The 144,179-nt window shown below is 45.9% G+C and overlaps 2 protein-coding genes across 4 annotated transcripts; one reads left to right on the top strand and one right to left on the bottom strand.

Moving 5' to 3' along the window:
* Window positions 1-27,905: 27,905 nt before the first annotated feature.
* Window positions 27,906-60,322, bottom strand: LOC141270865 (uncharacterized). The gene is made up of 13 exons (XM_073680960.1): window positions 60,241-60,322; window positions 42,917-43,066; window positions 42,608-42,787; window positions 42,401-42,524; window positions 42,220-42,317; window positions 41,931-42,021; window positions 33,568-33,716; window positions 33,010-33,093; window positions 32,701-32,880; window positions 32,494-32,617; window positions 32,316-32,413; window positions 32,027-32,117; window positions 27,906-29,073 (listed from the first exon to the last, which is right to left on the bottom strand). The coding sequence occupies exons 2-13, from the start codon at window positions 42,992-42,994 to the stop codon at window positions 27,971-27,973; spliced, it is 2,400 nt and encodes a 799-aa protein (XP_073537061.1). The 5' UTR covers window positions 42,995-43,066; window positions 60,241-60,322; the 3' UTR covers window positions 27,906-27,970.
* Window positions 60,323-81,695: 21,373 nt separating this feature from the next.
* On the top strand, window positions 81,696-121,219 carry LOC141271756 (uncharacterized). 3 transcript variants are annotated; one of them, XM_073681862.1, is made up of 8 exons: window positions 81,726-81,784; window positions 89,442-89,777; window positions 97,186-97,335; window positions 97,465-97,644; window positions 97,728-97,851; window positions 97,935-98,032; window positions 98,231-98,321; window positions 119,144-121,219. In XM_073681862.1, the coding sequence occupies exons 3-8, from the start codon at window positions 97,264-97,266 to the stop codon at window positions 120,766-120,768; spliced, it is 2,190 nt and encodes a 729-aa protein (XP_073537963.1). In that variant the 5' UTR covers window positions 81,726-81,784; window positions 89,442-89,777; window positions 97,186-97,263; the 3' UTR covers window positions 120,769-121,219. The 3 variants fall into 3 exon arrangements, with proteins under 3 accessions (XP_073537964.1, XP_073537962.1, XP_073537963.1); XM_073681863.1 differs by lacking the exon at window positions 89,442-89,777 and having other exon boundaries at window positions 81,696-81,784; window positions 119,147-121,219; XM_073681861.1 differs by lacking the exon at window positions 89,442-89,777 and having other exon boundaries at window positions 81,696-81,784.
* Window positions 121,220-144,179: the final 22,960 nt, after the last annotated feature.

The raw sequence follows: 144,179 nt of genomic DNA, 5'->3' as shown, positions 1-144,179 counted from the left end.
ACTGTGACCAACTAGTGATGAGCGAGCACTAAAATGCTCGGGTACTCATTGCTCGGGTTGAGCAAATTGGAATACTCGGGTGGTTGACCCGAGCAACGAGCCCAATGTAAGTCTATGGGAAACTCGAGCATTTTTCAGGCGGTTCCCCCCAGCGGTCTGCAGAGGGCCTAAAAATTGCCCAAATCGATGGGAGCAGTGCTCAAATGACATGGGAACAGCATGGGGAACACCCCTGGAAGCAGTTCTGAATCCCAGGTCACTACTGTCAGCAATGTGGTCAGAGTATTACGCCACTTTTATGGACTCACAATAAAACGTACAAAAACGAAACCAAAATAAATAACCAAAAACAAAAATACTCCTCCACAACTTGGGCTATGTTCACACGAAGCGTTTTTGATTCGTTTTTGCACTTTTGCATTGCTTTCAACCAAGACAAATGCATTCACCAGGAAATGTAATTTTAACATTTTACAACCTTATCTGGCCATGTGGTGTGTGACACATCATCAGACACATGCATACAGTGCTGAAAAGACATGGGAACAGCATGGGGAAGACCTCTGGAAGCATCTCTGACTCCCAGGTCACTGCCTAAAAGTGTGCCCATCATAAGTGATCCTTGGCACATGCGAAGATGCCTCCCGCCATGCACCTGTCATTGCAGACTTGCAACAATCACCGTCCACGTCTTTGTCCCAATGCAGCGTTCAGTTGTCCCTACCGCATTCCTTGGAATGCAAGCGCAAGTATGCAGCCACCCACCCACCCACCCACAGGCTGCAATACTATACTGCCAAAATTTTGACAGCTGCTTGCACTTGAAATGTGGCCTTTTAGCCTCATGGAGATGGAAGCTGTCCACAATCTTATGGCGGCTGCGACCGGGTATCCATACTCAGTCCCCAGCCGCCACTATTTTTCCCGGTATCGTCTCTGCCTTCCACAAGCACGGGTCCCACAACATTACCTGTGCTCTCCCCAGTGCACTTACTGGGAAGGACCGCCTACCCACAAACACGTGGACAAGTGAATGTTGCCAGGGACGGTACGGAGCCAGTCCACAGCTTTTTTTGCTGAGATTTGTATTAGCTCGGTGAAAGGACTGGCATAGAGGGAAACCGTATCTACTCTTGGTGTCATTTCTCCCAGGTCCTCTAATGCAGCTTGTTGCAGAAGCAATGGCAGCCCGTCCAACATCAACTCGCACTTGTCGGTGGTGCTTTGACACACACACATCTTTCTTTGTGCATTTAATTTCATTACTACAGAGTTGGCCTGATCTGCAATGCGGTTTGAGAGATAACATGCATAAGCACATCTGATCTGCATTAAAAAAAGCAGCCATAGTGTGTCCGGGAACCTTCTCCCACACTTTTCTTAGCCAGGACTGCTTCTCGGCAGGGTTGGACGGTCCCACCAGAGAATCCTCTGGTGTGCCTTGGCTTCTACTTCAGGAGAGTTCATGATAGCGCTAACTATGGGGCTCTTGAGCGGGGGAGAAAGGTGAGCCCTCAGAATCAAATCCTCTGGTGGGCACAATGTTTTTCAATCTGAAACTGCTTCTCAGTGGAAGTTGTATTTCACCACAGTCATATCCTTTAGCTCGGTGAAAGGACAGGCATAGAGGAAAACTGTATCTACTCCGGCTATCATTTCTCTGTCACCAGGTTCCACCCATTGTCACACACGACCATGCCTGGCTGTATGTTCAGCGGTGAGAGCCACAAATCAGGCTGCTGTGCAACAGCTCTGCAGCGCTGGCCGGTTTGTCACCTAAGCATTAAGCATGTTATCTTCACAACAGCCTGTCAGCTTGTGAATGATGTGGTCATTTCGGAGATGGAGGAGGAGGTGCAGGAGCTGAACAATGTGATTACATTGAGGTTAAATTGGTGATGCTGTTTTTTATACTAAAGAAAGATCCTATTGTTTTGTTTTTTTTTAAGTTATTTTTTTTTAAGACAAATGCATTCACCGGGAAATGTAATTGTAACATTTTACAACCTTATCTGGCAATGTGGTGTGTGACACATCATCAGACACATCCTGTTTTATTTATGATGGAGGGACTCTGAAAGTCATAAAGCCTATTTTTATAGGGCTATCAGACGGCCCTTACAATTCTTAAAAGGCCAGCAGTCGGCCCTCGCTATTGTTGGAGAGCCATCAGCCGGCTATGCTTTGTTGTTCCCATTATTAAGAAGTGGGTCTCCTATACTGTTATTGCGTATCCAGTGACTGCAAGGGCTGCCAAAAATTTGGACGTAACCCAATACCCCTTTGAAGAGACATAGAGGAGGGTCTCCGTAAAAAAAAATGTCCCATTATAAAGGAGCGAGTCTCCTATAGTGGTAATGCCCATGCTGTGACTGCAAGGGCTGCCAAAATTTGGGAAAAACCCCACTAAGAATTTAAAGACACAGAGCAGGGCCACAGTAACGACAAATTCCCGTTAGAAAGGAGATAGTCTGCTATACAGTTATAGGGTATGCAGTGAGTCTAACGGCTGACCAATATTAGGAAAAACACCACTAAGTATTTAAAGACACATAGAGCAGGGCCACAATATCAAGTACAACATGTTCCCATTAGAAAGGAGAGGGTCTGCTATACAGTTATAGGGTATGCAGTGAGTCCAACTGCTGACCAATTTTAGGAAAAACCCCACTATATAGGTACTATACACATGATCAGTTTTTAAATACATCAGTTAGATACTGCTCTGATGTGGGTTATATTGACATTGGTAGAGCGGCTTAGTATACATTTTTTTTACAAAAAACGTGTCAACCAAATACCCTGTTTTTTATCACCAACAGAGTATTTTTATATGTTTGTTTTACTTTGTCCTTGTGTGTTACAGTTATAGGGTATGCAGTGAGTCCAACGGCTGACCAATTTTAGGAAAAACCCCACTAAGAATTTAAAGACACATAGAGCAGGGCCACAGTAACAAGTATGACATGTTCCCATTAGAAAGGAGAGGGTTTGCTATACAGTTATAGGGTATGTAGTGAGTACAACAGCTGACCAATTTTAGGAAAAACCCCACTAAGAATTTAAAGACACATAGAGCAGGGCCACAGTAACAAGTATGACATGTTCCCATTAGAAAGGAGAGGGTTTGCTATACAGTTATAGGGTATGCAGTGAGTCCAACGGCTGGCCAATTTTAGGAAAAACCCCACTAAGAATTTAAAGACACATAGAGCAGGGCCACAGTAACGACAAATTCCCATTAGAAAGGAGAGAGCCTGCTATACAGTTATGGGGTATGCAGTGAGTCCAACGGCTGACCAATTGTAGGAAAAACCCCACTAAGAATTTAAAGACACATAGAGCAGGGCCACAGTAACAAGTACGACATGCTCCCAATAGAAAAGAGAGGGTCTGCTATACAGTTATAGGGTATGCAGTGAGTCCAATGGCTGACCAATTTTAGGAAAAACCCCACTAAGAATTTAAAGACACATAGAGCAGGGCCACAGTAACAAGGTATGACATGTTCCCATTAGAAAGGAGAAGGAGAGGGTCTGCTCTACAGTTATAGGGTATGCAGTGAGTCCAATGTCTGACCAATTTTAGGAAAAACCCCACTAAGAATTTAAAGACACATAGAGCAGGGCCACAGTAACGACAAATTCCCATTAGAATGGTGAGAGTCTGCTATACAGTTATATGGTATGCAGTGAGTCCAACGGCTGACCAATTTTAGGTCACATAGAGCAGGGCCACAGTAACGACAAATTGTCATTAGAAAAGAGAGGGTCTCCCATAGTGTTGGCCTATGAAATGAATGCAAGGGCTGCCAAAAATTGGGAGGCACTCCAATGCCCTTGGAAGAGACTTAGAGGGCCTCATAAAAAAATGTTTCCATTAGAAAGGAGCGGGTCTCCTATACTTGGAATGCCCATGCACTAAATGTATGGGCTGACAAATATTTACCCCTGGGGGGTATACTTGAACATACTGTATAATTATTTTTTTTACGGGCATCATAAACACCCTTTTAAAAAATGATGTGGGTGTTGCATCATGGACCACGGTCACCCTGGTGATATGGTAGTGGAGGATGAGGATGACAAGAGGAAATAGCCAAAATCAGGACGCGTATACCCATGTGTGGGTGTGAAGAGGTGCATAGGAATACACCTCCCAAAAAAAGACACTGGATTTGAGTTTATGTTACGCTGCTAGAATTCGGTGATGTTGAGAAGTCTGGCCCAATCCAGCCCTTGTTCATTATTATAAGAGTCAGCCTGACAGCATTTTCAGTTGACAGGCGGATGCACTTATCAGTTATAATTCCACCAGCGGCACTAAAAACCCGCTCTGATAAAACGCTAGCGGCAGGGCAGCCAGGACCTTCAAGGCGTAGAGAGCCAGTTCATTCCACGTATCCAGCTTGGATACCCAATAATTAAAAGGCACAGAGGAATCACGGAGGACGTTGGTATGGTCGGCAAGGTACTCTCTCAGCATCTTCCCAAAGTTTGCACTCCTTGTGAGAATACCCCGCGCCTCAGGGCCTGTGCGATGGGAGGGTCTGAGAAAACTGTCCCAGAACTTTGACAGTGTTCCCCTGCCTCTGCTGGATTGCATTTGTGTCTCTCTCGCCTGTACTCCTTGGTTGTCCAACGAACTGTGACCTCTGCCGCCAGCGTTTTCAGATGGGAATTTTTTAATAGTTCCGCAACAAGGGCCTTCTGGTACTGCCCCATTTTTGTACACCTGTCCGCCTCAGGAATAAAAGATATAAAGTTCTCCTTGTAGTGTGGGTCTAGAAGTGTCACCAACCAGTAATCACTGTCACCCAAAATGTTGAGAACGCGAGGGTCATGGGAAAGGCAGCGTAACATAAACTCAGCCATGCGTGCCAGACTGCTAACAGGCCGTGTCCTCACCAAGAGGATGACTGACCATGCTCTCCATCTCATCCTCCTCTCTGTCCTCTGGCCATCCACGCTGAACAAACGGTATGACAGTTGTGCAGGTAGTACCGTCTATAGCACATGAAACTAGTTCCTGCTCTTCCTCCTCATCCTCCTCATTGTCACCCAATCCACGTTGGGATGAGATGAGGCTGTGCTGTGTGTAATCACCCTGTATAGTTCCTTGCTCCATCTCATCGTGCTCCACCTGCAATGCATCCTCTTTAATTGTGAGCAGAGAGCGTTTCAGAAGACAGAGAAGCGGGATGGTGACGCTAATTATGGCGTCATCGCCGCTCACCATCTTAGTGGAGTCCTCAAAGTTTTGGAGGATGCTACATATGTCTGACATCCATGTCCACTCCTGAGGTCTTATGTGTGGCGTCTGAACTGAATACCGATGGCCTTGTTGATATTGGTACTCAACAACTGCCCTGTTCTGCTCACAAATCCTTCCCAACATCTGCAGTGTAGAGTTCCAACGCATGGGGACATCACATACCAGTCTGTGAGCCGGAAGCTGCAAACGCTGCTGAAACATGGCAAGGGCGGCGGAAGCTGGAGGTGAGTTTCTAAAATGGGCACACAGGCGGTGTACATTAACAAGCAGATCCGTCAGCTCCGGGTTGGATTTGAGAAACTGCTAAACCATGAGGTTAAGCACATGGGCCAGGCATGGTACGTGTGTGAGCTCAACTCGCCTCAGAGCCGCCACCAGGTTTCGCCCATTGTCACACATGACCATGCCTGGCTGTAGGTTCAGCGGTGTGAGCCACAGATCTGCCAGCTCTTTCAGAGTGGTCCACAACTCAGCATTGTGCGGTTTGTCACCTAAGCATATTATCTTCAGCACAGCCTGTTGCCGCTTGGCCGAGGCAGTGCTGCAGTGCTTCCAGCTTGTGACTGATGTGGTCATTTCAGAGATGGAGGCTGAAGAGGAGGAGGAGGTTGAGGAGGATGAGATGCAGGAGCTGTAGACTGTGGGGGCAACCCTGATTGACCTAGGGCCCGCAATCCTCCGCGTCGAGAGGATGTGTTCCATCCCAAGGTCCGACTGGGTCCCGGCTTCCACTATGTTAACCCAGTGTGCCGTAAACGAGATGTACCATCCCTGCCCACAAGTACTTGTCCACGTGTCCGTGGTTAGGTGGACTTTCCCGGTAACTGTGTTGTTGAGGGCACGGCTAATGTTTTGGGACACATGCTTGTGTAATGCAGGGACGGCACACTGGGAGAAATAGTGGCGGCTGGGGACCGAGTACTGAGGGACAGCCGCCGCCATCAGGTTGCGGAATGCTTCCATCTCCAAGAGCCTTAAAGGCAACATTTTGAGTGCAAGCAGTCGTAAAATGTGGGAATTTAGTACTGTGGCCTGTGGGGCATTGGCTGCGTATTTGCGCTTGCGTTCCAAGGACTGGGGTATGGACAACTGAACGCTGCACTGGGACACAGGGATGTGGACATGCTCAAGCTACTACTTGAGAGTATGCAATGACAGGTGCAGGGAAGGAGGCATCTTCGCATGCACCATGGACAGGGGATTGGCTTGCATGCACAACAGCGGAAGAAGCAATGGTGCCAGCCACAGACACTGTTCCTGGACCCTGGGGTTCGGCCCACAAAGTCGGGTTCTTTGCTGCCATGTGCCTGATCATGCTGGTGGGTGGTGGTCAGGCTCGTTGTTTTGCAACCCCCGCTGATGCTGGCCTGGCAGGTGGTGCCAATGGCCTTTTTGGGGTTATCGGCAGAGTCTTTAAAAAACAACCAGACTCGGGAAGACCTAACAGTTGTACTGGCAACTTCCTTCGTGTTGGTGTTACAGGGAACGGTTGCCTGCCTTCTTTCTGCGGCCACCACTCTGCTTCCTGCCTGTTGGGGTGCTCTGCCTCCTTCCCCCTGTGTGCTGCTGTCCTCGCTCTGCATGTCCTCCTGCCAGGTTGGGTCAGTTACTATATCATCCACCACCTCGTCTTCCACTTCTGCACTCTGGTCCTCCTGCAGACTTTCTGGCAATTGTGTCTCATCATCGTCCACCTCTTGGGACACTTTCCCACAGTCGCCTTGGTGTGACCGTGGCTGCTCAAATATTTGGGCATCGCTACATGCGATCTCCTCTTGCCCCGCTTCAAGTGGACCGGGCGAGAGGCCAGCATCTATAAATGGGAAAGTAAACAGCTCTTTGGAGTGTCCAAGTATGGGATCAGTTGTCTCTGGGCATTCGGCGTAGTGGGAGGAAGGAGGTTCAGGGTGAGAAATATGCAGTCCAGACTCACAGCTACTGAGACTTGACCGTGTGGAAGACAAGGTGGTGGTGGTGGCTAAGTGACTGGAAGCATTATCTGCTATCCAACCAATAACCTTTTGACACTGCTCTGTGTTCAATAGTGTTGTTCTGCGGTCCCCTATTAATTGGGACAGGAAGGTCGAGCGAGAAGATGTGGGTGTTTGTTTTGGCAGAATTTCAGCTTGCCTCGGCATGCACCATCAACACCATCAGGTCCAGTTCCTCGTCCCTAGCCATGTGCCTTGCCCATTTTAAATGGAGGACAATATCTTCCACGCTCAAAACAAATGACTGAATTTGGAGCGAACTTATATGTGATCCGTGTGATGGACAAACCAGTTTTAAATACCTGGCCTGTAGGTAACTATTTTGAACATCAATCTGGTGTCAGTTACTTCACTGACACACTGAAACAAATTTTTAATGAAGATCCTAAATGGCAGTATTTTCTGAAAACGTATATGTGATCCGTGTGACGGAGAAAACACAGTTTTAAATAGCTGGATTTTTAGTGCTGTAGTATGGAAAGGACCTGGCTGTATTCTGCAGTGCCAACAAGCAAATGGTGCAGAAAAACGGTGTTCTCTGTATTGCTTTTTAAGCAAATAATGAGGATTAAGATCCAAAAAAAAATATTCCTGGCCCCTGAGACCTGGGCCTTTGTCTAGAAATATCTAACAGCAGCAGAAGGCAGAACTGGAATGGAGCCTCTTGTGCTATATGCACTGCAGTCTGCTATATACACTGTCTGCCTGATATCTCTGCAGATGGATTAGTCTTCAGAAGGACTGTTTGTTGAGGTGGATATGTGTCTCTAATATAGTCTGTACACCTACACTAACTAGACACAAGCGAATCTCTCCCTAGCTCAGCAGCAGCTCTCCCTACACTGTCTGATTCCGGATTGACTGTGACGAGCATGGCGGCCTGATGGCGCTGTGCGGCCAGCCAATCACTGTAATGCCACAACCAACATGGATACAGCATTACAGTGAGTGGCAGGCAATCCCTGCATGTTCATTGGCTCTCTAAAGAGCGCCAAACATGTAGGGAGGAGACCCGAGCTCCCGCCAAGCAACCCCGAGCATGTCGAGCAGTGAGATGCTCGGGCGAGCACCGAGCAGTAGCAAACATGCTCACTTATCACTAATCCTAACCACTTATTTACCAACAAATCTGTATGATTTAGCGCAAAATTATATTCTGTAGGCAAATTTCTCATTATTCCTAAAGGTGTAATTCCACTTTGTAATGCCTGTGCATTTGTGCAATCATTTTCAGATTGGTGGAATATTCAATCTGAATTTCTAGACATGCTCTGGCCACTTGGGATTCCTGCTCACTTTCTATTACAGCTAAAGTAGCATCTTGTAGATGTGACACTGAAGATCCCAGCATAGCAGCAGTGTTGAAAACAATCTTTTCAAGAAGTTGATTCAAACTTTTCTGAATTTTTACTCCTTTGCCTCCATACCCAATATTTTCCAAATCTGATTTAAGTGTATGAATGTCCATAGTATTAAACTTCCCACTGTTCCTAATCCCCCGAAAATATCTTCTAATATCCTGTCTTACTTCTAACCTGTGTTGAAGTTCTTTTCATTCTTTGTAATGTAACATCAATAATGGTAAAGACTTATGGACAGACCACCTGACAAAGGCGCTTGCCGAAACGCGCGTCGGGGTGGACGCAGCCCGGGATTGAGAGCCTTTAGATTGTAAGTCTTTACCATTATCTATGTTACATGCCAATGATGTGGTCTAGTTCCTAATGATTATCCGTTGAGCCTACCTTGTTCTGGAGTCTGCTTTACCATAATGATTGTTTGACTAAATTTGCTGCTGCATTTGGCCTCTACAAAGCCTTTTCTACACATGCTGTATTTTTTGCATATCTTGGGAAGTACAGTTATATGAAAAAGTTTGGGCACCCCTATTAATCTTAAGCTTAATGTTTTATAAAAAGTGGTGTTTTTGCAACAGCTATTTCAGTTTGATATATGTAATAACTGTTGGACACAGTAATGTTTCTGCCTTGAAATGAGGTTTATTGTACTAACAGAAAATGTGCAATCTGCATTCAGACAAAATTTGACAGGTGCATAAGTATGGGCACCCTCATAATTTTCTTGTTTTAAATATTCCTACCTACTTTTTACTGACTTACTAAAGCACTTTTTTTGGTTTTGTAACCTCATTGAGCTTTGAACTTCATAGCCAGGTGTATGCAATCATGAGAAAAGCTACTTAAAGTGGCCACTTGCAAGTTGTTCTCCTGTTTGAATCTCCTCTGAAGAGTGGCATCATGGGCTCCTCAAAACAACTGTAAAATGATCTGAAAATAAAGATTATTCAACATAGTTGTTCAGGAGAAGAATACAAAAAGCTGTCTCAGAGATTTAACCTGTCAGTTTCCACTGTGAGGAACATAGTAAGGAAATGGAAGAACACAGGGACAGTCCTTGTTAAGGCCAGAAGTGGCAGGCCAAGAAAAACATCAGAAAGGCAGAGAAGAAGAATGGTGAGATCAGTCAAGGACAATCCTCAGACCACCTCCAGAGAGCTGCAGCATCAACTTGCTGCAGATGGTGTCACTGTGCATCGGTCAACTATACAACGCACTTTGCACAAGGAGAAGCTGTATGGGAGAGTGATGCGAAAGAAGCCGTTTCTGCAAGCACGCCACAAACAGAGTCGGCTGAGGTATGCAAAAGCACATTTGGAGAAGCCAATTTCTTTTTGGAAGCAGGTCCTGTGGACTGATGAAACCAAGATTGAGTTGTTTGGTCATACAAAAAGGCGTTATGCATGGCGGCAAAAAACCACAGCATTCCAAGAAAAACACTTGCTACCCACAGTAAAATTTGGTGGAGGTTCCATCATGCTTTGGGGCTGTGTGGCCAATGCCGGCACCGGGAATCTTGTTAAAGTTGAGGGACGCATGGATTCCACTCAGTATCAGCAGATTCTTGACAATAATGTTCAAGAATCAGTGATAAAGTTGAAGTTACGCAGGGGATGGATCTTTCAGCAAGACAATGATCCAAAACACCGCTCCAAATCTACTCAGGCATTCATGCAGAGGAACAATTACAATGTCCTGGAATGGCCATCCCAGTTCCCAGACCTGAATATCATTGAACATCTGTGGGATCATTTGAAGAGGGCTGTCCATGCTCGGCGACCATCAAGCTTAACTGAACTGGAATTGTTTTGTAAAGAGGAATGGTCAAAAATACCTTCATCCAGGATCCAGGAACTCATTAAAAGCTACAGGAAGCGACTAGAGGCTGTTATTTTTGAAAAAGGAGGATCTACTAAATATTAATGTCACTTTTCTGGTGAGGTGCCCATACTTATGCACCTGTCAAATTTTGTTTGAATGCAGATTGCACATTTTCTGTTAGTACAATAAACCTCATTTCAAGGCAGAAACATTACTGTGTCCAACAGTTATTACATATATCAAACTGAAATAGCTTTTGCAAAAACACCAATTTTTATAAAACATTAAGCTTAAGATTAATAGGGGTGCCCAAACTTTTTCATATAACTGTATATATGCACTAGCACTTTACATACTTCTCTATTGCATTTACCCTGCTTGAGACTCTATTGTGTCTGTATTATTAATAGTGATATGCCTATAGATATACATTGATGGACTCATATCTATATAATATGTCATTTAGATTTATATCTATTTATTTGAATATATTCAATTGCAGCAGCATTTATCATTTATTATATATCATCTATTACACAATTTTAGTATTTATTTAGTTTTCTTGCTCCACTTGCATGGTTTTGGCATACAATACATATGTATACTGTATTTTATTATTTATTATTTTTTGCATATGTGACGTTTATATCTTGCTATTTATTGTTTGTGAGATTGGCTGTTCCCATCATGATTTCTATATACTTCCCAGACATGCGCCCCTGTTTTTAGATGTTTTTATTTTATATTTTTTTGCCATTGCTTTGTTATCCATTGTTGTCACCTGTAGTAAATAAACGTATTTTGATTTCCACTGCACATGACGTTTTGGGACTTTATGGTCGGACTGCTCTCCTTTTTCCTTCCTTCATTTTTCCGACTGTTCTCTGGTTTACATTAGTCCGGATTTCTGATTAGAGAATATTATATACCACCAGGGTATGACATTTCTTATAATAACCGTTCTCAGGAATCTAATCTTTCGTTCACCCTTGTTTTGCTGTTTTATTATCTATTAGATTTTGTAGACTTGATCCTCTTGGTTTCCGTGAATGTAAAGTTCCTTTGATATGTTCATCCACTTCACTAGTATTTGTTCCATGATATAAAATGTCTTCTGCGTAGATCACAATTGAAATAGTACAAAGTAGCAGAAATGTGGTTCCCATCAGATAATAGCTTTTCCTGGGAAACGTCTTCTTTTCTTGAAGGATTGGTGTTGCATCCCTTCCATCAAGGACATGGTATTCTGTATTCCAGCTCTTATTGGAATCCATTTCTTCCTAAAAGAAATGCAGTAGCATTATTTTGCAATATACAATTTGCATTGATCGACATGTACCCACAAATTTTGCGGTCTGCTGGTATTTTTAACCACATTGGATGCTTGTTGCACTGGGATCATAACTTGCCTCAAGGTGTTGATTATTCCAAAGGGACCTTCCCAGTTACTTTCCCAAGGTCCACTCTTCCTGAAAGTTTTAATCATGACTAGAGCACCTTTTTTGATGTTGGATTCATATGGTGGCTCTGCATTCTTGATGCAGCATGTGGAAGAATGGTTTTCAAGTTTTCCTGCAACAATTGCAACCATTTGGACCTTGCAACAGCATCTTTTTGAGGTGTGGACAAAAATGGTTCATGTAGGAAAATCAATGGCATTTTCCTTCCTGTCATTAGTTCAAAAGGAGTAAACTGAGTTGTGGAGGAAGTTGTTCCTCTAGCACTCAACAGTACAAAAGGTACTGCATCCACCCAAGTATTACCTTATTACCTTTGTCCAATAACATTTTGGCAATTCTGGATTTTATTGTCCTATTCATCCTTTCCACAATACCAGCAGACTGTGGATGGTAAGGTACATGAAACTTTTGTTGTACCCCTAGAATAGTACAAAGTGCTCGCATGATTTTTCTTGTGAAGTGACTTCCTTGATCAGAGGTAATCATTCTTGGGATCCCCCAAAGTACAAAAGACATGATTAACTAATGCTCTAGCTGTAGACAAAGCATCATCTTTCCTGACAGGTAAAATTTCAACCCATTTGGAAAAAAAATATCTACTACAACCAATACATAACCAAGACCAGTTTTACCTGATGGTAATGAACCAATGTAGTGGATTTGTAATGTAGACCATGGACCGTCTGCAGGTGCGGTTCGCAGTAGTGGTGGTTTCTGTCCTTTTGGTCTTGGATTAATTTGGGCACAAATGAGGCATGATTGAACAATACTTTGTACAGCCTCTTCCATCTGTTCCCAGTAAAATTTCTCTTTGAGAATGCCTAACAATTTCTGTTGGCCCAAATGACCCAAGCTTTCATGATTATACAGTACAGACCAAAAGTTTGGACACACCTTCTCATTTAACGATTTTTCTGTATTTTCATGACCATGAAAATTGTACATTCACACTGAAGGCATCAAAACTATGAATTAACTCATGTGGAATTATATACTTAACAAAAAAGTGTGAAACAACTGAAAATATGTCTTATATTCTAGGTTCTTCAAAGTAGCCACCTTTTGCTTTCATGACTGCTTTGCACACTCTTGGCATTCTCTTGATGAGCTACAAGAGGTAGTCACCGGAAATGGTTTTCACTTCACAGGTGTGCCCTGTCAGGTTTAATAAGTGGGATTTCTTGCCTTATAAATGGGGTTGGGACCATCAGTTGTGTTGTGCAGAAGTCTGGTGGATACACAGCTAATAGTCCTACTAAATAGACTGTTAGAATTTGTATTATGGCAAGAAAAAAGCTAAGTAAAGAAAAACGAATGGCCATCATTACTTTAAGAAATGAAGGTCAGTCAGTCCAAAAAATTGGGAAACTTTGAAAGTGTCCCCAAGTGCAGTTGCAAAAACCATCAAGCGCTACAAAGTAACTAGCTCACATGAGGACCGCCCCAGGAAAGGAAGACCAAGAGTCACCTCTGCTTCTGAGGATAAGTTTATCCGAGTCACCAGCCTCAGAAATCGCAGGTTAACAGCAGCTCAGATTAGAGACCGGGTCAATGCCACACACAGTTCTAGCAGCAGACACATCTCTACAACAACTGTTAAGAGAAGACTTTGTGCAGCAGGCCTTCATGGTAAAATAGCTGCTAGGAAACCACTGCTAAGGACAGGCAACAAGCAGAAGAGACTTGTTTGGGCTAATGAACACAAGGAATGGACATTAGACCAGTGGAAATCTGTGCTTTGGTCTGATGAGTCCAAATTTGAAATCTTTGGTTTCAACCACCATGTCTTTGTGAGACGCAGAAAAGGTGAACGGATGGACTCTACATGCCTGGTTACCACCATGAAGCATGAAGGAGGAGGTGTGATGGTGTGGGGGTGCTTTGCTGGTGACTCTGTTGGGGATTTATTCAAAATTGAAGGCATACTGAACCAGCATGGCTACCACAGCATCTTTCAGCGGCATGCTATTCCATCCGGTTTGCATTTAGTTGGACCATTATTTATTTTTCAACAGGACAATGACCTCAAACACACCTCCAGGCTGTGTAAGGGCTATTTGACCAAGAAGGGGAGTGATGGGGTGCTACGCCAGATGACCTGGCCTCCACAGTCACCAGACCTGAACCCAATCGAGATGGTTTGGGGTGAGCTGGACCGCAGAGTGAAGGCAAAAGGGCCAACAAGTGCTAAGCATCTCTGGGAACTCTTTCAAGATTGTTGGAAGACCCTTTCCGGTGACTACCTCTTGAAGCTCATCAAGAGAATGTCAAGAGTGTGCAAAGCAGTCATCAAAGCAAAAGGTGGCTACTTTGAAGAACCTAGAATATAAGACATATTTTCAGTTGTTTCACACTTTTTTGTTAAGTATACAATTCCACGTGTGTTAATTCATAGTTTTGATGCCTTCAGTGTGAATGTACAATTTTCATAGTCATGAAAATACAGAAAAATCTTTAAATGAGAAGGTGTGTCCAAACTTTTGGTCTGTACTGTATATTGTGAACTCATCCTGTAGATGTTTTGGTACAACAGGACGCAAGTCCCCGTTTAAGTCATGACACAAAACCCCGTTTTCACAAACAAAGGGAGGTTTTGGATCAACCCGGGAAGCAACAAGAGTTGCATCTTTTTCTTGTTCTTCTGCAAAAGAAGGGATATGCGTGTCTGTTCTTAGAACTGCTGAAACCTCGAGAGGATCAGGTTCAAACATTTCTTCTGTTTGGGCTGCCTCTTTGGCTAACATATCTGCGGCTGCATTTCCAATAGATAATTCATCATCAGACTTTTTATGGGCAGGAACTTTGACAATAGCAAAACCATTAGGGGTTTTTGAAGCTATCTCAAAATTGTTTTCAGTGTGTCACTATGTGCAAGAGTCTTGTTAGAAGAATCTACATAGCCTCTTTTTTCCCAAACTGGCAGGTAATCTGTCAGTGATCTCACAACATAGGAGCTATCACTGAAGATTACAATGGGACACTGATTGTCAGCCTCATTCAGCTGTAGCACCATTTTTACTGCTTCTAGCTCTGCTCTCTGGGCTGAAAAATTACTCGGTAACTTGTATTTTACCACCTGTCCTCTTGTGGGATAAAAAATGGCATATCCTGTATAATAGTGTCCATCTGAATAGAATCTGGAACCATTTACAAAAACTGCTTCAGCTGTTACCTCTGCCTTCCGTCTGAAAAGTGATGGACTTGGATCCTGAAAGGACTGGAGACAATCATGAGTTTGCCCTTCATATTGCATCAACTGAAGAAGAACATATTTGGCCTTATAATCTACCTCAATGTGATTGGGAGACAATGACAGAAACCAATGGGCAAATCTCTGATGTGACACACCTGGGATATTTTTCTCAAAGAGAAGTTTTAGTGTAGAATGAGGAGTTTGCAGAATGATATTGTTGAAACCAACAATGTGTTCAGTTGCTTTGACTGCAAAGTAGACGCCTACCAAGTGTCTGGCACAAGTTTCAAAACCTCTTTCAACTGGTGAGAGAAGCTTAGAAAAATAGCCCAAAATTCTCCACTCTTCTCCCTGCAATTGTAACAGAACAGCAGACACCGCTGTCTCTGATGTGTGAACTTGCAAAGCAAATGGAGCTGAAGGATCTACTGTGGACAAAGCAGGTGCGTTCTGTAAATTCATTTTCAATTGTTCAAATGAGGTTTGTTGTTCAACACCCCAAGGACCAAAATAATCATTATTTTCACCTTTCAAAAGATCATACAAAGGCCTGGCCTTATCAGCAAAATTCTCAATGAAATCCCTAGAAGAGTTTACAAGACCCAAAAAATGTTGCAATGCCTCGTGTGTGGTTGGGATTGGGAGAGAAGCGATTGCCTCTATTCTTTCCTGCAATGGCTGTATTTTTCCTGGACTCAACAACACTCCCATAAACCTGACCTCCGTCTGCATCAATTTGACCTTTTTAGTGTTCAATTTCAACCCTGCGTCATACAACAGTTCAAACAATTCTGTCAAAAGAGAAAAGTGTGACTCCTTATCCTCAGTAGACAACACAATATCATCCACATATTGCAGTATGCAATCATGCCTAGAAAATCTGGATAATACCTTTGCCAAAGTCTGATGAAAAACACTAGGTGACAAATGTGCTCCTAGAGGTAACCTGCAAAACAGATATTGCTCATCCAAGAAAGTAAATGCAAACTTGTACTGACAGCTCTTTTCAAGAGGTATACTGAAGAAACCATTGCTAATGTCTAGTACAGAGAAATATTTTGCCTTTGCATTTAGCCTTGCCATCATGTCATGAGTATCGGCAACAATGGGAGCAACATTGGGAGTATGTTTATTAAATATCCGCAAATCCAATATCATTCGATATGTACCATCAGATTTCAATACACACCATAAAGGACTGTTACTTACAGAGTTAGCCTTAGGTATGACACCTTGAGCTAACAATTCCTGTACGATCTTAGACATAGAACCAATTGAATCTGGAGGCAATTTATACTGACGCTGTGGAGGAGGATCACGTCCTTCTACATTCACAATTACATCCTTCATTGTACCCACCTCATTCCTGAACTGAGCCCAAAGAGAAGGAAAACATTGTGCAATTTCAGTCAGTACCTCATCACCACCAGTTTCAGGCCATAAATGATCTGATGACACAACATCATTCAAGCAAATACTTCCAACATGGCTATATTCACTAGGGTCAATGACTATGGGTATACGTCCATTAGAATCTTTCCAGATCACTTGATTCCCTAGATCAATTACCCATCCTAATCTCTGCAGAAAATCTGTGCCAAGTATATTCTCAGAATCACGACAATACCAAATGTCAATTTCTGTTTTGAAAGAACCTGGTATTTCCAACATAACACTGGGAACGAGCTTTGCTTTTGTTTTTCCTTTTCTGCTGAATCCGATAATATTACAACTTGGAGATTCTGGTTTTACCATCAAATCAAGGTTAGTAACACTTAATTGTGCCCCTGTATCAATAAGAAACACAGCACTTTGTTCTGGCAAAATCACATTGAGAAATTATCTTCCACAGTCATCCAATGTAACTCGAGTCTTAAATTCCAATGGATGGGGTATGGGCGCATTCTTTGCTAGTCAGAGAGATGGAGGAGATGGAAGCAGACCAGTGTGTCTTTTAAAAGCACTGTCCCTGCAATTTGACTCCTTCACTGTCATTTCTCTGATCTGTCTGATTAATGGAGCATATGGTGACTGTGTTTGTGTATTGTCAGTGTGAGGGTACATGAGACAATTGAATGGAGGGGCGGAAGGTTTGATGGATGATTTTGGAATAAGTCAGTTTTCCCTCCCAAGCTTACCTGTTCCTGATGTACCTGCCTCTGATTCTGCTCTGAAAAACTTCCTGCCTTGCCACTTTAAGTGTCCAGGTATACCACAAAAATAACAATGGATATTGTTCTTTTGTGTGATATTTTTACCTCTATGTTCAGTGTAATCTCTGTTCCTAGATGTTAATGTGGGTTTAAGGTTTGGTTGAGTTTTTTCTGATGTCAGGTGTCTATCTTTTTCCTCATGAACTACAGCTATTTTTGCCTTGACCTGGTTCCGCTTCATGGATTTCCTAATTTTGTCGATAAAAGTTGTTGCCTCCTGCAATGATGTCTGAACACTAGTCAGTGGCGCTGAAACAGGATCTAGGTACTTGAATTTTGTTACATACATACAATTTGATAATTAGGTTCCTCATAAAGGCCCCGTCACACTAAGCGATGCAGCAGCGATCCCGACAACGATACGACCTGTCAGGGATCGTTGCTGCATCGCTAATACATCGCTGGTGAGCTGTCAAACAGGCAGGAGGGGAGCAGCGATATCGTGGAAAGAATCGTTCCACGATGTCCTGCTCCCATTCCCAGCCTGCTGCTTAAGCAGGAGCAGGCTGGTAACTATGGTAAATATCGGGTTACTAAGTGCCCCTAGTAACCCGCTGTTTACCATGGATACCACTCTGCTACGGTGCGCTAGAGCCTCCGCTCACCGTAGCAGAGTGGTATCTATGGTAAACAGCGGGTTACTAAGTGAGCGCGTGCCCCTAGTAACCCAATATTTACCATGGTTACCAGCCAGATCGTTGGTCCCGCTGGTCACACACAGCGATGTGTGCTGGCCAGCGGGAGGCCAACGACCAAAAAATGGTCCAGGACACTTTGCAACAATCAGCGACCTCACAGCAGGGGCCTGATCGCTGCAAAGTGTCACACATAGCGACATCGCTGGTGAGGTCGCTGGTGAGTCACCAAAACCGTGACACAGCAGCGATCTCGCTAGCGATATCGCTTAGTGTGACGGGGCCTTTAGGCCCAACAGGCATCACCATACTATAGGCCTGTTCAAATTTGACCAAAAAAGCAAACAGGTCATCATGGATACTTGCACTCAATTGATGCAAAATGTCTCCTGTGGTGCATAATAGCAATTGTCTGTCTTCTTTTGTACTATGTGTCAGTTCATTATCCTCACTTAGTCTGGGTGTGGTCTGTAATCTTTTTGCCATATGTGAGGGTAACCAAACTCTGAATGTCTTGTTTTTTTTGTTCATCATTAAGATTGAATTTATTTATTTGTATTAGATTCAAAAATGTCTGCATTATCAAAAGCATCCATCTTCTCATTGTACTTTGGAATGTCTTTTACAATTTTCATTAATTGATCGTGTATTTTAAGATTGATTCGTGCTGCTCTGTCATGTAATTTTTTCCTTTGTAATTCATTTCCCTGTAAACCTTCTACTGAAATATCTGGATCTTGTGTGTCTGGTACAAATGATGTGGAGGTATTATCTTCACTTTTACTATTTAATCTTGTACTTACAGAAACCTTTTTTATGTCTTGGTGTAATTTGGACAATAACTCTGTCCGAGTAGCAATTTGATCCTCCAATTGTTCAATATGTTCTGCCAAAATCAAACAATTTGGACAATCAGAGTAGTCCCCGTCAGCGTCTTGTGTCTCAGTATGACTGGTCTCTTGTGTGTCCACCTGTTTGTCAGTATGACTGCTGTCTTGTGTGATAATCCATGCTTTCTGTGTGTCAGTTTTTTCAAAAACCAAATTATTGTACACTCGGACCATATGCATCACATTTTGCAGCCTTCTCTGTAACTTTTTTACAGAAAAAAAAACTTTTATCAATACTAAGATTCCCTGCTTCACATTGGCTATACAAATAGACCATAATTGTGCATCTGTATGGCTATGAACAAACTTAAATTGTATGTTACTTTTCTTAGAATAGTCATGAATAAAATCCATTTCTCACCTATGGAATGGCTTTTTCTCTCCTGGATTGATCCAACAGTCAATGGATGGTCCTTTGTGGCTTTTCTGTGTTCCGCAGACCTCCACGTGGTTGTATGCTTTGGAGACCAACTCCTCACCGTCCTGTAGATTCCATCTGATCCTTGTGAATATGTGGAATTCCTGAGACTTGTATAACATATATTTTTAGCACAAATTCTCCCCCCTTTTGTGCAAGGAGAAGGATTCCGCACAAAAAAAGTCAGAACTGGCTGTGGCTCGCCATTAATGTTAGAAAAATTAACACTTCCTTACTTTAGGTAAGGGCACGGTGAAGATAGAAGAAAAGTAATATTGAGTTGTGTGGATAACACAAAAGCTTAACTCAATGTTCATTCAAAAGTGATTACAAAAATGGAAAAAAAATAGTTCATAACACACAAAAAGAAGTATCAGGTTAAAAAGAGAAAGGAAACAATTATAAGTTCTTACGTATCCAGTCTTAGAAGCATGAGATGATCCATGGTGGAGATTCTCAAGGTATGAGATATCTTCCTCTCCATACAACTGTCTCTGCTTATATACCATCTTGCCCCATAGACATACATTGAAGATTATTTTTACAGTTTCATAACCCAATATGGCGACTTGCTGATATATTAGTAGCTTCTCCATATTAAGGCAAACCTAGTAATGGAATATGCCTTTTGACTACGTGCACAGTTACTTCATGTTAGCATATTTTAAACATATGGCTAATGACCTTTAAAAGGGTAATTAGTTATCTCCAAATAACCCATTTTGACAAGGGCCCTATAGCTTTGACGTACAGAACAGGTGTCTCTGCCAAGATCTTCAAAATAACCCCTCAGTCTTTCTCTGAAAATATTTAAAACTAAACATGATTCGGACCAAAGCTTCAAAGTTTCTTATTATGTATTTTTTTTTATCATAAGAGATTAATATTTTACAGTTTGTCACTGGAGCCTGTTGCTCATAAGACTTAACTTGCACTGGCTGTGTGGCTTCTTATTAAATGCTACTTTTCTACCGTTTATGAGGACTCGTCAAGTGTGTTTGGTCAGCAAGTAAAACAACCTACGTGTCTGTGCCAGAGGGTCAATACCCCTGTGTGCTTGAGCGAAACTGCAGCACATGGTCTATGGTCGCCCTGAGTAACGGTTCTCCCAGGATTCCAAAGAATTCATGAAACCTGTCTTGCCCTATCTGAACCTAGCGGCGTGTAACACCATGACATTATATATATATATATATATATATATATTATATATATGCAAAAAAATGAAGACAGTCCTCTTTGAAAAAATCGATTTATTAGCCTATAAGGGCTGATGCAACGTTTCGGCTCCAAATGTGAGCCTTTCTCAAGCAGTGACAAAGTGTAGATACCAGGTTTTTATACATATAAGTAATCAAAAATTTATCATATATCATTAAACAGTGGATACAGTGCTGTGCCAAATAATTTAGATCCATGCATTTCACATATACATACAGGTGCTTCTCACAAAATTAGAATATCATCAAAAAGTTAATTTATTTCAGTTCTTCAATACAAAAAGTGAAACTTATATTATATAGAATCATTACAAACAGAGTGATCTATTTCAAGTGTTTATTTCTGTTAAGGTTGATGATTATGGCTTACAGCCAATGAAAACACATTAATTACAGTTTCCCCTTTTATTATGTATAACGCCGTCCCTTACTATATAACATCCTCTCTATGTATGGTGCCGTCCTTTATTATGTAGCGTCCTCTGTTATGTGGGGCGCTGACAATTATTACATATCATCTATCTCACCATCCCTTACATTGAATATTCTCATTAATTTTGTTATTCACAGCGCCCTCTCTATTACATAGTGTCCTCTTTTCTTAGATATAAAATGACTGAGTTGAAATGAGTTCAATTCCCTAGACACACACATGCCTGATTACTGCCACAACTGTTCTAAATCAAGAAATCGCTTAAATAGGACTTGCCTGACAATGTGAAGTGGACTAAAAGATCCTCAAAAGCTATACATCATGCTGCAACCTAAAGAAATTCAGGAACAAATGAGAAACAAAGTAAATTAGATCTATCAGTCTGGAAAAGGTTATAAAGCCATTTCTAAAGCTTTGGGATTCTAGCGAGCCACAGTGAGAGCCATTATCCACAAATGGCAAAAACATGGAACAGTACGAACCTTCCCAAGAGTGGTTGGCCAACCAAAATTACCCCAAGAGCGCAGTGACGACTCATCCAAGAGGTCACAAAAGCCCCACAACAACATCTAAAGATCTGCAGCCCCTACTTGCCTCTGTTAAGGACTTGCTGCGGCCATCTCTTAGTGACCTCAAGCTGAAGCGCACTTTGATTACGCAGCAGGGCAATGATCCAAAAACACACCAGCAAGTCTACCTCTGAATGGTTTAAGAAAAACAAAATTAAGACTTTGGAGTGGTCTAGTCAAATTACTGACCACAATCACATTGAGCGCAGTGGCATGACCTTAAAAAGGCAATTCATGCTCGGAAACCCTCCAATGTGGCTGTAACATATCTGGCGGCGTGCTTGCATAGTGCACCATCTGCCACTATGCAAGATCGCAATCCTAACCTTCAGTCCAGTCTGCAAGTCTTGCTCCTGTTCATACTGTGTGCTTGCCTCTGGTCTGACTGCTTAGGGCGGCGGCCCGGTTACTTCCTGTTTCTTATAGCTGCTGTGGGCACACTCCTAATGCGTCCCCAGCCTATTGCTGTGAGTCACTGGATATTTAAACCCACTCCACCCTGTAGGAGAGGCCTGAGCAACACTAATTTCAGTGTGCTCCTACTCTGAGGTTGCCAGGTCCTGTTCTGCTTCTTGCCTGTCCTGCCATTCTGGGGGCTGTATTCCCAGACCTGTTATCTGTGTCTTCTAGCCTGTTTCTGCCTTTCTGGGGGCCGTATACCCAGACTCGCTCCTGTATCTCGTTGCAGTGTCAGTTCCTGTCTGAACACTCTCCTAGCCTGTTTGTCTCTATGTCCATATCTTCCCTTTTCCTGCAGTGTCTGAACCTGCACCTAACTCCAACTCGTTGTCTCTGTACTTCTGTTTGTGAGTTTAGAGTCCACTTGCTACTTCATTGCAAGTACCTTGTGTGTTTCTGGTTCTGCTTGTGCCTTCCATTCTGTTCCATGTGAACAGAGCTCTTTCCTCTCTGCTCTGCCTTGCTCACCGCTCTGGCGGTTTCTCTCTGCCCTGCCTTGCTCACCGCTCCGGCGGTTTCTCTCTGCTCCGCCTTGCTCACCGCTCCAGTGGTTTCGCCCTGCTCTGCCTTGCTCACCGCTCCGGCGGTTCCTCTCTGCTCTGCCTTGCCCACCGCTCCGTTGGTTTCGCCCTGCTCTGCCTTGTCCACCACACCTGCGGTTTCATCCTGCTCTGCTTGCTCACCGCTTCGGCGGTACCTCTCGGTTCTGCCTTGCTCACCGCTCCGGCGGTACCTCTCTGCTCAGCCTTGCCCACCGCTCCAGCTGTTCCTTTCTGCTCTGCTTGTCTACCGCATCTGCGGTTCTGTTCCTGAATCCCAGTCTGTACTGGACCCTATCCAGCCTGCGCTCCAACCTGCTAGTGCCTCCCTGTCTGCACTCCAGCTGTGCTTGCTAGTACCCCTCTGTCTGTATACCAGTCGTGCTTACCAGTACCCACCTGTCTGCATACCAGTTGTTCCTGCCAATACCCACCTGTCAGTGAGCCAGCCTAACCTGCCTGTTCCTGCATTCCCCGGTGTGGGTCAACAGCCGTGTCCAGGGTCTGACCTAGGAGTAGCACCTGGTACCTCTGCTCGGTTCCTCCTTGGTGCACGGAGTCGACTGAGCCGCCGTGCGACCTTAGTCGGATCGGGTTGATACTTAGTTACACCCCTCCAGGCACTCCCTGGTTCATGGTACAGTGGGATCACTAATCACGCACACGCCAGCCAGTCCGGGCGTGTGCATAACAGTTTGTTCAGGCCCTGGTTCCCGTTGAGCCCCACGGCCCTTCGCACTCAGAGACATTTTGAATCTGTGTCCAGCGAATACGTGCATCAATAAAAAAAAATTTCGCAAGCTGAGGTCCAGGCGATTTACGCACCAGCCCCAATGGAGCTGTCAGCACCCGTTCCTGCGGATCCGCCACGGTACTATGGGGATCCAAAACAAAGCCGTGCGTTTGTGTGGCAATGCATGCTGCAGTTCCAGTTCTATGCTCACTATTTTCCTACCGATCGGGTTAAAGTGGGATTTATGATGTCCTACCTAGCGGGTGATGCCTTGAAATGGATCACCCCCCTATGGGAAGCACAGGATCCTATCGTCTCTGACTTGCAGGCCTTCCTGGTGGCCTTTCGAATGGTCTTCGATGACCCTAATCCTGAAGCCTCTGCTAAAGCTTCCCTTCCCAATATCCCGGAGCAGCCCCGATGGGTAATGTGTGTGGGTAGCTCACCAGTTCTCCTGCCTGAAGAGACTGCTGCCCACCCAGAATCCACACAAGATGACTATGCTCCACAGGATACTTCTCTTCCCAACCTCAAGAGGCAGTCCAGACGTGCAAGGCGTAGAGGCAAGCCATCACGCCAGGTTCTGCCCTCCCAAAGACCTCCTGTTCCCCAGCCTGTAGAGGCTGCTATCCACACTGAATCCATGAAGGATGACTATGTCCATCAGACAAAGCAGAGGCCGGAACTCAGTCACAAAATCGGATTGCGGTCCTGCTGCGGTTGTTTGGGACCCCCTGACGGTCTTTTTCCAGCGAAGGTTGGAGAATCCCAAGACATTAGGCCTGTAGGAGAGGCTGCCCTTGGCGTTAGTGTTTCCTCTCCACAGATGACCATGACTGTCTCCGTGGCAAGTAAAAGCCTCGGATTAACCGGAAGTTTCAGGCTTAAAGCCTTGAAGAGTCAGTGTTTGATTCCCGTCCGAAAACTCCAGAAGTCGGTTTGGGCATTGTCAGCGGAAGGACGAGCCCTACTCAGAAACAGTCAAAATATGTCTGTACAAATTAAGCTCCAGATTGGAGCATTACACATGAAGAAGCTTACATTCCAGGTGGTTTACCCACAAGTCGTTCAGAGCCGAGAGATCTAGTGCCCGCTCAGGTCTGGAGACCCCGCATGGTGTATCCTGGGGGACTGCTAAGGTACAAGGGGTGTCCAGTTCCCATATCTTCAGGACAGTCAGCAGTTTCTTCTTCTTCTTCTTCACCAGATCTGCTAGTCGCTGACTCGCTGTGCGCTGAAGTCTCAGAAGGAAGAGAAGCGGAGGCAATGTCCCCACACAGTCTCGACGATTGTACCAATAATCTGGCTTCTGGTACTGTCCCGCCTCACAGACATGTCATCTCTGAAACCAGACTGAAGATGGTCCCAAAGCAAGGACCTTTCATCTCTAATAAATCTGGCCTTACGTCCATCAAGGCGGTGGATACCTCCAAGTCCCTGCACCCCTCCAACCAGGCGGTGGACCTCCAGTTGCCTCCTGATTCCTCCGGAGTGCTACCTGATAACAAATGTAGAGAGACTTTACTACACCATGTACCTGATACTTCACCCACTTCATCCAGTGAGCTTGACAAAGTGTACTCCGAAGCAGTGGTTACCCCCGAGTCTCTGCACCCCTCCAACCAGGCGGAGGACCTCCAGTTGTCTCCTGAATTCCCCAGGGTGCTACCTGATAACAATTGGAGTGAGACTTTCCTTCACCCTGTACCTGATACTTCGCCCACTTCATCCAGTGAGCTTGACAAAGTATACTTCGAAGCAGTGGTTACTCCCGAGTCTCTGCACTCCTCCAACCAGGCGGAGGACCTCCAGTTGTCTCCTGAATCCTCCGGGGTGCTACCTGATAACAAAGGAAGAGAGACTTTCCTACACCCTGTACTTGGTGCGCCGCCCACTTCATCCAGTAAGCTTGGCAAAGTGTAAGTCAAGGCGATGGTTACCACCGAGTCTCTGCACCCCTCCAACCAGACGGAGGACCTCCAGTTGTCTCCTGAATCCACCAGGGTGCTATCTGATAACAAATGGAGACAGACTTTCCTGTGTGCTGTTCCTGGTACTTCACCCACTTCATCTGTTGCTGAAGATGGCTTGATGGGAGGAAGCATCCTAGTTACCAAGATGATGAGACCAGTTTTGTTTCCTCTAGTAGACAGAAGAGGTAATCCTCTTGAAGAGAAGGATTGGCCTCCAAATTCTCTGCGGAAGACACTTGCAGGCTTGAAGAAGAGGGGGCGTAAAGGGGGGGGTACTGTAACATACCTGGTGGCGTGCTTGCATAGTGCACCATCTCCCACTATGCAAGATCGCAATCTTAACCTTCAGTCCAGTCTGCTAGTCTTGTTCCTGTTCATACTGTGTGCTTGCCTCTGGTCTGACTGCTTAGGGCGGCGGCCCGGTTACTTCCTGTTTCTTATAGCTGCTGTGGGCACACTCCTAATGCGTCCCCAGCCTATTGCTGTGAGTCACTGGATATTTAAACCCACTCCACCCTGTAGGAGAGGCCTGAGCAACACTAATTTCAGTGTGCTCCTACTCTGAAGTTGCCAGGTCCTGTTCTGTTTCTTGCCTGTCCCGCCATTCTGGGGGCTGTATTCCCAGACCTGTTATCTGTGTCTTCTAGCCTGTTTCCGCCTTTCTGGGGGCCGTATACCCAGACTCGCTCCTGTATCTTGTTGCAGTGTCAGTTCCTGTCTGAACACTCTCCTAGCCTGTTTGTCTCTATGTCCATATCTTCCCTTTTCCTGCAGTGTCTGAACCTGCACCTAACTCCAACTCGTTGTCTCTGTACTTCTGTTTGTGAGTTTAGAGTCCACTTGCTACTTCATTGCAAGTACCTTGTGTATTTCTGGTTCTGCTTGTCCCTTCCATTCTGTTCCATGTGAACAGAGCTCTTTCCTCTCTGCCCTGCCTTGCTCACCACTCCGGCGGTTTCTCTCTGCCCTGCCTTACTCCCTGCTCCGGTGGTTTCTCTCTGCCTTGCCTTGCTCACCGCTTCGGCGGTTTCTCTCTGCCTTGCTCACCGCTCCGGCGGTTTATCTCTGCTCTGCCTTGCTCACCGCTCCGGCAATTCCTCTCTGCTCTGCCTTGCTCACCGCTCTGGCTGTTCCTCTCTGCTCTGCCTTGCCCACCGCTCCGGCAGTTTCGACCTGCTCTGCCTTGTCCACCGCACCTGCGGTTTCACCCTGCTCTGCTTGCTCACCGCTCCGGCGGTACCTCTCGGTTCTGCCTTGCTCACCGCTCTGGCGGTACCTCTCTGCTCTGCCTTGCCCACCGCTTCAGCGGTTCCTCTCTGCTCTGCTTGTCTACCGCAACTGCGGTTCTGTTCCTGAATCCCAGTTTGTACTGGACCCTATCCAGCCTGCGCTCCAACCTGCTAGAGCCTCCCTGTCTTCACTCCAGCCGTGCTTGCCAGTACCCCCCTGTCTGCATACCAGTCGTGCCTGCCAATACCCACCTGTCAGTGAGCCAGCTTAACCTGCCTGTTCCTACATTCCCCGGTGTGGATCAACAGCCGTGTCCGGGGTCTGACCTAGGAGTAGCACCTGGTCCCTCTGCTCGGTTCCTCCTTGGTGCATGGAGTCTACTGAGCCGCCGTGCGACCTTGGTCTGATCGGGTTGATACTTAGTTACGCCCCTCCAGGCACTCCCCGGTTCATGGTACAGTGGGATCACTAATCACGCACACGCCAGCCAGTCCGGGCGTGTGCATAACAGTGGCTGAATTACAACAATTTTGCAAATATAAGTGGGCCAAATTCCTCCAGATAGTTGTAAAAGACTCATTGCCCGTTATCACAAACACTTGATTGCAGTTGTTACTGCTAAGGGTGGACCAACCAGTTATTGTGTTTAGGGGACAATCAATAATAAAGATCTTCATTTAAAAACTGCATTTTGTATTTACTTTTTTTTTACTTACAGTATATTTACATTTGCTTTGTGATCTGAAACACTTAAGTGTGACAAACATGCAAAAGAATTAGAAACCATGAAGGGGCAAACACTTTTTACCCCCACTCTATGGCTGAATTCTGTCACTTGTCATATGGATTTTTGTCCTGAGGAGGAAGTATGGTACTTCGTAATGCATAGACAGTAAAAAAATGCATATTATTCTAGTGTGAACTTGGATTTACTGTTATCTACCAGCAGCGCCGATTTTCCACTTTTCTTTCCTTTCCACATACTACTGGTTTGGGAGAACAACTGCATGTCAGCAAGTACCGAAGTCATAACTACAGTCGGTATTGGAGAGCTTTGGGAAGCACTCATAGTACTAGAAAACTGACCCTGCAGCTGGGACTGTGAAGATCCTAGCTTCTGGTATTTCCTGGCCAGTTCCTGAACCATCTGTGTCATATTTAACACCTGATCACAGAGTGCACCAACTGGATCCATTGGTCCGGGAAAAAAGTATAGGTCATGCGTAATGTGGCGCTAGTCACAACTCATGGACATGCTGTGAAGCAGGGTAGTCAAAAGTTCTGGTGTCAGATAGCAAGAGAACACATAGAAAACTAAAGTTAAAAGACAAAGCCGAAGTCAAGTCATGATCTGAGGTCAGAATACCAGGAAGATAGCGGATCAGAGCAAAAGGGCTAGACAAATGGATGGTCAGGACAAGGTCCAAGGTCAGACAGCAAAGGATTAATAGAGCACAAAAATACAAAGCACGCTACTGAGCAGATGATACATTGTGACACTCTGATGTTTATTAAGCCGAAGTTTATTAAGAGTTAATTTCCATGTAAAACATTTCCCACATTAAGAACATGAAAAAGGCTTCTCCCCTGTGTGATTACTCTGGTGACTAAGAAGAGATGATTTCTTCACAAAGCATTTTCCACATTCTGAACAGGAAAAAGGCTTCTCCCCTGTGTGGATTCTCTGGTGTCTAACAAGAGATGATTTCTGGTTAAAACATTTCCCACATTCTGAACAGGAAAAAGGCTTCTCCCCTGTGTGGGTTCTCTGGTGCTTAACAAAATCTGATTTATTGTTAAAACATTTCACACATTCTGAACATGAAAAAGGTTTCTCCCCTGTGTGAGTTCTTTGGTGTATAATAAGATTCAGTTTATGGTTAAAACATTTCCCACACTCTGAACAGGAAAAAGGCTTCTGCCCTGTGTGAATTTTCTGGTGTGTAACAAGATTTGATTTCTGGTTAAAACATTTCCCACATTCTGAACATGAAAAAGGCTTCTCCCCTGTGTGAGTTCTTTGGTGCTTAAGAAAACCTGATTTCTTGTGAAAAAGTTTCCCACATTCTGAACATGAAAAAGGTTTCTCCCCTGTGTGAGCTCTCTGGTGTATAGTAAGATTACATTTATGGTTAAAACATTTCCCACATTCTGAACAGGAAAAAGGTTTCTCCCCTGTGTGACATCTCTGGTGAGTAACAAGAAGTGATTTCCATAAAAAACATTTTCCACATTCTGTACATGAAAATGGCTTCTCCACTGTGTGAGTTCTCTCGTGTCTAACAAGATCTGATTTCTTGTTAAAACTTTTCTCACACTTGAAACAAGAAAATCTATTCTCTGCTATGTGTATTTTTTGATGTTTAAGAGTAGACTTTTCGCGGGAAAAACTATTTCCATATTCTGAAAGTGAAAATGTCTTCTTTGCATTAGGAACAATTTGTTTTTTAATGCCTATTTTGTGACCTTGATTTTCCTTAGTAGTCGGTAATGAATCAGAAGACAGGACCTGTTTCAAAGGATCAGATGACAGATCTTCATTAAGGGATGATGGTATATTTGGAGTAATGTCATTCACTTCAATTGTATCCTGTGGGATCTCAAGATCATCTGATTTAAAAATTGAAGATGTCAGCTGTCCCTCTGATCTCCTGGTACAGTCATCTGTTAAGAATAAAGCCAATTATTATTTTTGAATAAAATATCCTTGAGTTTTATATTTTTGAGCATTTCTACTTAAACTGCAAAAATAAGAAGTTATGTAAAAAAATTGAATTATTCACCAAGACAATGACAGTTCACAGTCTAATAAAAAACCTCATTGGATGATTCAGTAGAGCGTGGTGTCCAACTGTTTGTTCATTCTTCCCCCAAAAATATGGAATAAAAAGCCACCAAACAATGATATGTAGGCAAAAATAATACCAATAAAAACTTCTACTCATCTCACACAAAACAAATCCCCACTCAGATCCATCATCTGTCAGTGGAAAAACAGAGGTTTCCACATTATTAGTTGCTCAAAGACTCTAGAAATGCAACATGGCTTCCATAACCCAATCCAGCAATATCCGCTCTCCCAAAGTCAGATCTCCCCCTCGCTTCTGAGCCTTGCAGTGTGCCCAAACCACATTTATCATCCATGTGTTTGGCATTATTATAGTGAGAAGACCCCACTTAATTTACGGTGTGTGTCTCCTGGAGCACAATCTGGGCACTATGTGTTGGGTAATAAAATGGGAAATGTACAAGATTCATTCTCCAACATCCACTGTGTGTTAATTTCTGGAAAGTGCCTGTGGAGTCAAAATAGTCACTACTCCTATAGATTAAATTCACTGACGGGTTATAATCTCCAAAATGGAGTCGCTTTACGGGGATTTCTACTGCTCTGGTTTTCTGTTATTTTGTCATATTAAGGCTTCTGACAAAGTTGTGTCCGATTTTTTTCTAGGATCTGCTCCTGTTTTGTCTGCTTCTGTCACCAATAGTGGTAGAAAACGCAGTACAACTGGACCAGGGTGCACGAGTAGGGTCTAAAACCGTATATAGTATAAGAGAAACCTCGGCACTCAGGTAATGGATTTTAGCAAATTAAATTTTAATTGCAGTCCACAGCAAAAATAACGTTTCGTTCTATACGACCTTCATCAGTGTACCACTTGCTGGGAATGAAATAGAGAAGGAGGGTGAGGACGCAGTGTCTCAGGCACGTGATCCCTTGGGACCAGAAGATAAGGAGAAATGACAGACAAGACCGCGGCATCCACTGCTGGTGTCTGGCGTGCACTAATGAAGGTCGCATAGACCAAAACGTTATTTTTGCTATGGACTGCAATTAAAATTTCTTTTGCTAAAATCCATTACCTGAGTGCCGAGGTTTCTTTTATGCTTCTGTCCCCAAGCGCCGCCTCATCCAATCTGCAGGCAGCGCTGGTGATGGAGGATACATCAGAATTAGAAGCTCTGGGCGGCGCAGTCTCTGTCCAGCCACTAAGATTAGGGAGCCTGGGACCAGTAGTACCATCCAGTCTAGCAGTATGGGTGTGTGTGCTGTCCAGCTGGAGTAATCTGCTCCCTGCTTCAGCCAATTGGAAAGCACCGCACCCCACTAAAGCTAGAAGCATATTGCTGGAAGCTGCCAGATACAGCCTTGTTCTCCTCTGGTTCAGTCCTCTGTGCTCAGCTCCCGGCTTGTGTATTTGTTTCCTGTTGTGACTTCGGCCCGTTTACTGACTACTCTTGTGTCTTCTAATTTTGTAGAAGTCCAGATTTATGTAGAGGGGTTAAAGGGTGATGGGCAAAACTGTGACTATAGACAATAAAACATCTCCTGAAATGATCAAACCTAACAGTCTCCATCAGTAAGTAGTGAGTAACTAGTGGTGAAACCTCTCTGTGGTAATTGGAGTATGGGGCTCGGTGGCTCTTGGCAATCTAAACTATCGTAAGGGACAATATTTTCTATCAGATGAGTTTCAAGAAGAAATATTAGACGTTCAAAAATAACTTATTATAATAGTGCAGAGCTTAGATTCAATTTAGATGTTGGGCATTTGGCAGTGGCAAGGAAGACCTTTTCTTTTAAGACTTACAGACTCACATAAGTGAGGCCGGCCGATCCCACCACAATCAAACTATCATACAGAATGGAGCTGTAAAAAAAGGAACAATATAAAAGCATGTAACATCCCCAACAACAACGTATGTATGAGGGGAGAAATCCAACACTAAACCGGAGTCGCACTCATTTATGGTGGACCATTGGAGCTACTATGACTCCTGAGCAGAAGAGTAGAGAAAGTATTAGCGCCCCCATTTCAGGAGAGATTGTGCAGTAATCTGAATTCTTTAGGACTGAAAATGTAATGGAATTTATGACGTGGAGTGAATCCATGAAACCAGGGCTGGAGCCAACACATCTCCTGCAGACGGGAATAAATGTATATTACAGCCATCAGCCAAACACAGCTTAGAGATATATCATGGCACAGGTGTAATGTTTTTTGTATAGTTTATCACAATCCTGTTTGAAGTTAGTTGGTTTGAAAAGAAATTGAAAAGTCAGGATAAAGGGAAACTCTGCTGTTATTATACAGAAATTCAAACTTGTCCCTCACTGCACATTTAATGTTGTCGGTCATAAAAGTGAAGTTTGGCCAGAAAGACTGGACCTGGTCTTGTAGGGACCATATGAGCACATTCAGCAGCACAGAAGGGAGAGAAGGTAGATTCATCCAATAAGATATCAGGGTTCTAGGAAGCCAACAGCATCATTACCCTCCGCTTTCTCTTCAACTGATTTTCTCACTTGTCAGCATATTCTACGTACGCTGTCATTTGGCTTTGTAGTTTACAGATCTGGGCAGGTAACGGACAGAGTCTTCTAATCCCAGGGGGTAGGTGGATCCCCCAGATTGTAAGTCCTACAGAAAAGGTCTTTCACAATTACAAAAAGTAATGTGAACATTTTCGGACGGAGGAGAATGCTGTGGTCTAGCGGCAAAATGGTGATCACCCGATTGTGATACGGCCGGACTACACCACCGATAAAGCAGCCACAGCCGGTGTCTGAGAAGAATCTGTGACTTCTCAGCATTTAGTGGTTACTACTCACCTGGGTAGTCATATGAAGGACTCTCCTCTTTACACCACTCATCACCCCTCACATATGTCTCTGTAGTATTAATATGGGTCAGATCTTCACCCTGAAACAAATATTGCAAAAGTCACAGACAGATGGAGAAGTCACATCTATGATCAGCTCTAATCCTGCCATCTCCACAATTCTCATTACACAAGTATAAAACATATAATACTGGTGGATAAAACAAGACTGAAGACAAAACCTTCACAGCCGTCTACACATCATAGGGGAGATCTCATGACACCTTCTCTCCATCTACCTGATGATCCTGAGGAACATTGGGATCTTCTTGTTTACAGTCCTGTGGAAGAAGAGGATGGGGACATCTCTCTGGTGTTGTCCTCTTACTGGATAGATCTGGAAACACATACAGGGGCTGAATTCATTCTTTACATACAGATAATTATAGGCCGTGTGTATTTAGTCCTGTCTATTACCTGGTGATGTGAGGGGCTGGGGAACCTCCATCATGACGTCCTTGTATAGATCTTTGAGTCCTTCTAAATACTCCCACTCCTCCATGGAGAAATAGACAGCGACATCCTGACACCTTATAGGAACCTGACACATACAATGATACCGTCATCCCCCCGATCCCTCCATAGCGTTACTGTATAATGTCTCAGCATTCCCAGCAGTGTCACCTCTCCAGTCAGCAGCTCAATCATCTTGTAGGTGAGTTCTAGGATCTTCTGGTCATTGATGTCCTCATGTATCAGGGGGTGAGGGGGAGGTCCTGTGATTAAGCTCAGGGGTCTTCCCCATCCCTCAGACACAGGGTCCTGACAGCGATCACTAGAGGTCTTCTTCACTACTGTGTAATCCTGGTTATGGAGAGACACATTAATACATCTCACTACAGACATTTCCAGAGTCCTCACCTCTCCAGTTCTGTCCATCTGTTATTCCCATAGATAAGAATGATGTAATGTGACGTCATCAGAATCTCTCACCTCTCCAGTAAGACGGAAGAGGATCTCTAGGGTGAGGTGTAATATCCTCTCCACCATCTTCTTTCTGTCTCTATCCATTCTTCTCTAGGAAAATTATATAGATAAATTATTAGTATCTCATATTGTATCAGACGGTAATGGGCAAGCTGAAAAGATATATAGGAGAGATGCATGTATGTCATCCTATGGTATGTTATTTTATTATTGTATGTACTGGTTTCTTGTTTTGTAAAAAAAAAAAAAACTAAGGAAAAAATCTCAATAAAAGTATATTGGACTAAAAAAAAAAGAATAGGAAAAAGGCTTCTCCCCTGTGTGGGTTCTCTGGTGATCAACAAAAACTGATTTCTGGTTAAAACATTTCCCACATTTGGAACAAAAAAATCTATTGTCCGCTGTGTGTATTTTTTGATGTTTACGAATAGACTTTTCGAGGGTAAAACTATTTCCATTTTCTGAACGTGAAAATGGCTTCTTTGCTTTAGGAGCAGTTCGTTTTTTAAAGCTTATTTTATTTTGATTTTCCTTAGTAGTCGGTAATGAATCAGAAGACAGGACCTGTTTCATAGGATCAGATGATTGATGTTTGCTGTGAAGGGATGATTGTATATCTGGAGTAATGGCATTCACTTCAATTGTATCCTGTGGGATCTCAAGATCATCAGATTTAAAGATCTCCTGTCTCTCTGATCTCCTGGTACAGTCATCTGCCAAGAAAAAAAAAAATTATTAATTTTGAATAAAATATCCTTAAAATTTATATATTTTGAACATTTCTACTTAAAATGTCTAAACAAACACATCCCTGGGCTACATGCTAGTCCAGGGAAATGAAGAGATATATGCTCAAGTTTAAAAATCAATTTTATTAGACACAAATCTAAAAAATATAGGAATATTTAAACTTGAGCATATATCTCTTCATTTTCCTGGACTAGCATGTAGGCCAGGGATGTGTTTGTTTAGATTGATTTAGAAGTGGTATGCAATCTTTATTTATTTTTCTATGGGATTCTTGTGTTCATTGTACTTAAAATGTCTGGAGAAATGGCAAGTTATTGACAGAAGGACAGTTCACAGTCTAATAGAAAACCTCATAGGATGAACCAGTAGCGCATGGTGTCCAACTGTTTGTTCATTCTGCCTCCAAAATATGGAATAAGAAGCCATCAAACAATGTTATGTAGCGTAGGGTTCGGTACTCACTTAGCCACGTTAGAGGTAGGCACGGGACACTGTCTCTTTAAAAATGTCCAAGGCAGGTTTATTATGCTGCATAAACCGCACTCCCAGAAGTAAACAAAAGAAAACCTTGTCCGGCACAGTGTAACAAAACAGAAAGGAAACAGTCCATCCAATATGGCAGGTTCACCCGCTCACAGTCAGTGTCTTTTTACCCTCAAACACTCTGGAGGTCTCCACACCTCCAGACACAGACACTGAATGAGACACTTGGTCTCCATTTTATACACACGCCCTGGGGTTTGGATATGTGAGTAGCCAATCCCCCCATCTCTTATGACTGCTCGAAAAAACCGGCCCTGATACGCCCTATTAAAACTATCAGCACTATGTGTGCTGGAGCATGCTTTCCCGGTTTCACATCACTGAAGCTGCCAACTTCAGCGACACATATCTCCCCTCAAGGACATGTCCGGCGGCCATCTTACAGTAGGCAAAAAGGATACCAATAAAAATTCCACATTATTAGATTCTCAAAGGCTCTTGAGAATCAACATGGCTTCTGTGGCGCTCCTGCAGGTTCAGTTGACTGCATCTCACCCAGAGGTGTGGTACCCCACTCTCATGTAAGGTGGGAGTACTACCCGGTACCCACACACCCGCATCCAATACACTCCACTTCAGTAGGGAAGGGCAAGATTGCTCCTAAGGGAGAGCACAGTCCCTGGTCCCTAGCTGGAGGGTGGAACCATGTAGTGGGTATGGGAAGAGGAAGTAGATCAAGGGAGCACCGACAGAAGGAGTATAAGAAGAAGGGGAACCATCTAGGAGTTCAGTCAGTCCAGTTCAGAGGAGAGAGAGTTGGGAGCAGGAGCTTAGGTCAGAGGAGTGGAGAAAGGAGCAGGGCCCAGTCTGAGAGGCCCAGGAGGAGAGACTGAAGAGAATAGAGGAGAGGTGAGGAGGGCTCCAAGAGGAAGTGAGGGGATCCCAGGGGCACGGCGAGTGCGGATGCCACCCGTGCGCCCGAATCTATACGGACGTGGAGGGATCAGGCTGCAGAGAGGGGACCGGCCCCTAAACTAGTGGAGAACAACCAGGCTCAGCTAGATAACCGGAGGCTGCTGCATTTTCAAGGTGCTGCAGCTAACAACCACAATTACATCGCCAAAAAGGTGGCCGCATAGGGCCCAGGAGACTGCATGTCACCCGACAAGACCCGAGGCTACTGGCTTGGGACACTGACTGTGAGGCGCAGGACAGGATGGTGAGAGCCAGCGCAGTGAGACAACCGGGAAAGGTACATAGAACGGGGTCCCGTGCAAGTTATCCTGAAATACCTGAGAGTTTGCTGGATCACTACCACGGAGGACACAGGACGACGTGGGCGGTTATAATCCGGAAAGTGCAACCTGAGGAACTGAACAACTGTGAGTAAAATCTGAAGACTGCACCCCACTGTGTCCTTGAATAATTGCTGCGCCATCACCAGCCCTGCACTACACTGCACCAACAAACATCTACCTCATAAAATCCCCATCTACTGCCCTGGAGCTAAGCTCTGCCTGTGGAGAGCTGAACCAACTCTGCTGCGTCACCATCAGCTCCAGAGGATCTGCACCGCAGCAGCAGGCCATATAGCCGCATACCACAGGTGGCGTCACGAACATTATCTCTAAAAACTTTATTCCCCTTTTATTTTTCCCCTTTAATTGACCACCCTGGGTCACGGACCGGGTCACCGCCACCGTGACCTCCCCCAGCATCGACCAGGACGGCTACCTAGTACCTCACGGCCCAGGGGGGGCGTCACTTCCATAAACCAATCCAGCAATATCCCCACTCCCAAAGTCAGATCTCCCCCTCGCTTCTGAGCCTTGCAGTGCGCCCAAAGCACATTTAGCCTCCATGTATTTGGCATTACTATAATGAGAAGAACCCACTTAATTTACGGTGTGTGTCTCCTGGAGCACAATCTGGGCACTGTGTGTTGGGTAATAAAATGGCAAATTTGCAATTTTCACTCTCCAACATCCACTGCGTGCTAATTTCTGGAAAGTGCCTGTGGAGTCAGAATAGTCACTACTCCTATAGATTAATTCACTGAGGGTTATAATTTCCAAAATGGTGTCACCTTATGGGGATATCTACTGCTCTGGTATTCTGACATTTTGTCATATTAGGGCTTCTGCTAATGGCGTGTCCCATCTCCTCTGGGATCTGCTCCGGCGACGTCTGCTTCTCTCACCAGGAGCCGCTTTATTCATCCTGCAGGCGGCGCTGGTAATGGAGGAGATGTGAGAACCAGAAGCTCTGGGCGATGCAGGCTCTGTCCAGCCACTAAGATTAGGATGCCTGGGACCAGTAGTACTATCCAGTCTGGCAGTATGCAGGGCCGGCTCCAGGTTTTTCTGGGCCCGGGCGAAAGAGTCTCAGTGGGCCCCTTTAACACATACCACGATTCATGATGCAGAGATACGGCGGAGAAATATATATATATAGTACAATGCAAAGATTTCACTTCATGAGTGATATCTATTGTAAATTCCACAATAGCTCAGAAACCGGTGAATCGCTCCACACAGAATAGTGGCCCCCATATAAGGCTCCATACGGAATACTGGTCCCCATATAACGCCCATACGGAATACTGGCCCCCATATAACGCTTCATACGGAATACTGGCCCCCATATAAGGCCCCATACGGAATACTTGCCCCCATATAAGGCCCCATACGGAATACTTGCCCCATATAAGGCCCCATACGGAATACTTGCCCCCATATAAGGCCCCATACGGAATACTGGCCCCCATATAAGACCCCATACGGAATACTGGCCCCCATATAAGACCCCATACGGAATACTGGCCCCCATATAAGGCCCCATACGGAATACTGGCCCCCATATAAGGCCCCATACGGAATACTGGCCCCCATATAAGACCCCATACGGAATACTGGCCCCCATATAAGACCCCATACGGAATACTGGCCCCCATATAAGACCCCATACGGAATACTGGCCCCCATATAAGGCCCCATACGGAATACTGACCCCCATATAAGGCTCCATGCGGAATAATGACCCCCATATAAGGCTCCATGCGGAATACTGACCCCCATATAAGGCTCCATGCGGAATACTGACCCCCATATAAGGCTCCATGCGGAATACTGACCCCCATATAAGGCTCCATGCGGAATACTGGCCCCCATATAAGGCTCCATACGGAATACTGGCCCCCATATAAGGCTCCATACGGAATACTGGCCCCCATATAAGGCCCCATATGGAATACTGGCCCCTATATAAGGCTCCATATGGAATACTGGACCCCATATAAGGCTCCATAAGGAATACTGGCCCCCATATAAGGCTCCATACGGAATACTGGCCCCCATATAAGGCTCCATACGGAATACTGGCCCCCATATGGAATACTGGCCCCCATATAAGGCTCCATACGGAATACTGGCTTCCATATAAGGCTCCATACGGAATACTGGCCCCCATATAAGGCTCCATACAGAATACTGGCCCCCATATAACGCTCCATACAGGATACTGGCCCCCATATAACGCTCCATACAGGATACCGTTCCCATATAATGCTGCATGCAGGCTGTTACCCCCCACATAATGCCCCATACAGGCTGTCCCCCCCTTATAATGCTCCATGCAGGCTGTTACCCCCCACATAATGCCCCATACAGGCCCCTCCCTTTTAATGCTCCATGCAGGCTGTTACCCCCCACATAATGCCCCATACAGGCTGCCCCCCCCTTATAATGCTCCATGCAGGCTGTTCCCCCCCACATAATGCCCCATACAGGCCCCCCCTTTTAATGCTCCATGCAGGCTGTTACCCCCCACATAATGCCCCATACAGGCTGCCCCCCCCCCTTATAATGCTCCATGCAGGCTGTTCCCCCCCACATAATGCCCCATACAGGCCCCCCCCTTTTAATGCTCCATGCAGGCTGTTACCCCCCACATAATGCCCCATACAGGCTGCCCCCCTCTTTATAATGCCCCATGCAGGCTGTCACCCCTCCTCTTTATACTGCCCCATGCAGGCTGTCACCCCTCCTCTTTATAATGCCCCATGCAGGATGTCCCCCCCTCTCTTTATAATGCCCCGTGCAGGCTGTTCCCCACCTTATAATGCCCCATGCAGGCTGGTCCCCACCTTATAATGCCCCATGCAGGCTGTCACCCCTCCTCATTATAATGCCCCAAGCAGGAATCCCCCCCTCTTTATAATGCCCCATGCAGGCTGTTCCCCACCTTATAATGCCCCATGCAGGCTGTCACCCCTCCTCTTTATACTGCCCCATGCAGGCTGTCACCCCTCCTCTTTATAATGCCCCATGCAGGCTGTCACCCCTCCTCTTTATACTGCCCCATGCAGGCTGTCATCCCTCCTCTTTATAATGCCCCATGCAGGATGTCCCCCCCTCTCTTTATAATGCCCCGTGCAGGCTGTTCCCCACCTTATAATGCCCCATGCAGGCTGGTCCCCACCTTATAATGCCCCATGCAGGCTGTCACCCCTCCTCATTATAATGCCCCAAGCAGGAATCCCCCCCTCTTTATAATGCCCCATGCAGGCTGTTCCCCACCTTATAATGCCCAATGCAGGCTGTCACCCCTCCTCTTTATAATGCCCCATGCAGGATGCCCCCCCTCTCTTTATAATGCCCCGTGCAGGCTGTTCCCCACCTTATAATGCCCCATGCAGGCTGGTCCCCACCTTATAATGCCCCATGCAGGCTGTCACCCCTCCTCATTATAATGCCCCAAGCAGGATGCCCCCCCTCTCTTTATAATGCCCCGTGCAGGCTGTTCCCCACCTTATAATGCCCCATGCAGGCTGGTCCCCACCTTATAATGCCCCATGCAGGCTGTCACCCCTCCTCATTATAATGCCCCAAGCAGGAATCCCCCCCTCTTTATAATGCCCCATGCAGGCTGTTCCCCACCTTATAATGCCCCATGCAGGCTGTCACCCCTCCTCTTTATAATGCCCCATGCAGGATGTCCCCCCCTCTCTTTATAATGCCCCATGCAGGATGTCCCCCCCTCTCTTTATAATGCCCCATGCAGGCTGTCACCCCTCCTCTTTATAATGCCCCATGCAGGATGCCCCCCCCTCTTTATAATGCCCCATGCAGGATGCCCCCCCTCTCTTTATAATGCCCCATGCAGGCTGTCACCCCTCTTCTTTATAATGCCCCATGCAGGATGTCCCCCCCTCTCTTTATACTGCCCCATGCAGGATGCCCCCCCTCCCCTCTTTATACTGCCCCATGCCTCCATACATTAAAAAAAAAAAAAAAATCAAATACTCACCTCCCTTCTCCTCACCTGCTACCTGCTGCCCGCTGCCTGCTGCCCGCCGCTCTCTGCTCGGCTCCGAACTCCAGCGTTGTCGGCGTCTTCCCGCTCAGCGCTCCCTGTGACGGCTCAGGGGAGGGCGCGGTGTAAAGACGTCACCGCGCCCTCTGACCTGAGACGTCACAGGGAGCGCAGAGCAGGAAGACAGCTGATCTGCGGAGGCACGGGGAGAGGTAAGTATCGGGCTGCCGGGGCCCTGAGCAAGCGGCGGAGAAGGGCGGGCGCTGACACCGCTCTCCTCCGCCCATAGCCCAGCGGGGTGCGCGACCGCCAGTGGGCCCCTCTGCCTGCTCAGGGCCCCGGCATTTGCCCGGGTGCGCCGGGTGCTGACGCCGGCCCTGGCAGTATGGGTGTGTGTGCTGTCCAGCTGGAGTAATCTCCCTGCTTCAGCCATTTGGAGAGCACCACACCCTACTAAAGCTGGAAGCATATTGCCGGAAGCTGCCAGATACAGCCTTGTTCTCCTCTGGTTCAGTCCTCTGTGCTCAGCTCCCGGCTTGTGTATTTGTTTCCTGTTGTGACCTCGGCCCGTTTACTGACTACTCTTGTGTCTTCTGATTTCGTATTTTCTCTGCCCTCCTGCTTATGACACGGTTATCTGACTATTCGTCTTGACATTAAAGGGTGATGAGAAAGGCAGTCCCTGGGATCTGGAGTATATAGCGCCAAGCCTGTTTGTGGTAGCCATCTTTTGATCTTCCAGGTGACCATGAACAGTTTCCCCAATACATTGTGTCTGCAAACTATTCCAGCAAGATCTGCATTCAAATAGCTAAATGGCGCACCTTCCTTTCTTAACCTGCCATGTGCCCAGACAGTAGTGTACAACTGTATATAGGGGATTGTCAGATTCAAGAGAATGGATAATAATTTGTAAGGTCCATTTGTTTCCTATTATCATTTGTGAAGAATTCCAAAGTTATCACGACATAAAGTGACACATGTCAGATTAGGAACATAAAACTGGCTGCAGGAAGAGGTTAAATCAGAGCATTTTGAGCACTAACTGCTGTAGTCAAAAGCTGAGTATAGACAATAACACATCTACTGAAATAATCAAAGTCAACAGTCTCCATCAGTAAAAAATGAGTAACTAGTGGTGAAGCCTCTCTGGGGTAATTAGAGTATGGGGCTCGGTGGCTCTTGGTAATCTAAACTATGATAAGGGACAATATTTTCTGTCAGATGAGTTTCAAGAAGAAATATTAGACATTGAAGGAGAACTCTTTAATCTAGTGCAGAGCTGAGGTGTCTTAAATTTAGACCTCGGGCATTGGGAAAACATAATGGAGACCTTCTTTTAAAGACTACCAGGGAGTTACAGAGGCCAATCCCACCACAATAAAGCTATCATACTAAATGAACCTGGAAAAAAATACAGAATAGTTACATCCCTAACAACAACGTATGTATGAGGGGAGAGCTCCAACACTAAACCGAACTTGCACTCATATATGGTGGACCATTGGAGCTACTATGACTCCTGAGCAGGAGAGTAGAGAAAGTATTAGTGCCCCCCATTTCAGGAGAGATTGTACAGTAATCTGACTTCCTTAGGATTGAAAACATAATGGAATTTATGACGTGGAGTGAATCCATGAAACCAGGGCTCAAGCCAACACATCTCCTGCAGGCGTGAATAAATGTATATTACAGCCATCAGCCACGCACAGCTTAGAGATATATCATGGCACAGGTGTAATATTTTCTGTATAGTTTATCACAATTATGTTTGAAGTTAGTTGGTTTGATAAGAAATTTAAAAGTCAGGATAAAGGGAAACTCTGTTGTTATTGTACAGAAATTCACACTTGGCCCTCACTGCACATTTAATGTTGTCGATCATAAAAGTGAAGCTTGGCCAGAAAGACTGGACGTGGTCTTGTAGGGACCATATGAGCACATTCAGCAGCACAGAAAGGAGAGAAGGTAGATTCATCCAATAAGATATCAGGGATCTAGGAAGCAAACAGCATGATTACCCTCCGCTTTCTCTTACAGGCCCATCAGAATTTTTCTTCAAGTGATTTTCTCACTTGTCAACACATTCTGCGTACGCTGTCATTTGGCTTTGTAGTTTACAGATCTGGGCAGGTAATGGTCAGCGTCTCCTAATCCCAGGGGGTAGGTGGATCTTCCAGGTTGCAAGTTCTACAGAAAAGGTCTTTTACAATTACACAAAGTAATGTGAACATTTTTGGATGGACTAAAATGTTGTGATCTAGAGGTAAAATGGTGATCACACGATTGTGATACGGCCAGACTACACCACCGATAAAGCAGCCACAGCCGGTGACTGAGAAGAATCTGTGACTTCTCTGCATTTAGTGGTTACTACTCACCTGGGTAGTCATATGTAGGAATCTCCTCTTTACACCACTCATCACCCCTCACATATGTCTCTGTAGTATTAATATGGGTCAGATCTTCACCCTGAAACAAATATTGTAAAAGTCACAGACAGATGGAGAAGTCACATCTATGATCAGCTCTAATCCTGCCATCTCCACCGTTCTCATTACACAAGTATAAAATATATAACACTGGTGGATAAAACAAGACTGAACACAAGACCTTCACATCCGTCTACACATCATAGGGGAGATCTCATGACACCTGTTCTCCATCTACCTGATGTTCCTGAGGAACATTGGGGTCTTCTAGTTTACAGTCCTGTGGAAGAAGAGGACGGGGACATCTCTCTGGTGTTGTCCTCTTACTGGATAGATCTGGAGGAAACACATACAGGGACTGAATTCATTCTTTACATACAGATAATTATAGGCCGTGTGTAATTAGTCCTGTCTATTACCTGGTGATGTGAGGGGCTGGGGAACCTCCATCATGACGTCCTTGTACAGATCTTTGCGTCCTTCTAAATACTCCCACTCCTCCATGGAGAAATAGACAGCGACATACTGACACCTTATAGGAACCTGACACATACAATGATATCGTCATCCCCCCGATCACTTCATATCGTTACTGTATAATGTCCCAGAATTCCCAGCAGTGTCACCTCTCCAGTCAGCAGCTCAATCATCTTGAAGGTGAGTTCTAGGATCATCTGGTCATTGATGTCCTCATGTATCAGGGGCTGAGGTGGAGGCCCTGTGATTGGGCTCAGGGGTCTTCCCCATCCCTCAGACACAGGGTCCTGACAGCGCTCACTAGACGTCTTCTTCACTACTGTGTAATCCTGGTTATGGAGAGACTAATTAATTAATCTCACTGCAGACATTTCCAGAGTCCTCACCTCTCCAGTTCTGTCCATCTGTTATTCCCATAGATAAAAATGATGTAAAGTGACGTCATCAGAATCTCTCACCTCTCCAGTAAGACAGAAGAGGATCTCTAGGGTGAGGTGTAATATCCTCTCCGCCATCTTGTCTCTGTGCATATCCATCCTTGATAGGTGATTCAGAAAAATTCTCTTATATAGAAGATCTTCACTGAGAGGATCCGATATTGTAGAGACCTGAATGAGAAGAAGATGAGCCGATGGAACATCGTAAAGAATTCTGTGTATTAATACAATTACTGGAGACAATAAGGGAAATATATCAGGAGATAGAATGTGTAGGTGTTGTATTCTCTAGTCTTTTATGGACTGGAACATAAGCTGATTTGCTGACTTAGACATCTCCTCCATACTTCCAATCACTGGCTAAGTTGGCCACTGCTTCAGTAAGAATCACCCAGAAACCCAAGCAGCAATGGTATTTTTATTATTTTACAACACTCTGCTTTTGTCCCTGACATACTAATAAAACCTTTATATTTTAGGCCACAGACAACAAGCAGTTTCTTCCTCGGAGTCTGCAGCTGAATACGTTTCTCATAGACTCATCTTCCATAACGCTAATTCTTGTCATATACATTACACGTGACATGAGAAATAACAACTTCATGATGAGGACGACATCTTCATCTTCTAATATGGCTCTAGAAACAAATTTGGCCAGAGTCCGTCACTAACTACATCATCACCGGCTGTCTACATGAATGTTTCCAGTCTTTCCCAGGTTGTAATCGTTTATCATGTTAGATCTCATTTATAAGAGCTTGTTTGTAAGAACACCAAGACAGGAGTTATTTGATGCTAATGTCTCCATGTACAGTTGTTTAGCATTTTCCTGTAGGCTTCCATATATTACATGAAAAACACTAAAAAAAGAAAACCAAGTGTTAAAACATAAAATAAAATTAGGGGATGGCGGCACTGTGGGATCATTATATTGTATGTGGGGGGATGGTGGTACTATGGGAATATTATATTGTATATGGGGGGTTGGCGGGACTGTGACAACATTATACTGTATGTGGGAAGATTGCGGAACTGTGGGAACATTATACTGTATGCATAGGCGGATTATAATGAGGGCAATCTGGGCTACCGCCCGGGGCCCTGGAGGCCTAAGGGGTCCATGGCCAGACTGCCCTCATTATAATGTTTTGTGCAGAGGCAGGGGCAGGTTTGGCAGGGGGACCACACAGTACCCCACGCCGGCCGGCCGCATCACAGGGAGGCAGACACGCCCACTGCACGCTAGGTGCTGCATCTTCAGGACTGACGTCACACAGCAGCGCCTGGAGCTGCATCATCCTGCTGGAGAGAAGCTGGTGCAGCAGACCTCAGTGAATGGTGGTAAATACGAGGTCTGGGGAGGAAGTCTGGAGTGAGGAGGGGGCTGCAGGACGCTGCTCTCCTCCTGATGAGTGCACACAGGATTCCATAGTGTCAGTTCAGCGGCCGCTCTGCTGGGGCTCTGTATAAGTTATTGCAGGACTTTGACCTTTGCTTCAGATCAGGTCACTCTGGGTCATCCCAGCATCACCAGATCTGCAGGAAAATTCAGAGTCCTGCAATAAATCACACTGAGCCCCAGCAGAGCGACCACAGACATCGCATACAGGATCCTGCACTGACTGATCAACCCTGAACCTACAGGACATCACATACTATACTGCTCCATATATAATATGTGAGGTCCTGTGTGCAGGTCCAGGTGTGATCAGCACAGTGTATATCCCTGTACAAAATGTCACATCCAGTATACAGATTAGTGTATGGTATACTGTGCTACAGACATCAGATGGGATATAACAATGTGTATAGTATACACTGTAGCGTCGGCGTCCCTGCCCTCTGCTAGGCAGGGACGCTGTTCCCCTCACCTCCGAGCCCGGCGTCCTCCTCCCGCTCTGCTGGCAGCGCGCGCTCCTTCCCGGCCACGGTGCTTAGGGCGCGCGCGCGCGCGCTCCCCCCCTCTTAAAGGGGCCGCACGCGCCGTCCTAAGGACTCCCCGGCCAATGGCCGGAGGACTTCACCATATATAAGGCACCTCCTCCAAAATGGAGGTGCCCGAGCAATGTTGTTGCACTGTTCACTACTCTGCTTCAGCCCTCAGGTCCCGTTTCCAGTTACCTGCCAGTTACCTGTCAGTTTCCTGCCAGATTGCTGTCTGATTCCTGCCTGTTATCCGCTCACCTGCTTGCTAGCCTGAGGTCCGACGGTCTGCCTTCCGACACCTGTCAGTCTGTCTATGGACCAGCTTGCCCGCTCACCTGGGAGCGCCCACCTGCTACCTGCCTGCTAGCCTACCTGGAGGTTCCGCCGTCACGTGCTGTGACCACCTGCCAGTCCAGAGACTCTTGCCCGCTCACCTGGGAGCGCTCATCTGCTACCTGTCTGCTAGCCTACCTGGAGGCTCCGCCGTCACGTGCTGTGACCACCTGCCAGTCCAGAGACTCTCGCCTGCTCACCTGGGAGCACACATCTGCCATCTGCCTGCTAGCCTACCTGGAGGCTCAGCCGTCACAGGTCGTACCTACCCTTTACCCAGAGACTGTCCAGGTCACTTGCCGTGACCTCCTGCCTGTTCACCCAGAGACTGTCCCGGTCACTTGCCGTGACCTTCTGCCCGTTCACCCAGAGACTGCCCCGGTCACTTGCCGTGACCTCCTGCCCGTTCACCCAGAGACTGTCCCGGTCACTTGCCGTGACCTCCTGCCCGTTCACCCAGAGACTGCCCCGGTCACTTGCTGTGACCTCCTGCCCGTTTACCCAGAGACTGTCCCGGTCACCTGCTGTGACTACCTGCCTGTCTTCCCTGGTCGCCACCCACTTCCTTACAAGGACCGCCCCCTTGTATAAGTTGCTCAGAGGTTCCGCCTCCCAGACCCGTTACAGTTTGCTCGGGCCATGGAACCCGGTGGCGCCCAAGCTCCCTCGCTCTCGGACCTTTGTCATGAACTGTCCCGTCAGAGGTCCCAACAGGAGTCCATCCTGAGTCACCTGCGGAATGTCAATTCTCGCCTGGACACTCTGACTGCTCCACCAGCAACCACCGCTAGTGTCTTGACTCGCAACCCGGCAGCTCCGCTGCCCACCAATACCATGGTATCCTGCTCCGGACCCCGGCTTTCTGCACCTCCTCGCTTCGGAGGCGACTCCGCTCTGGCTCGGGGCTTCATAAACCAGTGCACCCTGCACTTTGAACTCCTGTCCCACCAGTTTAACTCCGACCGGGCCAAAGTAGCCTTCATCATGTCCCATCTCACGGGGGAGGCACTGGCTTGGCTAAATCCTCTATGGGAGAGAGGAGACCCCCTGGTGTCCGACTTGCCTGCCTTTCTCACGGCTTTCCGGAAAGTCTTCGACGAACCCGGACGGAAGACCTCATCCGCATCGTCTCTGCTACGCCTCCGTCAGGGAAGTCTCACCGTGGGCCAATATGCCATACGGTTCCGTACCCTTGCCTCGGAGCTGGCCTGGGATAATGACGCTCTGGGAGGGTCTGTCCGGCCGTATTAAAGATGAACTCGCCGGTCGGGACATTCCTACCACTCTCGATGACTTAATAACTCTTGCCACCCGGATTGACCTACGGTTCCAGGAGCGTGCCAAAGAGGTCACCCGTGAGAGGAGGTTTCCACGTCTAGCTCCTACCTTCCAGAAACCCGTCACTCCCTCCGTTTCTCCCCAGGTACACTCTCCTGAGCCTATGCAGGTCGACCAGACCAAGATGGTCAAAACCCGTCAGGACTTACGCCGTGCCGAGGGGAGCTGCTTCTACTGTGGCAGCAAGGAGCACCGGATCCGTACCTGCCCGTAGAGGTCGGGAAACGCCTGTGTCTAGGTTCGCTCAGAGAGGTCGACCTAGACAAGAATAAATCCTCTCCATCTCTGCTGCTGTCAGTCTCAATTATCTGCGGGGAGAACCGTTTTTTCGAACTAGCCCAACTTGACTCTGGAGCAGCCGGGAATCTTATTTCACAGTCCCTGGTAGAAAAACACCGCATTCCCACCAAACCTCTGGCTGTACCCTTATCTGTCGCTGCCGTGGATGGGGGCCTCTTGCCACGTCCCATCCAACTCATCACCGAATCCATTACTCTGCAGGTGGGAATGCTGCATTCTGAGAGCATCTCTTTTCATGTTCTGCCTGGACTCTCTCACGCCCTCTTACTAGGCCTACCTTGGCTCCAGAGACATGCACCCGTGCTTGACTGGAAGACCGGAGAAGTCCTTCGTTGGGGACAGGACTGCCATAAGACTTGTTTGGTTCCCGTTCATCCCGTCCGTCCTTCTCCTACCCCAACTAATCTACCTGGACTTCCGATTCCTTATTGGTCATTTGCTGATGTCTTTAATAAAAAGGAGGCAGAGACATTACCCCCTCATAGACCATACGACTGTCCTATCGACCTGTTACCCGGTACTACGCCTCCCCGTAGGCGTATTTACCCATTGTCCACTGCTGAGACCCGGTCGATGTCCGAATATATTGAGGAGAATCTGGCCCGGGGATTCATCCGGAAATCTACCTCCCCGGCGGGAGCAGGCTTCTTTTTCGTTAAAAAGAAGGACGGCTCTCTCCGTCCCTGTATAGACTATAGAGGCCTTAACCAGATCACGGTGAAGAATAAGTACCCCCTTCCGCTCATTCCGGAGTTATTTGATTGTCTGAGGGGGGCTAGAATCTTCACCAAACTGGACCTCCGTGGGGCGTACAACCTGGTCCGTATCCGTCAGGGGGATGAATGGAAGACTGCATTCAACACCCGGGACGGCCACTATGAATATCTGGTAATGCCCTTTGATCTCTGTAATGCTCCTGCCGTCTTTCAAGAGTTGGTCAATGACATCTTCCGGGACCTTCTCTACTCCTGCGTAGTGGTGTACCTGGACGACATCTTGGTCTTCTCTCCGGATCTCCAGACTCACCGGAGGGATGTTCGTCAGGTCCTGCTCAGGCTCAGGCAGAATCACCTCTTCGCTAAATATGAGAAGTGTCTCTTTGAGCAGACCTCGCTTCCGTTTTTGGGCTACATTATTTCTCAGACCGGCCTCCGAATGGATCCAGAGAAACTGTCTGCCATCGAGAAATGGCCTCGACCGGAGGGGTTGAAGGCTATTCAGCGGCTCCTGGGCTTCGCCAACTACTACCGCCTCTTCATACCGCACTTCTCTTCCCGGACTGCCCCAATTTCCGCGCTCACCCGTAAGGGCACTAATCCCAGAGAGTGGCCGCCCGAAGCAGAGGAGGCCTTTCTTTCCATAAAACAGGCCTTCTCTTCCGCCCCGATGCTGCATCGCCCGGACGGCAACAAGCAGTTCTTCCTGGAAGTTGACGCCTCCTCCTCTGGAGCCGGAGCGGTACTTACCCAAAAATCGTCTTCCGGGAGAATGGTAACTTGTGGCTTCTTCTCCAAACTCTTCTCCTCTTCTGAGCGCAACTATTCCATAGGAGACCGAGAGTTATTGGCCATCAAGCTGGCATTGGAGGAGTGGCGTTACCTACTCGAGGGGGCTCAATTCCATCCAGGGGATAAGGTCTGGCTCTCGTCCAAGTATGTCCGGCTCAAGATTCCTTCCTATAAGTTAGGGCCTCGGTTCATCGGTCCTCTGGAGGTCATCAGTCAGATCAACCCGGTGGCCTATAAATTGAAACTCCCGGCCAACTTGCGGATCCCTAACTCCTTCCATGTATCTCTCCTCAAACCCGTGGTACTTAACTCTTTTTCCAAGTCTACAGGTACGCCTCCTGCTCCGGTTTCCGCTGAAAACGAGTTTGAGGTAGAGAACATTCTGGCCACAAAAAGGGTAAGAGGAAAGACCTTTTTTCTAGTAGATTGGAAGGGGTTTGGTCCTGAAGAGAGAACGTGGGAGCCCCGGGAGAACATCCATGCCCCTCTCATCCTTGCTAAATTTCTGTCTGGCCTAAAAAGGGGGGGCCTAAAGGGGGGGGGTACTGTAGCGTCGGCGTCCCTGCCCTCTGCTAGGCAGGGACGCTGTTCCCCTCACCTCTCCGCTCCGAGCCCGGCGTCCTCCTCCCGCTCTGCTGGCAGCGCGCGCTCCTTCCCGGCCACGGTGCTTAGGGCGCGCGCTCCCCCCCTCTTAAAGGGGCCACGCGCGCCGTCCTAAGGAGTCTCCGGCCAATGGCCGGAGGACTTCACCATATATAAGGCACCTCCTCCAAAATGGAGGTGCCCGAGCAATGTTGTTGCACTGTTCACTACTCTGCTTCAGCCCTCAGGTCCCGTTTCTAGTTACCTGCCAGTTACCTGCCAGTTTCCTGCCTGTTATCCGCTCACCTGCTTGCTAGCCTGAGGTCCGACGGTCTGCCTTCCGACACCTGTCAGTCTGTCTATGGACCAGCTTGCCCGCTCACCTGGGAGCGCCCACCTGCTACCTGCCTGCTAGCCTACCTGGAGGTTCCGCCGTCACGTGCTGTGACCACCTGCCAGTCCAGAGACTCTTGCCCGCTCACCTGGGAGCGCTCATCTGCTACCTGTCTGCTAGCCTACCTGGAGGCTCCGCCGTCACGTGCTGTGACCACCTGCCAGTCCAGAGACTCTTGCCCGCTCACCTGGGAGCGCTCATCTGCTACCTGTCTGCTAGCCTACCTGGAGGTTCCGCCGTCACGTGCTGTGACCACCTGCTTATCCAGAGACTCTCGCCTGCTCACCTGGGAGCACACATCTGCCATCTGCCTGCTAGCCTACCTGGAGGCTCAGCCGTCACAGGTTGTACCTACCCTTTACCCAGAGACTGTCCCGGTCACTTGCCGTGACCTCCTGCCCGTTCACCCAGAGACTGTCCCGGTCACTTGCCGTGACCTTCTGCCCGTTCACCCAGAGACTGCCCCGGTCACTTGCCGTGACCTCCTGCCCGTTCACCCAGAGACTGTCCCGGTCACTTGCCGTGACCTCCTGCCCGTTCACCCAGAGACTGCCCCGGTCACTTGCTGTGACCTCCTGCCCGTTTACCCAGAGACTGTCCCGGTCACCTGCTGTGACTACCTGCCTGTCTTCCCTGGTCGCCACCCGCTTCCTTACAAGGACCGCCCCCTTGTATAAGTTGCTCAGAGGTTCCGCCTCCCAGACCCGTTACATACAACGTCTAATGTCAGTATCACAGTATATCATACTAGCTATTGAACCTGTTCTACACCTGGGTCACGAGCATTTTTAGTGGTACATTTCTTGGGCCATTTTTTTTCAAGACACTGTGTCTGCGAATTCTCATATAGAGTGTCTTCAATAAAATGGTGCCGGATAGCGTGGCATGCGCATGCACTGACTCCGGCACCATTTCATTGAAGTATTATGCTACAAAATTAAAGGGATCCTTTAATCAGAAATAGCGCTATTAACCTGCAGGTTAAAAGCATTATTATACTTCCCAGCAGCTGAGTGCAGTGAGGAGAAAATGAACTTTATTCTCCTCGCCAGCATTCGGTTTCAGTCATGGGGGCAGTGCCGGTTCGGTCACCGCTCTGCGTATACAGAGCGTCCGCTGTAACCGAGCCCCCAGCACTGACTGACACTGGCTCTACATTGAGGCTGGCTGTCAGTCAGGGCCAGGATTACAGCGGTTGCTCTGTATACTCAAAGTAATGACTGAACCGGCGCCGGGCCAGACCCCATGACTAAAACCGAATGCTCCCCCATCCTGGTACATGCTCTCTCCCCATCCTGGTACATGCTCTCTCCCCATCCTGGTATATGCTCTCTCACCATCCTGGTATATGCTCTCTCCCCATCCTGGTATATGCTCCACCATACTAGTTCCCCATTCTGGTACATGCTCTCTACCAATCCTGGTATATGCTCCACCATCCTAGTTCCCCATCCTGGTACATGCTCTCTCCCCATCCTGGTATATGCTCTCTCCCCATCCTGGTATATGCTCTTTCCCCATCCTGATACATGCTCTCTCCCCATACTGGTACATGCTCTCTCCCCATCCTGGTACATGCTCTCTCCCCATCCTGGTACATGCTCTCTCCCCATCCTGGTACATGCTCTCTCCCCATCCTGGTACATGCTCTCTCCCCATACTGGTATATGCTCCACCATCCTAGTTCCCCATTCTGGTACATGCTCTCTCCCCATCCTGGTATATGCTCCACCATCCTAGTTCCCCATCCTGGTACATACTCTCTCCCCATCCTGGTACATGCTCTCTCCCCATCCTGGTACATGCTCTCTCCCCATCCTGGTACATGCTCTCTCCCCATCCTGGTACATGCTCTCTCCCCATCCTGGTACATGCTCTTTCCCCATCCTGGTACATGCTCTCTCCCCATCCTGGTATATGCTCTCTCCCCATCCTGGTACATGCTCTCTCCCCATCCTGGTACATGCTCTCTCCCCATCCTGGTACATGCTCTCTCCCCATCCTGGTACATGCTCTCTCCCCATCCTGGTACATGCTCTCTCCCCATCCTGGTATATGCTCTCTCCCCATCCTGGTACATGCTCTCTCCCCATCCTGGTACATGCTCTCTCCCCATACTGGTATATGCTCCACCATCCTAGTTCCCCATTCTGGTACATGCTCTCTCCCCATCCTGGTATATGCTCCACCATCCTAGTTCCCCATCCTGGTACATACTCTCTCCCCATCCTGGTACATGCTCTCTCCCCATCCTGGTACATGCTCTCTCCCCATCCTGGTACATGCTCTCTCCCCATCCTGGTACATGCTCTCTCCCCATCCTGGTATATGCTCCACCATCCTAGTTCCCCATTCTGGTACATGCTCTCTCCCCATCCGGGTATATGCTCCACCATCCTAGTTCCCCATTCTGGTACATGCTCCCGGTCCCCCCCATCCTGGAATATGCTCTCCCATCCTGTTATACAGGGCTGTGGAGTCGGTAAGCCAAACCGCCGACTCCGACTCCTCAATTTCCATCACTCCGACTCCACGACTCCGACTCCCTCATACATGGCTCATGTGTAAGTGATAAATTTACTGTAGTACAGATTCATTTCAGCTAAAAGTCCAGACCCTTAGATCAGGAATAGGACAGACATTTAGGCTGAGTGCCCACGTAGCGTTTTTCAAGCGTTTATGCTGCGGAATTTCCGCAGCATAAACGCTTGTGAAACGCTAGGTGATCCGCACCCCATGGTCCCCAAGGGGATTCCGCATGTTCTATGCACATGCTGCGGATTTTTCCGCAGCGTTTATGCTGCGTACAAAAATCCGCAGCATGTCATTTAATTTTGCAGAAGCGCAGCGGAACTCCCGCCATTGACTTGCATTGAGACACATAGAAACCGCGACTGTACATTTTTACAAGCGGCTTCTATGCGTCTCTATGTGCGGATGGTACCCAGTTCTGGAGGAGAGGAGACTCTCATCCAGACCTGGGTACCATTCTACCTGTAAAAAAAGAATAAAATAACAAATAAAGTTTATATTCACCTGTCCGGCGGCTTCTCTCTGAATGCCGGCATCGCTTGAGGACCTGCGGTGACGTCACAGTCATGTGACCGCAGGCCCTTCACCGCTCTGTCTCGCGATATGCCGGCAGCCGGGAACCAGACAGGAACGAGCGCTGCAGCCACGCCGGGCATCGGGGGTGAGTATAGCTTTATTTGTTTTCATTTTTACGGTTCACACTGTATAAATCCATGCTGTTTGCATGGATTTATACAGTGTGACCTAGTTGTCAAGCACTTTCCAAGTGATGATATCGCCTGGAAAGCGCTTGTCAATCTGCATGCGGAAACGCATGTGAATCCGCATGTGGATCCGCATGTATTCTGCAGGAAAAACGCATGCACAATCTGCATGCGTTTTTTCTGCCAGGGAGATGCAGAAATGCTGCAGAAATTTTCTGCTTCATTTCTGCATCGTGGGCACATAGCCTTATAGGACATTTCATAACTTTCCCAAATTCTTATGAAAAAATATTCCCCACAAACTGCATTGAACTATTGTACCCAATTTATTATATCTTTTAGGAGTCGGTCTATTTTATACCGATTCCAGTAAAATGGACACCTACTCTAAGACTCCGACTCCACAGCCCTGCTGGTATATATTCCCCCATCCTGGTATATGCTTCCCCACCCTGCCTGTTCTGCTGTTCTTCCATCCATACAAAAAAAAAAAAAACACTCCTACTCGCCTTTTCCCCTCTCCCTTGCAGTGCATCCTCGAACTGGCTGGAGGAGTGTGGCGCCGGAGTTCGGCATCTGCGCATGCATGAACTGCGACACCACACTTCTTCAACCTCACCAGAGATCATGGTATGTGTCCTAATGGCACCGAAGATGGCAGTATGCAGTCAGTGCTTACGCACCCCATGATCTCCAGCATCACAATCCTTTATCCTCATCCTTCTCCCTCTAACCTGTAACGTCTGATGTGTTCTTCTGTCTCTGGCCAGACAGCGCAGGCGCATTGCGTGCACAGTCTATAGAGGCTTCGAACAGACGGACACATCCCTGATTATATTATAGATAGCAGTCAGTCATGTATTCTCATACAGACTGTATAGGGCTGTACCTAGGGGAAGAGGAGAGGCATGTGACCTGGGTACAGCCGTCAGGGGGTGCCTTCGGGCCACCTCATGTGGTGGTCAGAGGTGTCTCACAGGCAGCTGCATTTTGCCGCCCCCAGAGTGGGATTCGACCGTTCTCTGAGCTGGCTGTGGAACTGACAGTCCATCAGAGAAGGGAGCTATGTGTGGGCTCATACTGTATACAAGAGGCTATGTGTGGGCTCATACTGTATATAGGGAGATATGTGCGGGCTCATACTGTATATAGGGAGATATGTGTGGGCTCATACTGTATATAGGGAGCTATGTGCGGGCTCATACTGTATATAGGGAGCTATGTGTGGGCTCATACTGTATACACGAGGCTATGTGGGGGCTCATTCTGTATATAGGAGGCTATGTGGGAGCTCATACTGTGCATAGGGAGTTATGTGGGAGCTCATACTGTATATAGAGGGGCTCTGTGGAGGCTCACTGTATCTGGGAGGCTATGTAGGGGCTCATACTGTATCTGGGAGGCTATGCGTGGGCTCATACTGTATCTGGGAGGCTATGTGGGGGCTTATATTGTATCTAGGGGACTATGTGGGGGCTCATACTGTATCTAGGGGCTATGTAGGAGCTCATACTGTATGTAGGTGGCAGTGTGTGGGCTCATACTGTATGTAGGGGGTTGTGTGTGGGCTCATACTGTGTGAACAGTGCTATGCTTTGGCTCATACTGTATCTAGGGAGCTATGTGGGGGCTCATACTGTATCTAGGGAGATATGTGGGGGGCTCATACTGTATCTAGGGAGCTATGTGCAGGCTCATACTGTATAAAGAGGGATGTCAGCATACTTAATTCTGATCAATGTTAAGTCATACAATTAATATAATTTTTTTTTAGTATTTTGTTAATATTAATATTAAGCAGAATTAATTTCAGCCTATTGATTCGGCCTCTACAACAGTCACGTTTCTCATGTGGCCCCTCGGGAACATTAATCTCCCACCCCTGCTCTATTATATATAGCGCTATGTTATGTATAGTGCTGTACATAATGGAATTTTTTTTCGGCATTCTCTGTCTATAGGTGTGATCAGAACATGTGTGTTGCTCACATGACCTATCACATGATCTATCAAAGGGGGTCATGTGACATGTCACGTGATACATCGGGTACCTGGGGGGGGGGTCCACACCTTCTAAATTGCCCAGGGCCTTGGCTACTCTTAATCCACCCCTGACTGTATGTGGGAAGATGGCGGTACTGTGGGAACATTATACTGTATGTGGGAAGATGGCGGTACTGTGGGAATATTATACAGTGTGTGGAAATAGAGGTACTATGAGAGCATTATATTGAGAGGCTTAATGACCGCAGTCGCTCCTGTGACCGGGCCCAGCCACCACCAGCCCCTGCTTTAGCTGGATGTGTGTTCTCGGACTGACATTCAGCTTAGTGCCACAATACACGCTGCCGACCAATCAGAGGCCAGCAGCTGACATCGGCATGTACGTCATTAGGGGCGCATGGAATAAACATCATGCTCTCCTGTCACTTCCAGCTGAAGTCAGCGGCAGCTCCAGAAAAGACACCGCGCGGCGAAGGAGCGGAGAGAAGCTGAGTATAATGTTGTTGTTTTTTTAAATCAGCGAGTACACGGTGCCCTTGGCCATACTACTACATGTAAGACTATGGGCTGTGTATTATACTACATGGATGACTATGGGCTGTGCATTATACTACATGGATGACTATGGGCTGTGCATTATACTACATGGATGACTGTGGGCTGTGCATTATACTACATGGATGACTGTGGGCTGTGCATTATACTACATGGATGACTATGGGCTGTGCAATACACTACATGTACGGACTATGGGCTGTGCATTATACTACATGGATGACTATGTGCCATGCATTATACTACATGGATGACTATGGGCTGTGCATTATACTACATGGATGACTGTGGGCTGTGCATTATACTACATGGATGACTATGGGCTGTGCATTATACTACATGTACGAACTATGGGCTGTGCATTATACTACAGGGATGACTATGGGCTGTGCATTATACTACATGGATGACTATCGGCTGTGCATTATACTACATGGATGACTGTGGGCTGTGCATTATACTACATGGATGACTATGGGCTGTGCATTATACTACATGTACGAACTATGGGCTGTGCATTATACTACATGGATAACTATGGGCTGTGCATTATACTACATGGATGACTATGGGCTGTGCATTATACTACATGGATGACTGTGGGCTGTGCATTATACTACATGGATGACTGTGGGCTGTGCATTATACTACATGGATAACTATGGGCTGTGCATTATACTACATGGATGACTGTGGGCTGTGCATTATACTACATGGATGACTGTGGGCTGTGCATTATACTACATGGATGACTGTGGGCTGTGCATTATACTACATGGATGACTGTGGGCTGTGCATTATACTACATGGATGACTATGGGCTGTGCATTATACTACATGGATGACTGTGGGCTGTGCATTATACTACATGGATGACTGTGGGCTGTGCATTATACTACATGGATGACTGTGGGCTGTGCATTATACTACATGGATGACTATGTGCCGTGCATTATACTACATGGATGACTATGGGCTGTGCATTATACTACATGGATGACTGTGGGCTGTGCATTATACTACATGGATGACTGTGGGCTGTGCATTATACTACATGTAAGAGAGTGGGCTGTGCATTATACTACATGTATGACTATGGGCTGTGCATTATACTACTATGTATGACTATGGGCTGTGCATTATACTACATGGATGACTGTGGGCTGTGCATTATACTACATGTAAGAGTATGGGCTATGCATTATACTACATGTACGGACTATGGGCTGTGCATTATACTACATGGATGACTATGTGCTGTGCATTATACTACATGGATGACCATGGGCTGTGCATTATGCTACATGGATGACTGTGGGCTGTGCATTATACTACTATGTATGACTATGGGCTGTGCATTATACTACTATGTATGACTATGGGCTGTGCATTATACTACTATGTATGACTATGGGCTGTGCATTATACTACTATGTATGACTATGGACTGTGCATTATACTACATGTATGACTATGGGCTGTGCATTATACTACATGTACGGACTATGGGCTGTGCATTATACTACTATGTATGGACTATGGGCTGTGCATTATACTACATGGATGACTATGGGCGGTGCATTATACTACATGTATGGGCTGTGCATTATACCACATGTATGGACTATGGGCTGTGCATTATACTACATGTACGGACCATGGGCTGTGCATTATACTACATGTACGGACTATGGGCTGTGCATTATACTACATGTATGACTATGGGCTGTGCATTATACTACATGTACGGACTATGGGCTGTGCATTATACTACATGTACGGACTATGGGCTGTGCATTATACTATTGTACGGACCATGGGCTGTGCATTATACTACATGTATGGAATATGGGCTGTGCATTATACTACATGTATGGACTATGGGCTGTGCATTATACTACATGTATGACTATGGGCTGTGCATTATACTACATGTATGGACTATGGGCTGTGCATTATACTACATGTACGGACTATGGGCTGTGCATTACACTACATGGATGACTATTGGCTGTGCATTATACTACATGGATGACTATAGGCTGTGCATTATACTGTATGGAGGATTATGGGGAGTGCATTATACTTCTGTTATGGGGCCCCATCACTTCTATGTTTGCCCCTGGTGAGAGTAATAGTTTATTTTTTTCTATACACCAAAGAACAGAGGCAGAACAGGGGACATATACCAGGTTGGGGTCAAGGATAAGGGACATACATATACAGTGGGTACGGAAAGTATTCAGACCCCTTTAAATTTTTCACTCTTTGTTTCATTGCAGCCATTTGGTAAATTCTAAAAAGTTCATTTTTTTTCTCATTAACCCCTTTACCCCCGAGGGTGGTTTGCACGTTAATGACCAGCCCAATTTTTACAATTCTGACCACTGTCAATTTATGATGTAATAACTCTGGAACGCTTCAACGGATCACTCTGATTCTGAGACTGTTTTTTCGTGACATATTGTGCTTCATGATTGTGGTAAAATTTCTTCGATATCACTTGCGTTTATTTGTGAAAAAAAAAAGAAATTTGGTGAAAATTTTTCAATTTTCAAAATTTGAATTTTTATGCCCTTAAATCAGAGATATATGTCACACAAAATAGTTAATAAATAACATTTTCCACATGTCTACTTTACATCAGCACAATTTTGGAACCAAAATTTTTTTTTAATTAGGGAGTTATAAGGGTTAAAAGTTGACCAGCGATTTCTCATTTTTCCAACAAAATTTACAAAACCATTTTTTTAGGGACCACAACACATTTGAAGTCACTTTGAGGGGTCTTTATGACAAAAAATACCCAAAGTGACCCCATTCTAAAAACTGCACCCCTCAAGGTGCTCAAAACCACATTCAAAAGAAGTTTATTAACTCTTCAGGTGCTTCACAGGAATTTTTGGAATGTGGAAAAAAAAAATTAACATTTAACTTTTTTCACAAAAATGTTACTTTAGACCCAATTTTTTTTTATTTTCGCAGGGGCAACAGGAAAAAATGGGCCCCAAAATTTGTTGTGCAATTTCTCCTGAGCATCGGGTCGTCATAGCAACATCCTGGAAGCCACGGCAGAAAACGTTGGATGCCGGCAGGAGAGGTGAGTATGGGCGATCACCTCCCCTTGCCCCCACAATGCTGCGATCGACTTTGATCGCAGCATTGCGGGGGTTAATGTGCCAGGAGCTCCCAGCACATAGCACCGGGTGTCAGCTGTGACAATCAGCTGACACCCAGCGGCGATCACGCCTGCACAGCCTGTGTGCGGGCGAAATCCACAGGACGTACTAATACATACCTGGCTCTTAAAGCCCAGGGTGCAGGTACGTATTAGTACGCCCTGGGCTTTTAAAGGGTTAAAGTACACTCTGCACCTCATCTTGACTGAAAAAAAACCAGAAGTGTAGAAATTTTTGCAAATTTATTAAAAAAGTAAAACTGAAATATCACATGGTCATAAGTATTCAGACCCTTTGCTCAGTATTGAGTAGAAGCACCCTTTTGAGCTAGTACAGCCTTGAGTCTTCTTGGGAATGATGCAACAAGTTTTTCACACCTGGACTTGGGGATCCTCTGCCATTCTTCCTTGCAGAACGTCTCCAGGTTGGATGGTGAACGTTGGTGGACAGCCATTTTCAGGTCTCTCCAGAGATGCTCAATTGGGTTTAGGTCAGGGCTCTGGCTGGGCCAGTTAAGAATGGTCACAGAGTTGTTCTGAAGCCACTCCTTTGTTATTTTAGCTGTGTGCTTGGGGTCATTGTCTTGTTGGACGGTGAACCTTCAGCCAAGTCTGAGGTCCAGAGCACTCTAGAAGAGGTTTTCATCCAGGATATCTCTGTGCTTGGCCGCATTCATGTTTCTTTCAATTGCAACCAGTCGTCCTGTCCCTGCAGCTGATAAACACCCCCATAGCATGATGCTGCCACCACCATGTTTCACTGTTGGGATTGTATTGGGCAGGTGATGAGCAGTGCCTGGTTTTCTCCACACATACCGCTTAGAATTATCACCAAAAAGTTCTATCTTCATCTCATAGTCTGGGAGAACTTCATGTGTTTTGAGCAAACTCTATGCGGGCTTTCATATGTCTTGCACTGAGGAGAGGCTTCCGTCGGGCCACTGTGCCATAAAGGCCCGACTGGTGGAGGGCTGCAGTGATAGTTGACTTTGTGGAACTTTCTCCCATCTCCCTACTGCATCTCTGGAGCTCAGCCACAGTGATTTGGGGGTTCTTCTTTACCTCTCTCACCAAGGCTCTTCTCCCACGATTGCTCAGTTTGGCTGGATGGCCAGGTCTAGGAAGACTTCTGGTGGTCCCAAACGTCTTCCATTTAAGGATTATGAGGCCACTGTGCTCTTAGGAACCTTGAGTAATGCAGAAATTCTTTTGTAACCTTGGCCAGATCTGTGCCTTGCCACAATTCTGTCTCTGAGCTCCTTGGGCAGTTCCTTTGAGCTCATGATTCTCATTTGGTCTGACGTGCACTGTGAGCTGCGAGGTCTTATATAGACAGGTGTGTGCCTTTCCAAATCAAGTCCTATCAGTTTAATTAAACACAGCTGGACCCAATGAAGGAGCAGAACCATCTCAAGGAGGGTCAGAAGGAAATGGACAGCATGTGACTTAAATATGAGTGTCCGAGCAAAGGGTCTGAATACTTATGACCATGTGATATTTCAGTTTTTATTTTTTAATAAATTTGCAAAAATTTCTACGTTTTAGTTTTTTTTTCAGTCAAGATGGGGTGCAGAGTGTACTTTAATGAGAAAAAAATGAACTTTTTAGAACTTACCAAATGGCTGCAATGAAATAAAGAGTGAAAATTTTTAAAGGGGTCTGAATACTTTCTGTACCCACTGTATATATCAGGATGGGGGGTGGTCGAAATCTCGTAACGGCACACTAGTTATGCCTCTGATTATACTGTGTGGGGGGATGGCGGTACTATGGGAACATTACACTACGTGGGGCAAGAAAGGGGCCCTGTACTATGAGAACAATACATTTCCTCCCTTCCTGTCTCCATAGTTGGGTCGTATGTATCTATTACAGGAAACAGAACAAAAACCTTAGGATTCTTATAAAGGGGCAACACAAGACCCCAAAAGAGTCTCCGTGCTGAAGGGGTTAATGCCCCCTGCGCCCAGTAATGGGGGATCTCTACATACCTCCACCTGCAGAGCCGCCACCACATATATGGCTGCTCTGTGCACACAGGAGCTGTGATGAGGTCACAGGATGGGAGGAGTCAGGGGTCACATGATCAGGGGCCTCAGTGGATGCAGGACTCTGCTGTGCTGGTTGTCATGGTGCTGGATGAGCTGAAGTTTATGTGTGGGGTCAGGAGGGGTTTACAGGGGGGGATGTAGCAGAGCCGTGTGTGTACGAGGCGTACGGAGCAGAGCCGCGTGTGTACGAGGCGTACGGAGCGGAGCCGCACGTGTACGAGGCGCACGGAGCGGAGCCGCGCGTGTACGAGGCGTACGGAGCAGAGCCGCGCGTGTACGAGGCGTACGGAGCGGAGCCGCGCGTGTACGAGGCGTACGGAGCGGAGCCACGCGTGTACGAGGCGTACGGAGCGGAGCCGCGCGTGTACGAGGCGTACGGAGCGGAGCCGCGCATGTACGAGGTGTACGGAGCGGAGCCGCGTGTGTACGAGGCGTACGGAGCGGAGCCACGCGTGTACGAGGCGTACGGAGCGGAGCCGCGCGTGTACGAGGCGTACGGAGCGGAGCCGCGCATGTACGAGGTGTACGGAGCGGAGCCGCCCCCTATCAAAGTGTATCAAAGTGTGTAGCCACACCCCTCCTCCCCTATCAGGCCCTGTGTTGTATCTTGTTCAGCATTTTCTATGACTTATATGAGTTTGATGTTGCTATCAGAGTATTTACTCTAATTTGATAGTGTAATTCTTAGGTCATATATTTTATACGTTTGTAAAAACCAACACTGCTAATCACCAAGCACTGATCACATCTCAGTGATGAAGATTCTCATTTTATATCAGTTTTATATCCCCATACTGTTTATTTGATAGTGTGGATCTTATTGCTTGGGCATATTATCTATATGGCCAAGTTACAACTACCCCCAAGTATATAAAGTGTGTGTTTTATACGGATGTAAAAAGCAAAGACACAGTAAAAGTATTAGGCTATGTGCCCACGATGCAGAAATGAAGCAGAAAATTTCTGCATCATTTCTGCATCTCCCTGGCAGAAAAAACGCATGCAGATTGTGCATGCGTTTTTCCTGCCAAATACATGCGGATTTGAAGCGTTTTCACATGCGTTTCCGCATGCGGATTGACAAGCGCTTTCCAGGTGATTTTAGCATCACTTGGAAAGTGCTTGACAACTAGGTCACACTATATAAATCCATGCAACCAGCATGGATTTATATAGTGTGACCGTAAGAATGTTTAAAAATAAAAAAATAAACCTATACTTACCCTCTGATGGCCCGGCGTGTGTTGCTGCGCTCGCTCCTGTCTGCCAGCTGATCACGGGACACTGCACTGAAGGGCCTGCGGTCACATGACTGTGACGTCACCGCAGGTCCTACAGTCCTGCCCGCAAGCAAAGGGAAGGAGTCCGGGGGCCGTCGGAAGGTGAATATAAACTTTATTTTTTATTTTATTTTTTTTTTTACAGGTACAATGGTACCCAGGTCTGGATGAGAGTCTCCTCTCCTCCAGAACTGGGTACCGTCCGCACATTGAAACGCATATAATCCGTGAGTACAAATGTACTGACACGGATTATGTGCGTCTCAATGCAAGTCAATGGCGGCGATTACACCGCGCTTCCGCAAAACTAATGGACATGCTGCGGATTTTTGAGCGCAGCATAAATGCTGCGGAAAAATCCGCAGCATGGGCATAGAACTTGCGGAATCCCCTTGGGGACCATGGGAGGCGGATTACCTAGCGTTTAACAAGCGTTTATGCTGCGGAAATTCCGCAGCATATACGCTTGAAAAACGCTACATGGGCACTTAGCCTTAAAAGATTTTATTGTTCTAAAAATAAATACATCTCAAAGACATTTCAATAATATAAAAATCCTTACAGAATAGTATAAAAAGTATCACAAGTACAATTAATATACATCATTACAATTCTTACAAAATAATATAAAAAGTATTAGATTCACATGTACCAAATTGCATGTAATAATAATAATAATAATACATCATTACATTTCTTGTAGATTAATATAGAGTGTTACAATTCAGTCAGATCATTTATCCAATACATCACTTACATCGTGAGCCACATGGATTGTAGTATTGGTAGAGACCTTTTTTTAGGCAGCAAAGTTCCTTGTGTGATACCTAATGATGGAGAGTGTAAAGATTGAATTGTGAGGGTTGGTGTGGATAGCGTCCGGGGTGTAGATACATCGCTACCTTCACTGATGGAGATTTTTAATCCATCTAAAAGCTGTCTAGTAGCGGGATTGCCCACAACTGTAGATGAAATATTTAGCTCGGCCATTGCCTGCATAAATGAATCCCAACCCCGAGGCAAATTCCTGCTGGTCAGGGCATGGCTCTGTGTTGTACTACGTACCAAATCCAGCAAGTTAGATCCTGGTATTACAGTTCCTTTGAAAATAAATTCACTTTTATCATTCCAGAATGTAACATTTTTATTCTGCAGTAGCCTGTTTAGTAAAAATTCAGCATTCTTTTTATATCGTTGGTTTACATGGCTTACAATTTCAGTGACCTCTTGATTTTTATCAGGGCCTGTATTTGGCAATTGTTGCTGATCAGATTCAGGAGTGCTAACGAGATTTAAAGTTGTTACTTCTTATGAACTGTGCCTTGCATGTACCAAGTATCGCTGTAGCACGAACTATACATTTTAATTTTCACATCATCGGGTATGTCACGACATTGTAAAACCGCGCTAATTTCATCATCAAGGCCACGAATAACACTCTCTCATATGTTATCTGTATTAGGGGGTCTTAGTTTGACTAGATCCTGTTTGGGGACTAGATAAATTTTCTCTGTATGCCCCATTATTTGCCTGTGAGCAGACCTATTATTATCGGTATTGCAAAACCTAACAGAGGACCTATAAACCCACCAGTCTGCTTTAGTAGTTGTTTCTTTTCCTTTATGGGCTGCGATCTATCACTCAGGGTTCTTATAGCTTTGCACCACTTCTTTAGTATATTTTTTTTGTTGCTCTTTCAGGGGTATTCGGCCTTTTAAAATGTTTAAAGCAATTTCGCCTATGGCTGTAATTAAATCTCTGCTTGCATTGCGCAAAATAGATTTTCTGACAGCAGGGGTTGTCTTCATCAGCGTTTTTAGGGGAGCCCAGTTATGACGGAGCATCTCAGACATCTTTACAACACTGAGTACACAGCATAGAATGCCTGATTCCATGTAAAATTCACTTTTTAGAACTATTTTTCTTTTGAACATAGACAGCGGGCAATGCTGGTGGAAACATCCCCATCCTTAAGCGAAGATCCTCAGGGGTATTAACTCTCAAGTCTAACAGCAAATACCCATAAGGTTCCCTCGTGGCGTCCTCAAAAGCTTCTAAGAAAAAACGTGTTTTTCCGGGATACATCTGGCGGGCTAGAGTTAACATTTGTAATTTATCTAGTGGATTTTAAGATTTTTCCATGGTATTTAATTCATCCATCCGTTTGTGTGCTGTCTGATAAATGTGAACAGAGTCATATTCTTTAGCAAGATTTTTCCATGGTATTTAATTCCTTGTTCCTGTGTATTTTTTTTTTGTTTTCTAGTTTCTATTTTAAAGAGTTCAAAGCCTTCTATTTCACTGTTTTATGGCCTCTGTGTTTATCTTACATAGCATTGCCTGCTCTGGCCTTGTGCTAATTGTCTAATTACTCAGTATGACCAACTGGTGCTGGACTCTAGCAGACATTTCATTTCATATATATTCAGCTCTGGCTCGGGATAGCACATGTGCGGGGTCATGCGTGCAATAGATTTTAAGTGCAATAGTTAAAAGTGCAGTTATACAATGGCAGTTGGACAGGGCAGGAGACAGGTAAGGTGCATAAGACATTCATACAAACATGCTGTTAGGGGGACGGTTGCAAACAACTTTATTATAATGGAACGCAACCGACCCCGGGGTCCGCAATGCAGCCTGGTGGACTGCGGCCGAACACCTTCCGGGTGAGAAGGAAAACAACCAACTTGAATATTAAACCCTTCCGTGTTGCTGCACACTGGAACGGTTCCGTTAACTGCACGGGGGATGTGCGACCGGGGGAGTAGCTGTAGCCCTGTTAAGCTCACAGGGACTACACAGTTGGCGCTAGGATGCGTGTGTGACTCACAGCGGGTATACGTGCTCTCAGCCGACGTGCTACCGGACTGAGGAGAACCACTCCACGTGGCTCACAGGCGGTACCGGGAATATGGCGTCTGCAGACTGCTCGGGGTGTATGGCGACCCCCTTGTCAGAGCCAGACTGTCAGGCGAAGCTACCTGCCTATTTCCACTAAAGCTGCCTATTTCAACTATAGCACACGTGGAGCTCAAACGCCCAAGCGTCCACACAACACCATCACTTGCTCAAAAGATCAGAGCGCGCCGCCATGTTTGTTGGCGGGCTCTTTAAAGACTAAGCCCTGCCCACCATCGCACCATTGGTGACGTCACCCGCGACCAATCAGGCGGTGCCAGGTCACCGGATCAGCTGGCCTCCAAACCACCAATCACGGTCTGCCAAGTCACAGGCATGCTCAGTGCGGTATATCTTGGACTTAGGCTGCCGTAGCCCTGTCTCCCTTCGCAACCGATGCTTCATGTTGCTAGGCACAGAAACCCAAGAGACAACCTATACGTCTCATGGACCAGCTAGGCGTTGGAACTGATGATGATGCTGAGCAGCATCAGCCCTGGCTGGACCAGAATGGGAGACCACAGAAGTTTCTGGACCCATTTCGAATCCAGCACACGCCCAACGCCTAACACATGCTTCTCGGTCAGTCATACTGCATTATGCATTAGTCTTATCAATATGCTTTTTATTTGTTTTCACTTCTGCTTCCTCACAACTCACCCGCCCTTTAACACATTCTGTACACTCTCTCTATATTCACCCCTCCCTTCTCCCCTCTCCCATGTATAACTCTGAGGCTCTACTGACATTTGTCACCCACTCCAAACCATCCACTACCTCCATACGGCACTCAAAACGTTCATGCAAATCATTGCACCACCTGCTCTTTCTCTTTTTTCTCCTTTTACTAGTCGCAGGCGACATCTCCCCCAACCCTGGGCCCCGTCCACTAGCATACATTACTCTCCTCCAGCTGCATATAGAAACCCTGCTAATCTTATTAACGTTCAGAGCATGCCGTCTCCTATCGCTTTCCATTGTGCTCTCTGGAACGCACGGTCTGTGTGTAACAAACTAACTTACGTTCACGATTTTTTCCTCTCTAATTCCCTTAACCTTCTGGCTATCACAGAAACCTGGATTCATCAGCCAGCCACCACCGCTGCTGCTACTCTCTCGTTTGGTGGGCTGAAATTTTCACACACCGCCAGACTTGGCAACAGACAGGGTGGAGGTGTTGGTTTGCTCCTTTCCTCACAATGTGCTTCCCAGGTCATCCCCTCGTTTCCCTCACTCATGTTTCCTTCTTTGAAGTGCACACCATCAGACTCTTTAAACACTTCTCCCTGCGAGTGGCGGTCGTGTATCACCCTCCAGGCTCCTCCCGCTAGTTCTTGGATCACTTTGCCACCTGGCTTCCTCACTTTCTATCCTGTGACATCCCCACCCTCATCATGGGCGACTTTAACATCTCCATCGATGATCCCCTCTCCCAATCTGCCTCTCATCTACTTTCTCTAACCTCTTCATTCCGTCTCTCACAGTTTACTTAATGCTCCTACCCATGAAGACGGGAATACTCTGGACCTGTTTTTTTCTAGTCTCTGCTCGCTGGATGACTTTACCAACTCCCCTCTCACGCTCTCGGACTACAACCTTCTTTCCTTCTCTGTCAAGAATTGTCTCCTCGCCCGGGACACCCCCACTTACCACACTTATAGGAATACACGTATCATTAATACCCAGCAGCTTATGGACAATCTCCACACATCTTTAGCCCCCATCTCCTTCTTCTCCTGTCCAGACTTAGCATTGTCACACTACAATAATACACTGAAGAGTGCCCTAGATGAAGCAGCACATTCTACATGCAGAAAGACCCAACACAGACAACGGCAGCCCTGGCACACAATGCGAACATGTTTTCTTCAACGTTGCTCAAGGTGTGCTGAGCGGCAGTGGAGAAAATCTCTTTTAGCAGAGGATTTCATCCACTATAAATTCATGCTCAAAACCTATAACTCTGCCCTTCATCTGGCCAAACAATCCTACTTCACCACCCTCATCACTTCAATGTCCAACAATCCAAAACGACTTTTCGAAACCTTAAACTCCCTCCTGAAACCTCAAGCACAGGCCCCCATCACCAACCTCAGCAATGAGGATCTGGCCACTTTTTTCCTTGAAAAAATCAACCACATCCATCAGGACATCTCAGCTCAATCTCCTCAGCGCCTGGATCCCCTTCCCTGCCGCACTTCAAGCTCACTTGCCATCTTTGAGCCTGTTACAGAAGAAGAAGTTGCCAAGCTCCTCGATTTTTCTCGGCCTACAACCTGCAACAGTGACCCCATTCCTTCACATCTCCTGCAGTCTCTCTCACCGGTGGTCACCGCTCACCTGACTAAAATATTTAACTCTTTCTTCAGGTATCTTTCCCTCCTCATTTAAACATGCCATCATAACCCCTTTATTGAAAAAAACATCCCTGGACCAGAACTGCACTGCTAACTACAGACTTGTCTTTAATCTTCCTTTTATCTCTAAATTCCTGGAACGCTTGGTCTACTCCCGTCTAATCCGCTATCTCTCAGATAAATCTCTCCTCGACCCTCTACAATCTGGTTTCTGCTCTTTACACTCCACTGAAACTGCCCTCACTAAAGTCTCTAATGATCTACTAACAGCTAAATCCAAAGGTCACTGCTCCCTGCTGGTTCTCCTGGATCTCTCTGCAGCATTTGACACTGTGGATCACCAGCTCCTCCTCACTATGCTCCGCTCTATAGGCCTCAAGGAAACCGTTCTCTCTTGGTTCTCCTCCTACCTCTCTGACCGCTCCTTCACTGTATCTTTTGCTGGCTCCTCTTCCTCTCCTCGTCCCCTTACTATCGGAGTTCCGCAGGGCTCAGTTCTAGGCCCCCTTCTCTTCTCTCTATACACTGCCCCTATTGGACAAACTATCAGCAGATTTGGGTTCCAGTATCATCTCTATGCTCACGACACCCAATTATACACTTCTTCCCCTGACATCACCCCTACCCTAATACAAAATACCAAGGATTGTTTGTCTGCTGTCTCTAACATCATGTCCTCCCTCTATCTTAAACTGAATCTCTCCAAAACTGAACTTCTTGTGTTTCCCCCCTCTACTAACCTAACATCGAAATTACCTTGGAGGGTTCAACCATAACTCCCAAGCAGCATGCCCGCTGCCTTGGGGTCATATTCGACACTAACCTTTCCTTTACTTCCTATATCCGATCACTCACTTGCTCTTGTCACCTGCATCTTTAAATTATCTCCAGAATCCGATCTTTTCTCACCTTTGAAACTGCTAAAACTCTGACTGTCGCTCATATTCACTCTCGTCTGGACTACTGCAACTCTCTTCTGATCGGTCTCTCTCTTACCAAAATTTCCCCTCTCCAATCCGTTCTGAATGCGGCAGCCAGGGTCATATTTCTGTCCAGCCGCTTCACCGATGCCTCCACCTTGTGCCAGTCATTACACTGGTTACCCATTCGCTACAGGATCCAATATAAACTCATTGCTCTCACCCACAAAGCTCTCCACAGTTCTGCACCACCTTATATCTCCTTTCTCATCTCAGTCTATCGTCCTACACGTGCCCTCCGTTCCACAAACGACCTAAGACTAACATCCTCCATAATCTGAACCTCGCACCTCTGTCTCCAAGACTTCTCTCGTGCTGCGCCAATTCTCTGGAATGCTCTACCCCAGATGATCCGATTGATGCCTAGCCCCCATATCTTCAAGCACGCTTTAAAAACCCATCTCTTTAAACAGGCCTACCACCTCAAATACCCAGTAAATTAACTTCCCCTGTTCCCTCCTAAATACTATTCAGAATCTGCTCCCTACTGTTTCTGTCTCTTCACCCTCCATGCACACGATAACTGCACTCGATACTTGATTATTGCACTTAAACATATGGGTTGATGACCGGATCATGCAGCTATATCTGAAAAGCCCGATTTACTATAATTGCCAGATCTGAAAGAACAAGCACTTTTCACCTATTGTGTCCCCCCTTTTCCTTGTATTGTAAGCTTGCGAGCAGGGACCTCACTCCTGATTTAACTGTTTTAACTGTCTCACCTTGTATTGAATTTATCGTCTGTACATGTCCCCGCTTAATTGTGAAGCGCTGCGGAATATGTTGGCGCTATATAAATAAAAATTATTATTATAATTATTATTATTATTATTATTATTATTATTATTAAAAAGCACCATGTACTTTGTGTTTAAAGTTATTGTGCGGTTTTTCTTACCCTGACAAAATATGTTTTGTATCCGGTAGAAAATGCTGAGATTTCAGTGGTGAACGTACTTGGTAAATGCTTTTTCTATCTCGCAGTTTTCGCTAGCGCTCTCCATGAGATCATCAACAATAGTCAAATTTACCTTGTCAGGAGGGAATAAACCATCATCTACGAATGTATGCGGCAGACCCTCTACAAATCTGATGTTGGGAAAAGAGAGAGAGATTTCATCTTATAGTTTTTGCCAGCACAAATAAAACCAAACAATATTATCGGGTTTGTGAGAAAAATGAGTTTCAATATTATGTAACAGCTGTTTTACAAAATGGCTCTTTCCAGAATTAGACGGGCCTGCTAGAATACAGGAGAATGGGTGTTGTAGCCGCGTATCCATCACAATCCCCAACTAATAGCCAAATGGCAGGGTTGTGAAATCGTCTAATAGACGCCGCTTTGTGTAAACGCACTCTTGTGTTTTGCGCAATGGTCTTGTTTCAATGTCCCAGTACTTTTTATTTCTCACAATTCCGGGCTGTTCTACGACAATACGCTTCTGTGTTTCTGTGTCAGAATTATGCGGGTAGTCCAGAATTAAATCTTTCAGACTGCTTAAATTAATAGATTGAGTGTTACCGACATTTAGTGTTATGCCCTTAACTTTTAAGACTGTTTTACTAGTGTTGAGTTTGTATCCGTAAGTTTTGGGACCCGCAGATACAAACTCTGTGATGTGAATGTCATTGAGTATCTCACTGGTCAGTTCCCCCAGGTAATCGCCTAAAGTCGGCTGCCACTCACCTTCTCTCTGAACAAAAATAACTGAATCTGTGTCGTTATAAAGACACCTCTCCTGCAGCTGGTCCAGCAGAGAATAGAGCTCTAGCCGGGCATACGCGGTTGTAAAACACGCTATAAAAATGTTTGTGTTTTTGTTGACGGTGTGATGGCCTTTTGCATATTTCCAGTTAATGGTCGCAGTTTCATCATCAATGAAATGTAACATTGAAATGTCATAGTAAGGTAGAAACACATACTTAAAAAGCTCATCGGGGTCACTAACAATGCTGGTACATGATAAATTAGATCGCTGACCAAACTTTCCCCATAAAGGATTTAAGAAAAGTTTAGAGATCTGTCTCTTAGCCGGATTCACACCTATAATTTCAGGCCGCAATTGTACACCTTCTTTTTCAAGAAAGGCGTCAATGTACTGCTTTTTCTTGACTTCATCAGTGCACCAGCTAGGATAACCTGAGGCTTCCTGCTTATCACAAAGATGTAATTTAATGTAGAGAGCAAACAGATCATCAGTTGTGTTAGGAAAATGCCATATTTCATAGATGTGGGCAATCCTGTACCCCTTTTCTACAGCCATCTCAAGTTCTATAGTGCACCATGTACCGGTCAGGGCGCGTTCTTCATCACTATGAGTGCAAACCTCGGTCTGTGAACTTACAGCGCATGTGTAGCAAAGGGGAAACATTAATTTTTTGTTGAGTTTTACAGGCAGCACAGGGAAAAACAAATTTCTTGGCGGGTAGACCTTGACTTTAGCAATACCAAAGTATTTTTTAATGAAGCCGAAATTGTCATAGATGATATCTGGGTGGCCTACAGAGTCTGTTTTAGTTTTGTTTACAAAGGGATACAGTCTGGTGAAATCGTAGTAATGCAATGTCTCTCCATTCTCCAAGCGGTGATAGAGTTTAGTGGCGTTGGTTCGGCCGCCATAAAGAGCATCTCGTGGGTCTAAAGGTGTTGGGAATTCCATTTGGAGAAGAAATGTTTGAAGGTTAGAATCTTTTTCAACCATTTCATTACAGTATGCTCCCACATCACTCTTACTGTGTACCCGCAGCACTGTAAGTAACGCTTTTTAGCGAAAAATGCAGAATATAACTGCCCATAGGAAGTATTTGTTACCTTATTTGTGTCATTTTCATTATAACACATGGGGCAGCCGTGGTAAAAACACCCCTGAAATTCAAATGATACGTGTTGTTTGTTAACATAGGCGTACCCATCTAGAAAATATTTCCCGACTTGTTTTTCACCACCTCTCAAAGCATGCCGAATGACAATGTTCTCGGAGAGTGCTACATACATGAGCCACTGTATAGCGGGTGATGAGTAGCGCTTTTTTGTCTTGTGATAATTATCACTGGGTAAAATGGTGATGGTCTTTTTTGGAAGAAATTTAAACCGGTACATTAACAGGTGGATATGGCAGAAGAAAGGTGTATAGATATCCGAGCTTCTCCATATGAAATGATGATCTGGTGATCAGAGGGTTAATGGAAATATTTTTTATTAATTAACTACATTCATACGCATTTCACGGACGTCCTGTCCGCTTCCTCAGTGAGTAGCTGATGGCCGGAAGACCTCCCATTTAAAGGGCACCTCCTCCAAAATGGAGGTGCCCGTGCAAGGTTGTTGCTTTGTGTGCTAAACTTTGCTTCAGCCCTCAGGTCCTCCTACCAGTCCAGTCCGCCAGCCTGACTACCAGTCCAGTCCACCAGCCTGTCTACCAGTCCAGTCCGCCAGCCTGACTACCAGTCCAGTCCACCAGCCTGACTATCAGTCCAGTCAGCCAGCCTAAACACTAGTCCAGCCCGACAGTCTGCTTGCTGCTCAGTCCGCCAGTCTGTCTATGGGCCTGGCCCGTCCGCTAATCAGGAGCCTCTACCTGTCTCCGCCAGCCAGTATACTCTCCAGCCTGACGGTCTGCCTACGGTCTTCCCCGCCTGTAACCTGCCTGTTAACTGCCGTGCTTACCAGCCAACCTATCTGGAGGCTCCTGTATGTCACCTGCCAGCTACCCGTGGTGTCTGCCAGTCCGTCTACCTGGATCACCCGTCAGCCTGCCTGCCAAGCTCATCTGCTGTACCAGTCAGTCCCTGCCATCTGACCCGTGGGAGTCACCTGCTCTCAAACAAGGTCGGTCCTAGAGTGGCACCTGGTCCCTCTGCTCGGTCCTTCCCTGGTTCACCAAGTCGATTGAGCCGCCGTGCGACCTTGGTCGGTCCGAGTTGATATTTAGTTACGCCCCTCTGGCCCCTCCTTGCTTGCACCGCAGCACAGAGGTTCCACCACCCGGATCCGTAACAGTTTGCACAGGCCATGGAACCCGGTGGCCCCCAGGCTCCTTTGCTTGCTGAACTGTACCAGGAGGTTTCTCGTCAGAGATCACAACAGGAAACCATCCTGACCTACCTGCGGAATGTCAACTCCCGCCTGGACTCGCTGTCCATCCCCCCTGTGTCCGCTTCAAGCCAAGCGGCACCCGCTCAGGTGGCGTCTCAGCCTACCAGTGCCATGGCATCCAGCTCTGGACCCTGGCTCTCTGCACCTCCTCATTTCGGGGGTGACTCCGTTTTATGTCGGGGTTTTCTGAACCAGTGCACACTGCACTTTGAACTTTTGGCGCATCAGTTTCCCTCCGACCGGGCCAAGGTGGCGTTTATCATGTCTCACCTCACAGGGGAAGCATTGGCATGGCTAAACCCTCTATGGGAGAGAGGGGATCCCCTGGTGTCTGATCTTCCAGGCTTTCCTCACTGCCTTGCGAAAGATCTTCGATGAGCCTGGACGTAGGACGTCTACTGCCTCCTCACTGCTCCGTCTCCGCCAAGGGAGTCTCACCGTGGGTCACTATGCCATACAGTTCCGTACCCTCGCCTCTGAGCTCGCCTGGAACGACGAGGCCCTGGTGTCCACCTTCTGGGAGGGTCTTTCCAGACGAATCAAGGACGAGCTAGCTGACCGGGACATTCCTACCACCCTGGATGACCTGTTGTCACTAGCTACCCAGATTGACATCCGTTTCCTGGAACGAGTTAAGGAGACTACCCGGGAGAAAAGATTTCCTCGTCTTGCTCCCATTTTCCAGAAACCGGCCTCCCAACCAGCAATGCTTGCCCGAACCCATGCAGATTGACCAGACCAAGATGGTCAAGTCCCGCCAAGAGACACGCCGAGCCGAGGGGAGCAGTTTCTACTGTGGTAGTAAGGAGCACCTGATCCGCTCCTGTCCGGTGAAGCCGGGAAACTCCAGTGTCTAGGACCGCTTCGAGGGGTCGTCCTAGACAAGAGTAAAACCTCTCCGTCATTGACTCTATCTGTTTGTATATTTCCAGTGGCAAGACATGCTTCTTTGAGACAGACTTCCTGGATTCTGGATCCGCCGGGAATCTCATCTCACAGGCGGTAGTGGAGCAGTATCAGATTCCTACTATACGTGTGGCTGAACCATTGTCGGTCGCCGCTGTGGACGGGAGACTTCTTCCAGTAAACATCCTACTCGTCACAGAGCCTGTAATCCTTCAGGTGGGAATGCTGCACTCGGAGAAGATCTCCTTTCACGTGCTGTCCAGTCTCTCTCACGCTCTCCTGCTCGGTCTGCCCTGGCTTCAGAAACATGGGCCCGTCCTGAATTGGAGATCTGGTGAAGTGCTTCGTTGGGGTCAGAAATGCCATGAGTCCTGCCTGGTTCCGGTTCGTCCAGCTCTACCTCCGTCTACCCCGGCTAATGTACCAGGTCTACCGTCACCTTTCTGGTCTTATGCAGAAATCTTCGACAAGAAGGAAGCAGAGACACTGCCACCTCATAGACCATATGACTGCCCTATCGACCTGGTACCCGGCGCCTCTCCACCCCATGGGCGTGTCTACCCCTTGTCGTTGGCCAAAACTCGGGCCATGTCGGAGTACATCGAAGAAAATCTTGCTAGAGGATTCATCCAGAAATCTACCTTCCCGGCTGGAGCAGGATTTTTCTTCGTAAAGAAATAGGATGGCTCTCTGCGTCCCTGTATTGATTATAGGGGACTCAACCAGATTACCATCAAAAATAAGTATCCCCTGCTGCTCATCTCTGAACTGTTCGATTGCCTTAAAGGCGCGAAGAGCTTCACCAAGCTCGATCTTCGCGGGGCGTACAACTTGGTTCGGATCCGCAAGGGAGACGAGTGGAAAACGGCATTCAATACCCGGGACGGCCACTACGAGTACTGTGTGATGCCCTTCGGTCTCTGTAATGCTCCAGCTGTCTTCCAAGAGCTAGTTAATGACATCTTTCGTGATCTCTTATACTCATGCGTGGTGGTATACCTGGACGACATCTTGGTCTTCTCTCCGGACCTATCCACACACCGGAGGGATGTTCGTCAGGTTCTGCTTAGGATCAGGCAGAACCACTTATACGCAAAATTTGAGAAATGTCTCTTCGAGCAAACCTCTCTTCCGTTCCTGGGCTATATTACCCCTAAGACTGGTCTACGGATGGACCCCGAGAAGGTCTCTGCCGTCTTAAAGTGGCCCCGACCGGAGGGGTTGAAGGCGATTCAGCGATTCCTGGGCTTCGCTAACTATTACCGCCTCTTCATCCCACATTTCTCTTCCCGGACTGCTCCCATCTCAGCGCTCACCCATAAGGGAGCAAATCCTAAGGAATGGACGTCCGAAGCGGAGGAGACCTTCCTCTCTTTAAAACAAGCCTTCTCTTCTGCCCCAGTGCTGCACCGTCCGGATTGCAACAAAGTTCTTTCTGGAGGTTGATGCTTCCTCTTCCGGAGCAGGAGCGGTGCTCACCCAGAAGTCTCCATCCGGGAGAATGGTAACCTGCGGCTTCTCCAATCTCTTCTCCTCGTCCGAGCGCAACTACTGCATAGGAGACCGAGAACTGCTGGGCATCAAATTGGCACTGGAGGAGTGGCGTCACCTGCTAGAGAGGGCTCTGCACCCGGTGGTCATCTACACTGACCACAAAAACCTGGCATATCTACAAAATGCGCAGACTCAATCCGAATTAGGCTCGATGGTCTTTGTTCTTCGCCTGTTTCAACTTCACTCTACATTACCGCCCTGCTGACAAGAACATTAAAGCCGATGCTTTGTCCCGATCCTTCCTGTGCTCCAACCAAGAGGAGGAGCATATGCTTATCATCGATCCCTCCAAAGTGATGAATGTGGCTCCGTTGGACCTGTCTCGTCTCCCACCCAAATTATTTTTGGGAACTTTTTCAAATGGTCCAACAAATGTTATACACAGAGGTCAATCCAGGAACGTGATATGGTTGGATAAGAATTTTGTTTTTTCTCTAGATAATCCATCCCCTAAGGATTCTGGACTTTATCAATGTTACGTTTTAACTAAAAATAATTACAAACAATGCAAAGATATAAATGTAAATGTTTGGTCAGCAGTAGATAATGTATGTACACAGACAAGGTTTCAACCATCTACTCCTTTCCAATTCAATCAATTCCAATCTAAACCTCTATTGAGAGATGGAGTATTTATGACTATGATATGGACTTTCAATATGACTGATTGGAAAATATGTTCCAGATATCCCCAATGTCAATCACATCTCATTAACATGGAGATGGGAATAGAACAATGGTTTGGAAAAAGAACTTCAACACAGGTTAGAAGTAAGAGGGGGATATTAGAAGGTAGTTTGGGGGATTAGGAACAGTGGGAAGTTTAATTAATACTATGGACATTCATACACTTAAATCAGATTTGGAAAATATTGGGTATATTGGAGGTAAAGGGGTAAAAATTCAGAAGTTTGAATCAACTCCTTGAAAAGATGGTTTTGAACACTGCTGCTGTGTTGGGATCTTCAGTGTCACATCTACAAGATGCTAATTTAGCTCTAATAGAAAGTGAACAGGAATCCCAAGTGGCCGGAGCATGTCTAGAAGTTCAGATTGAATATTCCACCAATCTGAAAATGATTGCACAGGCATTGCAAAGTGGAATTACACCTTTAGGAATAATGAGAAATTTGCCTGCAGAATATAATTTTGCGTTAAATCACACAGATTTGTAGGTAAGTAAGTGGTTAGGATGTGAACAGAACATTTGTATAGGAACATCACTAATCCCAATATCGGGAAAAGAAGAAACCATGGTTCCTATAACTGTTATGGGAATTCCTGTTAGTAATACACAATTACTATATTATCTATTACAGGACACAGATTTAGCATTTGATGGTACAAACACTAAACAATTAGACATTTCTTCCTGCTTACATTTTGTTTGTAAGGTAATGTGTCTACCTGGACAGGATAAAGTTATTTTTAACTCATGTTTCCATAATCATACCTCATGTCATGCCAGAGTTGAGAATGTGCACACGATACATGACTTGGTGACTCCAATAAGCTCGAACAAAATTTGTTTTCAAGTTATATCCGAAAAAGAAGTTGTTTCTGCATTCTTCTCATCTTGTGTACATGCTGAAAATCTGACCATAGGCTTATATTGTATGGAGGGAAATGTGAAAACTATCTCCAAGAAGGAAGGAAGTATTAATATTACATCAATAAGGACAAGAAATCTGAAAATCCTTCCAATACAGTTCAGTTTGTCACAAATATATAATTCCCCTTGGAATATGTGGACAAATGAGATAAAGAAAGACAAGGGTTTGTTAAATTTGTTAACAAAACAACTAAGAGAAGCTGAAATTGTATTCAGACATGAACAAGGTAACTTAAATTATGTTGAACATGAATGGACAAGTATGTCAGGCTCATCTTGGTGGAAAAATCTAGGAAGATCAGTAACTAGTTGGTCACAGTCTTCAGCGAAAATGGCAGCAGTAAATGTATTAACAAATCCAATCGTAATCATATTTATTTTGGTCTTGCTGTGTATTATTCAGATTTTTATCATGTGTAAAATTAAGAAAATATGCAAAAAGATATAGAAATGAAAAAGGAGGATGATATTTTAAGAGAAATGTTAAAAAGAAAAAATATAACTCTTTGAGTGAATTTTTATTTTTAATTTAGAAGATTTTGGAAACTCAGATGACATTCAATACAGGTGTTGATACCAGGTTTTCAGAATAAAGAATTAATGTGATATGAATGGTGAGAGAATGAGTTTAGGATTGATTGATATTTTTTAAATCATAATCGGGGGGACTGTAAAATATAAATTTCTTATGATAGAAAGATACATGCATAAGCTTTAACATGCTTAGGCTCTAACCATGCTTAGATTCAAATATAGAGAAAGAATGTGCAGTTATTCTGGGACCTTGGCAGAAACCTGTTCAGTTTGGCAAACCTATGGGACTCTTGTCAATATGGGTTATTTGGAGATAACTAGTGATCCTTAAAGGTCATTAGCCATATGCTTAAAATATACCAACATGAGGTGATGTGCACATAGCCAAAATGCATATGTCACGAGTTACTACTTTTGTTCTAATATGGTAGAAGCTACTAATATATCAGCAAGTCACCATATTGGTTTATAAAACTGTAAAAATATTCTCCAATGTATGTCTATGAGGCGAGATGGTATTTAAGCAGAGCCAGACATGAATGGGGGAGATCACTCATTCCTCGAGTATCTCTAACACGGATCATGCTTCCATACTGGATACGTAAGAACCTATAATTGTTTCCTTTCTCTCTTCTAACCTGATACTTCTTTTTATGTGCTATGAAATATTTTCTTCATTTTTGTAACCACTTTTGAATGAACATTAAATAAGCTTTTGTTTTATCCACACAATTCAAGATTGTTTTCGTCTCTATTCTCACCATACCCTTACCTAAAGTAAGGAAATGTTAGTTTTTCTAACACCAACCAACAACCTTTTCACACTGCTCTAGCTTCAAGAGTGGTATTACGCGGCCCCCTAGAAATTGGGACAGGAAGGTAGTTCGACATGATGTGGGTGCCTGTTGTGCTCCCTCAGCAGGCAGTTTCATGTTGCCCACGGCATTGGCGTGCATGTCCACTTCCCCCTCCCTTGGTACGCGCCTTGCCCATTTTAAATGGAGTTTAATATTTGTCACGTTGCCAAAAATGTCTGTATTATTACCGCAGTAATATAGGATCACGTCTGAAGACTATGGTTTTACGCAGTGACCTGGGAGTCAGAGATGCTTCTAGGGGTCTTCCCCATGCTGTACCCATGTCTTTTCAGCACTGTATGGATGTGTCTGATGATGTGTCACACAGCACATGGCCAGATAAGGTTGTAAAATGTTAAAATGACATTTCCCAGTGAATGCATATGTCAAGGTTGAAAGCAATGCAAAAGTGCAAAAACGCATCAAAAACGCTACATGTGAACATAGCCCAAGGTGTGGAGCAGTATTTTTGTTTTTACTTATTTATTTTGCCTTATATACAAGTCTTTACCCTGGAAAGGATGTTCCTTAACATATTTCCCAGGAAAATCCATTTTGGTTTCGTTTTTGTATGTTTTATTGTGAGTCCGTAAAAGTGGTGTAATACCTCTGACAACGTTGTTGACAGCAGTGACCTGGGAGTCAGAAATGCTTCCAGGGGTCTTCCCCATGCTGTTCCCATGTCATTTGAGCACAGTTACCATCGATTTGGGCAATTTTTAGGCCCCCTGCAGACCGCCGGAGGGAGCCGCCTGAAAAATGCTTACATTGGGCTCATTGCTCGGGTCCAGCATAAAAGCATTGCAATTTGCTCGACCCGAGCAACGAGCATTTTAGTGCTTGCTCATCACTATTGTTTCACTTTAAATCCAGATTAGTGGCCTGCAGAGCTGAAATCACAAAGATTCACTGTCCAAATATTTCTGGATCTAACTGTATTCATATATTTACACTATACGGACAAATATTGCATCTCTTGCCCCCACCCCCCAAAACAAATCCCAAAGTGTTCTCCTGCCCCTTTTCCTAATTCCCAATCCCAAAATAGACAAGGACATTTGGAGTTGCCAATCCTCCCTCTTTTGTAGACTTCAGGAGATAAAGCATCTTGAGCCTTGGCTCTTTACCTCCTACAGACAACATGGTGGGAAAACGAAACACTTTTTTTAACCAGTTATTTTTTATTCTAGTTTTTTTTATAAAGGGAAATTACAATAAAATATCCCCAATCCCCTTTTCCCATCTCCCAATCCATAATGCTGGGGTAAGATTATCTCTACAGAGCCCCTGTACAGGAATATTAGGGCTCCAGTGACATCACATCTATTATACAGAGAATAGCGCTATCTCCATAGCTCTGTACACAAGGACATAGAGATCAGGTCCTCATATTCAGGCAGCTTCTATTCTACTCCAACCCTCTTTATAAGAACAAGATCGGAGTCTCATTATACCGAGCAGAGAAGCTCCAGGGACAAAGACCCCGTCTGGTCCTAACACGCTGGGGGCCCGGAGTATCCAGCCATGGGGCCCGGATTCTCTCATTTGTGGCCCCAGCGTTTCTTGTAGAATAAATCCCTTTCTCATCCAGTCCTGTAGTAATGACTTTGTTATCAGGTTTTGTAGGAGGGTTTGTCTGACTCCATCTTATGTTATCAATATCTGTGCGAGAAACAGGAGACGTCCGAGCGCAGTTTTACCGAGTGTCCAGTGTCAGTTCTTCTACAGTCTGATAAAGAGCTGCGGTGTCTCCGACCGAACCTGGGAGGTATACAGCTGTATACAGCGTACACACACGGCTCCGCTCTGTACACCTCATACACACACAGCTCCGTACACACACGGCTCCGCTCTGTACACCTCATACACACACTGCTCAGTACACACACGGCTCCGCTCTGTACACCTCATACACACACTGCTCCGTACACACACGGCTCCGCTCCGTACACCTCGTACACACATGGCTCCGCTTCGTACACAAGCGGCTCTGCTCCGTACACCTTGTACACACGCGGCTCTGCTGTGTACACCTCGTACACGCGCGGCTCCGCTCCATACACCTCTTACATGCGCGGCTCCTCTCCGTACACCTCGTACACGCGCGGCTCCGCTCCGTACACCTCGTACACCAACGGCTCCGCTCCGTACACCTCGTACACACGCGGCTCCGCTCCGTACACCTCGTACACACGCGGCTCCGCTCCGTACACACGCGGCTCCGCTCCGTACACCTCGTACACACGCGGCTCCGCTCCGTACACCTCGTACACACGCGGCTCCGCTCCGTACACATCGTACACACACGACTCCGCTCCGTACACCTCGTAGACACACGACTCCGCTCCGTACACCTCGTAGACACACGACTCCGCTCCGTACACCTCGTAGACACACGACTCCGCTCCGTACACCTCGTAGACACACGACTCCGCTCCGTACACCTCGTAGACACACGACTCCGCTCCGTACACCTCGTAGACACACGACTCCGCTCCGTACACCTCGTAGACACACGACTCTGCTCCGTACACCTCGTAGACACACGACTCTGCTCCGTACACCTCGTAGACACACGACTCTGCTCCGTACACCTCGTAGACACACGACTCTGCTCCGTACACCTCGTAGACACACGACTCTGCTCCGTACACCTCGTAGACACACGACTCTGCTCCGTACACCTCGTAGACACACGACTCTGCTCCGTACACCTCGTAGACACACGACTCTGCTCCGTACACCTCGTAGACACACGACTCCGCTCCGTACACCTCGTAGAAACACGACTCCGCTCCGTACACCTCGTACACACACGACTCCGCTCCGTACACCTCGTACACACACGGCTCTGCTCCGTACACCTCGTACACACGCGGTTCCGCTCCGTACACCTCGTACACACACGGCTCCGCTCCGTACACCTCATACACACGCGGCTCCGCTTCGCACGCCTCGTACACACGCGGCTCTGCTCCCTACACCTCGTACACACGCGGCTCCGCTCCGTACACCTCGTACACATGCGGCTCTGCTCCGTACACACGCGGCTCCGCTCCGTACACCTCGTACACACGCGGCTCCGCTCCGTACACCTCGTAGACACACGACTCTGCTCCGTACACCTCGTAGACACACGACTCTGCTCCGTACACCTCGTAGACACACGACTCTGCTCCGTACACCTCGTAGACACACGACTCCGCTCCGTACACCTCGTAGACACACGACTCTGCTCCGTACACCTCGTAGACACACGACTCCGCTCCGTACACCTCGTAGACACACGACTCCGCTCCGTACACCTCGTAGACACACGACTCCGCTCCGTACACCTCGTAGACACACGACTCCGCTCCGTACACCTCGTAGACACACGACTCCGCTCCGTACACCTCGTAGACACACGACTCCGCTCCGTACACCTCGTAGACACACGACTCCGCTCCGTACACCTCGTAGACACACGACTCCGCTCCGTACACCTCGTAGACACACGACTCCGCTCCGTACACCTCGTACACACACGACTCCGCTCCGTACACCTCGTACACACGCGGCTCCGCTCCGTACACCTCGTACACACGCGGCTCCGCTCCGTACACCTCGTACACACGCGGCTCCGCTCCGTACACCTCATACACACGCGGCTCCGCTTCGCACGCCTCGTACACACGCGGCTCTGCTCCCTACACCTCGTACACACGCGGCTCCGCTCCGTACACCTCGTACACATGCGGCTCTGCTCCGTACACACGCGGCTCCGCTCCGTACACCTCGTACACACGCGGCTCCGCTCCGTACACCTCATACACACGCGGCTCCGCTCCGTACACCTCGTACACACGCGGCTCTGCTCCGTACACCTCGTACACACGCGGCTCTGCTCCGTACACCTCGTACACACGCGGCTCCGCTCCGTACACGCGCGGCTCTGCTCCGTACGCCTCGTACACACGCGGCTCTGCTCCATACACCTCGTACACACGCGGCTCTGCTCCGTACGCCTCGTACACACACGGCTCCGCTCCGTACGCCTCGTACACACGCGGCTCCTCTCCGTACACCTCGTACACACGCGGCTCTGGTCCGTACACCTCGTACACACGCGGCTCCGCCCCGTACACCTCGTACACACGCGGCTCTGCTCCGTACACCTCGTACACACGCGGCTCTGCTCCGTACACCTTGTACACACGCGGCTCTGCTACATCCACACTGTAAACCCCTCCTGACCCCACACATAAACTTCAGCTCATCCAGCACCATGACAACCAGCACAGCAGAGTCCTGCATCCACTGAGGCCCCTGATCATGTGACCCCTGACTCCTCCCCTCCTGTGACCTCATCACAGGTCCTGTGCGCACAGAACAGCCATATATGTGGTGGCGGCTCTGCAGGTGGAGGTATGTGGAGACCCCCATTACTGGGCGCAGGGGGCATTAACCCCTTCAGCACGGAGACTCTTTTGGGGTCTTGTGTTGCCCCTTTATAAGAATCATAAGGTTTTTGTTCTGTTTCCTGTAATAGATACATACGACCCAACTATGGAGACAGGAAGGGAGGAAACGTATTGTTCTCATAGTACAGGGCCCCTTTACTGGCCCCACAGTGTAATGCCCCCATTATGCCACTTATGCAGGATGTATGATGCCCCCACACAGTGTAATGCCCCATTATGCCCCTTATGCAGGATGTATGATGCCCCCACACAGTGTAATGCCCCCATTATGCCCCTTATGCAGGATGTATGATGCCCCACACAGTGTAATGCCCCCATTATGCCCCTCATGCAGGATGTATGATGCCCCCACACAGTGTAATGCCCCCATTATGCCCCTTATGCAGGATGTGTGATGCCCCCCACACAGTGTAATGCCCCCATTATGCCCCTTATGCAGTATGTATGATGCCCCCACACAGTGTAATGCCCCCATTATGCCCCTTATGCGGGATGTATGATGCCCGCGCACAGTGTAATGCCCCCATTATGTCCCCTGTGCAGTATGTGTGATGCTCCACAGTGTAATGCCCCCATTATGCCCCTTATGCTGGATGTATGATGCCCCCACACAGTGTAATGCCCCCATTATGCCCCTTATGCAGGATGTATGATGCCCCCCACACAGTGTAATGCCCCCATTATGCCCCTCATGCTGGATGTATGATGCCCCCACACAGTGTAATGCCCCCATTATGCCCCTTATGCAGGATGTATGATGCCCCCACACAGTGTAATGCCCCCATTATGTCCCTTTTGCAGTATGTATGATGCCCCACAGTGTAATGCCCCCATTATGCCCCTTATGCAGGATGTATGATGCCCCCACACAGTGTAATGCTCCCATTATGCCCCTCACACAGTGTGATGCCTCTTATGCAGTATGGATGATTCCCCCCCACACAGTGTAATGCCCCCATTATGCCCCTTATGCAGGATGTATGATGCCCCCACACAGTGTAATGCCCCCATTATGCCCCTTATGCAGTATCTATGATGCCCCCACACAGTGTAATGCCCCATTATGCCCCTTATGCAGTATGTATGATGCCCCCACACAGAGTAATGTTCCTACAGTAGCACCTTCCCCCACACACAGTATAATGTTCCCATAGTATCGCCTGAGGTCCTGCAGTTGGAATAAGTCCTGAGGTTTTACAGTTGGAATAATCCCTCTGGAGTTGGTTTTCCCTCTGCCTGCTCCCCTCCATGTAGACCCTCGAGCATGTATACATGCATGTAGGGGTGCTGGCCTTACTAGATATCGAGGCTTTGTACAGTAATATACCGCATGAGGATGGTATCAGAGGGGTAAGACATTTCTTGAAATCGAGATCAATAGAGTGTAGCAGATATAATTACTACATGGAGGATCTTTTAAAATTCACTCTTGTTCATAACTTCTTTCTTTTTGACAGGAAGTTCTTCACCAGCTCAGGGGTACTGCTATGGGGAGCCCCTGTGCCCCTCATATGCTAACCTAGTTTTGAGCTGGTGGGAGGAAACCACAATATTCTGGGATGATCATAAGTGGTGGAATCCATATATTGGGGTATGGTATAGATATATTCACGACATTTTTATCATCTGGTTAGGGACGAGTGAACAATTTCTTGAATTTGTCAAGGAACTCAATGTCAATAGAGTGGGCCTTAGAGTTACATCAGAGGTTAATTATAACCAGTTGCCTTTCCTGGATGTACTAATCAAGAAAGAACTGGATGGGACCCTAGGGACACTCATCTACCATAAACCAACAAGCACTAATGGTCTATTGAAGTGGGATAGCCCCCGCTCCATCCCCCTAAAAAAAGGAATACCCAAGGGCCAATTTTTACAATTGAGAAGGAACTGTACTAATGTCACAGATATTAATATACAGGCAATAGACATGAACACCAAATTCAAGGAAAAAGGTACCCACAGTACATATTGGATTTCACACGATTGTTTGCAGAAAATTGGGAGAGACAGACACTCCTCCATACCTAACCAAGAGACCAAGAAAAATTTGGGATAACACAATTAATAGGAAATTGTGACAATCAGAGTGACCATATCTTTATTATCCTCAGAAAACACTGGGATATACTTGTGGTGGACCCGGACCTGAGGGTGCTGTGGGATGTACTCTCAAAATAACTTTCACAAAGGGTCGTTCAATTAGGGACCGTTTAGTGCATAGTTTCTATAAAAACCTGCACCCTAGGGGACATGGCTAGATAGAAGAATCTGTGGTTTCTTTAGATGTGGAGAAAGTTGTACATGTAATTGGATGAGACCATGTACAGTACAGACCAAAAGTTTGGACACACTTTCTCATTTAAAGATTTTTCTGTATTTTCATGACTATGAAAATTGTACATTCACACTGAAGGCATCAAAACTATGAATGAACACATGTGGAATTATATACTTAACAAAAAAGTGTGAAACAACTGAAAATATGTCTTATATTCTAGGTTCTTCAAAGTAGCCACCTTTTGCTTTGATGACTGCTTTGCACACTCTTTGCATTCTCTTGATGAGCTTCAAGAGGTAGTCACCGGAAATGGTTTTCACTTCACAAGTGTGCCCTGTCAGGTATAATAAGTGGGATTTCTTGCCTTATAAATGGGGTTGGGACCATCAGTTGTGTTGTGCAGAAGTCAGGTGGATACACAGCTGATAGTCCTACTGAATAGACTGTTAGAACTTGTATTAGGGCAAGAAAAAAGCAGCTAAGTAAAGAAAAACGAGTGGCCATCATTACTTTAAGAAATGAAGGTCAGTCATTGCGAAAAATTGGGAAAACTTTGAAAGTGTCCCCAAGTGCAGTTGCAAAAACCATCAAGTGCTACAAAGAAACTATCTCACATGAGGACCGCCCCAGGAAAGGAAGACCAAGAGTCACCTCTGATTCTGAGGATAAGTTTATCCGAGTCACCAGCCTCAGAAATCGCAGGTTAACAGCAGCTCAGATTAGAGACCAGGTCAATGCCACACAGAGTTCTAGCAGCAGACACATCTCTACAACAACTGTTAAGAGTAGACTTTGTGCAGCAGGCCTTCATGGTAAAATAGCTGCTAGGAAACCACTGCTAAGGACAGGCAACAAGCAGAAGAGACTTATTTGGGCTAAAGACCACAAGGAATGGACATTAGACCAGTGGAAATCTGTGCTTTGGTCTGATGAGTCCAAATTTGAGATCTTTGGTTCGAACCACCGTGTCTTTGTGCGACGCAGAAAAGGTGAACGGATGGACTCTACATGCCTGGTTCCCACCTTGAAGCATGGAGGAGGAGGTGTGATGGTGTGGGGGTGCTTTGCTGGTGACACTGTTGGGGATTTATTCAAAATTGAAGGCATACTGAACCAGCATGGCTACCACAGCATCTTGCAGCGGCATGCTATTCCATCCGGTTTGCGTTTAGTTGTGCCATCGTTTATTTTTCAACAGGACAATGACCCCAAACACACCTCCAGGTTGTGTAAGGGCTATTTGACCAAGAAGGAGAGTGATGGGGTGCTACGCCAGATGACTTGGCCTCCACAGTCACCAGACCTGAACCCAATCGAGATGGTTTGGGGTGAGCTGGACCGCAGAGTGAAGGCAAAAGGGCCAACAAGTGCTAAGCAACTCTGGGAACTCCTTCAAGATTGTTGGAAGACCATTTCCAGTGACTACCTCTTGAAGCTCATCAAGAGAATGCCAAGAGTGTGCAAAGCAGTCATCAAAGCAAAAAGTGTCTACTTTGAAGAACATAGAATATAAGACAAATTTTCAGTTGTTTCACACTTTTTTGTTAAGTATATAATTCTACATGTGTTAATTCATAGTTTTGATGCCTTCAGTGTGAATGTACAATTTTCATAGTCATGAAAATACAGAAAAATCTTTAAATGAGAAAGTGTGTCCAAACTTTTGGTCTGTACTGTATATATATATATATATATATATATATATATATATATATATATATATATATATATATATATATATATATATATATCATGGTTAACTAGGGCTTCTGAAAGGACAACCATCAGTGAGTGGAGGTGCCATTGTTGTTCCTTAGAGTGCTAACCTCCGGGGCTAGGCGATATCAGCTTAGTTTAGGTACAGGATAGGGTAAGGTAGTGACTGTATCAATTATTCAACAGCATCATTGTTTACATCTGTTTATATAGATCCACAACAAGTCATTGGGCTCCCTCTCCTTCCCCATCATCACAATTTTAGTGACCTCCACATTCCCATGACGGTGATACCATTGAATAGAATAGTGAATCACGAGTTGAAAGCTTCCTAATCCACCATTCACCCTTCGCCTGTGAATCTGAGACTCTGCACTGCAGGCACAATGACGTCACTACATCACGGCTGTAGTGTGGAGACTCCGTTTGACCAAGGTTTCTGACCTTAATTAGCCGTTGTGCTTTTGCTGCCAAGAGATGCAGAAACGATGCTGAAATTTCTGCACCAAATACTCAATGTGCACACATACCTTAGAGTTATGACTTGTTCACTATCATCGTAAGGAAAGGCCAGGTGATGCAAATTTCCCAGATTTATAAAAACCCAGTGTTATGGGGACGGTTGCAAACAACTTTATTAATAATGGAAAGCAACCGAACCCGGGGTCCGCGATGCAGCCGGGAAGACTGCGACCGAACACCTTCCGGGTAGAAGGAAAAAACAACCAACTAATGTATATCAAACCCTCCAGTGTTACAGCACACCGGGACGGGAATAGGGATTCGCACTATCTCCGTTAACCGCATGAGAGATGTGCGACAGGTAATGTAGCCGTAGCCCTGTTAACTGCACAGGGGCTACGCAGTAGGCGCTAGGATGCGCTCCCAGCCGGCGTGCTACCGGACTGAGGAGTAACTCTCCACGTGGCTTTCAGGCGGTGCTGGGGATACAGCGTCTGCAGATGGCTCAGGGTGTTTGGGGACCCCTTTGTCGGAGCCAGACTGCCAGACGAAGCTACCTGCCTCCCTCCATCTAAGGCTGCCTATTCCCCGCTAACCTGCCTAACAGAAGCTAAAGCACATGTGGAGCCCAAACGACCAAGTGTCCACACAACGACATCATCACAGCTCAATGATCAGAGCGCGCCGCCATGTTTGTGGGCCGGCTATTTAAAGATTAAGCCCTGCTCACCGTCACACTATTGGAGACGTCACCTGCGACCAATCAGGCGGTGCCAGGTCACCGGATCAGCTGACTCCCAAACCACCAATCACGGTCCGCCATGTCACGGGCATGCTCAGTGCAGTGAATCCTGGACTTAGGCTGTAGCAGCCCTGTTTCCTTCTTCAACCTACGCTTCATGTTGCTAGGAACAAAGACTCGAGAGACAACTTGTACATCTCAAGCACCAGCTAGGCGTTGGGACTGATGGCGATGCTGAGCAGCATCTGCCCTGGCTGGACTGGAATGGGAGACCACAGAATCCACTGAAGATTCTGAACCCATTTCAGATCCAGCAAACACCCAACGCCTAACACCCAGCCTCCTCTAACCCTGTGCCAAAAAAACGCAGCCTTGGGTTCTTCTAAGCAGCTGCCGAGCACTCTGAAAATGAAAATGGTGAAGGCCACAAAGCAGGAGAAGGCCATAAGAAGATAGCAAAGCGTTTTCAATTTGCCCTTTCTTACAGGGCGGTATTCCGTATATTAATTATTAATGCTGGCCTTGACTATCAATAACCAATATCCGGCTAATACCTCACATCTTACGTACTCTGATTCACATGCTAAAAACTATACTGAACGGCAACTAACTGAGATGAAACCATGTATCAATGAAAGATATTTATTACACACAAGTCTTCAGTTATTATACTACTAATTACCGCACTATCACAGTACAAATAATAATATATAATTAGCCCCACAATAACCTAATTATAATTCCCACCCACTTACCTAAAAACATACATACATTAATAACAGCCCGCCCATCACTAACTATCCCTACAGAGAACAAGGGGTTAATAGCAGCGATATTTAACAGAGTCCAGGTACAGTGAGGCTGAAGGCACAGTGAGGCTGAAGATCCTGCTTGAAGGTGATCACAGTTGCTTGATGGTAGGAGAGGGGGTGCTGCAGCCAGAAGTAACACTGGGGTCGTGTGGGGTGAAGAGAGGCAGAAGATCAGGTCAGAAGGTGAGCAGCAGAGTGTGACGGGCTGCCCGCTGCGGCACACAGGGGGACATGGAGAGAGGAGGAGGGGGCCATGGGTGAAGGGGCTGCTGTGGAGTACAGTGCAGGACGGGAGCAGGACTGAGGCTGGAGAGCAGAGGAGATGAAGGGACTGCGGGCAAAGGATGACACAGAGAGGAGGAGGAGGAGGCCATGGATGAAGGGTCTGCTGCAGAGTACAGTGCAGGACGGGAGCAGAGCTGAGGCTGCTGAGCAGAGGAGATGAAGGGACTGCGGGCAGAGGATGACAAGTGGAGCTAGAGAGGAGTGGGACAGAGGCTGGTCAGGTGGAGGCAGGCAGGGAAGTAGAAGAGTAGAGCATGCAAGCACTGCCGTTTTGCCTTGACCTCCGCCCTCCTCCTGCCGTGCATGCAGGACGCGAGTGCCAGCATTGCGTTATGATGACATTGCATACACAGGTATCCCTGTATGCACCTGTGCGCACCCAAGTGCCGGGCACCCACACTGATCAGATCATATCAGTGCTGGCGTCTGGACCCCTGCAGGCAGTGGCTGTTGCCAGGATAAAGGATCTCTTTGATCCTTTTGTCCTAGCAGTGTGACTTTCTACTGACATGGTAATTAACCATGTCAGCGTATAGTCACAGGCAATAGATGGACATCTGTCTATCTTCTTTTGACATGCCCAGACTTTTCTTGTCCTTGGCATATCTGAAAAGTGGGGGAATTATTATAAGGGGGCCAACTATATTTGTGTGGAGGCACAATTATATTTATGTGCATGTGGACATATATAAGTGTGGGGACACATGGGGACATAGGCACATAAGGCATTATATGCACACGCATAAACAGGTACTTCTCACTAAATTAGAATATTACCAAAAAGTTAATTTATTTCAGTTCTTCAGTACAAAAAGTGAAACTCCTATATTATATAGAGTCATTACACACAGAGTGATCTATTTCAAGTGTTTATTTCTGTTAATGTTGATGATTATGGCTTACAGCCAATGAAAACACAAAAGTCATTATCTCAGTAAATTAGAATACTTTATAACATCAGCTTTAAAAATGTTTTTAAAATCCAAAATGTTGGCCTACTGAAATGTATGTTCAGTAAATGCCCTCAATACTTGGTCAGGGCTTCTTTTGCATCAATTACTGCATTAATGCGGCAATGTGGCATGGAGGCGATCAGCCTGTGGCACTGCTGAGGTGTTATGGAAGCCCAGGTTGCTTTGATAGCAGCCTTCAGCTCATCTGCATTGTTGCATCTGGGGTCTCTCATCTTCCTCTTGACAATACCCCATAGATTCTCTATGGGGTTAAGGTCAGACAAGTTTGCTGGCCAATGAAGCACAGTCTTACTGTTGTTTGTGAACCAGGTATTGGTACTTTTTTGCAGCATGGACAGGTGCCAAGTCCTGCTGGAGAATGAAATTTCCTTCTCCAAAAAGCTTGTCGGCAGAGGGAAGCATGAAGTGCTCTAAAATTTCCTGGTAGACTGCTGCGCTGACTTTGGTCTTGATAAAACACAGTGGACCTACACCAGCAGATGACATGGCTCCCCAAACCATCACTGACTTCACACTAGACCTCAAGCAGCTTGGATTGTGGCCTCTCCACTCTTCCTCCAGACTCTGGGACCTTGATTTCCAAATGAAATGCAAAATTACTTTCATCTGAAAACAACACCTTGGACCACTGAGTAACAGTCCAGCTCTTTTTCTCCTTGGCCCAGGTAAGACACTTCTGGCGTTGTCTATTGGTCATGAGTGGCTTGACACAAGGAATGCGACACTTGTAACCCATGTCTTGGATACGTCTGTGTGTGGTGGCTCTTGAAACAATGACTCCAGCAGCAGTGCACTCCTTGCGAATCTCCCCCACACATTGAATGGCCTTTTCTTAACAATCCTTTCAAGGCTGCGGCTATCCCGGTTGCTTATGCTCCCTTTTCTACCACACTTTTTCCTTCCACTCAACTTTCCATTAATATGCTTGGATACAGCACTCTGTGAACAGCCAGCTTCTTTAGCAATGACCTTTTGTGGCTTACCCTCCTTGTGGGGTGTGTCAATGACTGCCTTCTGGACATCTGTCATGTCAGCAGTTTTCCCCATGATTGTGGAGCCTACTGAAACAGACTAAGGGACCTTTTTAAATGCTTAGGAAGCCTTTTTTGTTAATTACTCTAATTTTCTGAGATAATGACTTTTGTGTTTTCATTGGCTGTAAGCCACAATCATCAACATTAACAGAACTAAACAATTGAAATAGATCTCTCTGTTTGTAATGACTCTATATAATATGAGTTTCCTTTTTTTATTGAAGAACTGAAATAAATTGACTTATTTATTTATTATTCTAGTGAGATGCACCTGTGTATATATATATATATATATATGCATTCGCATACATGGTAGTATGAAAAAACATATATATACTGCTCAAAAAAAATAAAGGGAACACTTAAACAGAATATAACTCCAAGTAGATCACACTTCTGTGAAATCAAACTGTTCACTTAGGAAGCAACACTGATTGACAATCAATTTCATATGCTGTTGTGCAAATGGAATAGACAATAGATGGAAATTATTGGCAATTATCAAGACACACTCAATAAAGGAGTGGTTCCGCAGGCGGGGACCACAGACCACATCTCAGTACCAATGCTTTCTGGCAGATGTTTTGGTCACTTTTGAATGTTGGTTGTGCTTTGACACTCGTGGTAGCATGAGATGGACTCTACAACCCACAGAAGTTGCTCAGGTAGTGCAGCTCATCCAGGATGGCACATCAATGCAAGCTGTGGCAAGAAGGTTTGGTGTGTCTGTCAGCGTAGTGTCCAGAGGCTGGAGGCGCTACCAGGAGACAGGCCAGTACACCAGGAGACGTGGAGGGGGCCGTAGGAGGGCAACAACCCAGCAGCAGGACATATACCTCCGTTTTTGTGCAAGGAGGAACAGGAGGAGCACTGCCAGAGCCCTGCAAAATGACCTCCAGCAGGCCACAAATGTGCATGTGTCTACACAAACGGTTAGAAACCGACTCCATGAGGGTGGTATGAGGGCCCGACGTCCACAGATGGGGGTTGTGCTCACAGCCCAACACCGTGCAGGACACTTGGCATTTGCCACAGAACACCAGGATTGGCAAAGTCACCACTGGCGCCCTGTGCTCTTCACAGATGAAAGCAGGTTCACACTGAGCTCATGTGACAGACATGACAGAGTCTGGAGATGCCATGGAGAGCGATCTGTTGCTTGCAACATCCTTCAGCATAACCGGTTTGTCAGTGGGTCAGTAATAGTGTGGGGTGGCATTTCTTGGAGGACCGCACAGCCCTCCATGTACTCGCCAGAGGTAGCCTGACTGCCATTAGGTACCGAGATGAGATCCTCAGACCCCTTGTGAGACCATATGCTGGTGCGGTTGGCCCTGGGTTCCTCCTAACACCGGACAATGCCAGACCTCATGTGGCTGGAGTGTGTCAGCAGTTCCTGCAAGGTGAAGGCATTGAAGCTATGGACTGGCCCACCCGTTCCCCAGACCTGAATCCGATTGAGCACATCTGGGACATCATGTCTCGCTCAATCCACCAACGTCACGTTGTACCACAGACTGTCCAGGCATTGACAGATGCTTTAGTCCAGGTCTGGGAGGAGATCCCACAGGAGACAATCCGCAACCTCATCAGGAGCATGCCCAGGCATTGTAGAGAGGTCATACAGGCACGTGGAGGCCACACACAATAGTGAGCCTCATTTTGACTTGTTTTAAGGACATTACATCAAAGTTGGATCAGCCTGTAGTGTGTTTTTCCACTTTAATTTTGGGGGTGACTCCAAATCCAGGCCTCCATTGGTTAATAAATTTGATTTCCATTGATGATTTTTGTGTGATTTTGTTGTCAGCACATTCAACTTTGTACAGAACAAAGTATTCAATGGGAATATTTCATTCATTCAGATCTAGGATGTGTTATTTGAGTGTTCCCTTTATTTTTTTGAGCAGTATATATACAAGATATCCTTGTCATCAAGTTCTTGTTAAGTAAGGTAAAGTTTATTTTTGGACTTTGGTCTCCTTCATTTATCTCCTTCTGGACTGGACCTGCCAAGTACAGTGGCATCATACGGTCTGCAGAGTCGGGAAGTATGACTAAAGTCTGTGATGTAACGTGTCATTGGTGAATGGAACAAGACATGATGTCCCAGATGTGCTCGATTGGATTCAGGTCTGGGGAATGGACAGGCCATTCCAAAGCATCAATGCCTTCATCATGCAGGAACTGCTGACACACTTCAGCCACATGAGGCCTAGCATTGTCATGCATCAGGAGAAACACAGGGCCCATTGCACCTGCGAACGGTTTTACAATGGATCTGAGGATCTCATCCCAGTACCTAATGGCAGTCAGGGTACCTCTGGCTAGCACATGGAGGGCTCCAAAGAAATGCCTCCCCACACCATTACTGACCCACTGCAAAACCGGTCGTGCTGGAGAACATTCTCCACATCATCTCCAGACTCTTTCACGTCTGTCACATGTGCGCAGTGTGAACCTGCTCTCATCCGTGAAGAACACAGGGCTCCAATGTGGAATCTGCCAATCTTGGTGTTCTCTGGCAAATGCCAATGACCCTTCACCATGTTGTACTGTAAGCGCAACACCCACTTGTGGACCTTGAGCCTTTATACCACCCTCACGGAATCTGTTTCTGATAGTTTGAGCTGACAAATAAATGTTAGTGGCCTGTTGGATGTAATTTTGCAGGGATCTTACACTGCTCCTCCTGTTCCTCCTTGCACAAAGGAGGAGGTAGCGGTCCTGATGGTGGGTTGTTGCCCTCCTATGGCCCCCTCCACATCTCCTGGTGTACTGACCTGTCTCCTGGTACAGTATATGCTCCATGCTTTGGACACTGTGCTGACACACACAGTTACCATTCTTGCCACAGCTCTCATTGATGTGCCATGCTGGATGAGCTGCACTACATGAGCAACTTCTGTGGGTTGTAGACACCGCCTCAAGCTACTGTACCTCTAGGGGTGAGAGCAATGATAAAATGCAAAAGTGACCAAAACAGCCAAAAAGGATGAGAACAGAGAAATGGTCTGTGGTCACCACCTGCAGAACCACTCCTTTATAGGGAGTCTCTTGCTAATTGCCAATCATTTCTACCAGTTGTCTGTTCCATTTACACAACAGCAGGAGAAATTGATTCACAATCAGTGTTGCTTCATAACTGGACAGGTTGATTTCACAGAAGTGTGATTGACTTAGAGTTGCATTGTGTTGTTTAAGTGTTCCCTTTATTTTTTGAGTAGTGTACTTAACAGCCCCATACACGAGATAAGTGATGGCTGAATGGTCATTTGGCAGATGGCTATCTTTCCCGACTCCCCCATATACACAAATATTCCAGCTTTCCTGTGGTCTGTATGAGAGTCACCTCCAGACTCCTCTAGTGGAGGATTATCTACAGGAAAAACAAACTGATTAGTCTTTGAAATTCAGGATGCCGGATCCTTCTCTGCCCTAACATCATCTGTCAGGAGGCCTCCAAATACATTATATAGTCAGCCAACCCCCAATTCATTACTTCCATGCAACTCTAGTCTAATGTGTATGGGGGCTTTAAAACGTAACTCATTGGACGCTGCCTCTGGCCCGGCCTAATAGACTTTCGTACATTGCAGGTTAAGACACCATTATTAGGCATTTAAGTATCATAGTAACTAGGCAGCCCCATACTATCGAGTACTTGGGTGAGGAGGGCATTCAGCCGAACTCTGTCAAACCTTCTGAGATGCCATGTTTGTTTCTGTCAGCAGCAATTGGTTAAACTGCCAGGGCTTATGTTGCAGCCGCACCTGTGCCATCCCTGCGGTGTACATCTATGTTCTGATGCCCAAAGGAATTAATTATTTTAAAACAAATGTTTAATGTGTTAGAAAATGACAAAATGTGTCTTATGCTGTTTGCATGTTTTTTTCTTTTTACAAGAATTGTTGGTGACAATTTTCTTTTGAAACATTTTAATTTCTGCTTTTTTTTCTGGTGTTTTTCTTGTAATATAGGAAAGCCTAAGACCAGAAATAAACCCCATAAAACAATGTACATGGAGACTTTGGTATCAAATAATTTCTGCCCTCGGTGTTTGTGTAAACAAAAAAGGTTTTATAAAAGCGTATAAAATAGGTAATTAAGGCGCTGGTAGGCTGTTCACTTACAGCAGCTGCGAAATTAGAGGCAAAGAACCACTGTTTGTCAATTGGCAAGTGTAATCAGAGAGTTAGGGTTTTAATTCGCGCTAAAGTAGTGATGCGGACTCGGGTTGAGTGGGTAAAAGAAGTTATTTTTTATTTAGAATTAGTGCGGTATCATAAAAAGGTTTTGTCTAAAAATATTTCATTCTTCATAAAACAATGCATTAGGTTAAAAGCAAAAGAGGTAAGAGGAGCATAAAGTAGGTCATTCGGAGAGAATGGGCACGATCACTTGGAGCTGAGGTGTTGGTTGAGGCGGCCTGTTGGGTTCAGAGGTGGAGAGCCTGTAAGGAAGAGAATTAGATTAGTTAGGCCCAGTTGAGGGGTGGTGGCCTGCGGTATTGGTAGTAGAAAAAAGCAACAAATACCTGGTTGGATGATTGGTAGGCTGTTGATGCAGTGGAAGCTGAGCTATCCAAAGTTTCTGCAATGTAAATACAGGAGTCAGTATATTAGATATTAGCCCCTGCTAGAGGGTATAGCTTATAGTGAGGCATGTACCTGAGGAGATCAGTAGTAGAGTACTTGGTAGAGGTCCGTAGTAGAGTGCTTGGTTTGATGGGTAGTGAGCCTTTGATTGCTTCTGCTTGGGTGCTTGGCTCAAGGCTTTTGGTTCCTTAAGGAGTAAGAGAATACAACATGTAGGGATCAAACAGGGTATCCCTGGGGGTGGTGTAGGTTTCTAGGGCTTAGTAGAGTAAGAAGTACCTATTAACTTTCTTAGGTGAGGACTGGTTGTTGGTTAGGCTGGTACTGAGGTATTTAGTTCTTTTGTCTATATGTAGTTGCAAGGTTGCGGAGATGTCCAGGGGTGTCCTGGGTAGTTTTCAGGTAGACCTGTTAGATACAAGATACGTCCCTAGGTTTAGGTCAAGTGGGAGGTTTTAAATCAGTCAGGGGCTTCTAAATGCTCCGTGTGTAGAACGGCTGAGTTATGGTAGCGATACCTGGTGTGGTAGCCCAGGGAGTCAACGCAGAGTCTATGCTTTACTCTTTTTAATCAGTCTGGAGCTCCTGGAAGCTCCGTATGTAGTGAGGGTGAGTTCTGGCAGCGATGCCTGGTGCGGTGGTCCAGGGAGGCGGCGCAGAGCCCAGGTTTTACTCACAGTTCTGGAGAGGCAGGCAGACTGGTTCTGAGGGCCGGAGCCCAAGTGTTACTCACGGCTTTGGAGGAGGCTGGCGGACTGGTTCTGGGGGCCGGAGCGAGAGCGGAGTCCCGGCCGGTGACTGCCGCTTGCTCGCGTAGTTCCGGGTTGGTGTTTTCGCGCTACTCACGGAGAGCGCGCGAGGACCTGTGTGACGTGGCGGCACGTGACACACACGTGGTCGGAGGGTGCGGAAGCTGTTTGGCGCTAGCTGGGCTGGATCAGTGACAATTTCCAACTCGTTTCGAAAGCATCTGCTTTCTTCCTTAGGGATCCCCTGAGGAGCTCCAGACTGATTAAAAAGAGTAAAGCATAGACTCTGCGTTGACTCCCTGGGCCACAACACAAGGTATCGCTACCATACCCGTACCCTCCGACCACGTGTATCTTGTATCTAACAGGTCTACCTGAAAACTACCCAGGACACCCCTGGACATCTCTGCAACCTTGCAACTACATATAGACAAAAGAACTAAGTACCTCAGTACCAGCCTAACCAACAACCAGTCCTCACCTAAGAACGTTAATACATACTTCTTACTCTACTAAGCCCTAGAAACCTACAACACCCCCAGGGACACCCTGTTTGATCCCTACATGTTGTATTCTCTTACTCCTTAAGGAACCAAAAGCCTTGAGCCAAGCACCCAAGCAGAAGCAATCAGAGGCTCACTACCCATCAAACCAAGCACTCTACTACTGACCTCTACCAAGTACTCTACTACTGATCTCCGCAGGTACATGCCTCACTATAAGCAATACCCTCTAGCAGGGGCTAATATCTAATATACTGACTCCTGTATTTACATTGCAGAAACTTTGGATAGCTCACCTTCCACTGCATCAACAATCAACAGCCTACCAATCCTCCAACCAGGTATTTGTTGCTTTTTTTCTACTACCAATACCGCAGGCCACCACCCCTCAACTGGGCCTAAGTAATCTAATTCTCTTCCTTACAGGCTCTCCACCTCTGAACCCAACAGGCCGCCTCAACCAACACCTCAGCTCCAAGTGATCGTGCCCATTCTCTCCGAATGACCTACTTTATGCTCCTCTTTCCTCTTTTGCTTTTAACCTAATGCATTGTTTTTATGAAGAATGAAATATTTTTAAACAAAACCTTTTTATGATACCGCACTAATTATAAATAAAAAATAACTTCTTTTACCCACTCAACCCGAGTCCGCATCACTACTTTAGCGCGAATTAAAACCCTAACTCTCTGGTTTTATAAAAGCATCAAACTTCTGTGTGTGAATCAGACATAAGATCTAGCGAGATAGAAGATTACAGTCCGGGGAAGACAGGAAACATTCATATAGACGGGTGGTCATGTAGTCAGTTATGGACTCTGGCCAAATATGTTTCTGGAGCCGTAGAAGAAGATGAAAATGTCGTCCTCATCATGAAGTAGTTATTTCTCATGTCACGTGTAATGAATATCTCCTGCAGTATTGATAATGCCGATTCCAGTGTCGGTAAATGAGATGAGAATTAGCGTTATGGAAGATGAGTCTATGAGAAACGTATTCAGCTGCAGACTCCAAGGAAGAAACTGCTTGTTGGCTGTGTTCTAAAATAGATTTGTTTTATTAGCAGATATAAAGAAAAAAACAAAATGGTGTAAAATAATTAATCTCATATTTTTCTCTAATTATCTCCAGTAATTGTATTATTACACAGGATTTTTATGATGTTACATCTACTCTTCTTCTCATTCAGGTCTCTACAATATTCGATCCACTCAGTGACAATCTTCTATATAAGAGAGTTTTCCTGATTTACCCATCAAAACTGGATATGGACAAGGACAAGATGGCAGAGAAAATATTAGACCTTACCCTAGAGATCCTCTTTTGTCTTACTGGAGAGGTGAGAGATTCTGATGACCTCAGATTACATCATTCTTATGTATGGGAATAACAGATGGACAGAACTGGAGAGGTGAGGACTCTGGAAATGTCTGTAATGAGATTTAATAATGTCTCTCTCCATAACCAGGATTACACAGTAGTGAAGAAGACCTCTAGTGACCGCTGTCAGGACCCTGTGTCTGAGGGATGGGGAAGAACCCTGAGCCCAATCATGGGGCCTGCACCCCACCCCCTGATACATGAGGTCATCAATGACCAGAAGATCCTAGAACTCATCTACAAGATGATTGAGTTGCTGACTGGAGAGGTGACACTGCTGGGAATGCTGGGACATTATACAGTAACGTTATGAAGGGATAGCAGTGATGACATTATCATTGTATGTGTCAGGTTCCTATAAGGTGTCAGGATGTCGCTGTCTATTTCTCCATGGAGGAGTGGGAGTATTTAGAAGGACACAAAGATCTGTACAAGAATGTCACGATGGAGGTTCCCCAGCCCCTCACATCACCAGGTAATAGACAGGACTAAATACACACGGCCTATAATTATCTGCATGTAAAGAATGAATTCAGTCCCTGTATGTGTTTCCTCCAGATCTATCCCGTAAGAGGACAACACCAGAGAGATGTCCCTGTCCTCTTCTTCCACAGGACTGTAAACAAGAAGATCCCAATGTTCCTCAGGATCATCAGGTAGATGGAGAACAGGTGTCATGAGATCTCCCCTATGATGTGTAGACGGCTGTGAAGGTCTTGTGTTCAGTCTTGTTTTATCCACCAGTATTATATGTTTTATACTTGTATAATGAGAACGGTGGAGATGACAGGATTAGTGCTGATCATAGACGGGACTTCTCCATCTGTCTGTGACTTTTACAATATTTGTTTCAGGGTGAAGATCTGACCCATATTAATACTACAGAGACATATGTGAGGGGTGATGAGCGGTGTAAAGAGGAGATTCTTACATATGACTACCCAGGTGAGTAGTAACCACTAAATGCTGAGAAGTCACAGATTCTTCTCAGTCACCGGCTGTGGCTGCTTTATCAGTGGTGTAGTCCGGTTGTGTCACAATCGTGTGATCACCATTCTTCCTCTAGACCACAACATTCTCCCCTACACAAAACTGTCAACCCCTTTCTGACGTTGTAAGTAATAATAAGTTCCTGTGCTGTGGACCATATGGACCAGGTATTTATTATTACGACATGGCGATCACACAGGCACAGGCCGTGCGGGCGCAATCGCCGCCCGTGTCAGCTGATTCTGACAACTGACACCCGAGACGCAGTGCCCGCACCGCTCCCAGCAGCACTTTAACCCCCTAAATGCTGCAGTTGCTGTGATTGCAGCATTTAGCGAGTGAGCAGAGGGATGGCAGTGGGGTCCCGATCGTTGCCATGGTGACCCGATGTCGTCGGGACAACATCATGGTCACCAGCCCCAGCAAGTCAGTTTGATCACGCGCAGTGCATGATCAAAGTAACCTGTGTCTGCAGAGCTGACAGTTTAAAAGTTATAGCCGTGATCCTCCTATACCTTATAACTGCGATCAGCCTGTTGTAACAATATATTAACCCCTTAATAACATCTGACGTACTAATACGCGTCTGTGCCCTGGGACTTAAGAGCCAGACCCGTATTAGTACGTCATCGCGATCGCGCGCGCACACAGGCTGTGCGGGCGCGATCGCCGCCGGGTGTCAGCTGATTGTCACAGCTGACACCCGGTACTATGTGCAGGGAGCGGTCACGCACCGCTCCCAGCACATTAACCCCCGCGATGCTGCGATCGAAGTCGATCGAAGTCGATCGCGGCATTGCGGGGGCAAGGGGAGGTGATCGGCGATACTCACCTCCTCTTCCGGCTTCCAGCGCAGTCTGCAAAGGCTTCCCGGGTGTTGCCATGACGACCCGATGTCGTCATGACAACATCCGGGTCACCAGAGAGCAGGAAGATTGCTTGGACATGCGCAGTGCATCTCCAAGCAATCTTCACACTGTGCACTTCTGACAGCCTTCATGGCATAGGGATGGTGCTCCATTCCTGTGCCATGCAGGCGATCAGAAAAAAAAAAGTGAAAGTCCCAGAGTGGGACAAAGTAATAAAGTGTATAAACTGTGTGAAAGTGGAAAAAAAAAAAAAAAAAAAATGTGCAAAAATATTATAAAAAAATAAAAAAAATAATACACCAAAAATAAAAATATAATGTACCCATCAATAAATATTATTATAAAAAAAATATAAAAAAAACAATAAAAGTACACATATTTGGTATCGCCGCGTCCGGAACAACCTGACCTATAAAACTGTCCCACTAGTTAACCCCTTCAGTGAACACGGTAAAAAAAAAAAAAAAAAAAAACAAGCAAAAAACAATGCTTTATCACCATACCGCCAAACAAAAAGTGGAATAACACGCGATCAAAAAGACGCATATAAATAAAAATGATACCGCTGAAAATGTCATCTCGTCCCGCAAAAAACAAGTCACCATATAGCTCCATCAGCCGAAAAATAAAAAAGTTATAGCTCTCAGAATAAAGCGATACTAAAAAATATTTTTTTCTATAAAATAGCTTTTATTGTGTATAAGCGCCAAAACATAGAAAAATGATACAAATGTGGTACCGCTGTAAACGTACTGACCCGAAGAGTAAAGCTGCCTCATCAATTTTACCACACGCGGAACAGAATAAAAAAAAAAAAAAAAAAAACAATTCCTGAATTGTTGGTTTTTGTTTATTCTGCCTCCCAAAAATCGGAATAGAAAGCGATCAAAAAATGTCACGTGCCTGAAAATGGCACCAATAACAACGTCAAGTCATCCCGCAAAAAACGAGCCATCACATGACTGTCTGCCAAAATCTGGAAAAATTATAGCTCTCAAAATATGGCGATGCAAAAACTAGATTTTACAAAAAATGCGTCTTTTAGTGTGTGACAGCTGTCAGTCATAAAAACCCCATATGATTCTGGCATTGCTGTAATCACACCGACCCGAAGAATAAAGTCGTCTAATCACTTATACCGCACAAGGAACGGCGTCAAAAATAAACTCTTGAGTTAGGATTGGGCTAGGGTTAGGGTTGTGCTGGGGCTAGGGTTGTGCTGGGGCTAGGGTTGTGCTGGGGCTAGGGTTGTGCTGGGGCTAGGGTTGTGCTAGGGTTAGGGCTGGGGTTGGGATTTTTTTCAAAAGTAAGAAAAAAAGATGACGATATGGCGACTAGTGTTGAGAGCAAGTGCTCGCTACTTGAGTTTGCATCGGGTGCTCTGGTATGCATTGAGTATCGTGGGTATTTGAGTGACATGCTCGAGTCTCTGCCCCATATGCTTCGCGGCCAAAAAACTTTACGGGGATTGCCTGCCATGCACGAGCGATCCCCGCATGTTTTTTTTTGGGTGTCTAATAACCGTGAAACATGCGGAGCAGGGACTCGAGCATGTCACTCGAGCACACGCTGTACATGGTGCATACCTGAGTACCCGATGCAAACTCAAGTAGCGAGCACTTGCGCTCAAGAATAATGAAAACTTATTCAATATGATGACCTAATGTAAACAAATAATGTGCCGTACCTCTGGGTTCAAAATGTTCACTATACACCTTAATAAAATCTTTGAGGGGTATAGTTTCCAAAATGGGGACACTTGTGGGGGAGCTCCACTGTTTAGGCACATCACGGGCTCTCCAAACGCGACATGGTGTCCGCTAACAAATTGAATGGAAAATCGGCTCAAATTGTTAGCGGACGCCATGTTGCGTTTGGAGAGCCCCTGTGTGCCCAAACATTGGAGCTCCCCCACAAGTGACCCCATTTTGGAAACTAGACCCCCCAAGGCACCTATCTAGATGCATAGTGAGCACTTAGAACCCCCAGGTGCTTCACAAATTGATTCGTAAAAATGAAAAAGTGAAAATAAAACACTTTTTCATTTTTATGAATCAATTTGTGAAGCACCTGGGGTTCCAAGTGCTCACTATGAATCTAGATAGGTGCCTTGGGGGGTCTAGTTTCCAAAATGGGGTCACTTGTGGGGGAGCTCCAATGTTTGGGCACACAGGGACTCTCTAAATGCAACATGGTATCCGCTAACAAATTGAATGGAAAATCGGCTCAAATTGTTAGCGGACACCACATTGCGTTTGGAGAGCCCCTCTGTGCCCAAACTTTGGAGCTCCCCCACAAGTGACCCCATTTTGGAAACTAGACCCCCCAAGGCACCTTTCTAGATGCATAGTGAGCACTTGGAACCCCCAGGTGCTTCACAAATTGATTCGTAAAAGTGAAAAAAAAAACACTTTCATTTTTATGAATCAATTTGTGAAGCACCTGGGGTTCCAAGTGCTCACTATGAATCTAGATAGGTGCCTTGGGGGGTCTAGTTTCCAAAATGGGGTCACTTGTGGGGGAGCTCCAATGTTTGGGCACACAGGGACTCTCTAAATGCAACATGGTATCCGCTAACAAATTGAATGGAAAATCGGCTCAAATTGTTAGCGGACACCACATTGCGTTTGGAGAGCTCCTCTGTGCCCAAACTTTGGAGCTCCCCCACAAGTGACCCCATTTTGGAAACTAGACCCCCCAAGGCACCTTTCTAGATGCATAGTGAGCACTTGGAACCCCCAGGTGCTTCACAAATTGATTCGTAAAAATGAAAAAGTGAAAAAAAAAACACTTTTTCATTTTTATGAATCAATTTGTGAAGCACCTGGGGTTCCAAGTGCTCACTATGAATCTAGATAGGTGCCTTGGGGGGTCTAGTTTCCAAAATGGGGTCACTTGTGGGGGAGCTCCAATGTTTGGGCACACAGGGACTCTCCAAATGCAACATGATATCCGCTAACAAATTGTCGGCTCAAATTGTTAGCGGATATCATGTTGCATTTGGAGAGTCCCTGTGTGCCCAAACATTGGAGCTCCCCCACAAGTGACCCCATTTTGGAAACTAGACCCCCCAAGGCACCTATCTAGATGCATAGTGAGCACTTGGAACCCCTAGGTGCTTCACAAATTAATTCGTAAAAATGAAAAAGTGTTTTTTTTTTCACTTTTTCATTATTACGAATCAATTTGTGAAGCACCTGGGGGTTCCAAGTGCTCACTATGCATCTAGAAAGGTGCCTTGGGGGGTCTAGTTTCCAAAATGGGGTCACTTGTGGGGGAGCTCCAAAGTTTGGGCACAGAGGGGCTCTCCAAACGCAATGTGGCGTCCGCTAACAATTTGAGCCGATTTTCCATTCAATTTGTTAGCGGATACCATGTTGCATTTAGAGAGTCCCTGTGTGCCCAAACATTGGAGCTCCCCCACAAGTGACCCCATTTTGGAAACTAGACCCCCCAAGGCACCTATCTAGATGCATAGTGAGCACTTGGAACCCCTAGGTGCTTCACAAATTGATTCGTAAAAATGAAAAAGTGTTTTTTTTTTCACTTTTTCATTATTACGAATCAATTTGTGAAGCACCTGGGGGTTCCAAGTGCTCACTATGCATCTAGAAAGGTGCCTTGGGGGGTCTAGTTTCCAAAATGGGGTCACTTGTGGGGGAGCTCCAAAGTTTGGGCACAGAGAAGCTCTCCAAACGCAATGTGGTGTCCGCTAACAATTTGAGCCGATTTTCCATTCAATTTCTTAGCGGATACCATGTTGCATTTAGAGAGTCCCTGTGTGCCCAAACATTGGAGCTCTCCCACAAGTGACCCCATTTTGGAAACTAGACCCCCCAAGGCACCTATCTAGATGCATAGTGAGCAGTTGGAACCCCCAGGTGCTTCACAAATTGATTCATAAAAATGAAAAAGTGTTTTTTTTTTCACTTTTTCATTGTTACGAATCAATTTGTGAAGCACCTGGGGGTTCCAAGTGCTCACTATGCATCTAGATAGGTGCCTTGGGGGGTCTAGTTTCTAAAATGGGGTCACTTGTGGGGGAGCTCCAATGTTTGGGCACACAGCAGCTCTCCAAACGCAACATGGTGTCGCTAACAATTTGAGCCAATTTTGCGTTAAATTTGTTAGCGGACACCATGTTGCATTTAGAGAGCCGCTGTGTGCCCAAATATTGGAGCTCCCCCACAAGTGACCCCATTTTGGAAACTAGACCACCCAAGGCACCTATCTAGATGCATAGTGAGCACTTGGAACCCTCAGGTGCTTCACAAATTGATTCATACAAATGAAAAAGTGTTTTTTTTTTCACTTTTTCATTGTTACGAATCAATTTGTGAAGCACCTGGGGGTTCCAAGTGCTCACTATGCATCTAGATAGGTGCCTTGGGGGGTCTAGTTTCCAAAATGGGGTCACTTGTGGGGGAGCTCCAATGTTTGGGCACACAGGGACTCTCTAAATGCAACATGGTGTCCTCTAACAAATTTAACGGAAAATCGGCTCAAATTATTAGCGACACCATGTTGCGTTTGGAGAGCCGCTGTGTGCCCAAACATTGGAGCTCCCCCACAAGTGACCCCATTTTGGAAACTAGACCCCCCAAGGCACCTATCTAGATGCATTGTGAGCACTTGGAACCCTCAGGTGCTTCACAAATTGATTCATAAAAATGAAAAAGTGTTTTTTTTTTTCACTTTTTCATTGTTACGAATCAATTTGTGAAGCACCTGGGGGTTCCAAGTGCTCACTATGCATCTAGAAAGGTGCCTTGGGGGGTCTAGTTTCCAAAATGGGGTCACTTGTGGGGGAGCTCCAAAGTTTGGGCACACATGGGCTCTCCAAACACAACATGGCGTCCGCTAATTATTCAAGCAAATTTTACAATCAAAAAGTCAAATAGCGCTCCTTCCCTTCCGAGCCCTGCCGTGCGCCCAAACAGTATTTTTTCCCCAAATATTGGGTATCTGCGTGCCCAGGGGAAATTGCACAACAAATTTTGGGGTCCATTTTTTCTTGTTACCCCTGTGAAAATAAAAAAAATTGGGTCTAAATTAACATTTTTGTGAAAAAAGTTAAATGTTCATTTTTTTCTTCCACATTCAAAAAATTCCTGTGAAGCACCTGAAGGGTTAATAAAGTTCTTGAATGTGGTTTTGAGCACCTTGAGGGGTGCAGTTTTTAGAATGGTGTCACTTTTGGGTATTTTCTGTCATAAAGACCTCTCAAAGTGACTTCAAATGTGATGTGGTCCCTAAAAAAATGGTTTTGTAAATTTTGTTGGAAAAATGAGAAATCGCTGGTCAACTTTTAACCCTTATAGCTCCCTAACAAAAAAAAATTTTGGTTCCAAAATTGTGCTGATGTAAAGTAGACATGTGGGAAATGTTATTTATTAACTCTTTTGTGTGACATATCGCTCTGATTTCAGGGCTTAAAAATTCAAATTTTGAAAATTGCAAAATTTTCAAAATTTTCGCCAAATTTCCGTTTTTTTCACAAATAAACGCAAGTGATATCGAAGAAATTTTTCCACAATCATGAAGTACAATATGTCACGAAAAAACAATCTCAGAATCAGGGGGATCCGTTGAAGCGTTCGAGAGTAATTACCTCCTAAAGTGACAGTGGTCAGAATTGTAAAAATTGGCCCGGTCATTAACGTGCAAACCACCCGCGGGGCTTAAGGGGTTAAAAAAATAAATATTTTTACAAGATATATTAAAAATAATAAAAGCACACATATTTGGTATTGCCGCGTCAGGAACGACCTAACCTATAAAGCTGTCCCACTAGTTAACCCCTTTAGTGAACACAGTAAAAGAAAAAAAAAAACTAAGCAAAAAACGGTGCTTTATCATCATATTGCCAAACAAAAAGTGGAATAAAACGCAATAAAAAAGATGAATGTAGATAAAAATGGTACCACTGAAAACATCATCTTGTCCCGCAAAAAAGAAGCCGCCATACAGCTCCATCAGCCGAAAAATAAAAAAGTTATAGCTCTCAGAATAAAGCGATGCAAAAAAAAAATAGTTTTTATTGTGTAACAGCGCCAAAACCTAAAAAAACTATATAAATATAGTACGGCTGTAATTGTACTGACCCGAATAATAAACCGGCCTTATACATTTTTCCACACGCGGAACGGCATAAAAAGAACTCCAAAAAAACAATTCCTGAATTGTTGGTTTTTGTTTTTTCTGCCTCCCAAAAATCGGAATAGAAAGCGATAAAAAAATATCACGTGACCAAAATTAGTACCAATAAAAACATCAACTTGTCCCGCAAAAAACAAGTCGTCACATGACTCTGTCGGCCGAAGTATGGAAAAATTATAGCTATCAAAATATGGCGATGCAAAAACTTTCTGTGCTGCTGAATGTGCTCATATGGTCCCTACAAGACCAGGTCCAGTCTTTCTGGCCAAACTTCACTTTTATGATCTACAACATTAAATGTGCAGTGAGGCCAAGTGTGAATTTCTGTACAATAACAACAGAGTTTCCCTTTATTGTGACTTTTCAATTTCTTTTAAAACCAACTAACTTCAAACAGGATTGTGATAAACTATACAGAAAACATTACACCTGTGCCATGATATATCTCTAAGCTGTGCGTGGCTGATGGCTGTAATATACATTTATTCACGCCTGCAGGAGATGTGTTGGCTCCAGCCCTGGTTTCATGGATTCACTCCACGTCATAAATTCCATTATGTTTTCAGTCCTAAGGAATTCAGATTACTGCACAATCTCTCCTGAAATGGGGGCGCTAATACTTTCTCTACTCTTCTGGTCAGGACTCATAGTAGCTGTAATGGTCCACCATAAATGAGTGCAACGTCGGTTTAGCGTTAGATTTCTCTCCTTATACATATATTGCTGTTAGGGATGTAACATAGAATAAAAATATGTCTTTTTACAGGTTCATTCTGTATGATAGTTTCATTGTGGTAGGATCGGCCGGCCTCAGTTATGTCAGTCTGTAACTCCCTGGTAGTCTTTCAAAAAGATCTCCATTGCCTCTTCCAAATGCCCGAGATCTAAATTTAAGACTCCTCAGCTCTGCAGTATTATAAAAAGTTCTCTTTGAATGTCTATTTTTTCTTTTTGAAACTCATCTGACAGAAAATATTGGCTCTTACGATAGCTTAGATTGCCAAGAGCCACCGAGCCCCATAATCTAATTACCCCAGAGAGGTTTCACCACTAGTTACTCACTACTTACTGATGGAAACTGTTGAGTTTGATAATTTCAGTAGATGTGTTATTGTCTATAGTCCGTTTTTGACTACAGTAGTTAGTGCACAAAATACTCTGATTTAACCCCTTCCTGCTGCCAGTTTTGTGTTCCTATCTGGGCCCATTTTTGAAATCTAACGTGTGTCACTTTATGTGGTGATAACTTTGGAATTCTTCACAAAGGATAATAGGAAACAAATGGACCTTACAAATTATATTCCAACTTCTTTTGAATCTGACAATACCCTATATACGGTTGTACACTACTGTCTGGGCACATGGCAGGTTAACCGGTTACCGACCGCCCACTGTAGATAAATGTCGGCGCTTGCTGGGCTCTGTGCAGTGCCGACGTTTAAAAATGGTGGGTGGTCTCGCAGCGCTCAGGACCCCCAGGGTCCTGCAAGCGCTGCGATTCCGGTGCAGAGCATTAGCTCTGACAGGGGACATCATCGGGACCTGATTGGATCAGGTCCCAGTGATGTTAACCCTTTGCTGTCTTCTATATGCCACGATCTATAGTGATCGCGGCATATAGAAGACTGCAGGAGGGGGTCGTCCACTTACCTCTCCGACGGCCCCCTTATACCTTCCAGGACCTGACGTTGCTATGGCAGCTGGAGGTCACATGACCGCCTCCAGATCTGCCATATATGGTGTCCTGCCAGGATCAGCCTGCAGCTGAAGCCTGGCAGGAGACTCTGACTATGAAACAGCCAGCGAAGATCTCATGTAATGTAATACATGTCTATTACATTACATGAGATCAGTGATCAGAAAAATAAAAATTAATGTCCCATACAGGGACTAAGTAAAAATGTAAAAAAAAATGTTTTTAAACTGTTAAAAAAAATCACAAAATAAATAAATAAAATATTAAACCAATAAATCCGTATATTTATGCAAAACTAAAAAAAGTACACATATTTGGTATCGCCGCGTCCGAAACAACCCGATCTATAAAACTGTCACACTAATTAACTCCTTCTGTGCACACTGTAATAAAAATAAATAAAAAACGGAGCAAAAAAATATGCTTTTTCATCATATCGCCAAACAAAAAGTGGAATAAAATGCGATCAAAAAGCAAAATGGAAATAAAAATGGTACCGCTGAAAACGTCATCTTGTTCCGCAAAAAAAAAAACGCCATACAGCTCCATCAGCCGAAAAATAAAAAAGTTATAGCGCTCAGAATAAAGCAATGCAAAAAAAATATTTTTTCTAGAAAATTGTTTTATTGTGTAAAAGCGCCAAAACATAAAAAAATATACAGTAAGTGTAGTATCGCTGTAAACGTACCGACCCGAAGAATAGCGCTGCCTGATCACTTTTACCACACGCAGAACGGCATAAAAAAAAACCTCAAAAAACAATTCCTGAATTGTTGGTTTTTGTTAATTTTACCTCCCAAAAAACGGAATAGAAAGCTATCAAAAAATGTCACGTACCCAAAAATGGTACCAATAAAAATGTAAACTCGTCCCGCAAAAAACAAGCCATCACATGACTCTGTCAGCCGAAATATGGAAAAATTATAGCTCTCAAAATATGGCGATGCCAAAACTAGATTTTGCAAAAAAAAGCGTCTCTTAGTGTGTGACAGCTGTCAATCATAAAAACCTGATATAAATCTGGTATCTCTGTAATCGCACCGACCCGAAGAATAAAGTAATCTCATCACTTATACCGCACGAGGAACGGCGTAAAAAATAAATAAAACCAATTCTTCACCTGCTACTGATTTGTTTATTATGTCTCCCAAAGATCGCAGTAAGGCTCTGCTCACATTTATCCTGCGCTGAGCGCTTACACCAGAGTTTCCGTGTAAATCTCTGAAACACGTGATTCAGACTGAACCCATGACGGAAGATTCCCTGTAATGAGGCAGATATAGGCCACTGTGGATGCCGTCTGGCCTGTGATCCCACGGTGTCATTTGTTTTAGGCGTGCATAAAAGTGCGGTTGGCCACAGTTTTGTGCACTTCTGAAAAAAAGGACACCGCTAATCAGAGGCCAGACGGAGTCCAGAGTAACTCTGCTGCCTCATTACAGTGAATGGATCCCGCAGGGGTTTCATCTGAATTACATCACTTGGAAATTTAGATGGAAACCCCGATGTAAGTGCTCAGCCTCGAGCGCCGGATAAATGTTACTTAAAATGTTCCCAATAAAAGCTTCAACTCAGTCCTCAAAAAAAGCTAGTCCCCACTCAGGTCCGTCATCTGTTAAAAATATAAGGGACTTCCAAGTTACTGGTAGCAGAAAGGCTCTGGAAAAGCGAAATGGCCCTTGCCCCCCAAAAGAAATTCAGAAAATTTTGTGCTCCCAAATCCAAATGCCTATTCTACAATAATTTGTTCTCCAATTGTCAAATAGCGCTCCGTCCCTCCCAGATCTCGCCGTATGGCTGAGCGGTACGATACAACCACATATGGGGTATTGCCACTATTAGAAGAAATTGTGTGACACATTTCGTCACCATTTTTACCCTTTGCCCTGTGTGAAAATGTAAAATCTGAGGGTAAAACATTTTTTTGTGGTAAAAATATAATTATGCTTTTTTCACTGCCCAATGGTATAAATTAAAAAATTAAAAAAACTCACTACTTCCCTAGATGAATTCCTTGAGAGGTGTAGTTTACAAAATGCGGTCACTTGTGGGGGTTTCTGCTGTTTCGGCATGTCAGCGACTCTTCAAATGTGACATGGTGTCTGCAACCTATCCCAGCCAACATAGCGCTCCTTTCTCTTCCGAACCCTGCCGTACACCAAAGCAGTGGTTTTCCCCCACATATGGGGTATCGGCATACTCAGGAGAAATTGCACAGCAAATTTCATGGTGCAATTTCTCCTGTTATCCGTATGATAATGCAAAATTAAGGGATGAAAAACATTTTTTGTGGGAAAAATTTGAAAATTTTATTTTTACAGCTCATTATTATAAACTTCTGTGAAGCACCTTGGGGTTCAAGGTGCTCACCACACATCTAGATAAGTTCCCTAAGGGGTCTAGTTTCCAAAATGGTGTCACTTGTGGGGGGTTTCAACTGTTTAGGCACATCAGGGGCTCCCCAAATGCAACATGGTGTCCGCTAATTATTCAGACAAATTTTACATTCAAAAAGTCTAATGGTGCTCCTTCCCTTCTGAACCCTGCAGTGCGCCCAAACAGTGGTTTTCCCTCACATATGGGGTATCAGCGCGCTCAAGAGAAATTGCACAAAAAATTTTGGGGTACAGTTTTTCCTCTTACCCCTGTGAAAATAAAAAAAAATGGGTCTAAAGTAACATTTTTGTGAAAAAAGTTAAATGGTCATTTTTTTCTTCCACATTCCAAAAATTCCTGTGAAGCACCTGAATGGTTAATAAAGTTTTTGAATGTGGTTTTGAGCACCTTGAGGGATGCAGTTTTTAGAATGGTGTCACTTTTGGGTATTTTCTGTCATAAAGACCCCTCAAAGTGACTTCAAATATGATGTGGTCCCTAAAAAAATGTTTTTGTAAATTTTGTTGGAAAAATGAGAAATCGCTGGTCAACTTTTAACCCTTATAGCTCCCTAACAAAGAAAATTTTGGTTCCAAAATTGTGCTGATGTAAAGTAGACACGTGGGAAATGTTATTTATTAACTATTTTGTGATAGTTAAGGGCATGAAAATTCAAAGTTTGAAAATTGCAAAATTTTAAAAATTTTCACCAAATTTCCGATTTTTTTCACAAATAAACGCAAGTGATATCGAAGAAATTTTACCACTATCATGAAGTACAATATGTCACGAAAAAACATTCTCAGAATCAGGGGGATGCGTTGAAGCGTTCCAGAGTAATTACCTCATAAAGTGACAGTGGTCAGAATTGAAAAAATTGGCCTGGTCACGAAGGCAAAAACAGGCTCTGGTGCGAAGTGGTTAAGAAGGGAAGGAGCGCCATTTAGATATTTGAATGCAGATCTTGCTTAAATAGTTTGCAGACCCAATGACGCATGGTCACCTGGCAGCTCAAAAGATGGCCACCACGAACCGGCTTGGTGCTATCTACTCCATTTTCCAGATCCCAGATATTGCCTTGCTCATCACCATTTAACCCCTCTACATGGATCTGGACTTGCACAGAGACCCCTAGGCTTGGGCCACAGTGTTACCTGCTATTCTGTGGAGTGAGATGGGAAGAAGAATAGTCAGATAGCCGGGTCAGAACCAGGAGGTCAGAGAAAATACAAAATCAGAAGACACAAGAGTAGTCAGTAAACGGGCCGAGGTCACAACAGGAAACAAATACACAAGCCGGGAGCTGAGCACAGAGGACTGAACCAGAGGAGAACAAGGCTGTATCTGGCCGCTTCCGGCAATATGCTTCCAGCTTTAGTAGGGTGCGGTGCTTTCCAATTGGCTGAAGCAGGGAGCAGATTACTCCAGCTGGACAGCACACACACCCACACTGCCAGACTGTATGGTACTACAGGTCCCAGGCAACCTAATCTTAGTGTTTGGACAGAGCCTGCGCCACCCAGAGCTTCTGGTTCTGACGTCTCCTCCATCACCAGCGCCTCCTGCAGGATGAATAATGCGGCTCCTGGTGACAGAAGCAGACGTCCCAGGAGCAGATCCCAGAGGAGATGGGACCCACCATTTACAGAATGATGAATAAGGCGGCTCCTGGTGACAGAAGCAGACGTCCCAGGAGCAGATCCCAGAGGAGATGGGACCCACCATTTACAGAAAAGTTAATATGACAAAATGGCAGAAAACCAGAGCAGTAGAAATCCCCATAAAGTGACTCCATTTTGGAAATTATAACCCTCAGTGAATTAATCTTTAGAAGTAGTGATTATTTTGATTCCACATGCAAAACAAAAGAAGAAGAAAAGAGAGGCGCTTCTGTGTATACCCGGTGATCTTTGAGGGGAGGAAAATGGGAAATAGAAATGTACTAACCTTGTGTGGTTGCGCACCCCTGCACAACCACGGATTAAGGCTCCGGCGTGAACCGCACACTGCACGGGTCTCAGGCGTACCGGCTGACAGAATCACATGGGGCGTGACATCACCGCGGGTCCTTGTAAACGGTTAATAAGCCGATATCTGCAGCCCCCAACCGCCCACCCAAGAGGGATTCAAGAATACAAAGTACAAAGTCGCTGCGGTTTTCAATGGGGTAAGGTGACAGCAGGCCAGGGTATTTATTAGTCCATCATTTTCTTTATTAATCAAATGGCTTCACAACATGTTTCGGCTAATAACGCCATCATCAGGTGATGGCCAATATTACCACACAAGCACTTTATATAGAAGTTTAGATAATCAACCAGCAGGTGCCAACAATTAACCAGTTAACCCTCAAATCCCCATTACTATTATATACAGGTTCCCATTCTAAGGGCCAACCTGACTTGGCTGATAACAGAGACAAAACATCAACACTAAAATAAAACTACATGAAAAAAACTACATATACATATAAAAGAAGAATATAAAAAGAGTAAAGGCTGCATATATTCATAGTTACACTCATATTAAAAACCTAATAAAAATAAATATCCACTAGATTTTTCAATTCTATATAAATGATATTACTTAGTTAATAATATTTTCAAGATAGATCCAATAATTTTCCCGGTTTACCAACCTTTTCTATCTATCATGCACCATGTCAGATATATGATCAATAATCATAAGGTGCAGATATTTTGGATCTTTCTGATCTTCTAAGAAGAAGTGCTTTGACAACTATGGAACAAATCTCCATTTCTGATATTCTGCCGATGTTTATTTAGCCTGGCGAGCATTGGTTGTATGGTGCGACCTACGTACTGTAGACCACATGTGCACGCCAACAAATATATCACATATGAAGACTGGCAGTCTGTCCGGCATCTAATCTTAAAAGTCTCCCCCGTGGTGGGCAAACTAAAAGTTTTTGTTCCATTATTAATGATCCCACAACAGAGACATTTTGATGTTCTACATCTAAAGCACCCATCCCCCCTTCCTTGGTTTATATTTTTATACTTTATATAATTCTTAGTCATGTGATGTGGAGCTAGGCGCTAACACATTTTTCAGATTCTGACACCTCCTATATATAATCCTTGGTTTGGCTGGCAGTTGCTTGCCCAAAATGGGATCACTGGATAAAATGAACCAATACATCTTCAATAAGTTATTAAGGGTAACTCTAGATTGGCTAAATGTTGTAATGAGACTATACTCGGCACTCAATGGGTTAATAGTCTCATTTTTTTACCACAGTGGTAGGTCCGGCCAGATTCCCCTTATTGTTTATCATTTCCAAGCTTTTTTCTTGGGGTAAACATTTGGCTTTCTTAGATGCATCACTTAATAATTTGTCAGGATATCCCTTTTCCCTGAATCTCATCTTTAAAATCCTAGATTCATTAATAAAATCCACATCTCTACTACAATTTTTCCTAATTCTCCAATACTGTCCATAGGGAATATTACGCACCCAGGCTGGAAGATGGCTGCTATCATATGCTAGGTAACTATTCACATCCACCTCTTTGAAATGCGTGGAGGTGATTATCTTTCCTTCTGGGGTTTTTTTTTAATCAGGAGGTCAAGGAATTGAATACTTAAACTGGATATATGAGATGAAAAACTAAGACCCCAGGTATTATTATTTAATTCAGATACAAATATAGATGCTTCCTCAAGGGTACCAGTCCTGACAAAGAAAAGATCATCTATAAATCTCCTATAGAGACATATATGTCTAGTATATAGATGGAACTGTGCGATGAAGACGGACTCAAACCTCCCCATAAATTAGCATAGCTAGGGGCGAATCACGTCCCCATCGCACAACCTCTCATCTGTTTATATGTGGTCCCTTCAAATGAAAAAATATTATTGTTTAAGATAAACTCAATACTTTCTAATAAGAACCTTTTCTGTTCCAAAAATATAGAGGTATCTGAACACAAATAATGATCAATAGCCTCTAAACCTAAAATATGTGTAATGTTGGCGTATAAGGAACTCATATCTAAGGTACAAAGAACATAATAATAATAATAAATAATAATAATCTTTTTATTTATATAGCGCCAGCACATTCCGCAGCACTTTACAATTCAGACAATTTACAGACATTATCGGCACTGTCCCCATTCCCTATCAGTATGTCTTTGGAGTGTGGGAGGAAACCGGAGAACCCGGAGGAATCCCACGCAAACACAGGGAGAATATACAAACTCCTTGCAGATGTTGTCCTTGGTGGGATTTGAACCCAGGACCCCCGCGCTGCAGTGCTAACCACTGAGCCACCCTGGTGCCCTACTCCTGGGGAGGTAAATCCCTCATCAAGCTAATAAAATGTGAAGAATCTTTTAAATAAGATTCAAGCCTAATCACATATTTTTGTAAAAACAAATTGACATAATGTGATAAATTAGCTGTTATAGATTTTATCCCTGAAATGATGGGGCGACCAGGGGGATTGGTAGTACTTTTATGGATCTTGGGTCGGAAATAAAAATAATGGGTCTGAAAAAATTGTATGTCCAAAAATCTTTTCTCTCTCGCATCTAAGATCCCCTCCCTAAGGGCTCCCTTAATTAAGTTTTTATATTCCATAAGATGGTGACAGAATTATCACAATCTAATTTATTATAATAATCAGTATCACCCAGTATCCGCAAACCTTCTCCAGTGTACCAACCCCGATTCATCACCACAATACCACCGCCTTATCAGCTTCCTTAATAATTATTCTTTTATTATTCCATAAACTAGAGATGGCTTGTCTTTCTGGAGCCGTCAGGTTATCCCTCTTTTTAATATGAGTAAAAGTGCGAATGTCTTTTAAAATCAGTTGCTGAAAAGTCTCGAGGTGAGTTCCTTTATGGTGAGTAGGATAAAAATTACCACCTACTGGAACATGGTGGAAAACCATAGCAGGCACATGATTTTCGACTCCATTATTAGCAAGGGGTATACTGGCGTTTATTGATTTACGTTTTTCTTCAATAATAAAGTGACCTTTTAACGTCAATTTCCTAAAGTACTCATTCAAATCTACATATAAATTGAAAACATTCAAACTTGAAACAGGTCAACAAGAGAGTCCTCTACTCAATAGTGAGATCTCCCCCTCAGATAAGGTGTGGTCAGACAGGATAAAACTGCATACCATTTTCTGTTTCTCATCTTTTTCTCTTTCCTCAATATTTACCCTAATGGCTTTGTATTTTTAATTAGCAAATCCTACAGGGCTGCTATTTTTTGGGATGGCTCTACCTCGCCCCCTACATCCCCGATATTTATTTTTCTTTTTGGTTGGCGAGCTTGGGCCGGCTGAAAAAACTGTGGGATTTTTGTATCATAAAGGACCGGTGTGTTTTTTTTACCATTGAGAGGCAGTGCAGTTTCATCAGTTAATATTACAGCTAATGATATCAATTCTATTGAAGAAGTTATATTTTGTGGAGGTGGTAGCTTCACTGATTTATCAGTGGAACCTTCCACTAATGATGTATGCCCTACACTTAATGACTGAGATATTGTTGGTAAGGAATTTTGGGAATCAGGATGGATAGTTAAAATAGAAAAATCCAATGCATTAACACTCTGCGTTGAGGTTGCACCAATTAATTCATTTAGCCCAAACCCAACTTAGTGATGATTGCTCTGTATCATTGGAAACACCACTATCCTTATTCACCACTGGTAAGATAGAAGTAATAGCTCCACCAGTGTTTGCTTGATTCTCCCCAATAGGAGAAGGACACAAAGTAACTATTGCACTGTTGGTTTCCATATCCATATTTTGATTCCACAGGCACTTTCTGCACTGTGGATGTTGGAGAGTGAAAATTGCAAATATTCCATTTTATTACCCAACACATTGTCTCCTGGAGCACAATCTGGGCACTCACATACCTTAAATTAAGTGGGTTCTTCTCACTATAGTAATGCCAAATACTTGGATGCTAAATGTGGTTTGGATACACTGCAAGGCTCAGAAGCGAGGGGGAGATATGACTTTGGGAGAGCGGATATTGCTGGATTGGTTTATGGAAGTCATGTTGCTTTTCTAGAACCTTTGAGCCATTAATAATGTGGAAACCTCTGTTATTACACTGACAGATGATGGACCTGAGTTGGGGGCTTGTTTTTTGTGAGATGAGTAGAGGTTTTTATTGATATTATTTTCACCTACAATGGTGAAAATAAGTATTTGATACACTGCTGATTTTTCAAGTTTTCCCACCTACAAAGAATGGAGAAATCTGTAATTTTTATTGTAGGTACACTTCACCTGTGAGAGACAGAATCTAAAAAAAATCCAGAAAATCACATTGCATGATTTTTACTTAATATACAAAGGTACAGAAACCTTTGTTTGAAATTACAGAGGTAAGATGTTTCCTGTAGTTCTTGAACAAGTTTGCACACACTGCAGCAGGGATTTTGGCCCACTCCCCCATACAAATCTTTTCCAGATCTTTCAGGTTTTGGGGCTGTCGTTGGGCAACATTGAGTTTCAGTTCATTCCAAAGATTTTCTATTGGGTTCAGGTCTGGAGACTGGCTAGGCCACTTCAGGACCTTGAAATGCTTCTTATGGAACCACTTCTTAGTTGCCCTGGCTGTGTGTTTCGAGTCATTGTCATGCTGGAAGACCCAGCCTTGACCCATGTTCAATGCTCTTACTGAGGGAAGAAGGTTGTTGGCCAAAATCTTGCGATATATGACCTCATCCATCCTCCCTTCAATACAGTACAGTCGTCCTGTTCTCTTTGCAGAATATCACACCCAAATTATGCTTCTCCCACCATGCTTCACTTTTGGGATGGTGTTCTTGGGTTTGTACTCATCCTTCTTCCTCCAAACACGGCGAGTGGAGTTGATACCAAAAAGTTCTATTTTAACCTCATCTGACCACATGACCTTCTCCCATGCCTCCTCTGGATCATCCAGATGGTCATTGGAGAAGTTCAAACTTGCCTGGACATGTGCTTGTGTGAGCAGGGGGACCTTTCGTGCCCTGCAGGATTTTAATCCATGACCGCGTAGTGTGTTACTAACGGTAATGTTTTAGACTGTGGTTCCAGCTCTCTTCAGGTCATTGACCAGGACCTCCCGTGTAGTTCTGGGCTGATTCCTGACCTTTCTCAGAATCATCTTTACCCCACGAGGCGAGATCTTGCATGGAGCCCCAAACCAAGGAAGATTCAAAGTCATCTTGTGTTTCTTCCATTTCTTAATAATTGTGTGAATAGTTATTCTATTCTCGCCAAGCTGCTTGCCTGTTGTCCTGTAGCCCATCCCAGTCTTGTGCAGATCTACAATTTTGTCCTTAGTATCTTTAGACAGCTATTTGATCTTGGCCATGGTGGAGAGGTTGGAGTGTGATTGATTGAGCGTGTGGACAGGTATCTTTTATACAGGTAACGAGTTCAAACAGGTGCAATTAATACAGGTAATGAGTGCAGAGTAGGAGGGCTTCCTAAAGAAAAACTTAATAGGTCTGTGAGAGCCAGAATTCTTGCTGGTTGGTAGGTGATTGTAATGCACACGCCCGGACTGACTGGCGTGTGCGTGTTTATGTAGTGATTCCACTGTGCCATGAACCGGAGAGTGCCTGGAGGGGCGTAACTAAGTATCTGCCCGATCCGACCAAGGTCGCACGACGGCATACGACGCCAGTGCACCAGGGAGGAACCGAGCAGAGGAACCAGGGTCTACTCCAGGTCAGACTCCGGACACGGCTGTTGACCCACACCGGGGAATACAGGAACAGGCAGACTAGAGCACAAGCTGGGTAGGGTCCAGTACAGACTGGGAGACAAATTCGAAACCGCAGACGCGGTAGACAGAGCTGAGCAAAGCAAAAACCGCAGAGGCGGTGGACAGAGCTGAGCAAAGCGAAAACCGCAGAGGCGGTGGACAGAGCTGAGCAAAGCGAAAACCGCAGAGGCGGTGGACAGAGCTGAGCAAAGCGAAAACCGCAGAGGCGGTGGACAGAGCTGGGCAAAGCGAAAACCGCAGAGGCGGTGGACAGAGCTGAGCAAAGCGAAAACCGCAGAGGCGGTGGACAGAGCTGAGCAAAGCGAAAACCGCAGAGGCGGTGGACAGAGCTGAGCAAAGCGAAAACCGCAGAGGCGGTGGACAGAGCTGAGCAAAGCGAAAACCGCAGAGGCGGTGGACAGAGCTGAGCAAAGCGAAAACCGCAGAGGCGGTGGACAGAGCTGAGCAAAGCGAAAACCGCAGACGCGGCGGACAGAGCTGAGCAAAGCGAAAACCGCAGACGCGGCGGACAGAGCTGAGCAAAGCGAAAACCGCAGACGCGGCGGACAGAGCTGAGCAAAGCGAAAACCGCAGACGCGGCGGACAGAGCTGAGCAAAGCGAAAACCGCAGACGCGGCGGACAGAGCTGAGCAAAGCGAAAACCGCAGACGCGGCGGACAGAGCTGAGCAAAGCGAAAACCGCAGACGCGGAAGGAACAGGGCTCTGTTCACACGGAACAGACTAGAAGGGAAAGGCAGAACCAGATACCCACAGGGTACTTGCAGAGAAGTAGCGAGTGGACCACAAACTCACAAACGGAAGTACAGTGACAACGAGCAGGAGTAGGTACGAGTTCAGACTCGGCAGAAAAAGGAAAGGAACGCACATAGAGAAAAAACAGGTAAAAGATAGGAGAGAGTTCAGACTGGAACTGAGTGTACGGAGGAGACCGACACTGCAGCGGGATACAGGAGCGGGTCTGGGAATACGGCCCCCAGAGAGGCGGGACGAACAGGCAAGGAGCGTGTTCAGACTGGCCTGGAAATACAGCCTCCAGGAAGGCGGAACGAACAGGCAAGGAACGAGTACAGACTGCAGGTTAAGGTACACAGATAGGACACAGTACAGACATGGGAACAGATACTGCAAGACAGGTAACATAGACAGGACCTGGCATGTCAGAGACAAAAGCCAACTGACAGGGCAAGATGCTCAGGCATGGGTTAATGGGGCAGCTGGTTTAAATACCAGGTGACAGACAGCAATAGGCTGAGGACGCACAAAGGGTGTGCCTGCAGCAGGTACAAAAAGCAGGAAGTGATCGGGCGCCGCCCATAAGCAGCAGACACAGAAGCAAACAGACAGCATGGAGGGAAGCCAGAGAGACACCCTGGACTGGAGATCAAGTGCGCGCTCTTGCACAGTGGGAGATGGACCACTATGCAAGGACGCCGCCAGGTATGTTACAGTGATCAAATACTTATTTCATGCAATAACATGCAAATGAATTATTTTAAAATCATACAATGCGATTTTCTGGTTTTTATTTTTAGATTCTGTCTCTCACAGTTGAAGTGTACCTACGATAAAAATTACAGACCTCTCCATTCTTTGTAGATGGGAAAAATTGCAAAATCACTAGCGTATCAAATACCTATTTTCCCCACTATACATAACATTGTTTGACTTTTTATTTCATATTTGGGTGGCAGAATGAACAAACAGTTGAACACCACTCTTTACTGGTTCACACTATGAGGTTTTCTATTAGACTGTGAACTGTCATTGTCCTGGTGAATAATTCAATATTTTTACAGAACTTGCCATTTTTACAGACAGTTTAAGTAGAAATGTTCAAAACTATAAAATTCAAGGATATTTAATTCAAAAATAATAATTGCTTTTCTTCTTAGCAGATGACTGTACGAGGAGATCAGAGGGACAGCTGACCTCTACAGTTTTTAAATCAGATGATCTTGAGATCCCTCAGGATACAATTGAAGTGAATTCCATTACTCCAGATAAACCATCATCCCTTCACAGCAAAGATCTGTCATCTGATCCTTTGAAACAGGTCCTGTCTTCTGATTCATTACCAACTACTAAGGAAAATCAAAGTCACAAAATAAGCGTTAAAAAACAAACTGCTCCTAATGCTAAGAAGCCATTTTCACATTCTGAATATGGAAATAGTTTTCCTCTCAAAATGTCTCTTCTTAAACATCAAAAAATTCAAACAGCAGAGAATATATTTTCTTGTTTCAAGTGTGGGAAATGTTTTAACCAGAAATCAGATCTTGTTAGACACCAGAGAACTCACACAGGGGTAAAGCCATTTTCATGTTCAGAATGTGGGAAATGTTTTACAGAGAAATCGAGTCTTATGAAACATCACAGAACTCACACAGGGGAGAAGCCATTTTCATGTTCAGAATGTGGGAAATGTTTTGCAGAGCAATCAAGTGTTCTCAAACATCAGAGAACTCACACAGGGGAGAAGCCTTTTTCCTGTTCAGAATGTGGGAAATGTTTTAACCGGAAATCAAATCTTGTTAGTCACCAAAGAACTCACACAGGAGTGAAGCCATTTTCATGTTTAGAATGTGGGAAATGTTTTACAGAGCAATCAAGTGTTCTCAAACATCAGAGAACTCACACAGGGGAGAAGCCTTTTTCATGTTCAGAATGTGGAAAATGTTTTACACAGAAATCACATTTTCTTAATCACCAAAGAACTCACACAGGAGTGAAGCCATTTTCATGTTTAGAATGCGGGAAATGTTTTAACCGGAAATCAGATGTTGTTATACACCAAAAAAAACACACAGGGGAGAAGCCTTTTTCATGTTCAGAATGTGGGAAATGTTTTAACCGGAAATCAGATGTTGTTATACACCAGAGAACTCACACATTGGAGAAGCCTTTTTCCTGTTCAGAATGTGGGAAATGTTTTAACCGAAAATCAGATGTTGTTATACACCAGAGAACCCACACAGGGGAAAAGCCTTTTTCATGTTCAGAATGTGGGAAATGTTTTAACCGGAAATTAGATGTTGTTATACACCAGAGAACCCACACAGGGGAGAAGCCTTTTTTATGTTCAGAATGTGGAAAATGTTTTACACAGAAATCAAATTTTGTTAATCACCAAAGAATTCACACAGGGGAGAAGCCTTTTTCATGTACAGAATGTGGGAAATGTTTTAACCGGAGAGCAGATGTTGTTATACACCAGAGAACTCACACAGGGGAGAAGCCTTTTTCATGTACAGAATGTGGGAAATGTTTTAACCGGAAAGCAGATGTTGTTATACACCAGAGAACTCACACAGGGGAGAAGCCTTTTTCATGTACAGAATGTGGGAAATGTTTTAACCGGAAAGCAGATGTTGTTATACACCAGAGAACTCACACAGGGGAGAAGCCTTTTTCATGTTCAGAATGTGGAAAATGTTTTACAGAGAAATCAACTCTTGTTACACATCAGAGTACTCACACAGGGGAGAAGCCATTTTCATGGAAAATGTTTTGCGAATAAATCATCTCTTCTCAGTCACAAGAGCAGTCACACAAGGAAGAAGCCTTTTTTATATTCTTAATGTGGGAAATGTTTAACTTGGAAAGACACTTATTATTAGAAAGATTTTTTCTTGCTAAGTGAGTGCGTCTTATAGACTTTAGGCAGCTTCCTGTTACTGAGGAGAACATTGAAACAGTGTCCTTCCTGATCAATCAGAAAATTGCTCTCTCCTCCACTCCACTTATCTAACTGATAGGTGCAAAGTAGGAGAGGAAACTACAGGGACCTGCACAGAGGCTGCATGTCCTGAATGAGCAGCTGAAGACTTCCTCAAGGACCTTTCAGATCATGTAACACTGTTTTACATATTTTCAAAAGTTGTCAGGTTCATTGCTGAAATGAACCATTTTTTAATGATTTTGACCATGTGAATTCAAATTGCACAATAAAAACTTTTAGTTGCCTCTTGTTTCTGTGATATCAAAGAGTCCTTTTACTGCTACAAATAATTGAAGAAAACACAGCAAAAAAAGAGCAGCAGTGTTTACCTGCCCAGATCTTCAGAACTAAATGCACTACCAGGGTGCAGCAAACCCACATAAAGATGGCGGATACACAGGTGCAGAACACTGATGAGACAATCACTCACAACAACCTACCATTTCCTGGAGGGGGTGACTGCTTAGTATTTGAATTGCACACACAAAAGGCTTGTATAGGGTGCTGAAGCCACACTAAGAAGAATTAAAATTTCCCTATAAATTCAAGAAAGAACGGCAAAAGAGGGCAGCAATGTTTACCTGCCCAGATCTTCAAAGCCAAATGCACTACCAGGATGCAGCAGACCCACATAAATATGGCGGCTACACAGGTGCAAAATACTGATGAGACAATCACTCACAGCCTACCATTTCATGAAGGGGGTGACTGCTTACTATTTAAATTGCACAAAAAAAGGATTGTATAGGGTGCTGTTCACACTAGGGTAGTGCACAGTATCCGGTTTACAGCCTACTACTTAAGCCCATGCTATTAGATTAGGTGGGCTGCCCGGTACTATCCAAGTGCACCCCATGGGAACAGACACCCAAGTTTACAATGCCCGCACTGATGGGCCTGGCTGCACCCTGGAATAAAAAAAGTGCAAAAATACATACAGTACAGACCAAAAGTTTGGACACACCTTCTCATTTAAAGATTTTTCTGTATTTTCATGACTATGAAAATTGTACATTCACACTGAATGCATCAAAACTATGAATTAACACATGTGGAATTATATAGTTAACAAAAAAATGTGAAACAACTGAAAATATGTCTTATAATCTAGGTTCTTCAAAGTAGCCACCTTTTGCTTTGATGACTGCTTTGCACACTCTTGGCATTCTCTTGATGAGCTTCAAGAGGTAGTCACCGGAAATGGTCTTCCAACAATCTTGAAGGAGTTCCCAGAGATGCTTAGCACTTGTTGGCCCTTTTGCCTTCACTCTGAGGTCCAGCTCACCCCAAACCATCTCAATTGGGTTCAGGTCTGGTGACTGTGGAGGCCAGGTCATTTGGCGTAGCACTCCATCACTCTCCTTCTTGGTCAAATAGCCCTTACACAGCCTGGAGGTGTGTTTGGGGTCATTGTCCTGTTGAAAAATAAATGATGGTCCAACTAAATGCAAACCGGATGGAATAGCATGCCACTGCAAGATGCTGTGGTAGCCATGCTGGTTCAGTATGCCTTCAATTTTGAATAAATCCCCAACAGTGTCACCAGCAAAGCACCCCCACATCATCACACCTCCTCCTCCTCCATGCTTCACGGTGGGAACCAGGCATGTAGAGTCCATCCATTCGCCTTTTCTGCGTCGCACAAAGACATGGTGGTTGAAACCAAAGATCTCAAATTTGGACTCATCAGACCAAAGCACAGATTTCCACTGGTCTAATGTCCATTCCTTGTGTTCTTTAGCCCAAACAAGGCTCTTCTGCTTGTTGCCTGTTCTTAGCAGTGGTTTCCTAGCAGCTATTTTACCATGAAGGCCTGCTGCACAAAGTCTCCTCTTAACAGTTGTTGAAGAGATGTGTCTGCTGCTAGAACTCTATGTGACATTGACCTGGTCTCTAATCTGAGCTGCGCTTAACCTGCGATTTCTGAGGCTGGTGACTCGGATAATCTTATCCTCAGAAGCAGAGGTGACTCTTGGTCCTCTTTTCCTGGGGCGGTCCTCAAGTGAGCCAGTTTCTTTGTAGCGATTTATGGTTTTTGCAACTGCACTTGGGGACACTTTCAAAGTTTTCCCAATTTTTCGCATTGACTGACCTTCATTTCTTAAAGTAATGATAGCCACTCGTTTTTCTTTACTTACCTGCTTTTTTCTTGCCATAATACAAATTCTAACAGTCTATTCAGGAGGACTATCAGCTGTGTATCCACCAGACTTCCGCACAACACAACTGATGGTCCCAACCCCATTTATAAGGCAAGAAATCCCACTTATTAAACCTGACAGGGCACACTGTGAAGTGAAAACCATTTCCGGTGACTACCTCTTGAAGCTCATCAAGAGAATGCAAAGAGTGTGCAAAGCAGTCATCAAAGAAAAAGGTGGCTACTTTGAAGAACCTAGAATATAAGACATATTTTCAGTTGTTTCACATTTTTTTGTTAAGTATATAATTCCACATGTGTTAATTCATAGTTTTGATGCCTTCAGTGTGAATGTACAATTTTCAAAGTCATGAAAATACAGAAAAATCTTTAAATGAGGTGTGTCCAAACTTTTGGTCTGTACTGTATATATTTTACCTTGACAGACCCCCCTAAAATCAATTATTTGCTTTTAATATCCATATGCTAAAAATCAGAGAGGGAAAAGAATTGACCCTATGTTAAGGCTATTCTGGAATCCTACCATGTGACGGGCGCCCTGTCCCTTTTAGACGGACCCGCCGATGTTCCTAAATCTAACTCATATGAAGACCTACAGGAAAGGGATGGAGACCCCAAAAGATCTAGTGACTGGGTAATCGAGGGCCACCCCTAACACAGAAATATGGATATTAACTTTACAAACTCATTTACTTCCGGTAATCTCTCTGGTACAACACTTTTGTTCTAAGGGGAACTGTTTGTTCATAGAGTTTAAGAGCCTTAGTAACTTTCCCTGTTTCCCTGTGGCCGGTATTGTCTGGGATATACGTACAACAATGCTCACCTATCATTTTGCATACCCCTCCTTTTTCTGCAAGTAACATATCCAGAGCTATTCTGTTTTGGAAGGCCAAGGAAGATGTGGATGCTAGTTGGTCAGCTATCCCTTGTAAGGCATCTTTGGTGTAATTGACAAATCTTTGTTGGTTATAATACATGTAATTTATCCAATCAACGTTCTTGTTAACGGTTATTATGGATATTATGGACTCAAATCCCGCCTTCACTTGGTCTTGGGCCTTGAATTCGTCTGGCACCCCCCCTAAGCACTCTGAGAACATCAATATACATATATGTGGGTCAAAACTGCCTTTGGGGTTAACTTCTCTCTTGGCCCTGTATGTACCTGCAAACGCAGCCTTTATTTCCTTTTTGGATTCCTGGGACTCAGATATAAGGTAAACAGACATTATTGATTTAGTTAAGGCACATTCCCCAGTCCGTTTGCCCTCCAGTCTAATCCTAATCTTCATGTCACCACATTCAAAGAAGTGTTGAAACAGAAAACTGGAATATCATTCTCTTTGGTAATAATTGCTTGGAATGCACGTGTTACCATAACAAAGGCTCCCCCCTCCCAGCTACTGGCATCAGACAAAGGAACATCAGGGTTGTGGGTCTGAGACCGCCTTCTTGCAATGGGATGTGTGGACCCTTGATGTTCGGCCTTCGACCTTCACAGCCTTAGGTGATGTAAGCAACACTTGGTAGGGCCCTTCAAATCTGGCATTCAGTGTGCCTCGCACGTGATTCTTTATCCAGACAAAATCTCCAGGCTGGATGCTGTGAGTACCTGATTCAAGATCTGAGTCTGGAATAGAAGAGTACACTGTAGCATGTGTTAGTTTTAACTCTTTAGCAAGTCCGACAACAAAATTCACAAGCTTATCATTCCCTGAACTAAGCTGCTGTGGGTAATATCGACCCATTCTAGGTGGCCCCCCAAACAAGATCTCATATGGTGTGAACCCTGTGGGTTGTCTCGGGGTATTTCGAACTGAGTATAGGGAAATAGGCAGCACCTCCTGCCATGGAAGTGACAATTCTTTACTGGCTTTAAGAATTGTGTTTTTTAAAGTGCCATTCATCCTTTCAACTTTGCCGCTACTTTGAGGATGATAAGGAGTATGCAGGCCCACATCCGCCCCAATCATCTCCCAGATTTATTTGGTAACTACTGCAGTGAAGGCGGGTCCTTGATCACTTTCAATCACTTCTAGAATCCTAAATCTGCAGATAAGTTCTGCCAGAAGCCTTTTCACTGTAGTTCTAGCAGTCATGTTGGTTACTGGGTATACTTCTGTCCAGCCGGAAAACATATTCACCACCACCAGAACATATTCATATCTTCCACTCTTGGGTAATTACATATGATCAATTTGGATTCTCTGGAAAGGATACTGTGACTTTGCCAGTTTCTTCTTTGGCACATGTTCTGTTCTTCCGGGATTACAAGTGTTACAAATCTCACAGCTCCTAGTATAGTTTGCAGCAAGAGCTGAGATCTCAGGTGCAATATAGAGTTTATTGATAGCTGAAATCATCTGATTCTTCCCTCTATGTACCTTTCCATGAGCCCACTGAACCACTGCAGGATACAGTGCTCTTGGCAGACATATTCTTCTCCCCACTCTCCAGATTCCGTCCTTACAAAACGTTTCTCCCCATCCGATCCATCCTTGTTTTTCTTCTTCTGTTACTGCATTCTGCCGGTCCACTTAAGTCCTGTGTGTCGGATTCTCTTCCAATCTTTGCTCCTCTTCATCTTCTTCCAACCCCAAATTTCTCATCCCGTTTCTTTCTCATCCCCTCGTTGTCTCTGACTTCTGGTGAGCACAAACACCTCCGTACCCCCCCGACACCTCTGCTTCCTCTGGAAATATTGGTTCCATAGCTGCTGCTTTTGCTGTAATGTCAGCCAGATGATTCCCCTTGGCTTCCTCTGAATTCAGTTTCCCATGAGCCTTAATTTTGATCACAGCCACTTACCTAGTTACTTCAGAGCTTCTATCAGACTTCTCACTGCCGCTGCATTCTGGATTGGAGCTCCACTGGCTGTCTTGTAGCCTCTCAGGGACCATATCAGGCCAAAGTCGTGGGCAATCCTGAATCCGTACCTCGAGTCCATGTAGGTATTGGCCACTCAACTCTCTGCGAAGTTGCAGGCTTCGGTCAGAGCATACAGTTCGTCCTCTTGAGCTGACAGCAGAAACAACCGTTGGTAGTGACACCACCGCATATCTGGTATGGTACGTTCCATATTAATCTGCGTATCCGTCAGCATACAGTATCAGATCCGCTTCAGGCAGTGGCTGATTCAGAGACAGTAGGTAGGTGAGAGGGTTCTGCCTTCATGACCTCAAGGCAATCATGGTCACTTGAACCAGGGTATTCATGGTCTTCTGAGGACCCCCCTAAGTCTTCAGAGCAGTCCCCCCTTGACAGAGGAAGCAGAGTGGAGGGGTTCAAGACAGTACATCCCAAAAGAGCTATATTTTCTGGTAAAAGGAGCTTACATTGCATTCTGACACGACATTGAATAGATAGATGGTTGTGCTGGATTTGTGCAAGGATAGCTTTCAAATCATGAGGGGCCAGTATAGTTGTAGGATGGCCAAGTACAACATCTGCTGTTCTGTGGAGGAGTTCTGTAGCTGCCATCACTGCTTTGAGACATGTTGGAGCTGTTTGCGCCACTGGATCCAATTTACTGGAATAATATCCGATGGGTCTCATGTGGCCTCCATGTTTTTTGTGCCAGAACTCCTGAGGCATGGCCATACGCTTCAGAGACAAATAGAAAGAATGGAAATTCATAGTTGGGAATCACCAGTGCAAGGGCTGAAATGATGAGTTCTTTCAACTGGTCCATTGCATCTTCAGCTTCCTGGTCAAAATGCAGATCAAGCTCAGAAGAGTGGACCTGATCATATAGAGCAGGGTTCCCCAACTCCAGTCCTCAAGGCCCACCAACAGGTCATGTTTTCAGGATTTCCTTAGTATTGCACAGGTGATGTAACTATTGCCTGTGCTGATGCTGGAATTATCACCTGTGCAATACTAAGGAAATCCTGAAAACATGACCTGTTGGTGGGCCTTGAGGACTGGAGTTGGGGAACCCTGATATAGAGGTTGCATGAGAACTGATGCGTTAGAGATCCACTGCCTGCAGTATGTGACCATTCCCAGGAAAGCTTGGAGTTGTTTGACAGTTCTCAGGTACGGGATGTCACGGATGGCAGTTTTCCGCTCTTCAGTGAGATGCTTGGTACCTTGGGATATGCAATGACCCAAAAACACAACTTTGGTACAACACCATTGTAGCTTTCGCAGAGTAACTTTGCATCCAATGGTGGCCAGAAATTGGAGCAAAGAATAGCTGAACCTGTGGCAAGTTTGGTTGTCGGGACAACAGAGGAGTAGATCATCGACATATTGTATCAATGTGACTTCAAGGTTCTCACTCTTCCAGGGTTGGAGACAGGTAGTTAAGGCCAGTGTGAAGTGATGAGGGGAGTTCTGAGCTCCTTGAGGCATAACGGTCCAGGTGTACTGTACTCCTCTGTGTGTAAAAGCAAAAAGATACTGACAGTCTGGATGCAGAGGCACACTGAAGAAGGCATTTGCCAAGTCGATTACTGTAAAATGCGTTGCCTCAGGGGGAATTTCAGTGAGTAATGTATGTGGATTTGGCACCACTGGGGTCTCCAGGATTGTAACTGCATTCACAGCTCTCAGATCTTGCACCATCCTGAATTTATCCGGTTCTCCTCTTGCAGTTTTCTTCTTCACTGGAAACAATGGAGTATTAGCAGGAGAAACACAGGGGATTAATGCTCCTTTCATGAGTAATTCTTGGATCTGGGCATCTAATTACGCTTCTTGGGCTTCTTTCAGTGGGTGCTGTGGGAGTCTGGGAATCCGTGCACCTTCTTTCAGGAAAACTTGGACTGGCGGGACAGGCAGCTGGCCTATATCATCAGGATCTTGAGACCAGAGTTCAGGTGGTATGCAGTCAAGATAATGCTGTGGTATGGCGGTTGTTGTTGCAAATTGGATGACACACAATGGGAGGGCATGTACCTTTGTTTGTTCCTCTAATGATAACGGAGAAGAGACATTTAGATGCATTCCATTGTCATCATATGATATCTGAGCATTTAACTTCTGGAGTAGATCTGCTCCCAACAAATTAAGCGGGCAGGTGTCTGAAACGAGTAATCTGGCCAGCAGCTTCTGTTCTTTCCCAATAGGCAATGGAAATGTTAGTCGGGATGAGTGTGGTTTTCCATCCACTCCCACACATGAAAGGAAATCATCAGATATAAGCGATTCATAGGGTAAATCTCTTGACCGTATTACTGATCTGGCTGCACCCGTGTCTACTAGGAAAGGTAAAGTTCTGTCCTCTACATCAATTTTGACAGTAGAAATCAGTCCAGATTTAGTGGGGACTTTTTCAACTGAGGTCAAGGTGAGCACGGGTTTGCCACTGTCCTATGCGGGGTAATTCTGGTCTTCCCCCGCAAACCGGCGTGGTAGGTCCCTGTTATTTTGGTACATCTGTTGCGGTGGCTGGTCTCTGTAATTCTGAACAAGTTCTCTTAGCATTGTCTCATACTCTCTCTGTGGTGGCTGCCGTGATGGCTGTCTATACTCTTGGAGGGAGTACAGTGGATTTCCTTGGTAGCGTGGAGAATCTCTTCTTTTAAATTGCGGGTTGTAGGAGAGTGGCTTCGAGCCATAGAAAGGATTCACTCTTTTCTCTGGACATCCTCTTCTGAAATGACCTGGTTAGTTACAACGGTAACAGATTGATTCCCTTAGTCTTAAGCTCGGTCCTCTGTACATTTGTTAAGGACCTATCCATCATGGGGTTGAGCGGTATAGTTGTTGTGGGTATCCTGGGGGATATGGCAACTGTTCTTGTTGATTATCGGCAGGTTGATAGACTGCTAGAGCAGCTGGAGCAGGAACAGGAGTCGGTGTCGGTGCTGGGGTAGGCTCTGGAGTAGGCCTTGGAGCAGCATTCAATTATTTCTCTATAGCTTTAGCAATGAGGAGTACCTTTCGCGGGGACATGTCCACATATTCTGGTCTGGAGTCTGTAAGCTTTACTGAGATTTCCTCTCTGAGTCCCCTAACAAATGAAGTGACTAGCAGATTCTGTTTCATCCTCTGACCTTCATTGAACCCTTGATCATTGAACAGAGTATAGATTCTGGTGTAAAAATTTTTGACATTCTCCCCTGATTCTTGAGTACAGTCTAATACACTCGTAGATGAGTCTGTGAGCTGCTCCTTGGCCCATTGCTGAAGTTGTTGACAAAAAGCTCCTCCTGATTGGTAAGTCTCCTTGTCTGTCACTTGGCTGTCATTCAGAGCTACTTGAATTATTGGCCAGAAGGCATCTCCCGCTTTTTTGCTAGTGATTTCATCAAGATCTTTCCAAGTAGCCGAATAAGTTTGTTGAATTTGTCTGATTCTTCTGTAGAACGCCATACGGTGTCTGTCTGGGTCAGGTAGTTGACTAATCACTTGATTAACTTGCGAGGGTGTGAATGCCACATATCTATTATGGTAATCTGGCACTGGAGATTCTGACTGAAAAGATGTTGAGGGAGATACCGGCAACACAGCAACAGGAGGTGGACTTGTTTATCCAGGAAATAGCTCATTTGGGTTATCTTCTGAGGTCATCTGGCGGCTGAGTGGGTCTGATCTATATGCGGCACTTTCCACAGCTCGGGTGAAAATTTGAGATTTATGATAGTCATTGCTGATTAGTCTTATCTCCTCCAACGTAGTTAGTCCTCTATACTCCTGTATAGCTTGGACTATTGCTTGGGCACAGGCTTGCATAGGAAATCCATACATTCCAGAACTTATAGCAGGAAGAGCAATAGAAGTAAGGTTCCTTGTTCCAACATAGTTCAGAATATTGTTGATTGTAGCTCTAAGTTGTGTCACACACTGATCATGATGATCTTCATCATACACATTCCGGGTGTAGTGTGTATTGTGGCCTGTATTCCGGGTGTGCCAAGATGGCCGCCACCAGAAGGAAGCACACTACAGGAAGGGTGCATCAAGATGGCCGCCACCGAAAGGGACATCTGGTCAGAGGCCGGAGGTGATGCAATGAGTGTAGCAACATGGCCTCTGCAGGATGAGGATGGGGCACTTGGAGTGGCTTGGGTAGTAGCAAGGGGTGGGCCTCCTGGACGGGCGCGTGACATGCAACACAATAATCTGCTCACAATGGATTCTGCTGGCCACAATTAGAACACCATCAACAATTCATTGCGCCGCCATTATAGAGCGGTGGCGGAGGCATGGTGGGGAGGGGAGGAACAGTGTGAGGTCTGGGACATGGTGCCCCGCATGCAAGAGAAGTATCTCTATTATCAGGATTCTGCTGACTGCAATTTGTACAGGTCAATCAACCCCCGTCCGCCATTATCGGGCGGTGGCTGGAGAGCAGTATCTTTGTAATACACAGAACATGGTGTCTTTCCCTTATTGTCTGTATTTTCTTCCTCCATCCACCCTTCTTTTGACAAATTCTCTGCTGTTCTATACCAAGCCAAGGCTGTTTGTAACAATCCTTTATCTTCTAGCTTGCCCTTTTTCTTCTTCATAATTTCTTGCTATTCTAGCAGCTGTAACCGGCCCTTATCTGGTAGCTCGCATATTTTAGTTAACTGTTTAAGTTTCTGCACATACTTTTTTCCCTTCTTTCGACAAACTCAGCGCAACCTTTTTCCACATGTATGCACTTTGCAACGACCAATTATCTTCCATTTTTTTTCTGTTTTCACAAATTGCTGCATTCAACATCTCGTACTGTAATCTACCCCCCCGGGTACAACCCACACAATGACATTACTTTTTTGGTCTTCTCTACATATTTCCTTCCTTCTCTTCTAACCACTATATCTTTGGGGTCCTGTAGCTCCTCATCGAGCGACCGCTGCGACACAAACAATGTCTTTAGTTTTTTCATGATTTTGGCTCCTGGTGTCTCGTCCCCTTAGACTTATTATCAGACCAGACAGCTGATACGCAAGTAGAATTGTAACAAGTCCCTACACTCCCTAACAAGCACTGAATTGATTCTCTTACAACTTAATGAAGCACTGAACACTCCGCACACCCGCGTCCTAGTGACGTCTTAATATACGACTTAACGATGCAGTTGGCTCCCCGCATATTCCACGTCTTAATAGAGGATTGGTTAACCCCGCGTGCCCGCGTCCTAATGATGGCTTAATACACAACTTATCAGTAACTTCACTCCCTGCGTGTCCCACGACTTAATACATGACTTAATAGAGGATTGGTCTGCCCCGCGTGCCCGCGTCCTAATGACGACTTAATACACGACTTATCAGCAACAATGTCACTCCCCGCGTGCCCGCGTAATAAATGAAGAAATTTTCCTAAATTCTCAAGTGTATACGTGTACTCCCCTGAGTACAAAGATCGTTCTAATGGGACAGGACCCCTGATATGCCACAGAGCAGCAGTTAGCCAGGGGCGACTACACACCAGAGTTCTTGGAATCACACAGCGGGGACCCGCCCAGTCGCACGGGCTAACCCTAAGGGCCAATCTAGACACCACAAACTCACCAAAGACCACTCAAAATACGAGTAAGTACTACGGATTCATTAAATCTGCAGACTTACCGCATTCAGTGATGAGAGTTGATCAGGCTCTCGCTTTGAGCAGTCCCGGCTCGTCCGTAGGTGGTCCAGTGATGGGCACCCCGAGACCTAGAGTCCCCTCAAGTGTAATCCGAGTCACGGCACCATTTGTGAAGGTTTCACCAATTTAAGATACACTAGGTAACTGCTCTCCTCCAAATTAAAGATGTCTGAGTGCATGCAGAGAAGCTAATTAACCAAATCTGCTAATCTGGTTGAAAAACTTCACTCAGAGACTAAACAACGCAAATGGCATACTTTATTACGTAGACATGGGGTTAAATAGTATTCTCTTTCTAGGTGGGATTAGCAAAATGTATTGCTCTTTTCTGATAACTCGGCACGCTGTAATTTGTTCTTCTATGTATCTCTTAGTCTCAGTAACGCCTTAGGAATTCCGATGGAAGGGGGTGAGTTTGTCTCTCAGCGCCATCTTTGCCAACTCTACATGAATCTCTCTGTTATCAGCCGTGCACATGCATACGTCATTCCCAGGAAATCATTTAGTTGTTCTTATCTACAATAACAATAGAAGCTATTAGTTATATATTCATTAACTATTAACATAATCCATGTGCATATACACATTTGCATACATACATACACATAGATTATTCCATCATCTCTATATTGATTCACACTGATTAGGTAATCTATTAAAAGAAACTAATTGATTTTCTATAATATATATATTTTACCTTGACAGAAATATGGGGCACGCACCTGGCAAACAAAAATATATGCTTCATAACAAAAAACACCAGCCTCGCGCACTGCATAAACAAGATGGCATCATCATCCCTCCCAGTGCTAGGCCTACTTTGCCGGATAGCATTACTGTGCCTAAAACACAATATATGGGTCCGCGCTAGCCACGATGCTGAGGGGTGTAATGCTACTGCTAACGCTTTATCACAATTCAATTGGCAGGTTTTCAGAGAGCTCCTCCCCAACGCCCACCCGTTGGGCACCAGCTGCCCCCAATCCCTCTGGGATATAGTGGCGAACAGCTGATGTCATTAATCAGAGCGTCAGTCACCCCGTCGACGTGGCAAGCATACGGTAAGGCATGGGAAGAGATGACAGGACTAGTTGCAGGCAGACGGGTTGACCAATGTGAACAAGCCAGATTACAAGCAGAGCTGTGGAGTCGGTAAGCCAAACCTGCTACTCCGACTCTGACTCCTCAATTTCCCTTACACCGACTCCGACTCCACGACTCCGACTCCCACATATATTGCTTATATTTAAGTGAAAAATGTATTGTAGTACAATGTGAACATCAGACATTTAATCATTTTTATGATACAATAATCAAGATATTTAGATAGAATATAATGATGGATAGCTGGAGGGATAGCTGGAGGGATAGATGAATGGATAGATAGATAGAGGGATGGATAGATAGAGGGATAGATAAAGGGTTGGATGGAGGGATGAATGGAGGGATAGATGGAGGGATAGATGAAGGGATAGATGGAGGGATAGAGTGTGATAGACAGATGACAGCTACAGACAGCAAATAGTACATTGCACATATCGCACATATAGTTCACACACATTGTACAGAGAGCACATAATAATCACCTACAATATTAGCATTAGTTACCTTCCTGTAACAGAGATGAGCAGTAGTACTTTCACTTTCTCCAGCTCGGGGCCCAGGAATCGGATCCTGTGTAGGGCAGGCACCCCTCCCCCTCCTCTCTCTGGTGAAGACGGCAGAAGACAGGACAGAGGAGGGGAGATTGCCCCCTGCAGTCTGGAGCCAGTGCAGGATGGGAGCACTGCAGCATACAAGTGAGTTTTGATAGGTGCGTGCCCCTGCTTCTGCGCTGCCCCCCCTGCCCCTCGCTGGCTACGGCCATGATTCACACACAGCGTTTTTGTGGATCCGTTTTTTGCAGTAAAATGTAGTGTCTCTGGGTATCCCAGCAAAGTCAATGGGTTTCAAGATATGACATTCAGACACATCATTTTCTGAGGATACGTTTTTGGGCTCAAAAACGGATCCTCACAAAGAATGAGCATGTCAGTTTGTTCGGTGTTTTTCTAATCTGCTTTTGCTATTGAAAACATTATCTATGAGCTCAAAAACCATTCAGGTGATGCGGTTTTTTAAAAAGCTGATCTGCTTTTGCAGCTGAAAAACGTATCCTCAAAAAACGCAGCAAAAACGCTGTGTGTGAATGTAGCCTTAGATCAGGAATAGAACAGCCATTTATAGGACATTTCATAACTTTCCCAAATTCTTATGAAAAAATATTCCCCACAAACTGCATTGATCTACTGCACCCAATTTATTACATATTTTAGGAGTCGGAGTCGGTCCATTTTATACCGACTCCGACTCCACCAAAATGAGCACCGACTCCACAGCCCTGATTACAAGTCACCATAGAATTTCTCCCCCGGCTAATGATGAGGGGCATATCAGGGGCAGACTGGAGTGGCATTTCACTTCCAACTACTGAATTGGACAGATGTGACAAAGAGATTCATCATTAGACAAGCCTTAAAAGGGTGCAAAAGGGCTCAGCCAAGTCAGGAGTGTAAACGTCCCATGTCACTAAAACTGCTGTCAGAAATCATATCCCTAACACCAGTAACATGCCACTCACAGTTTGAAGTGACACTACTGTCTACTGCATTTGCAATCGCCTTCTTCGGGGCGCTACGCATAAGCGAATTAGTCCCTCAATCCAAAATTACCATCAGTGGAGGCTTATTACACCAGGACGTAGTCATAGCCAATAATGCAATACGCCTACGCACACGCAAATCGAAAATGGATCCAGCGGGCAGGGGCACTTGGGTGCTTTTACAACCCACTAACAGTACACTGTGTCTGGTTACAATAGTAAAAACATATATAACCATCAGGCCACAAAGTAATTTCTTCCTATCACACATTGATGGAACTCCATTATCAAGATACCAGTTCCAATCTATATTTAATAAATGCCTAACATCAGCAGGGTACCACCCCAAAGATTACGGGACACACTCATTCCGCATAGGCGCAGCCACGGAAGCAGCAAGAGCAGGACTGTCAGAGACGGAAGTGCAGAGGATAGGGAGATGGCGATCCACGTGTTTTGCGAGATACATAAGACCGGACTTGTTATCCTAACGTGGTTTGTTTCTTTTACAGGTAACGCTAAGCCAACAGTGTGGGTGTGTAATGGGTCCGAGGGGTGGAACCTCTGTGCTACGGTGCAAGGAGGGTCCCAGAGGGGCGTAACTAAGTATCAACCCGGACCGACCCTGGTCGTACGGCGGCTAACGACTCCATGACCAGGGAGGGATCGAGCTGAGGGACCAGGTGCTACTCTGGGGACGACCTTGTAAGGGAGCAGGTGACTCCCACGGTACAGATGGCAGGGACTGACCGGAATAGCAGGTAGGCACAGCAGGCAGGCTGGCGAGCAGAAGCCTCCAGGTAGGCTAACAGGTAGACACGGCAAGTGACAGCAGGAGTCTCTAGGTGGGCTGACAGGTGGTCACGGCAAGTGACGATAGGAGTCTCTAGGTGGGCTGACAGGTGGTCACGGCAAGTGACGGCAGGAGTCTCAAGGTGGTCACGGCAAGTGACAGTAGGAGCCTCCGGGAAGGCATGGCAGGTAACAAGCAGGTAACAGGCAGGTCACAGGCAAGTGCTCCCAGGTGAGCGAGCTGGCAGGCACGGCAGGTAACAGGCAGGCAACAGGCAAGTGCTCCCAAGTGAGCGGACTGGCAGGCACGGCAGGTAACAGGCAGGCAACAGGCAAGTGCTCCCAGGTGAGCGGGCTGGCTTGCATGGCAGGTAACAGGCTGGCGGGCAAGACAGGTAGGCTAGCAGCGGGACCTGAGGGCTGAAGCAGAGGTCAGAAACACTGTGCAACAACCTTTGCTCGGGCACCTCCATTTTGGAGGAGGTGCCTTATATATAGGAGGACCCTCGGCTATTGGCTGGGGACTCCTTAGGATGGCGCGCGTGGCCCCTTTAAGCGGGAGGGAGCGCGCGCGCCCTAAGCACAGCGCCCGGGGAGCTGCGCGCGACGGCAGCAGGAAGAGGAGCGCTGGTGAACGCAGAGCGGGGAGCGAGGAGGTGAGTGGGACGGCAGAGACACCGATGCTACAGTACCCCCCTTTACGCCCCCTCTTTTTTAGGCCAGAAAGGAATTTTTCAAGGAGAAGCGGGGCATGAATGTTCTCCCTGGGTTCCCAAGTTCTCTCCTCTGGGCCAAACCCCTTCCAATCCACAAGAAAAAGGGTCTTTCCTCTTACCCTCTTAGTGGCCAGAATGTTCTCTACCTCAAAAACGTCCTCAGCGGAAACTGGAGCAGGGGTAGTACCTAGATTGGAAAAAGAGTTAAACACAACTGGTTTGAGCAGAGATACATGGAAGGAGTTGGGAATCCGTAAGGTGGCCGGGAGTTTTAACTTGTAGGCCACTGGGTTGATTTGTTTGAGAACTTCAAATGGACCGATAAACCGAGGGCCCAACTTATAGGAGGGTATTTTGAGTCGGACATGTTTGGAAGAGAGCCAGACTTTATCTCCCGGGCAGAATTGAGGCGGATCCAGACGTCTCTTGTCAGCATGTTTCTTCATCCGCTCGGAGGACTGAAGAAGTGCGGACCTAGTATTTTCCCAAATGGTGGAAAATTCGCTGACAAGAGCCTCCGCAGTAGGGTTGTCCACCGAGGCAGAGATGGGAAACGGAATCCGGGGATGTTGACCGTGGACCTCGAAGAACGGGGATTTAGAAGTAGATTCTCATGGTTGTTGTAGGAGAATTCAGCCCATGGTAGGAGCTCCACCCAATCGGTATGGTGAGCGTTAACAAAGTGCCGGAGGTAGCTGGTAAGGATTTGGTTGATACGCTCCACTTGGCCATTGGACTGTGGATGGTAGGCGGAGGAGAAATCCAGGGTGACATCCAGTAGCTTACAGGTAGCTCTCCAGAAACGTGAGGTGAACTGAACCCCTCGATCCGATACAATGTGGAGGGGTAGGCCATGGAGACGGAAAATATGACGGAAAAAATCCTTGGCCAGCTCCGATGCAGACTGGAGACCAGGCAGAGGAATGAAGTGGGCCATCTTAGAGAAGCGGTTGGCGACCACCCAAATGACTGTACAACCGGCAGAAACAGGGAGATCAGTAATAAAGTCCATGGCAATGTGCTGCCATGGGGCAGCAGATACGGGAAGAGGCAGGAGGCGACCGGCTGGAAGATGTCTGGGAACTTTGTTGCGGATACAGGACGAACAGGCCGAGACGAAGTCTACCACATCCTTGCACAGGGTAGGCCACCAGTAATGCCGGGTAATGAGTAGGAAGGTCTTCTTTTGGCCAGCATGGCCAGCTAGTTTAGATGAATGACCCCAGTGAAGAACCTTCTCACGATCTGGTACCGCTACAAACGTCTTACCGGGTGGAAGACGAGTCAGATCCAAGGGGGCCACATTCATCACTTTGGAGGGGTCGATGATGTGCATAGGCTCCTCCTCTTGATCGGAGGACAGGAAGGATCGGGACAAGGCGTCGGCTTTGACATTCTTGTCCGCCGGGCGGAAATGTAGAACGAAGTCGAAGCGGGCGAAGAACAAAGACCACCGGGCCTGACGCGGATTGAATCTTTGGGCATTCTGGAGATATGCCAGGTTTTTGTGATCCGTATAGATGATCACCGGGTATACAGCCCCTTCAAGCAGGTAACGCCACTCCTCCAGCGCCAATTTAACGGCTAAGAGTTCTCGGTCTCCTATGGAGTAGTTGCGTTCAGACGAGGAGAAGAGTTTGGAGAAGAAGCCGCAGGTTACCATTCTCCCGGATGAAGACTTTTGGGTGAGCACCGCTCCGGCTCCGGAGGAGGAAGCATCAACCTCCAGGTAGAACTGTTTATTGCTATCTGGACGGTGCAGCACTGGGGCAGAGGAGAAGGCTTGCTTTAAGGAAAGGAAGGCCTCCTCAGCTTCGGGCGACCATTCCTTGGGATTTGCTCCCTTACGGGTGAGCGCAGATATGGGAGCAGTCCGGGAAGAGAAGTGCATGATGAAGAGATGATAGTAGTTGTCGAAGCCCAGGATTCGCTGAATCGCCTTCAACCCCTCCGGACGGGGCCACTTAAGGACAGCAGAGAGCTTCTCGGGATCCATTCGTAGCCCTGTCTGGGAGATAACATAGCCCAGGAAAGGAAGAGAGGTCTGCTCGAAGAGGCACTTCTCGAACTTTGCATAGAGGTGATTCTGCCTGAACCTAAGCAGGACCTGACGAACATCCCTCTGGTGTGTGGGAAGATCTGGAGAGAAGACCAAGATATCGTCCAGGTACACCACCACGCAAGAGTAAAGACGATCATGGAAGATGTCGTTGACCAATTCTTGGAAGACGGCAGGAGCATTGCAGAGACCGAAGGGCATCACACGGTATTCATAGTGACCGTCCTGGGTATTGAATGCCGTCTTCCACTCGTCTCCTTGACAGATTCGGACCAGGTTATACGCCCCACGTAGATCTAGCTTGGTAAAGATCCTAGCTCCCTTAAGACGATCAAACAACTCGGAGATGAGCGGCAGGGGGTATGTGTTCTTTACCATGATTTGGTTGAGTCCTCTATAGTCAATACAGAGGCGTAATGAACCATCTTTCTTCTTAACGAAGAAGAATCCGGCTCCAGCCGGGGAGGTAGATTTCCGGATGAATCCCCTGGCCAGATTCTCCTCAATGTACTCTGACATGGCCCGGGTTTCGGCCGACGACAACGGGTAAATACGTCCACGGGATGGAGTGGCGCCGGGTACCAGGTCGATCGGGCAATCATATGGCCTATGAGGTGGCAGTGTCTCTGCTTCCTTTTTACCGAAGACATCTGCATAGGGCCAGTTAGGTGCCGGTAGACCGGGTAAATTAGCCAGGGTAGTTGGAGGACGAGCTGAGCGAACCGGAACCAGGCAGGTCCTATGGCAGTCCTGCCCCCACCGGAGTACTTCACCGGATTGCCAGTTCAGCACGGGTTCATGTGTCTGGAGCCAGGGTAGACCTAGCAATAGGGAGTAAGAGAGTCCGGACAGCACATGGAAGGAGATCTTCTCAGAGTGCAGCATTCTCACCTGCAGGGTTATGGGTTCAGTGACGAGCAGGATGGTCACCGGAAGGAGTCTTCCATCCACGGAGGCAACTGACAATGGTTCAGCCAGAGGTTTGGTGGGAATCCGGTATCTCTCTACCAGGGACTGGGAAATGAGGTTTCCAGCAGCTCCAGAATCCAGGTGAGCAATTTCAAAGTGACGGTTCTCTCCCCAGGAGATAGAGACAGACAAAGTCAGGGACGGAGAGGGCTTACTTTTGCCTAGGACGACCTCTCCGAGCGGTCCTAGACACTGGAGTTTCCCGGCTTCTCTGGGCTGGAACGGATGAAGTGCTCCTTACTGCCACAATAGAAACAGCTCCCCTCGGCTCGGCGTGAGTCTTGGCGAGATTTGACCATCTTGGTCTGGTCGATCTGCATAGGTTTGGGCGAGTGCGCCTGGGGAGTGACTGGTTGAGAGGCAGGTCTCTGGAAAGTAGGAGCAAGGCGAGGAAACTTTCTCTCTCGGGTAGTCTCTTTGGTACGTTCTTGGAAACGAATGTCAATTCGAGTAGCTAGTGACACTAGGTCATCCTGGGTGGTAGGAATGTCCCGACCAGCTAACTCACCCTTAATCCGACCGGAAAGACCCTTCTAGAAGACGGACACCAGAGCCTCGTTGTCCCAGGCAAGCTCAGAAGCGAGGGTACGGAACCATATGGCATATTGGCCCACGGTGAGACTATCTTGCCGGAGACGTAGCAGAGAGGAGGTTGAAGAGGATTTTCGTCCTGGTTCATCAAAGACTTTCCGGAAAGCAGCGAGGAAAGAAGATAGGTCGGACACCAGGGGATCCCCTCTCTCCCACAGGGGATTTAGCCATGCCAGTGCTTCCCCAGTGAGATGGGACATGATGAATGCCACCTTAGCCCGGTCGGAGATGAACTGATGTGCCAAGAGTTCAAAGTGCAGGGTGCACTGGTTTATGAAACCTCGAGCTAAGGCGGGGTTGCCAGCAAAATGTGGAGGTGCCGAGAGCCGGGGTCCATAGCCGGACGCCATAATAGGACTAGGTTGTGGTGCCGCGGAAGCAGGCGCTGCCTGACCAGAGATGGACACAGACGGATCGGACAATGCGCCTAGGCGAGAGTTAACAGACCGCAGGAAGGACAGGACCAACTCCTGTTGAGCCCTCTGACGTAAGACCTCCTGGTGCAGGTCGGAGATTGCGGGGGTCTGGGGGCCACTGGGTTCCATGGCCCGAGCAAACTGTAACGGGTCCGGGAGGTGGAACCTCTGTGCTACGGTGCAAGTAGGGACCCAGAGGGGCGTAACTAAGTATCAACCCGGACCGACCCTGGTCGTACTGCGGCTAACGACTCCGTGACCAGGGAGGGACCGAGCCGAGGGACCAGATGCTACTCTGGGGACGACCTTGTAAGGGAGCAGGTGACTCCCACGGTACAGATGGCAGGGATTGACCGGAATAGCAGGTAGGCACAGCAGGCAGGCTGGCGAGCAGAAGCCTCCAGGTAGGCTATGAGGTAGACACGGCAAGTGACAGCAGGAGTCTCTAGGTGGGCTGACAGGTGGTCACGGCAAGTGACGGCAGGAGTCTCTACGTGGGCTGACAGGTGGTCACGGCAAGTGACGGCAGGAGTCTCAAGGTGGTCACGGCAAGTGACGGCAGGAGCCTCCGGGAAGGCACAGCAGGTAACAAGCAGGTAACAGGCAGGTCACAGGCAAGTGCTCCCAGGTGAGTGAGCTGGCAGGCACGGCAGGTAACAGGCAGGCAACAGGCAAGTGCTTCCAGGTGAGCGGACTGGCAGGAACGGCAGGTAACAGGCAGGCAACAGGCAAGTGCTCCCAGGTGAGTGGACTGGCAGGCACGGCAGGTAACAGGCAGGCAACAGGCAAGTGCTCCCAGGTGAGCGGACTGGCAGGCACGGCAGGTAACAGGCAGGCAACAGGTAAGTGCTCCCAGGTGAGCGGGCTGGCTGGCATGGCAGGCAACAGGCTGGCAGGCAAGACAGGTAGTCAGGCTAGCAGTGGGACCTGAGGGCTGAAGCCGAAGTCAGAAACACTGTGCAACAACTTTTGCTCGGGCACCTCCATTTTGGAGGAGGTGCCTTATATATGGGAGGACCCTCGGCTATTGGCCGGGGACTCCTTAGGACGGTGCGCACGGCCCCTTTAAGAGGGAAGGAGCACGCACGCCCTAAGCACAGTGCCCGGGGAGCTGCGCGTGACGGCAGCAGGAAGAGGAGCGCTGGTGAACGCAGAGCGGGGAGCGAGGAGGTGAGTGGGATGGCGTCTCTGCCTACCTAGCAGGGGGCAGAGATGCCGATGCTACAGGGTGATAGGCCACTCGTACATATACTGGGCAGAAAAAAGGGCAAAAGTCCACCCGGGTGGGAGTAATATGGGGTTTCATAACACATATTTTAACTGGAGAGGTATTAGAGGCCTGCGATGGCCACAGGTACTAATGGAGGTGATCAAGATAGGGAGAGAAGCAACAGGTCCGGTCACATTAGTTATACATGCCTGGGGAAACGACCTCGGTCATTACAAGAGTGCAGAACTAATGGCAATAATGAAGCTAGACACTGAGCGCTTCAGAGCATTTTTTAGAAAACTAACGATAGTATGGTCGAAGATTGTGCCAAGAGCAGTATGGCGAGGTGCACGAGACAGCGCAGCCATCGAACGGACAAGGCGGGTAATAAATATTCGGATGGCAAAATTTGTAAAAGAAATAGGTGGTGTAGTAATACAACACTGAGAACTGGAAGGAGATAAAGCAGGCCTCATATAGCCCAATGGTGTTCACTTAACGGATATTGGACTGGACATATTCCTGTCAGGACTCCAGGACGGAGTGGAACAAGCGTTAATGATGATGGGTGGGGGTCAGAGTCCTGCATACGAGTAAGCAGGATCCTCCGTGGCCTGGAAATAGAAAGGACATGTTGGAGAGTTACACTTGTTGGCCAACTTGCCGGTGTGGAGTCACAGGGCATGCTGCAACAAGCTGAATTATTTTGGAAATAAAATGCCTTTCTAATGGAATGAATATAAATAATTAATAAAGCTGTGACCGATCCTCACCCATCCAGTTGTAAGAGTTACATTATTGTATTGTCAAGAAAAGGGGGGCTGTAGGGGGGCTGAGCATCGGGATTTGGTTGGGGTTCCCCACAGTTTGGTAGACTCCATACTAAATAAGGAAGGAGTCACTGACTGTGGTGGCCCCTCCCCGGGCCGTGGCGATTGGTGATCCCCCTTCACTGCCCCTTACTGACCAGTGATCCTGAAGTCCCCGGAAGGGTCCAATGAAGCGGAAGGGACGGCTGCCACAAGCCATCCCATGGATACATAAACACCGGGACATCCCACGCTACTTCCTTTCTCTGCTGGTCCCATAGTCGAACGTCCCACCCACCTTCCCTGGAGTGAAGACTGCAAGAAGGACAATCATAGACTTTTCAAGTCACAGTGGTCTGGAAATAGAAAGGACATGTTGGAGAGTTACACCCAGGGGCGGACTGGCCCACCGGAGGATCGGGAAAACCCCCTGTGGGTCCCGGGTCCAAATGGCCATGCCCCCCAAGCTCTGCCCCCCTACCCCTCCTAGGCCCTGTACAGAGAACAGAGGGCCCCCCCGGTTCGCTAATAATATCGGCAGCACTGCTGATATGATTAGTGATGGGCCCTCTGCAGTGGCAAAGCAGGGAGAGCTATCTCCCTGCTCTGCCTGTTGCTGCAGTGCCCCTCTGCCTCCTCTGCGCAGCGCGACACTGCCAGAACATGCACAGTAGGTCAGTCTCAGGGCGATGACGTCATCGCCTTGGGATTGCTTCCTGTGCGCGCTGTGGAGGACGGACCCGGCGTCGCCCCAGGCAGCGGCTGCAGGCCTGCAGCTCATCTCGATGCGTGAGTATGAAAGGGGGGGAGGAAGGACCCCTGGCAGTAAATACTACTGGGCAATGGGCATGATTATCATCATGCCCACTGCCCAGCATGTCCTGCTGCCAGCCTCTGGTTACTGGTACTATGCCCAGCTGCATGTACTACCACCAGTGGCTGGCAGGACATGCTGGGCGGGCATGATAGTACCACGGAAGCTGGCAGGACATACTAGGCATGAATCATGGCTGCCTATTATGTCTTGCCTGCCTTTGTGGTACTATCATGCCCACCCGGCATGTCCTGCCAGCCACTGGTGGTGGTGTGGTACTATCCTGCTGGTACTACTACCACCAGTGGCTGGCTGGCAGGACATGCCGGGTGGGCATGATAGTACCACAGAGGCTGGAAGACATACAAGGCATGAATCATGCCTAGTATGTCCTGTCAGCCTCTGTGGTACTATCATGCCCAGCATGTCCTGCCAGCCACTGTTGGTACCATCATGCATGCCCATTGCCCATTTTGTTTTTTTATTAAAGATGGAGTCCCTACATGTGTTTTGTGTTTTATTTTTATTAAAAAAAAAATTCTCTGTGTTGTCTTTTTTTTTTCTGTATTCATGGTGGCCATGTCTAATTTGGCGTGACGCCATGAATTTCAGGCTTAGTACCAGCTGATAATACAAAGCTGGTACTAACCCCATTATTACCCAGTGTGCCACCCCACACCAGGGCCGTTGGAAGAGCCAGATAAAGTGCCTGGAAATGGCGCTACAATGAATGCGCCAATTCCAGGGGTGGCTGCGGGCTGCCGTTTTCAGCGTGGGGGGCCCAGAATGCTTGGGCCTTACCATGCTGAGAATCCCAGCCCCCAGCTGCCTGGTTTTACCTGGCTGGCGATCAAAATATTGCAGGAGCTCGCGCATTTTTTTTTTTAATTATTTTTTTAAATAATTAAAAAAAAACCATTGGGCTTTCTTGACTTTTTATTGCCAGCCCAGGTAAAGCCAGGCAGGTAGAGGTGGCAGCCCGTAGCTGTCTACTTTATCTGCGCTGAGAATCAAAAATTCTGCGGAGCGCTATGTCATTTTTGTTTTATTATTTATTTATTTTCACACTTCTATATGTGTGACAGGCCCAACAGCCAATCACAGACGCTGACACAGAGAATGGGCGTCTGTGATTGGCTGCTTGAGTAACCTGAAAGCAGCCCATACATAGTACCATACTAGAATGTATGGGCTAATTGTACATTACTCGAACAGCCAATCACAGACTAACATGCTCTTTGACAGCATCTGCGATTGGCTGTTGGGTCTGTCACATATAGAAGTGTGAAAAGAAATTTTTAAAAACGATGTAGCGCTCCGCATAATTTTTGATTCTCACCGCAGATAAAGCAGACAGCTACGGCCTGCCACCCCCAGCTGCCTGGCTTTACCTTGGCTGGAGATCAAAAGACAGAGAAATATTTGTTTTAAACTTTTTTAACACTTTTTTCCCCGCCATATGTTGATCGCCAGCCTGATAAAACAAGACAGCTGGGGGCT

Source organism: Phyllobates terribilis, unplaced genomic scaffold, assembly GCF_046119375.1.
Source record: "Phyllobates terribilis strain yellow unplaced genomic scaffold, ASM4611937v1 Scaffold_5__5_contigs__length_657084704, whole genome shotgun sequence".
Lineage (NCBI taxonomy): Eukaryota > Metazoa > Chordata > Amphibia > Anura > Dendrobatidae > Phyllobates > Phyllobates terribilis.
Note: the sequence above shows the minus strand (reverse complement) of the source record. Positions and strands in the feature narration are given on the sequence as shown.

Bases quoted from the DNA above. Each gene is read 5' to 3' on its own strand.
- LOC141270865 (XM_073680960.1), bottom strand. From the start codon at position 42,994: ATGGATATGCACAGAGACAAGATGGCGGAGAGGATATTACACCTCACC. The intron at 32,881-33,009 runs GTGAGAGATTCT...CTCCATAACCAG, and splicing joins TCTTCCGTCTTACTGGAGAG to GATTACACAGTAGTGAAGAA. The intron at 32,618-32,700 runs GTGACACTGCTG...TGTATGTGTCAG, and splicing joins TTGAGCTGCTGACTGGAGAG to GTTCCTATAAGGTGTCAGGA.
- LOC141271756 (XM_073681861.1), top strand. From the start codon at position 97,264: ATGGACAAGGACAAGATGGCAGAGAAAATATTAGACCTTACCCTAGAG. The intron at 97,645-97,727 runs GTGACACTGCTG...TGTATGTGTCAG, and splicing joins TTGAGTTGCTGACTGGAGAG to GTTCCTATAAGGTGTCAGGA. The intron at 97,852-97,934 runs GTAATAGACAGG...TGTTTCCTCCAG, and splicing joins CCAGCCCCTCACATCACCAG to ATCTATCCCGTAAGAGGACA.